The sequence below is a fragment of the Girardinichthys multiradiatus genome, chromosome 7, assembly GCF_021462225.1.
Source record: "Girardinichthys multiradiatus isolate DD_20200921_A chromosome 7, DD_fGirMul_XY1, whole genome shotgun sequence".
NCBI classification, from domain to species: Eukaryota; Metazoa; Chordata; class Actinopteri; order Cyprinodontiformes; family Goodeidae; genus Girardinichthys; species Girardinichthys multiradiatus.
The window spans coordinates 12,922,604-13,066,782 of NC_061800.1; the positions used below are offsets into that span (position 1 = coordinate 12,922,604).

Genomic DNA, 144,179 nt, shown 5'->3' on the forward strand with positions numbered 1-144,179 from the left:
ATGATCTTCAACAATTTTTAATTTCCTTTTCGAATGATGAATCAAGTATTTCTGAATTAGAATTTGAATTGAATTAGCAAAATAAAATTGTCACAGAGCATCATCATGTAGCTTATTTACTCTCCATGCAGGTCGCTTTCATATTGCATCTATCTAATATTAATTTCATATTAACATGAAAATTCTGCATTTTACTGTGATCTCCTTCTTGTATAATGAGGTTTAGTTTGGTAAAATGACCAAAACAAAACGGAGAAAAAAAGGTGGAGAAAACCAAACTGAACAGAGCAGCAGAGCCTGAAGAGAGGAGTGTTGAAAGGTAGATTTGGTCCTGGGATCACCATGGGAACAATCAGGCATTCCCAGCAGATCAATGCTTCGTTCCCTCTGCTTTCAGCACCAGCCTGGAATGTGAGCAGTTCTGGTTCCTGCTGCAATCAGAAGCTAGAGAGGAGATAGCAGAACACCAGAGAACTTCTCCACAGACGGGGAGCGTTGGAGATGACTACTTAGGCTTACGCTGCTGACATCATGAACAATACAGCAAATACTTGTTAATATTTAAATAATTCTGTACAATATTGTTTGTAATTTTGTTCACGTTTTATTCCAGGTTGTTTCTATTATTTATCCTTCCTAATCTCACCTTGCTAGAGGTGCACCTTTAATCTGGCCTGCCACTGAAACTATTTAATTTCACTCCTAGAATGACAAGTTGAATCTTATCTCTTTATTAATAATTGTATGATTGTTATAGAAGTTTATGTGCTCATTTATTTGACTGTTAAGGGGGTGGTTACCTGTGCGGTTGAGCTGGTAGCGTTTTATTAATTCAGTTGTTCATTGTTCGGAGAATATCTCTCCTTTCTCTCCGTCTTTCCAACATCTTCTCTGCTTAAGACACTCTTAGGCTCACTAAAAGTCCTCCTCACTATTCTTAACATCTCCTCGCCTTAGGAGCTCTCTTAAGGCCTAAGATGCTTCATGAATAACTTTTTATCTTACCGAGGGAAAATGCTAAGAAAAATCTTTTTGTTAGAACGACATCACAAGGAGCTACTTTTAGTCTTAGGATTGTTGTCCAGATTTATAGAGTGCATCACTAATAGTTGTTCTTTCAAGAGATTCTTGCACCTGAGCTGTGGATCTCTGCAGAGAGGTTAAATATGTATTTGCTGCTGAATGCAAACCGGCTTGTTGTGAGCAAACAACTTCAGGTCATATTTAGTTTAAGCATCACTTTTAAAGCAGCTATAAAAAAAATCTGGAGAGTGAAGGAGAGAATTAAGTCAAAATTTTAATTGGCATCATCATGTACAGGACCTATGTAAAAATGTCTAAATTCTGCAGTGGTCATATGACGACTACAACAGTTAGAGCAAAATCATTCAGGGTAAGTTTGAGGCATGTTAGGCCTTAAAACAAAAATTAACAGCAGAGTTTTTTACAGCACAAATAATTTAACCCACCTCTACAGGGCAAAAAAAGCTATGAAACAGCAGTCATCCCATTACACTTTATAACTGTATATTTTTTGCATATATTTATATAATGTATGTGAATATGTACAAACTGGAAAATATACATAAAGGATAACCACAGAAAATTATGCATGGTTTATGTAATTATGCAATGGAAACCTCTTAATTTGATAAAACATTGAATTTTAAAATAACCTCTCTATGGTGTAAAATTTGCATGTGAACATGACAGTGGACCATATGGAGGAAGCAAAACAATGGACGTGTATCTATGCCCAAAAATCAGTGTTTGAGCTTCTGCCTCTCTACTACTAAACCAACCACTGATTTAGCAAAACCAGCTGTTGCTACAGTTTTTTAAAATGGTTTTGAAACCCGGACTGACTGGCTGGAGCAGAATAAGCTAATCTCCCTCAACAAGTTAATTACAAATCTACAGATGAGGAAGAATTACCTCTGTAAGTAAATGATAGGGAAAAAAAACCTTTATATTCTCTGAATGCAATAGAAGTGCCACACATAAATGCACAAACTAAACATGTGCATCTACGCTATCCACTCAGTCACAGCAGGTGAAACTCAGAGAAAGGCACAACACATGGGAGATTTTAGTCTTTGGAGTCGTTCCAGTAGGAGAGAAGGAGAGCATCCGACTGCCTCCCTGCATCCGGAGGCTGCGTGGCGACTGCACAGTAAAGGATTAACTCCACAGCTCCCTCAGATTCACAATGAGCTGGGCTCAGGTCCGAGTCAGGCGGCAGCATAGTGAAAAGGCTCCGACGTGATTGTCACTGCAGCTGGACTCTGTATGCACAGATCAGGAGCTTCACCTGTGGGAAGGAGATACTAGACACAGTTAGGAACACATCTGCAAGTTCCTCACGTACTTAAAGAAAATGTACAAATGTTAGGATAAAACCCGAAGACTGACAAACTGTTAGTCAGCCTACCTACCAGCCCTGTCCCACCTTATGTGACATGTCATAGAGGCTCATTTCACTCTTTAAAACGGGAGAGCCAAGAGTACATGGCCTTCAAGAAAGGCTATAGCTAATGGCTTGCATATTTAAAGTTTTAGATCATGCTACTGCACTAAGAAGAGTTTTATATATCTCTACCAGGGGGTCAATATTATGTGGAGGGTGCTGTACATTCAGAGACTTAAGATTAGGGTGATGGCAAGGAGGCCTTCTAACCTCAAAGACTTGGATCTCATCACCTATTAAAAAATACTCAAAATACCAGAACCAAAGTGCCAAAAGCAGCTCAGTAATTATAAGAAGGGTTTATTTGCTGTAACGAAACAAAAAAAGGATTTGGGTAAAAAAAAAAAAAAGATTCTGACATGCCATTTCTTGATAAAATGTTAAACAAATTCATCTTTTTAAAAGAAACCTCTCACTCCCTATCAGAAAAAGTTTTCGGTTGAATACAACTAATTTTCTATCTAATTTACTTTGGGGTTTAACTGTATGATGAACAACACACTGATCTTTTAGAGGAGGTTCTGAGAGGAACAAACTCACGGGAAAGGGTAAGCTTCCTCTATCTCAGCATCCCTGACGAAGATGAAGCTTTCACACCCGCAGCTTTTTTAAATCTAAGAATGAACTACTTTATCTAAGCTGTTCTTAGAGCCTTTAAGGACTGGTATTTCTTCTGCTGCCCTTTCATCTCCTTATCACCAGAGATTTTAACTAAAGCTGCAGCGAATATCACATGATGCTCGACACTCGTCAACAAGATCTTTGGCAGAAGTGTATACAGAGGGCTGTTATTTGAGGTAGTTAACTAAACTTAAACTGAGGATGCAGCCAACAATCAAGACACAAAACTGCTTCAGGTTAAAAAATGTCCAACTGAAATCTTTGTACAAACAGATTAAAAGGCTCCTGTGTTCTGCTACATAAACTCTTAACCAAGCCTCTGTATTTCAAAATTCCAGGGTGCGTTCTTGTGATTTTAACAAAAGGAAACTTCGAAAAATCACTCCCAGGTATAAACAGATCACATCATAATGTAAATATGTGGATAATGTTGTTGGCACCTCTGGTACTGATGTATAAAAATATGTCATTTCAGCACAATCCTCCCATTAAAGAAACAGAAACCAACCTTTGAGTTAATTTCTATAGTGGAGTGAAAAACCCAATGTTATCCGTTCCCCTGCAATTAATTTAACCCCCTGTAGCCAATAAAAATGCACTTCTGGAACAGCTTCTCTAAGATTTCACAAGGTTGGTGCCTGCAGAAAGCAGGATTCCCACGTCATTGATGTAAGAGTCAGACATTTACAGACTCGACTTTCTAAACTTTTTATTCTTCGTATACTTACTATGCATTAAGATATTAGTCGGTGAGGAGAGAAATGAAAGAGAGGAAGGAGATATGGAAGGAAAGAAAAGAAAGGCATTACCACAAGGAGGATGGGAGAGACGGACAGAAAGAGAAAGAAAAGGAGATGGAGAGAGATCTCCATTCTCTTCAGCTTATCCCACAGGACACAGACTAAAAAGGCCAGAGAGGAAGGTTGGTTTTGTGTCTAACAGACCATATCTGTACTGATTTGGCCATATGTGCTGGATCATTATCATGTAGGAAGACACAGACATACACTCCAACAAGGTTCCTATGGTCACTGTAAGTAAAACAGCATCACAAATCCCCCCACCATACCCAACAGTGGGCTACAGATACTTTTGCACATATTTGCCCTACATGTTGAGCACCAGACTCACCTGGAGTGTTTCATCCTGAAATGTTCAGGGTTATGGCCTTCTTACACTGTACGATTTTAGCGATCTTAGACTTTTCCATGACACAATATGCGACGTGGATCTAATAAACTTTGGTATGACGGCAAGTTTGATGTGGGGTCGCCGTTTACTAAAAACTCGGTTACGACGTACAACATTAAGCATCGTCTCAGCATTCGCCATCCATCTGTGCCAATCGATATACGATACGCTGGCTGCTTATTTTTGCACATGCTTCTCTCCTGTGCACCATAGGAAATCCTGGAAGTAGACCGCCTCGCTCCTTCTCTCTTGCCTTTAATGTGCCGCATCTCACTAGCAACTGCTGCATTTGCATTGGCTGATTAGTAGACGTAGCTCGTAGCAGCTGTCGCACTGTTAGTCATTCTAAATATCTGCACAGAGTATACCAAACAATAGTCTCAATTGACCGAAACAAACAGCTTCAGTAAAGGTCCGAGTATCGTTTAGCAAACTCCAAATGAAAAACTTTTTTCTGCCATCACTTCCATACATAAGGTTGGTTTGTAGATGCTGTCTGATTGTTGTTATGGTCACTTGGTGGCCCTAAGATGCCACACACTGCTGCTAATATCTAACAGAAAGCATTAAAACAGTACCTCATCACGACTCATTTTATTTATGCTCAGCTTGATTTTTTTAATCACAATCTTAATATGATAAAAAATACATTAATTAAACCTCTTTTACCCTGCAGTATAAATCACTTCCCCAGTATTCATTTACATACTCACAATGACCCACTTTCATAACATAATATTAATATTTACACAGAAGCCGGCTCCTAACACAGTTTGTGTCGATTCTCCATTTTGCTGTATTTAGTCAACCTGCATCAGGCCTCTGATAGATTTCACATGAATGAAATATCATCAAGGAACTACAAATGTGCAGATAATTCTGCCGTTTGATTCATGAACTTTACCAGAATGCACAATAACTTGATAAGGAGCAGAGATCTTACTGTGAGAGTGTAAAGGTTTATGCATGTGTTACTGTAAATTTATCACCTTGGCTGCTGGTGCTTCAGCTAGACGAATGAAGAGTTTGTTAATCCCTGGAACCGGGCTGAAGGAGTAGATGAAGTGACTATCCTGAAATGTTGAAGACATACAAAAGAACAATTAGGACAAAAAAGCTGATTACTACATAGTATAAAATAACTTATACATTACAATAATAAAACCCCCCAAATCCCTATCAATGAAAACTGACGGAAACCTCTGAAAACCAATTTCTTAGAAATATCAGATTAGGTCTATTTCCATAAACCAACCAAATAAGTTAGGAAATATATCCTTTCAGAAGAAAACTGTGGTCTTATGAAATTTGTCTGAATACATCTGGTTGTTATCCAGTCCACAATCTCCCCAAGGAGATAAAGTATTTTTATTACGTATTAGTCTTCTACCTGGTGCTGGTCAGATTCTCTAAAATCAAAACAAAAAGGGAAAACCTGTTCAGTTAAAGCTTTCTTTAGAAAAGGTTTTGCAATGTAAACTTTTTACTGTGCTTTTTTTTTTTTCAAAACAAACATAGATGTTGGTTGACCATTGATGTTTAAGTGGATGTTTTTTGTGAATTTCTTGCACAGTACCTTAGTGAGAAGTATATTAAAGCAAATAATAATAAAAAAATTGTGTTGCCATACAGACTGTGACAGACTTGACAATCATTTACCCTTTTGTTTTTTAGTTTTTTAACACTTTTACCAACTAGTTTTGATTTGGTCCAATCAGTCTCAGAATAATAATTCAAACAGGCGAATCGGCAGAGGATCCACCAACCAGGAAAATAGGCAGCTGGAACTTGTCGTTGAGCACGACAGCATGAACACTGCAGGGTCCGCAGAGCCTGGCTGTGATCTCATTCAGGAAGTTGGCGTGAAAGACGAAGAGCAGAATGCCCGAACCTGGAGCAGAGCAGAAAGGACAGAGCGCTTGGGAAAAAAACCATTTAAAGTCTACATTAAAAGCAAAGTGACAGCACCTGAACTCATGTAAACTCAGCAGGAGCTTTGTTTTACAAACAGATTTATTATGTAAGCTTGAACAGAAACCATAGTAACACTGGAAGACTTAGTATTAAGGACACCGATATCTTACATACACATATAAGCACAAAGCATTTCTTTTAATTTTATGTAAAACAGCACAACCTAAAAGGATACATGGTTTTCAAAAGGTCTTACAAATAAAAATCTTAACAAAATCTATAAAATGTTTAATCAGCCCCCCTCAGTCAATACTTCGTTGCAGTTACAGCTGCAAGTCATTTGGTTGTGTCTCTGCCAACTTTACAGACCGAGACTGAGATTATTGCTCACTGTTAGCTCAAACCCAGTCAGATTAGACGGAGCATCTGTGAACACAATTTTAAAAGTCCTGCCACAGATTCTAAATTGGATCTAGGTCTGGAATGTGACTGGCCCAAACAAACCCACACAATTATACAATAATATAAACCATTCAATATTAGCGCTGCTCTGTAATTAGCTCCCTCCATCCTCCCCATCAACCCTGACCAGCTTCTCGGTCCCTACTGAAGAAGCATCCCCACAGCAAGATGCTGCCATCAGCATGTTCCACCATAGGGACAGTGTGCTCAACTTCAATACTTTTGCAAGGCATTGTAAACAGTAGTGAAATTGGGAACTATGAACATTGGCTAGTAGAGTCACAAACCACAAGAGTTTTCATGTATATCACATGGTTGAATATCGATACCACAATACTGTCCACAATGAAAAGACCTAAAGCAATAGGTCTTTCCATTACAACACTTGTGTCTTTTTTTTTTTTACTCTACAGATTTCAAAAGGAAGAAACACAGGCTTTGCAATGTTTGATGCTGAAGAGTTTAAGTGAAAAATGTAACCATATGTTAAATAAATGTGTTTTACCCTCTGGTTGTGGCTGTGCCTTGAAGCCAAACTCCATAGAAAAGTCGGGTCCCTCACAAAGCCTGTGGCAAGCCAGAGGGAATACCGGCTCTAGCAGCACCAGACGGGACTCAAAGTATGCTCGGATGGTGTCCTCTGCCACACTGGACAGCCTGAGGGACGGAAAGATAAAAAAAAAGTTAATTTTGCATCACTGTGTAATAAAATGTGGCCAGTACAAAACTGGTTGCTCTATCCTGAGGCAAACTGATTTAAACACTTAATATTATGAAACCTGCAAACCTTACTTACTTGCTGATGTGGTCCTTGACGAGGTCGCACACCATCAGGTTGTTGCTGAAATTGGCGAAGTACAAAGCGGTGTTCTTGTGTTTTGACAGGATGTTGCAGTCTGCACCATACTCCAGCAGGAGGCGCACTATGTCAGCATTCCCTCTTTTACAGGCCTGAAACAGAATCAGCATTCTCTTAAGTGCCCTGAAGCCACTGTATAGAAGAGATCAAGTTCCTCTAATCCATCTGAATAAGAGGTCTGAAGGTTAAATAAACAAATCTAAATATCTTGTATTATTTTAGACCTTGTCACAATGTTTATATTTTTTCCAGGTCATAGGTCATTCTTTGGAGGCTTAAACAATATCACAATTTTAAAGATGTTCCACATTTTTGAAACAAAATTCAGCTACTATACCAGGTATATGATTTATCACTTATTTGCACGATCTGCAATCTGTAAGAAATACACTGTAACACCATCACAAAAGTAAAGCAATGTTAACAACTGCAGTAAGCTCTGTTCTGTTTCATTCCTTCCTAACTGCCAGTGGCAGTAAACAACGTAGATATGTCTCCTTTTGCTCCATGCAGGTCAAGATTTTAATGTAAAAGTCATGTAAGTAGATGGCGATACTATTAATAGTACCTGGGGGGCTACGTTCAGTCTTTTTGATCTTCCTGCTGTCGACTTGCAGTGCTTCGCGGGTTGATTGCCCCAGTCTGTGATTCGACACCAAATGGTTTTTGCAGGTCTAAGAAGGGTAAACACACATTTTGGTGTTGCACGACATCATCCTGACAGTGATTTTAATGTCAGAGTGCACTTTGTAACTCTCCGAGGCTGTCCTTGGAAATGTTTTTTCTGCTCTCTGTTAATTATAGGAGTTGCGTGGCAGGTCCGGCGGCAGATGCCTCACCCGCTTCCAGTGTTGATGCGGCTTGCTGGGCCCTTTTTTCCTTCACTCAAGGAAGAACAGATAACTGGTGATGTTAGGCAAGTGGCTGGATGTTCTGTCCACCCTCTGGTGGTCTCACTTGGATTACCCAGCTGGTATTATTAGTATTTTAGGGGAAGCTGATTTGCACTCTTCAGTTTTATTGAAGTGTTCTCAGTCGGTCTTCTTGGCTTCGGCCTAGACCGCTTTTTTTCTGCACTGGTAATCATGAATGTTGCCATGCACTTCTTGTAGGGCTCCTCTCCAAGTGGAGGACGGCTATTAGCCATGTCCCAAGTGCCTGGGCATGGGTCACCTCAGAGAGGCTCTAACTGACCCATGCATTAATTGCAGCATCTTCCTGCTCTCAGTGAGAGAGGAAAGGCTGCATCAAATGGAAGGCCTCCTGTTTGCTGGAGAGCTGTAGCCCTTAGGGGTGCCTCAAGCATGTTCCAGCTGGCGGGTGGATACACCGGCTAGGGATCACAGCAGCCTAAGGAAGAGGAAGCCAAAGCTGCAGCATCCCTCTCGACAGGAGGTGGATTACTCAAGGGCCGAGGTGGAGCAGCTTAAGGCGCTTTTGGGAACTCCAACCCCCTGGCCTGCCTCCCAGTAAGGGAGTAAGAGAGTAAGGTGGGGGTTTGGATGAGATGTCTGTTTTACTCAACATATTTTCTGACACAAATAAAGGAAGCTTTACCTTGGCCGGTGTTAGACCTAAAGGGTCTGAATCATTATCTGAAGGTTCTGCCTTTTCAAATGCTGTGCACTTGCAATGTCCTTTAGGTGATCTATCCAGGAGAGTGGTTCACTTCAGTAGATTTGAAAGAGGTGTATTTTCATGTTCCTATCCATCCAGGACACAGGAAGTACCTGCGGTTTGCCGTTCAGAGCAAGGTCTACCAGAGTTTGCGTGCCCTCAGGCCGGGAGGCGTGTCTGGCAATTTCCAGGCACTGGGGTTGACGGCAAATTGGCAGACAAGTTCTTTGAATGCCACAAAGCAGACAGCCTTCATCGGCATAACTCTGGATTTGGTGGCCATGCTGGCACAACCTTCCGCAGAACGGATAGAACAGATTCGGTCCCTGTTCTAAACTTCTCATCCAGGACCAGCATCTCCGTCGCTGGAGAGATGCCACGTGCTTGTGGCATGTGGTCCCTGTCGACGCAGTTCCAACAAGGCTAAAGGTGGTGACAACAAAGGCAAATTTCCTTGGGATGGGAAGCGGTGTGTCAATGCAGGTCTGTCCAAGGGAGGTAGGGCTCTCAACAGAGACAGCTGCAGAGAAAAGTCCTAGAGCTGAGGATAATTTACTTGGTGCTACAGCACTTCTTGCCTTTTCTCAGAGGGAATCGTGCCTGTCTGGACAATACCTCAACAGTGTTTTATGTCAACCGTCAGGATGGGACCAGGTCACTGCGATCTATGAGGGAGGCCCAGAGGCTGTGGACTTGGGTATATCCTCTGCTTGCCTCTATGAGGGCGATGCAACTGGGAGACAGGAGAAACTCTGTGGTGGACTGGCTGTCCCGCCGGCATTCGCCAGGGGAGAGGAGGTTACATCCTCACGTGGTACAGAGGACCTGAGGTTCGACAAGGCCCAGGTGCCTCGATTCCTTTGCCAGGGGGCTGTGGTTCTTCCTGGCAGAGCCCAGTTCTCTGCTGGAAATGGACACTTTTGCCAATGCCTGACCGGGCAATCTGCTATATGTTTTTTCTTCTTTTCTGCTGGTACTGTCCTATCTCTACCGGGTGGAACTCGTCGACTCAGAGGGTTCTCCTAGTGGCTCTCAAGTGGCCATGAGGGTCTGGTTCCTGACCTTCTGTGGGTGTTGAGGGCTTTGAGTGCACCACCCTCTAAGCCAATGTGCGCAGGCCCACTGAATGAATCTGATATCTCTGAAAAAGGCCTTTGTTTTAGAAGTGACTATAGCTAAGTGATTCAGTGAGCTCCATGTCCTTGTTATCACCCCTACCTGCCTGCATTGGAGGGCAGATCATTCCTGAGTAATGCTGCAGCCAAACGTCACTTTATTTTTTGAGGTCCTGCCCCTGGGTTTTGAGAACACGGCCATTGAGCTGAGAATACACTGCTCTTCCCCTTTCAGGTACGAGGAGCAGAGGATGTCAAACCTTCTGTACCCAAATCGAGCGATGCAGCTGTACATTCTGGCTACAGGAGCTGTTCTGTATCCAGAACAAGTGTTCGTATGCCACGGTGGGAAGATCAGGGAGCAAGCGTTTTCAAAGCACAGGGTGTCACATTGGGTTGGTTGATGCCATTGCACTGGCGTATAAATCTGTGAGTGATGTATGCCATTCTACCAGGAGTGTGATTACGTCCTTGGTGGCAATTAGGGGAGTGCCACTGGGGGACATCTGTGCATCAAAATCCTGGGCAACTCTGTGCATGTTTCTACTGCTTTTAGCAGTCAGAAAGGAATGAAACAGAACCGAAGTTATGTGGTAACTATGGTACTGTGAATTCTTGAATGACTGTCAGTCACAATGGTCACTATGAACTTTACAGCGAGAAGACCTCAAGAGACCGAACGTAGGCTCCCAGGTGCTATTAACAGTGGCGGCCAGGTAGGCTAGATATGACATACATGGCTGTGTTTACATTAATCTCAACCTGTGAGAAGACATATCCACTTTGTTTACTGCCACTGGCAGTCATCCAGGAATTCACAGTACCATAGTTACCATGTAACGTCTGTTATATAGAGTAAGAACAGCCTTTATATAGTAGACAGCTTCACATATTAAATATCTGATACTGATCTTTTTCTTACACGTCTGTTTAGAGCATAATTGTAGCAAAGCTGCAGACTACACAAGTTACAGATTTGCAGCTTCCCTTTATTTATTCAGGGAACTGTTGGTGAGATAGTGGATACTTGGGTGTTTACCTGAACAATAAACTGGACTGGAGTCACTAAAGCTCTTTACAGGAAGGGTCAGAGCAGACTCTACCTGCTAGGGAGACTAATATCTTTTGGAGGGCCGGGGGCGCTCCTGAAGATATTTTTTGGCATTAGCCATCTTCTCTGGTGTAGTATTGGAGCAGCAGAATATCTACAGCTGAGAGGAAGCATTAGATAAGCCCATTAGGAAGGCCAGCTTTGTCCTGGGATGCCCCCTGGACAACGTGCAGGTGGTGGGAGACAAAAGAACTCTACCAAAAATCCCTTTTAGACAATGTCTTCCACCCCATGCATGAAGCTGTTACAGAACTGGAGAGCTCTTTTACTGAAAGACTGCTGCACCCTAGGTGCATAAAGGAGCATTAGCACACATTTTTCTTCCCAACATCTATTAGACTTTATAACCATCACTGCTCCCAACAAAATCCATAAGTGTTTACATCCCTGCTATTATATGCAGTTTTTCCATTTTTTTGTAAATTGTGTGTTGTTTCCTCATGCACAATCACAAATAAGCTTGTTGTAAACTTTCAAATCACATAACTCAGTAAATCCGAGTATGGCATTTTTAACAACTATACGGTATTTCCTTTAGTATACAGTCTACATTTTGATCTTTGTAGCTTTTTTATGTTTGTATGTAACTGTATGTTTACATTTGGCTTTTACTTAGATGCCGACACACTTGAATTTATTATTGCGGGACAATAAAAGGTGTTCTATTTTATTAATATTTGTTATCACAGACTAATATAGTTTTCCTCTGCAAAATGTTTCACTACTGTTCTATTAAAAATCTTTCTTTTCCAAGCCTGGATAATTCCATACTAGACTCTATATTTACACAGATGTACTAATATAAATCAAATTTAGTAAGCTATCGCAAGATGCTGATTTAGTGTTTTGTAAATGGCTGAACTATTTCAATATTATTTTGTCACTTATTATTGGGCATGCTTGTATCCTGCCATAAAAGGCAAAAAAAACAAAAACAAAGAACATTTCCAGTAATGTAAACCAATTTCTCATTTCAAACATTAATAGTGACTGAAAATTGCTGACTATTACAAAGTGCTGGACTATTACTGTGTCAACAGAAAAAGCTAAAACATTTTGCTATACAGCTTTGAAATGTCATCTGCCATTTCTGTAGAACAGGACAGAACCCTGGCAAGTTAAACTCCTGCCTAAAAATAAACTATGATTATCTTTGATGTTTTACAGATAAAATCGGATTCCACCAAACATTTGAATTTCCGCAGTAAATGTTTTTTTAAAACTCTCATCTTTACCAAAAAACCCTTAAAAAAAAAAAGTAGATTTCTCTAAGTATGATAAAGCCTCTGACACACAAGTTCCCATTTTGACCTATTACAATACTATCAAACAATTTATAAACTTATTTTCTTGGTGGCACAACTGTCCTTTACGTGATTAACTTTCAACCTAAAAAGCCTGCAAGGGCAAAAAAGGAGAAAAGTGTTTTATCTGAAAAGAAAAAGAAAAATTACCTTCAGAGCTGCACTACGTTATGAAAACAGGATATTGCCAAATTGTTGAGCATCATAAGGATGCTATATTAACTTAATTATTTCCCAATAAGGTAGCCCCATTTATTATAGTCAAGCAGAGTAATAATACTTGACACATGTGATGCACACCAATATTGTGACGACAACTGAGATTTGAAATATTGTGCAGCTCTACTTACTTTCATCAGTGCCGTTTCCCCTCCCATCGTTTGAGCATTGACGTAGGATCCTGCCTCCAGGAGCATTGCAACAGTAGTCAAGAAATTCTGATCGCAAAAAATAAGACTCAACTTTATTGGCCAAGACTGTGAGCACAAACAAGAAATTTGACTTTGGTTTCACAGCATCCAGACATTAAGTATAAATCTATAAACCTTACATGAATAGAATGAACATGTACATATGTGCATGTATATACCCAATATTTTTATAGATGATTGTGAGGCTTTGTCTATTCAGGTTTATACAGATAAATAAGTCATATGTTTTTGATATACATCAAAGGGCAGATGAAGCCTGACCCAGCTTGTGTAATGAATTGCATTACCTTTTCAGCAGCATGCATTAAAGCTGTGGTGCCGTTCTTCTGTCTGGCATTCACTCTCACTCCCTTCTTTATTAACAACCTAAGGATGTCATCCTGCCCCCCAGCTGCAGCCAGCATGCATAGTGACATGCCACTCACATCCTGTGGGCAAACATAAGAAAAAGATGTAGGTGTTGAACACAAATTTGATGAAATGACAAGCTTAAGTGTGAGTTTGTACTGGATTTTATTCATAGAGGGAAAAAAGCTAAATTGACAAAGTATTAAAATAAAAAGAAAAACTAGTATTCCTAAACTTTCAGTTAAATGTTTTAAAGTTAACTAAATAAACATGAACTTCAATTAAAAACTGAATATATCTAGCACATGCAAACTATTAGTTGTTTTTTTTTTATAACTATGGGAGGTTCCAGAAAATGCTATAAAAACTAAAACAGACAACCCCAACTGACGTTTGAGGTTGGTGTATCACTGTTTAGCATTTAGCATCAATGATTGGCTGCAGGCATTCATTACATATATACTGTAATAACAGCTGTGAACTGTTGCAGGTTACAAAATTTACATCACAAGCTTTGAACAAAAGAGGGGAATAAAAACCCTCCCACTACAAAAACATTTTTTAAACACTTAAAATCCCAGAAGAATTTTATTATGTAAGCAGAAGTTATAAGTTCCTTACAGTAAAACATTAACTGAAGCAACATACAGTAAACAAGACAAACAAACATGTGTTTTTACAGTAAAATTGCATATAAACAGAGCTCCCACAAAGTTATGCAAGTAAAAAATCCTCCTGACACCATAAAGCTATGGTATTGTCCAAATGCTACTAACTTTTGCTACTGTATGTGACCTCCAACTGCCCCTTCATCCAATGTCTGACACTAACGACTTTGGTATGGGAACGTGAACACAGGCTCAACTTAGGTTCACTAGCAGCTACTAAGGCTAGAAACAAGAAACATGTCTCTGTAACAGGCGTCTAATGTTTAGACCTTGTAAAGAACGTTCTCGCTCTTCATCTCAGTGAGAACAAAAATAACTTCAGGATTTTCTATTAACTTTTTTTTTCTTAAGATATCTACAAAGACTACAACAGACAAACAGGCAAAACAATCTTATTCCCATCTGAACTGCTGAACGTCCAAAGAAGAGAAATGTTTGTACTGAAATGCCTCAACATAATTTAGACAGGGTTCAATTGACCTTCTTACTGGTTTTTCTTTTTTTAATGCAAGCAATACTGATCAATACTTAACCAAGCAGTTCATCTGCTAAAGAAGAAAACAGTTACTGTTAGTTCCACAGTTTATGAAATTGACCGTTTTATCCACTTTTTTGTCGGGCACATTGATTACATCAATCTATAAGCAGTTAAAATACAGATCTTTGTGTTTAATTTGATTTTCCGTAAAAAACAAAAATCCCTTACTGAGAAAAACAAATTGTAACGTCAAGCTCAAAATTTTCAAGTTGCATGCTTGATGCGATCATAGGTGGTAAGAAGGGATAAAACAAAATACATCTCAGTAAGGCAACTGCATTTTAGCTAGTAGTAGAGCTTAATGATAAACATCCAACAGTAAAAGAAAACATTTGAACTCAAGGTAGTGTCCATTAAGTACAATAAAATAACAAAATGTTGTAAACGGATACTTTTTACTGTTATAAAAGAATTTGTACTACAAATGGGTACAAAGTGAAACTACAGCAACTGATAATACGTATATTATCCTCAATACAAAACAAAAATCATTTTCCATGTTTTAGTGATAAATATACAAAACAAGTTCTATGCTTTAGGATTAGAGAGAACAGTAAAAAAATTCTACCTACAATATAGGCTACTGGTTGAAGACAGGATAAAGTAATGATACACAGCAAGTTACATTTCTCACATTGACTGGGTTGGATGCAAGGAATCTCTAGGTTTTCTGTTTAATAAAATACATGAAATGCTACTGAAAACAATACAACAGCAAACAAAGGAACCCAAGGGTAAGTCGTCAATAAAGTTTGACTGCAAACTCTCAGTCAGGTGATCACTGCTCAGACAAGCTGAGAGTTGGATGTTTTAGGTATCCAAGTCTTGGCATTTACCTAATAGTTATAAATGTCCAAAGCCATTGGCTTTCCATAGTTGGTTGAAATCTGTGAATCCTTGTCCAATAGGATTCACATTCCAGCCTAATGTAAAACATTTTATATGCATTTCGGATGAGGAACAAACACTAATAGTGTTTTATTTGCCCATGTCATATTTAACAAAATCAGCTTTAACCGAGCCAGACTACAGGACTATCAATCCTACTTTTACTCATTTCTGTATATTCATGCAACGAAGAAGCTCACTTCACTGGATAGGATTTTGAAAACATTAGGACATTTTTAAAAATGTGACTGGTAGAACGGCAGGACTGTCTGCAAATGCAAGAATTAACATGAAAAGTGAGATCAAGGCAAACAGCCAACAGACATTGGATGACACAAATTTAGATTTTCTTCCACCTCAATCAAATTGAGGCTAAAGCCACAGCCCTCTTAAGTCCTCACATTGTTTTTGTGCAAGTCTATTCAAATCATTTACAGGGACAGATACACAGGACCTTCCCAATCATTGCTTGAAGTCTGAACGTCTGGTTCTGGTGGTTGATTCTGTTTTGAGGCAACTGCATGACCTCTTCTTTTTAGTGACTGAATTGAGTTATGTACAAAATATTTAACTTCCCTCCATGTTCTGGTGTTCAACGCCGGTTCGACAGCTAAACATCTATCGCATTCCTTTTTCCCTGGCACCTTCACTAGTTGACAAAAGTCTCCAAACTGCCGTCTCACTGCTGCCTGCTCCTCTTCACTCCATAACCGTTTGTTTCTTTTTTGAGGCTTCACACCTGGAGGGGCACGTTTTTTTGCAGAAGACACAGGGGTACTTTCCTTTACCACTGGTGCACTTTCGGAAATGCCTTGTACATGAATTGAAGGAACAACCTGTGCAGTTGCTGCATGGACCCTGGGGGGACTGGTGTGGTAAGACGGGGTACTTGAATGGTTAAGAGGTGTGAACGAAGACATGACGGGCCTACTTCTGTCATTTACTGTTGAAAATGCAGAAATCATTGGTGGACTTAGAGTATTTAACTGTGTGTATGTAGGAACCATTGAATTGCATGGCGTATTAAAATGGGTATAGGAAGGAATTAGTGGTGAGCTTGTAGTGTCCAATGGGGTATACACAGATGAATGCAACATACTTGTAGTATTCTGTGCATAAAAAGAAGACATGGACAGACTGTGGCTGTTATCTGATGTGTATACAGGAGACATTAGGGTATTTGTAGTGTGGTGTGGGGTAAATGTAGGAACCACTTGAGTATCAGTAGCATTTAGTGGTGTGAGGTTTGAAATCAATGGCTGACTTGTATGGACCATGTTTGTAGTTGACGAACAGAATGGCGTATAACTAGTAGTCATCTCCTGGGAAAATGGTGATGGCTCTCTTATGTTTGTTGTAAGTGGCATTGTCATACAACAGTTTAAACTACTTTCTTGCAAGTGATCCGGATTCACAGTTGTCATTGTACAAACACTTGTCTCCTCCATATCGGTGTTTCCGGTTTGGTCTGGAGCTTTTGGACTCTTTGCATTCAAAACGTTTTTATTCCCATCAGACCTCTGCTGGTTATTTCTCCTACGCATTGTCTGTAATGTGTTGTGGACATAGTTTTTAACATCCGTCCAAGATCTTCCTCCAAGATCTGGCTCAGCAGCTATACAGGCATTACATGCCTTTTTGCCCGGAACCTTCATTCTTGTGATGAATTCATTCAAGTAGCGTTTGACAGCCGTCTGTTCATTCACACTCCAAGGTCTTCTTTTCAAAAGTGGCTTCTGTCGAGTTCCTAAAAAGAGTGTGGAGAGTTATTTTTAAAAAGGAGAAAAAATGCCTTTATTTAATTATAAATAGAATCCTGACATTTATTTAACTGTTTTAGTTTATAAGACTAATGATAAAAGGTTCCAAATGAGTTCTGATATATTTAGACAGTATTGCGGAAGAACACATTTAAAAGAGATCATGTTTGTGCAAACTTTGAAACAAAAGATTCTGTTTTTTTACATGACAAACAGTAGCGAGCATAGCTTATTAGGCATCTCTCTTTTCGGGGCAAACCAAAACCAAAAAAGTAAATGTCATTCTTTAGGGAGCAACTTTATGCAGGAAAAAGGCAGATAATTCTCTCTCAGGTGACTGTTGTGTGTGCTTGTGAGCGCTGGCACAAGCACACACACTCACACTCACACACACACACACACACACACACACAGTCTTTGTGGAGGCCCAATATCCTAAGCATGTGACTGTCGTCTTACTTTAAATTAGACTTTAATGTCTTCTTCTCTGATTTAAATTTAATATAAACTGAAAACAAGTGAGATTTGTTTGCACCCTGATTTAGTCGCCTTGAGCAACACTGACAGAAATTAAAACAAAAAGATGAATGCATATCTAAAAGACGAAGAAAGACAAATCATACGTACCATCTTTTTTAGTGCTTGGCCGGCTTGTTGGGAGTGTTCTATTCATCTTCATCAGGTCTTTGCTGATTTCCTCCAGCAGGGCTCCAGTTTGAGAAAGCCTGTGACATTCTTCGCTGCTCCTTCCCACCATCTTTGCTACTTTGTCTAGTTCTTGTTCACTGATGCTCATTAGCTGCCAGCAGGTGGCAATTTGTTCTCTTACAGATGAGGACAGAAGTGCTTCTGGATTTTTAACGCCACACTCCACTGCAGCCCTTCGAACACAATCCAGTCCTCTAATGAAAGAGGGCCCTTCACTCCTTGCAAACAGGTACGGGTTAGTTTTTGAGACACCTGCTTGCTCTCGGTTTTCAACAAGCAAGTCAATTGATGAAACCATTCTGTCTGTTAACAGAACCAGCATGTTTCTTCCATACTGTCCTTCTAGTTCAAGTCTTGTAAAACTGGAACTAAGTTCCAACTCCAATTGTGCGCTTTTTCTAACTTGATCTGCAGAGAGCATACATGTTCCCCCACTCACTCTTTGAGTGTAAGTTTTCAGGTGAAGCCTTCCAATATTTCCCACTCTTCCCCTGTTAAAAAGACAAACGTTTGCTAAAGTGGATTCACCTAGCTTCTTCCAATTTGATGTGCTGGCATTTACTTTCAACTCCTTCTTTGCTTCGTCTTCTTCTCCTGTGATGAATCTGTGGAGTTTTATCAGATCTTCAGTCACAGTTGATTTGTCAACATCCACTTTTTTGCCTTCTTGTTTTAAAGAGCAGGCAAGCACTTTGCGAGAAAAACATGCGCTCCATTTTGTATCAAGTAGTTCAATGAATTTTTTCAATTCGCTTTCCGTTTCATTGTCCTCCGTCATGCGACTTTCTCCAAATGCTATCTCTGCTGCACGTTTTAAGGAGTAGCCAATCTTTGAGACAAGGGAAATCGTTTTAAACTTGCTGGAAGTCGGGTCAAAGCCGCTGACTTTTTTGACCCCTTCAACAGCTAATTCAAACCTGGTTGGTAGACATATTTCGTGCAAGTACTTCACGGTTTTGTCCAGCTCATTCACAGCAAGGACAAACCTACCCAACTCCCTCATCTTTTGTGCAATGTAGGCAAACTGAGACTTGTCATGGTCATACTTGGCAGACAATGTATTACCATACTTGCAAATAAGTGGGTCTAACTGGATATGTCTTGAAATGTCATCTTGATGCATGATTTGAATGATTTCCTTGCAGCTTCCAGTGAAGAACTCTGACACTGGAAGGAGATTGGAGACAGAACTGCCCCCTGTGGATCTTTTTGTCTTTTCAGAAGATTTCTGGTCTCCCTTTCTAATTTTACACGCCCGCTCATGTCTCCATAAATCAGTTTTACGGTAAAATGCAAGACAGTGCTGGCAGGGCAAGAAGTCACGCACAGATGTGGCTGGTTTCTTCAACTGTTTCTTTGTCACATTTTCTCCTTCGCCATTTTGAGAAACATCACAATTATTCTCATTACTTCCTTTTACACGAATCTGGTCCAGCAAGGTCTGTCTTACTTTGGAACCTTTTGGAAAGCGCATGGCATGGGCAACATCTGGTTCTTCTACATGTTTATTTTCCAAATGCCTTGCAATTTGAGTAAAATTATTTTTGCAATATACACATAAGTGTTTCTTGTAAGTTTCCTTTTTTTCTTTAACCACGGTGATAGGTTTTGTTTTAAGCACTTTCTTGCGGGTCCTTAGACTGGATCGCGTAGGTAAATTGATCTCAGCAGTTTTTCTCTTTCGGAGACATCGTGTTGTAACAATCTCTTTTGTGTCAGACTTTGAAAGAACTTTATCCATACTGTCAGCATTTTCCGACATTGCACAATCTGTGTTCTCACCTGGGCCAGTTCCTTGGTTGGCAGCTTTGATTATGTTAGCTTTGTGCTCTTGTTTTATTCCATTGTCTTCCTGCTTCAAGATCTCTTCTGTATTTTTGGTTGAATCTAAATTACCAATGTTCAATGTCATCTGGGTTGATAAAGCACCATTTGTGTCATCCAATATCTTCTTTCCCTGTCTTTGACTTTTCTGTGTGACTGATGAATTACATAGTATTTTCTTGGATTCAGATTTATTGCTTCCACCCCATTTTTTATTTTTACGTTTCTTCACAGTTACTTTCTCAGCGCTTGTACTAGTTTGGAAACTTGAGATTCTACTGTCATTCTGTGAACCATCCATATCTTGTGGGATGTTCTCCTTTGCTGCTGCTGGAATGCCCTCTTTATTTCTTTTAGTTTCATTGCTAGAAGTGAGCCTAAAAGTCCCACTGGAATTTCGCTCTTCAATCAAGTTCCTCTGTCCTTCATATGACCTCTTCTCATCAATAGTACTTGCCTGCAAAAAAAGAGTAAATGTAAGACTTAATGCCAAATCAGATCCCATAAATATTTAAAGTGAACAGAAACTGTATGTTTTAGAGATTTTATTGGGGGGTGGGCTCAGTGAAGTGTTTCTGAATTTTGGCAAAAAAATATGGTGATTTTGTTAGTTTTAGTATTAATTTTGTATCTTTGTTGCCCATCTTTCAATGCTTTTTTGGTTGTTTTAACACTCTGGCACCTTGGCAATGCCCCATTAGGATTCAGGCTCATTCAAACTGAACTCAAAGTGATGGTCAGACATCAATTTCAACCCAACAGCTGTATCAACAGCCCGAATCTTAAGTACAAAAACCACATGTGACCCATTTAAGAACATTTAAAGGCTTTATTGGATCAAGCAAAGTTTTAACATAAATGTCTAAGCAAGTCAGGATGGGGGTGTCAGATGAAATGCTACATGAAGTGAACAAAATATGCACAGATGCTAAATCTGCATGCATGATTTACAACTAAAAAAATATCTTTACCTTTACACCTTATACCAGGGTTACAGAAAAAAACCAATAATTTAACATAGCGTGTCACTGATGTGGCCATAACAGCTAACAGTGCATGAACTGGCATTCTAGGGTTACAAAGCAATACACTTTAGGAGTGTCCTGCCAGTCACATTTAAGCTTATATTTTAGTTAAGACTTTATTTTAATCGAAAGAAAATAAAAACAGAAATTTAAATCAGTGTACATCGCAGACAATGTGACATGTTTTGAAATCATATTTACATTATGTACCTGCTTGAAAATTGATCTTCTTGTCCTGGTACTTCATGTGTTTCCTTTCAGTTGCTTGTTCACTGCAAAGAAAGGCAACACTTGTCTTAAATGTGCACGTACTCCAAATAATTAACACCTCTACAGTCGTGCTATAGTTAACACAAGACTATTGTAGTCACAAAATAAACAGTAGAAACATTTCATAGTTGCAAGAACAGGGTGAAGAGTTAGAATTTTAATTAAATGTCCATTATACATTAATAAAAGTTGCAATCATTTATATTGTTATTATATTGTTTTATAAAACAACTTGAACGAGAAATGTAATGATATGAAAATGAAATAGTCCTATGCTGTCAAGCATAATACTAAGTTGCTAACAATTACTAGCAATCAAAAAGACAGTGTTAGAATAAAAATGTGAATTTCTTAAATATCTAGCAAATTAGAAAAACAATTAAGGTTTTAATGGTAGGTTCTTTTAGTAAAAACACAATTAGCAAATTTCATCTCCTAAACTACATCTCTGTCCATTGTGCTGTCCAAGAACATGCAATCAAATGTTGTAATTAGCTAAATGAATTACATTGTACAATATGCTCAATATTACAACATTACTTAAAATAAATCCTTTACAAAAATAAAAGAATATTGTCCTACCTGATCCAGCTGCAGAGGTAAAGGTACTTTGAAGTTGTAACAGATATCTTGAAGCAATTATTTTAGAAGACATGAAGAAATAAAGTGTGGTTGTCGATCTTCAGGACTTAGTGCAGTTTGACAAAAATACCCTCTACCACCGACTATAAGCCATAGATGTGCTAGCTACCATGGTCCCTAAAATATGATGCGAAACATTCGCCTCTACGGCAACAAGTGACCAGAGTAAACAGATTCTCCCTACGTCAAATCTTTACTCTTACATCCTTACATTTACAACTGCAAATTCATATAACAAATTTAAGTTGTTACAAAGAGCTCAGAGGGAAGTACAATTATAAATCATAATAAATTGATGTCTTAGTGGCATTTGATCTAAAAAAACCTTTTACTATTCAACGGAGTAAACTTTTATGGTGCTTTTCCAGTCATACCGACCAGTCAAAGTGTTTTACACTAGAGCCACATCTACTAAACCCACTCCCAAAATCCGTACACATACACACACCGATACGCAGATCGGTAGGCAACTTGAGGTTAAGTGCCTTGCCCAGGGGCACACTGACATGTGGCAGGAGGAAGCAGGAATAGAACCCAAAAGTTTCAGATTGCAAGATGACAACTCTTCCCACTGAGCCACAGTGTATGTTTGTATAGAGAAGGGACATAAAATCCCTGAATTATGTGAAATGCTTTGCATTCACAGAACTAGACCAACTATCTCTAAATGCATTGGTAGGCATGTTTATAGCTTTGACCCATAATACTTTTACACACTGTTTTGGTTAATGTTTCATATATTTTGAATTCTTTTTCAAGTTAGTTACAGTATGCAGAAGCGTTCATCCTTAGCAGTGTATGAGACAGACACAGCCATATTTCCATTCTTTCAAACAGGACTTCCTCACACATTCACATGGGGCAACCAAGGTGCAAGCTTTCAAATGTGCTTGTGTTTTGAAGCTTTGGGCTCAGCATGCTCAAATGCACACATCTAATTAAATACTGAATAAATTAAAATGAATATATTATGTATACAATAAAAGAAATTAGGAAATGATTAAACATTTTAAAAAGGAGGGAGCACTTACCTCTTGCTCCAGATTGTAGTCCTCTTTGGAATTTAGTGCTAATTTTACAGCCATGTAATCTCCACTTTTCACAGCATCTCGCAGTTCACCTGATAGACACAAGGCAGAGCAGGACATTGTTAAAAGAAAGGTAAACTTTCTTTATAAAACATTATAAAGACAATATGTTTTACTCTGATAAATATTATTTATTACATCAGTAAATACATAGAAAGCTAAAAACATTATAATTTGAATCTTAAGATTACTAATCAGTTTTTTAAATGTCAATGTTGTTGTGATTTCATCTTTAGAATACAGTATTCCTCTCCTGTCGAACTTTCAAAATTCATTCCATTACAAAGACAACCTTCAAGGTATTTCATTACAACTTTATGTGATACACCAGCACAAAGTGGCACATAATCATGAAGTGAAAGGAAATGACACATGGTTTTCACTTTTATTTTGAAAATGCAAATCTGAAAAGTGTGGTGTGCATGTTTAGACCAATCAGTTTTAAAGTACTGACATACATCGTCAACTGGGTTAGGGTCTGGACTTTGACTAGGCCATTGAAACATGTATATTGCACTCTAGCTCCGATAGTATGGTGAGGGACGTTGTCCTGATGTGAGGTAATCCTCTCAAAGTTTTATGACAGGATTGCTCTATTATTTAGCTTCATCCATCTTCCATTCAACTCCAACCAGCTTCGTTGTACCTGCAGAAGAAAAGCATCCCCACAGCATGATGCTGCCACCACCATGTTGATGGTGTTATGTTCACAGTAATATGCAATGTTAGTTTCCCACCATGCAGAGCATTCTGTATATAAGCCAAACAGATTTGGTTTTATTTGGCCAAAGCACCTACTTCTACATGTCTACTATGTCCTCACTATGGCTTGGGGCAAACAGCAAATCAGACTTCTTATCGCTATCTTCCTGCCACACAGATTTTTGGAATGTGTGGCTGATTGTTGTCCTTCCAACAGATTCTTCCACCTGAGCTGTAGATATCTGCTGCTCCTCCAGATTCATCATGCATATCTTGGATGCTTCTCAGATTAATGCTGATTACCCAGTCAATCAGTTTAGGTGATATGACCTTGTGTTAGTAGGGCTGCTGCTGCTATTATCTTTCTATTTTCAATGGATTCAACAGTGCTCTTCCTGAGGTTTAAACCTGACATACTGTTTTATAACCAAACCCCGCTTTAAACTTCACCACCACTTCATACCTGACCCATCTGCTGTGTTTCTAGAATGATGGTTTGATGGTCTTTGTTTACCAGTGTTCTCTAACAAACCTTTGAAGACTTTCACAGAACAGACGTGTTTATGTGGAAATTCAAGGTTGAAGCTATTTACTAACGAGGGGACGTCTAAAACTAAATGGTTGTATTGGAGTTTTTTTTAGAGGATACAATGTAAATATAAATATCAATAACACATTTAATACATTTTCTTTACATTTTTTTTTACTTTGCCTCGTTTTCCTTCAACCTCACATTTATACTCTACTTTTTGTTGGTGTACTGCAGAGTGTCTTAATATAAAACATGGAGGTTTGTGGGTGCAATGTGACAAAAAATTAAAACATTTACACTAATTTCTGGTTAGTGAGGAAATCATGCCTACACCTCCCTGCTGCAGTAGTGTAGGAGCGCATGCAAAACAATCTAGGATTCATAATTAATGCGGTCACAGGGAACAGATAACACCGAATTATGCATTAGTTTTAAATCTAGGTTACCTTAAAAGCCAGAAAACACTCGTATTAAAACTATCTTCTGAACTCCCAACACACTGGGGACACTGATAAGCCCAGATTTAGTCAGTCAGCAAAACAGGTATGTTGTTGTTTAAAGCGCAAATGAAAACACTCACTGGGTGATAATGGAGGACCTGACAAGATCTCATCATCTCCATTCAAATGCTTCTGAAAATTATCTAGCGTCATCCAGTCGAGGTTAAGATCCATTCCTAGGCTCAAAGTGGCTTGACCTTTCTCTGTACAACACAGAATGGAAAGATGATTAGCTGACAGTTCCAAGTACTAAAGCAGCTGCTTGATCTCTCTGAAGTTAAAAATGAAATAATAAAAAAAACATCGTAAAACTGTAGGATCAGGTATAACACATGGACGTCAAATCTGAACCAGCCTTACCAGATTTCTCATTGCCCTCTGGTGGTTCCTGGTTCTCATCACATGATATGAAGAGTCTGGGCTCACTGTCCTCCCTCCTCTTCCTCCTGTCATCAGCTGAAGTTCTCCTCTCCCAAGATGGACGCTGTGCTTCCTCTCCCCTCTCCTTTCGCTCCCTGGAATCGTCTGCTGGTCGTGGTTTTCCTGTGGATTCCTCTTCCCTTTCGTCACTGTCTAGGCTGAAGCCGTAACTCTGGCTGGGTCTGGCGACTGAAGCTGATGAAGATGGAACATTATGCCTCTGTTATGTGTTAGAGATAAGAAACACTTTTCCTGTTCAGGTAAGGGGTCAATTAAAACATCCAAGAAGCTGCATCTTTCTTTTTTTTCTGTCCATCAACGTCCTTGAGGAAAAAGAATAAGATTTCTAATCTGAATCAGCAGATCAAATCCTTATCGGTCTGGGAAAAGCCTTATCAGGGCATCTCTAAATGCAACAATTAAAAACAGAAGAAGAAGAAAATTCCAGCACCAGTTCTGGTCTGTCAATAAAACTGGTAGAAAAATGGAGAACTCCTCACGCTAATCCGCCAATTCTGACTTTCTGGACAACCTGAGTTTAAATTTTTTTTAACCAACCCCCCTTCTCAATAGGTTTTTCAAGTATCTACGTTTCAACATACCATCTGACAGCTTTGTCCTCTCAGTCTTCTCCAGGTCTGGTTTCTGAGAAGGAGACTCTTTGGCTGGCTTGGAGATCTTCTCAATCTTTCCTATTAACTTATATTGACAGACAAACAAAACACCACAGTCAACCCAGCATATTCTGCAGGCACACACAGCTCAAAAGCTTAAATAAGAATGTCTGGTAAGTTTTAGAGTATTTGTAATTTGATCATGACTTTACATTTGAAGACTGTACCTTTGTGGGTTTGCTGCTGCTTTTCTCTGTGACTAGCGGCGGCCTGCGAGGGGCCCGGTCCTTAGCCTCGCAGTTTAACAGGAACTTTTCGAACAGATTAGTTGAGCCGCCGGCATCTTTCTGTCCCAGTGCCTCCTCTTTAGTCACCTCATCCTCCTTAACCTTATTGGTAGTCACAGTGGTGGAGGAGGAAGAGGATGATGAAGAGGATGTGGAGGAAGAAGGGGCTTTCTGTGCTGTGGATGCACTATCATTCCCTTTGCTCTTAGATTTCTTATGTAGGGTGGAGCTGTCACTTGAGTCTGATTGGAGAGCAGTATCCTCCTTGCTTTTAGAACTCTTGGATTTTTGGAGGCTACCTTCTTTCTGGCTACCTTCTGGTTTTTTGCTCTTTTTGTCACTAATAAGGTCCTTAATGCCCTGCAACTTTACCTCCCACTTGCCCTTCTTTTGTTTGACCTTATCTTCCACACTCAACTTCTCCGCTGGCTTAGTAACAGTCTCTGTTGATGCGGAACCATCCATTTGGGACGGACCGTCACTCAGATACTCCTCTACAGGAGCAGTGGCCTCATCTTCAGACGTTTCCATTTTTCGCTCCCTTTTCACCTTCTTCTTCTTTGCCTCCTCCGCTTTGTCTTTCTTATGCTTCCCTCCCTCCTTTCCTTTTTCCTTCTTTTGTTTTTTGGAAGAAACCATTTCATCCTCCTCCTCATCAGACTCAACATAGCGCTTTTTTGGTTCAACCCTTTTCTCTTTTGGAGGAGATGGCGGGGTCAGGGCTGCCTCTTCGTCGTCGTCGTCCGTCTCTGGTGCAGGAAGAGGCTTCAACTCATCTTTACGTTTGTCTTTCTTTTTCTTCTTCTTCTCCTTTGTAGGGGGCTCATCCTCCTCCCTGATCCTTTTCTTTTTCTTCTTCTTTTTGATGGGTGCCTCTGTTGGACGATTTTTATCGCTGTCGCTCTCTGAGTCTGCATCGAACACGTCACTCTTTGTAGGCAAAAGTTTCTGCTGAGAGAAAATGACAAGCAGCATTATTATCTAAGATTTGTTTTAATTAGCCCATCTTTATTTTAAGATATACCATAAAAACAAATTGTGCTGGTTTTCTGTCTCATAAGTCAGGGAAGCAAACAACATTTACTGAAATATTTTGACCAAAACCCAAGAGCTGGGTTATCCCAACCAACCATTAATAACCACATAAACAGCACTATAAACCACACCTGAAAGAAAACAATTAGTTTTTAATTTTGTCGGTATTATTTGGACGAGGAAAGGTTCTCACATACGTTGTTATTGGGTTGTCTTTTTGATTGATCAAGAGTGTTAAACCAACCATAAATGGATTATGACAAGCAAGCACTGAAAATGACATGTCAATATTATGCTACATAAAGCCTGTCTGCAGAAGCATTTTTCACAGTATTAAAAGGTATTTACTAAACCTGCTTTCACTGAGACTTACCATGGTTTTCTTGGATTCGGCTTCTTTCTTGGCTTTCAGCTCTGCCTGGTACCGCTTAAAAGCCAACAGAACTTCATGGCAGTCCTCCAAATGGGCTTCGGGCTCCCAGGTGTCATCATCAGAGCAGTAATTCTTCCAGCGAACTCTGTAAAGCACTTCACCCTAAAAACAAAGAGAGATGCTCTTAGATCAAGTATTACTTTCATAATAACTGGTCACAGTTAATAAACTACCTTTCATGTGGGCTGAATGCTGTTGCAGTTTACATATTAAATTAGACCTGCATGATATTAGGAAAACATAAAAATTGCAGTACGTTTTGCAAATAATGCGATGATATCAGTTTCAATTAATCCACGTTCTCTGTACTTTATCTTTTTCATTCATTCAAGTATCCCCAAATCTATTGCACAGCTTCAGCTTGTCAATAAGACCTATATTATAAAAAGGACAGTGAAAGTTCATCCAAGTGGCTAAAAATATTATCGGCAGGCAGATTTTAAATGCATCCAACCTGAAACTTTATAGTCTACCAGGTATTGCATCCAAGTACTCCTTTGCAATTGGAATACTGGGGTAGAGTGTGATTTGATCCATTGTTCTTTTCTTTAACTAAACAGTCTGAGGCTGACTGTATTTCATGTGTTGAGAACTGAAATTTCACTGCTATTCACACAACTGGGCAAACTTGCACAAATGAATGAAAATTTGTACAAAACCTCCTCCACCGTCAATCCTAAGTCGTGTGTTTTGTTCTTTAAGGGATGTGTTTTTACATAGAGAGGTGTTGAGCATCATTGTATCTTATTCATTTTACCTGGTTGTATTTTAGATTTTGACAAAGACTTGATATATTGTGTCTTTTACATCATTTAGTTTGTGCAAAAATGCCAGATGCATATCACAGATAGAGATGCATCAACACATGAACTAGTTTCCATTCTGATCAGTAATTGGCCGGTCAAATACTGGATAATCTGAATGGTTCCCCGTTTGGTTGAAGGCATCAAAATTTAATGAGTCCCATTTTCATTCCTTAAATGCATCGACCAACAGCATATATTTTGATGCACTTTAAAGCTTATTAAAAATCAGACAGAGGTTAGTGAAATATGCTTTAATGCATAAATCGGTATAATCTTGTAACTCCATTTGTTTAATCAAATAACCATTTTTTTCCCCAATTTGATGTACTATACGACTTAGACAAAAAAGTAAAGCAAAGTAGAATTGGACAACAATCGGAATCGGCAGGTCAGAGGATGAGGACATCTCTAAAATATAGTGCAGCCCTTTTTAAACATCTCATGTTTTTAAACATCTCATGTTTTTAAACATCTCATGTTTTTAAACATCTCATGGGATCAAGAAAGGAAATAAAGAAAACTAAATCCACTTTTAATTATTAGGGTCTAAAGCCTAAGTGATTTTAACTGTTTTTTTTTTTTTTCCGTTTAACTTGCAATATTTTGCCATGAAGCCTGACTTCGTTAAGACCTCCAATAAGAAAAAAAGAGTGATCATACTAAATCATTTGAACCAACCACATTTTAGTTAGAATGAACGAGTCTCAGACTCAACTAAAGGGAACTCGACATCCAAATAAACACAATTCATTTACATGGCAGTAATCATCAGCAATGATTTTTAAACATATACGTGCTTCGAAAACATCCGGTGGGAATTAAAACAAGATAGTGAAAAGCTTTGAATGTATATATGGTGATAAACTTCACTCCCGATGATGATGAATTAGGTGGGTCTTTTGTTTGGCATTGTGGTCTGACCCCACCTCCGAGAAAGCGTCATCCTGAACTTACTATACAAGCACATATACACCGAGATATTTCATCCGTTTACCAGCTCCAGCCAAACCAAATAGTAATTGTAACCAATGCACATATATTTTTTAGTAACGTTACCATTACGTAAATTAAATATTAAATGATAAATTAGTTTTCAACGTCTTTGTTATGACAAAAGCATCCACTGCATTTCGCTATTACACTTCGCAGCTATTGTTTAGAGTAAATGTGCATTACGTTTGTAACACGCTCAGTTTCGGTGAAGACAAAACAACGAGGGTTACGATTTGTTACGTTTCTACTGATCTGCTACAATGCTAACATGCTAGCTGACATGAATTAACTCGCATGGACAGTCATCATCGAGCTTTGCAGAAAACCGGTTACACCAATATGTCTTATGCACGGCGAGAGGGTCATTTTTCTAGTCTTTTAATTCAAAGATACTTTATTGATCCCCGAGGGGAGATTCATTTAAAGGAGTTAGAGTGGTCGCTGTGCTGCAGCAGCAGCCATGATAAAAAGCATTTGCTTGTCCTTGGCCTCAGCAGGGGGAAAGGCAAGCGGACATCATGGGAGAAGTTGTGCAAGGAATCTGTGTTAACGTTTGGACCAGCAGAGACACAGAGCAGAAAAGCACGACTAGCATACGCTTAAGTGACTTATGAACTACATCGAAAATGACTTGAAGTGCATTTTGGGAAATAGTTTTATTCTCATGCTGATTCTGACCACCGCTTTGACAGGGCTATGCGTCGTCAGAGTGGGGAAAAAATGCCAGCCATGTTTGCCCAGCTAGCCGGGCAGCTAATTAGCCGTTAGCTTTACCTCTTCCACCCGCATGTCAATGATCCTTTCCACTTCGTAAACATCTTCTTCTTCGTCTTGCTCGCTTTCAGCCGGTTCTACTTTATCGACGTCATCCGCCATGACTGCTGGGTTTAATGTTTTATTAAAATAACGCTATTTCAGAGTCGGGGTTCAGGCCGCCGTGTTGACAGAGGTAGGATTGTGGCGCACCTCCACGGGAGAATCCGCTCTGGTTATGCTGCTCAGCTCGGACTGAACGCAGACACCCATCCGCCCCCTGCTAACAGCGAGGCGTTCAAGTCACCCCATCTCCAGTAGTAAAGACAGAAAACCGTACTTCGCTTCTGTCAAAAACTTCCTAGCGGAAAATCCCGCTACGATTTTTTTTTATTTATTTATAGCAAAAACGTTAAGAAAAGAAAGCAATAAAAAAAAAAAGCAGTTGTTTTTTTTTTTTGTATAAAACATGTTTACAGGTTTGTAGCTCGTCTTCAAACATTTAATAACATGAACTGTGAACTAGTGTGCGGTCTCGACCCATAACGGCCTGTCTGGTAGTAGGCGGCACCACCTCATTCATTGTCTCGCGTTAATATTTCACTTTCTGAAGGTTTTTGATTAGCAAATGAATAGTTTTCGAGTTAGAACAATTTCATAAATGCTAAATGGTATCGATAGATATAATACATTTTAAAGGCATAATATCATGAGTGCATTTTGAATAAAAGCTGTAAAGTCATTGTGAAAGAGTTTATGCAGCAAGTTTATAATTGACGTAATTTCAGTCATTGTTTCTCCAGCTCGGGGAGATGTTTACATATGTTGCTTTTTAGGAGGGACTGTTTTAAATATATACCACTTTATCTGAAATGAAGGTTTATTGTTAGTAACCTGATTTTTTTTTTCAAAACAATATCATTTGGGCCTGCACGGTGGTGCAGTTGGTAGCACTGTTGCCTTGCAGCAAGAAGGTCCTGGGTTCAATTCCCAGCCAGGGGTCTTTCTGCATGGAGTTTGCATGTTCTCTCCGTGCATGCATGGGTTCTCACCGGGTACTCTGGCTTCCTCCCACAGTCCAAAGACATGCCTGTTAGGTTAATTGGTCTCTCTAAATTGCCCTTAGGTGTATGAATGAGTGTGTGCGTGGTTGTTTGTGTGTTGCCCTGCGATGGACTGGCGACCTGTCCAGGGTGTACCCTGCCTCTCGCCCATAGACTGCTGGAGATAGGCACCAGCTCCCCCACAACCCACTATGGAATAAGTGGTAGAAAATGACTGACTGACAATATCATTTGCACGCATACACACACAATAGAAGACAAACATGAAAGTATCTGGAAACATTTTTAAAGTAAATAAAGAACCCCCCCCAAAAGATGAAAAATATACAAAATAACCTTTATTTTTAGTACATTAATAGAACATTTCAGAGTGACATATCTACACTGCCACAGGTATTACAGCATTACTGTAAAAGGTATTTCCATCTATAAGTTTAGCCATTTTTTATCAGCATCTGCATGTAATGGTTAAAAATGTAAATCAACAGCTGTGAAGCATTAGCTGTAGGGAACATAGTGAAGCAGCCTTACAGTTATTAAGTCACTAGTTTTGCAGTGGAGGAACAAACAATGATAGGCTTTCATTAAAGTATTTTAATACCTTATCTTTATTTGGTTATTTCCAGACTTTTCAGAGGTTTACAATGATACTCACAAATATAACAAGCAAACAAATATGTAAACATTTATTAGAGGATGACCTCCGGACTTTCATTTTTTTAAACCCCAAAAATGATTTTTAGATCAGCCAGGGAGAGTTTGGAGACTGTGCTTCCTGTTCCTGAGAGCACATTCTGGGCCAGCTCCTTCTTCTTTGTCTGCAGTGTGGCAATCTTCTCCTCTACTGTTCCTTCACACACAAACCTGCAATCATAAATTGAACAAATACATCTTTACAGGCCTTGAGCTAACACTTTGCCAACATCAAGAAGTACATTTAGTAGGGTAATAAAATGTTAACTGTACATTGCTGTTGTTCCTTAATATAGTCATTTATTAACCAAAGAAGACAGTACAACACCAGTAGGGTTCCCATAAATTCCTATAGATTTAAGGGAGAGATTTCTACAGTAGGCAGGCTTTTAATTTGGAACCTAATTAACAGAAATAAAGGCTTGGAAACATCAGTCTGTGTGTAATTAATCTGTGCAATATGTTTCACATAGTGAATTAAGCTACTGAAATAAATGAACTTTTCAATAATATTCTAGTTAATTGAGATGAACATATAAGATAGGGAATAAAGTCTGGAAAAACAAATATGTTTCAATACTAAAATGTTCTTTTACCAAACTTTTCAAAACATGGAAAACACCAAAACCCAAATTCCATATATATTCCAGACTGCGTAGGATGTCTGTAAAAGTAAATATTTGATTTTACAGTTTTGTTACCTGTGAATGGTGACATCTTTACGTTGTCCGACTCTATAGATCCTGTCACAGGCCTGATCCTCCAAGGCTGGGTTCCTGTCATAAAATTTAAATGGATAAAGTTTCTGTATTAATATGTCTATGTGAAACAGAGTAAATGGTGTTACTGACTGCACAAAACTGGATTATTTTCATATTTTATTAAACAGAAACCTGGATTACAAATTATTCTGAATGAAACTGAGTTTTATTCTTTTGCTTCTAAAATGTACAAATAGAAAGGAACAATGCTGCACAAACGTATTCTTACCCATTCATCTTTTCCATATTTTGTTACATTAAAACCAAACACCAACGATCTTTATTGGGATCTTATGCGATAGATGAATGCAAAGTAGAATGGTTTCTATCTTAACAAATAGAAATTTCACATTTACTCACGCTCTGATATTCTTATATGAAGTCCAGTATAACTATATTTATATGCTGTGGAGATTCTTCGGCATGAGAGGGAATCTGGTCCCTTGGTAATTGGCATACACACATACCATCTATACAATGTGACTAATCCAGAGCTTTAAGCCCAGTAGTATAAAAAGTATGACAATTAATGCTGTGATCTTACCAGTGCATGTCAATGAGGAAGAGATGATTCCCTCCAGTAAGATTGAGTCCAACCCCACCAGCACATAGAGAAACCAGCATAACCTTTTGAAAAAAGAAAAAAGTGCTTACACTTCTATGTTAAAGGCAACAAAAGACTTTCTCGTGACATTCTGCGTAAGAAAAAAAAAAAATCAAAAAATCAAGACTGCTTAATTTTAAGAATCGGCAGATTTAGCTGAGTTGTACCTGGGGTCCTTTAGGGTTTGTGTTAAAGTCTTCCACCACGTCCATGCGCCGTTTGGGGTTCACGGTGCCGTCGATGACTCCGTAAGTCAAGCCCATCTGCCGCAGATGAAGTGCTATGATGCTGAGCATGCTGGTCCACTGTGACACGATCACACTGCACAGCAGGCGCCAGGAAACCCAAGTGGTAAACATATGTTAGGGTCACTTATATGCCTCTTGCATTCGTTATGGAAGGTAAAAAAAAAAAAAAGTGCGTTCAGAGATGATGAAGGTAGCAAAAGAAGATATTTATCCAAGGACAAACAGATGAACACACAAATTTAGGTGATAACTCCCAAGGTGGAATCAGATTTAAAAGGGATTTATTAAGACTCATGCAATGAAAAAAGTAAATAGACTATGATAGAAAAAAAGATTGACGGCTGTATTATTTACAGTACCGTTAGTCTTCTTACCTTTTCTGATCGTCACCCTTGTTTCTTATTGTCATGAGCTCAGATGTGATGGCAGAAATCTAAATATTTAGGAAAGAATTAAAACTATCATGTTTATCAAAATAACATAAGCTCCACCAGCCATACAGGTCCTTCTCAAAATATTAGCATATTGTGATAAAGTTCATTATTTTCTATAATGTAATGATGAAAATTTAACATTCATATATTTTAGATTCATTGCACACTAACTGAAATATTTCAGGTCTTTTATTGTCTTAATACAGATGATTTTGGCATACAGCTCATGAAAACCCAAAATTCATATCTCACAAAATTAGCATATCATTAAAAGGGTCTCTAAACGAGCTATGAACCTAATCATCTGAATCAACGAGTTAACTCTAAACACCTGCAAAAGATTCCTGAGGCCTTTAAAACTCCCAGCCTGGTTCATCACTCAAAACCCCAATCATGGGTAAGACTGCCGACCTGACTGCTGTCCAGAAGGCCACTATTGACACCCTCAAGCAAGAGTTTAAGACACAGAAAGACATTTCTGAACGAATAGGCTGTTCCCAGAGTGCTGTATCAAGGCACCTCAGTGGGAAGTCTGTGGGAAGGAAAAAGTGTGGCAGAAAACGCTGCACAACGAGAAGAGGTGACCGGACCCTGAGGAAGATTGTGGAGAAGGGCCGATTCCAGACCTTGGGGGACCTGCGGAAGCAGTGGACTGAGTCTGGAGTAGAAACATCCAGAGCCACCGTGCACAGGCGTGTGCAGGAAATGGGCTACAGGTGCCGCATTCCCCAGGTCAAGCCACTTTTGAACCAGAAACAGCGGCAGAAGCGCCTGACCCGGGCTACAGAGAAGCAGCACTGGTCTGTTGCTCAGTGGTCCAAAGTACTTTTTTCAGATGAAAGCAAATTCTGCATGTCATTCGGAAATCAAGGTGCCAGAGTCTGGAGGAAGACTGGGGAGAAGGAAATGCCAAAATGCCAGAAGTCCAGTGTCAAGTACCCACAGTCAGTGATGGTCTGGGGTGCCGTGTCAGCTGCTGGTGTTGGTCCACTGTGTTTTATCAAGGGCAGGGTCAATGCAGCTAGCTATCAGGAGATTTTGGAGCACTTCATGCTTCCATCTGCTGAAAAGCTTTATGGAGATGAAGATTTCATTTTTCAGCACGACCTGGCACCTGCTCACAGTGCCAAAACCACTGGTAAATGGTTTACTGACCATGGTATCACTGTGCTCAATTGGCCTGCCAACTCTCCTGACCTGAACCCCATAGAGAATCTGTGGGATATTGTGAAGAGAACGTTGAGAGACTCAAGACCCAACACTCTGGATGAGCTAAAGGCCGCTATCGAAGCATCCTGGGCCTCCATAAGACCTCAGCAGTGCCACAGGCTGATTGCCTCCATGCCACGCCGCATTGAAGCAATCATTTCTGTAAAAGGATTCCCGACCAAGTATTGAGTGCATAACTGTACATGATTATTTGAAGGTTGACGTTTTTTGTATTAAAAACACTTTTCTTTTATTGGTCGGATGAAATATGCTAATTTTGTGAGATAGGAATTTTGGGTTTTCATGAACTGTATGCCAAAATCATCCGTATTAAGACAATAACAGACCTGAAATATTTCAGTTAGTGTGCAATGAATCTAAAATATATGAATGTTAAATTTTCATCATGACATTATGGAAAATTATTAACTTTATCACAATATGCTAATATTTTGAGAAGGACTTGTATTATATAAAGTTCACATGTCATGGAGTGTTTAGCACTCACCTTGGTGCCTTTACTGGTCACCTCAAACAGCTGTGATGGGAACCGGGTGCCATTAAGGGCCACTGTGTCTTTGGGGTCACCACCCGATGGGGAGGGGGTCGAGGAGAGCGACAGAGCGTTCAGCTGCTCCTCCAGTGATAGGACTATCCCGTCACCCTGTAGCTCCGATGAGTCCAATGTCTGCACAGAAACGAAAAAAATCAATGGTCTTGCATGCCATAGATTTATTTCTTTGTTTTTGTTTAAATCAAAACGTATGAGTTCTGTAAGAGCTAAAACAAAAAAGCTCTTGTACCTTTTTAAGAAGTGAGAGGTGGCAGCAGCACTGTCTGAGACGCAGCAGCAGTGAGAGGATGTGAACAGCGCTAGATGCCTGCCGAGGGCTCGACCCAGCAGGATCAGCCCGGGACACATTGAACTCTTGGGCCACTGGAGCGAGAGCACACCACACTGTTCTTAGTTGCTGTTTTTACTTTTATAGAATTGGTTTTTCATGCCTTTATGATAGTATGTCAAGCCAGAGATGCCATCTAACCTTTTTCAAACGGATTGAGACAGGAAGTGTTTCCCTTGTCCAAATCCTTCCCTTCGTGTCTCTTCAGATAGTTCTGGAGAGTAGACCTAAGAGCAAAACATTTATATAAGAGCAACATTTATATAAGAGCAACATTTATATAAGAGCAAAACATTTATATATATTCGTCTTTGCCTAGTTACATTAAATACTCAAATATCCCTCCTATCCCCGTTTTAAAAAGTCTCCATGTTTTGAAAACAGAAAAAAACAACTTTACGGTACATTATTAAAATCTTTCAGCTCGTTTTCACTAAAATATGAGAGACACATATTCATTTGTTGGTATTTTACCTGGACTGAGCAAACACCACATCATATACAGCCTGCTCATCCGCAGAGAGTTTGAGCTGATGTACTTCACATGTCCGGTTAGGCAGAGACACCTGAAACATCCAACACAATGCACAACTCATTGTTTATGTTTGAGGGCTACAGGTGCAACGATGGTGGCTTATCAAGGCAGGAAGGAGTGAAGGTCTCTCTACCAGTGGTTTTCCCATCGAGTCGAGCTGATCTTTGGTTCGTCGCAGCAGCAGAGTCCTCGTCAGGATGTTGAGTCTCTCTCTGCCCCTGGTGGAGCCGTTGTCCACCTGAGCTTTCCAGAGCTTGTACTCATCGAATGGAGAACAACGCAGGAACCTGAAAGACAAACTTCCAGTTAGCAGACTGTCATTCATAAACCAGACTGATTTATTTCACTACAGTGTAAGTTAAAATGCTAACTTTCCTTTCATATATTCCAGCTTTGGAAAAGGACAGGAGTTGAACTGAGAACCAGAGCAAACAAATAAGATTTAAACTTACTTTAGCAGTGAGTACATGTCCAGCAGGTTGTTCTGGATGGGGGTCCCGGTGACAGCCCAGCGGGCGCGGGCTCTAAGCTGACAGACAGCCATAGAGGTCTGCACTTTGGGATTTTTAATGTTGTGGGCTTCATCCAGGATCACACGGGCCCAGGACACTCGCAGTAGAGGTGCTGAACGTGATGACTACAGATTGATGAGTTCATTTTAGTTTCTTCTTGAAAATCATGATTTTAAATCTCATGTAATCTAAATTGTTAGCCAAATGATGGGTCAGATTTTTTTTTTTTGCATTTTGACATGCTGTATTTACCATATGATCTGGATCTTTGCTGGGGTCATCAGCATCCTCCTTTTGGACTGGAATCTCCTTAGAGACCAAATTGTATGTGGTCACTACCACATCGTAATCTGCCAATCTGGAAGAGAGATACAAACTAATGTTCATCATCTGTAAATTACTTGGCATTTAAACAATCGTATCTAAAATCCAGATTCTTTTCATTAGGGCTACTAAAAACCAAATGTAAACTGAAGCACAAATTCAAATGATTACTATAGAATTAATGGCAGATAGTTCTGCAGTGGACATACTTTAAATACGGAACCAGGAAAAACCACAGACAGACAGACTGAGAAACTGATGGATGGACAAATGGGTAGATGAGTGGCTGTTGGATAAATCACTGAACAGATCAAATAATAGAGGCATGTATGGATAACAGATGAACAAATGGATGGATGCAATGACAGACAGACAGGTGGATGATGGAAAAAAAAGCTGGATGGATGTTAGATGAATGAATAACTTTTAGAGAATGGGATCAAGTAGCTAAATAGAGTCTGAAAAAAACCCCCCCAAAAAAAACATTTTTCCATATTTTAATACTTAAATACAACTCCATATTTTTCCACATTGCATAAAAAACTGGATCAAACATAACTCTTTCTTGTAGTTTAGTATAGTATAATATAGTACAGCATAGTATTAAATAGCATAGCATAGTATATTATAACAGTATATAGTATAGTATAGCATAGTTTCTCAGACAATGGACTCTGACTGGAATTAGAGTCAAGATAATAATTTAGTATCCAAGTGGCTCCAATAATCATGATGAGACCAGCTCTCTGGCTACAGTGGTTTTTTTCTTTGTCATTTTTTTCTTTAATGAAGAAACCCAGGAAGTAAACATGTAACATGTATGCACCAGAAACAGACTTTCCATCTTCATTCTTCCACTGCTTCACTAACCCACAGATGTTCTGAAAATGGGTGAAAACTGACTGCCTTCATCAATGCTGCCTTTCTGAGTCTTATATTTATAAAGAAGCCATTTCATGCATGAACAAATTAACTATTAACTCTCTTTTTCAAGTAATATGCGATAAAAGCATTAAAACACCTTTTTTAATAAGTCACTACATTTTCCCCTAAGCCACCATGATTTCATAAGTTACCTTAATTTAATTATTAATTGTTATTCTCTTTAATTATTTGTGTTCGTTACTTATTTAATTACCTTTATGCCACTGCAATGTACTTTTTCCCATTATGTCTTTTTTTCTCATGTACAGCACTTTGAATTGCCTTGCTACTGAAATGTGCTATATAAATAAACTTACCGAGCCTTCACTACTTCTCATCAATAATTCCCATTTAAAAAAAGGTTCTAAATGAAACCCAGCGTTAGGTCTCAGTATCATTCTTTGGCTCAACCTTATTGACCAAATATAGGCCAGGAATGCCTATGGCAGATCAGAAAACTGTGGCTGACGTAACAATCTTAAACTTTCAGCCTATCGTCACAAACTGAACTGTGTGTGAATAAGAAGAAAACATGATGTGATGTTACTTTGAGAAGCAGGGAAATAAAGCAGAGGGAAGACATCAGCAGTGACGTATGCTAACAGGAGTGTGGTTCTCACGCTTTGGCACTTTTCTCGCGGCTGGCCCCGTGGTACAGATACACAGACATCTTCCCCGTCTTGACATGTCTTTCAATCTCCTTCTTCCAGTGGTGAATCAGGGAGGCAGGACAGATGACCAGAGAGCCTTTAGAGACAACAATGCTGGAATCTGGATGGTAAACAAGCAACCAAATAAACCAGATAAGTGTTTTGTAATCTAATTATTAACAGATTAGAGTGTTTTATTAGAAAATGAAGGATTGACAACAGACAGGGATTACCGGTTTTAGACAACCAAAGGTCCAACTTCTTCTCTTCCTTCTTTTCACCTTCTTTTTTGGCTTCCATCTTCTTTGTCAGCATGAGACAGATCATGGTCAGAGTTTTCCCCAAACCCATGTCATCCGCTGAAGCCAAACGAAAGGCAAGAAAAATCATGAGAACATTTCTAAACTTCATAGACTGTAATGAGTCTCCTCTTTATCAGTAGAAGAGGAACTGAATTGGCTTTTTCGAAACGTGTTTCCATGCAATGAGTTTTCATTTATCTGGTCTTAAGTAGTATTTTTGTTTATCTTCATTCTGTAAAAACTTGGAGCAAATAACAGTGAGTAGATTACAATGTTTCTACATTAACAACACCTCAGGGAGTTTTACCACCTATTAAATGCTCAAAGCAAATATACATTATATTTCCAAATTGGTTTATCTTTAAGTTGCTCCATTATATGACCTGCAACTGTTTGAAAGTTTGGCAAAAGATCATGGCTACATAGATAAATAAAACTTACCCAGAATTCCTCCACATGGATTCTGAGTTTCCCTCCAGAGCAGCCAGGCCAAGGCTCTCCTCTGATGGGCCAAGAGCGGCACCTGACCAGTCAATTAAAGAAACGCAGTGTCACCGACACAGGACACTCTCAGAGTAAAAAAAAGTAGCAAACAGTTTTTTTTTTTTTGTAACTACAGCTTTAAAAAAAAAAAAAAAGAAACAAGAACCTAAAAATGATAACCAAACATTTGATCCCTTTAATCCAACATCTGCTGCTTTCTCAAAACTGGCTTCTCAATTATCAGCAGAATTATTAAACTCATACATTCCTAATCTGAGGTACACAGCGTGCAGACATTTCAATCTCAGTGTAACGTTACCACAATATGATGCATAATAAAACACAGGGAGCTTTATCAGAATCTAATGGAGGCTGTCAGAATTTATGAGTGATTAAGCAGCACAGAAACAGAAGGAGAGGGAAACCTTGATGCCCCTGGGGTCTGAAGTCTCCTCCTCAGGGTGTGGACAGGACTCCAGGGATTTGTGAAGATGGTCGATGGCTTCACAGGTAGCGTTTTTCACCGCCAGCAGACGGTCATTTGTCATCCTGCCACCATAATAAGGGTCCATCTGAAGATCTGCTGGAAAAAAGCAGAAAAATTACTAAGCAAAGTAAAAGAAACGCGCATCAAATTCAATATTCCAAGTATGGCCCACCTCCAAACCTTTGGGTGTTTCCCTGAATCCCCAGAGAGCTGCTACAGGCTTGGTGTTGGACTGGGCCTGGTACTGGGGGGGAAGGGAGGAGGACGGTACCACCCTGCCGGCTAAATGAATTGCCAGCGGTCCTACCAGCAGCAGAATCATTGCTCTTAGATTCATCCACACACTCTGGAAGTAATAAAAGCATCAACTTTAATTAAACCGATTTCATATTTACCACCATTTAACTGATATTGTTTCATATTGTTCTGTTTCAGTGCACATTATCAGGTAAAAAACATATTACAATGAATTTCCATCCAACATTTTGAGAACTGAACTTTGTCTACAACATTTCAGGGCATTTAGGATTCATAAATACTTGATCATTACAACATCATTAGAAGCCAAGCTGAGGAACTTGACTGAACAATTGAGAAACTACAGCAGCATAATGAGAAGAAAACAAATCTCGTCATCGTCAATGTGAACTGTAAAGAGCTGCTCCCACGCTGTTCCCTATCCGGAATTGAAAAGTGAGTTACATGAATTTAACCAGGAGGAAACGAGGCTTATTAAGTGGAACATTAAGTCCTGTCGCGTACATGTACTTCACGTACGCAATATCCCTGTTTTATAAAGTGTAAGTATATTGGGATAAAGGTTGCAGAATAAACTGTCAGGATGTTACTTTTATGGTGACCTTAGCATCTCCTTTTATTTGTTTCTGCACTTAGGGATCGGATCAGCTGACTATCTAAGGACAAAGAAATAGATTCTTTATACCCAGTCTATGAGCTCCCCCAAGTGGTGAAATAATTTTTACTGGAATTAATAAATATGTAGGTGGAGCTGCCATCAGTTGGAGTCGCTCCAAGGATTTGGCATGTGGAGGTGAGTGAATCCTAACTGTTACAGACAGAGCATATATACAGTCCAGTATGAAATTATATCCATCCATACATCGCCGCTTCTCCCTGGAGGGTCGCAGCAGACTGGTACCTATCTTCAGGGGTCAGTGGTCGAGAGTTGGACAGGTCGCCAGTGTATCACAAATAATAATAATAATAAAAAAAAAACTGGGCCATGGCTGTGACATTTCAGTAGCATTTCCATAAATTGGGAAGCAGTAGCGAATGGTATGTGTGATATATGTAATATTTTAGAGTTGTGATGTTCATTACGTGGAATTCTCAGTCACGTCCAAAAAACTATTGCAGCAAGGCTCAGCTTGAGATCACATTGAGTATGCAACAGTGTCAGATGTGCAGGAGGGTGATTCTCAAGCATTATTTACTTACTTAAACATATCTTCCTACAACACTGAAATGCATGGTAGATTTGGAGCAGTGTGTTGGAGGAATAACTCACCAGGCTGAGAAGCAGCAGCAAGGCTAAGAGACTCCAGAGCATCCTCCAGCTCTTTAACCTGAATCCTCAGCCTCTCTCCTTTATCTGGCAGAGCCGCTACGTTCACCAAACACAGAGTGGCCTAGTCGGGCACACATATAAATATGGAGGAAAACTTAAACAGCAGAAAATATTTAAATAATGGCGGACTATATCGTGGAATTACCAAATTGTATTTTTATAACTTGTTTTACAGTGTACTAAGTTTTCTGCTGAAGGTAAAAGCCAAAAACAAAGGTTATTTAAACCTCAAACATGAAGTTATTTTGTAACAGAATAAATTAATTCTTAACATCAATCTTTGCTTTAGACTGCAGCAGAGTCTTAATTTACTGCAACCACTAACCTTCTTTTGTTGGAGCTGCGCACTGAGCATGCTGTGCATCCCTTTTGGATCCCCCACCTTGGCAGCCGACTGAAACCCAGGGAAGCTGGTGATTGTCTTTTGGACAGCAGAAGCCGGAGGAGTTTTCTGAGTTCCCGGTTTCACTGAAACCAACACTACATCGTCATCCTTCTCATCTTGGTGGGTTTCCGTTTCATCTGAACAAACATCTGCTGAAACTGCACAATCTGTTCCTCTGCTGGGCTCAGATTTGACAGTGGTCGTCTCTGCTACAGGTTCAGGTTCACTCATGGACCGGGTTTGACTATCGGTTGCTTTCGGTTGTATGTTTTTTTTAAGATCAGGGCACATTTGGCCGATTTTCTCAAAATGGTTAACATCGACAACAGTGTCAAGTGTAGAAATCGTTTTTTCTGCTTCTTCCTCAGCAGAATTTCCCTCAGCCTCGTCTTGTACCCTAACTGCTGTTTCATCGTCACTCTCAGCTTTGGAGTTGCTACTTTCCTCCCTTGAAATCCTCTTCTTTAACTTCATACCTGGTGGGAGCAGTTTACCTCGATATGTTTCAGATGCACTTAACTTTCTTTCCTCTTCTGCTTCCACACCTGCACCTACAGCCTCCACATTTTCCTTCTGGGAACTGTGTCTCTGTTTCACATTATAACTTGCTTTGCCTATTTTCTTCTCTTCAGAATCAGAATCAGAATCAGCTTCCTTCTCTTCACGCCCACCACTCTGCATGTTTCTCCACTCTGAGGCTTTGTCCGTCTTGTTGGGAACCTTAAATGGATTTCTGACACGTGGAAGACAGGAGGACTGCAGCTGGGAGTCAGTTAGAGGGGTCCTCCTTTCTTTTTCTGGCTGCAATTATTTATAAAAACATATATTCAAATAAATACGATTGCATCAAGATCAAAGGACTAGGTATTTTAGGGAACTGTATATCATCATAGCATATCAGTTGTAGATTTACAGGAAAAAAAGGGCTAAAAAAGAGAATGTAGGACTACATGGACTGTATTCAAAAATCTGTCTAAACTAATGAGCACCTAACACAGTGATGGGAGAGACAGCAGAATACACAGAACTAAGAGTGTTTGGGGTGAATTCTGTGGCCGTCTTACAGCAGTCCAGGGAACATTTCCACACCATCTCTGTCCTGTTCTTTTTCCAACAGCACATCTGTAGTAAAGCCTGGGACAAATGAGCCAAAAGTATAATGTTCATAATGGTAATTTAAATACTTAATAATAGTACTTAATAAATCATTCTAATTTTCCAAACTCAATCCTCCTGCATACTCACCGGTGGCCCTGCTGTTGTTGACTGTAACTGAGAGCCTGGAGCTCCACCACTGAATCTTCATGATGCAGACAATGGGAAGGCGGGACACTGGAATGTTAGGAATTTAGATTAAAAGCAGAATATGACAATTTCATTTAAATATGACAACATTTAACTGTTTAAATCTCAGTGGAACATTTTGCAAAACTAAATACTGGCTAAAATGGGCTTACAAAATAACATTACGAACATTACCAAACTAATTCTTGCTGCCATATTTTTCTTAGAGAAGACACCTTCTCCTTGGAGTTCAGGGAGAAGAATTTTTAGTTATTATGACATGGATAAACTCACCATACCTTTCCTATTTCTTCCACTGCTAGTTCCATGAGCAATAAATATAAATATTTTTTTAAATATATAATTAAATGCAAATAGTGTGCTGTTTAGCGATAAAATTGCACCTGCTAATGTAACTGGTGTCCTCAAGTAGCTTTTTTTTTTTTTTTTCCTTCGGTAAGTTGTTGTCACAGCCATACCATTTTTGCCTATAAAAGACTGCAAGGGATTTTAAATACTTTTTGTCATTAACAGAGAAAAAAACACCACAAAAATATGGTAATAACCCTTTAGGTCCATACCGCCCATCGATGCTATTTGACCGCTTGGATGGGGGAAAACAATGCGATGATGGAAAATAAAGAAACACTGAGGAAATTCTCGGTCACTTATAAATTTATGTCATCATTGCAATATTAAACAGGATCAACGAGTTATTTTTTTTTCTAATTTAGAGTATCTCCACTAACCTACTACCCTATCGTCTGGTACACTGACTTTAGGAAAGATGAGGAACTATTTGGAAAAGACCTTAAAACCCTTCACAGATTGATGGGTACCAAGGTCAAAGGTCATTGCTGATGTCTTTCCACACTGCCACTGTCTTATTACACACATGTGGGCTTCAGCAAACTGCCAAAACTCTTGTTCTTATCAAGAGCACTGAAAGTTTCTGATGAACAGTTTTTTTTCTCCTGTCATGGCAGCTTAGACAAACAATATGGTGGGACTGGTTGCCTTGTAGTGTCAGCGGTAGATTTGCTCGACAACAGGGGAAAATGAGACATCCATTGTTGCACAGTTTATTCAATAAATGAATGTCCTGATGTGCCAGATTTCATTAAGGCAGATGACTTTTTACCCTAACTACTGTAATTTTAAAGAATTATTCATGTTTCTAACATCTTCAAGACTTTAAACTGTTGGATATTTGCTTAACCCTTATGCTGTGTTCATTTCATGTTAAGAAATTAACACAGTCAGTCAGAAATTACTATTCCACTAAAATTCACCATAAAAAAAATTGTATTATTACAAATTACTTGTGTTGTTTCTAGTGAATATTACAGGTTTTAAACTTCTGTATGTTTTAAGGAACACCATCAGCAGGTTTCCCGCTATAGACCTGCATTTTTCAGGCATAACTTCTTTTTACATGACGTGTTGCCCACATCTTTATGCAATATTTAGATGGCTTGCTTGGCATATAATGCTTAAAAGACTTGTCCATCGCCTGACAAATGAGGATGTACCTGAGCTCAGTTTGTACATTAACAGTTGTCTCTCCCATTCATTTCCAAAGACACCGGTCATTTTCGACCTGGTACATTAAGAGTGTACAAAAGTTGTGTAAAACTCAAAAACTTTTATGCGAATCAATCTAACTTATTTTGTTGGAATCCTCTTTGTGGACAAAGTCATGGAATCTCAGTTTAATCTGAACAAATGAATTACAATTTATATAGATAAAACTTTTAAATGAGTCAAATTTGACCGGAAGGGTTAATAGCAAGAGCTCCCTGATGAATGGTTGACATACTTGGCCTGTTGAGTGAAAGCACAGCCCTGCTTGTCAACGCAAATGTAGAAGCTCTTGCCTTTATTTGGTCCATCTTTCACGCCGGTTTTTAGCATACATACGGTACCTGTGAGAGGGAACAGAGAAAGTATTACTTAACCACTCTTACAACCGTCCCCGATGACAGAAAATAACCCACCTCTAAGTTAGCAAGAAGAGGGGTCTTGAAAAGCAAATACATAACAGAGCCCCAAACATAAAGTACGTTTATGCTGTATAACAACTTATTACAGGTATATTATAATAGCTTACCGTGTACATTACATTTAACTGTTTCCATTGTTTCTTATTCTTTCATTTACTACCTACAGCTATAACGTCTCACTAGATCGGCACTTTTGTATTGACCAATCAGAGCACTCAGAGATCACTTCCGGATTTTTAAGTGCTAATATAAAAGCTCACGTCCTACTTTGACGTTTACATTTTGTCGCATTAACCCGTAAAACACCTATAATATTTTACTTGGTAATGTACATAAAAATAAATTAACACACATGTGTACGTGTAACGGTGGATTATAATAAATATCGGCATCAAAGCCATTATTCTGAAATGTTTCAATTTGGACCTTAGGGTAAACCGGAAACATAGCCTTTGTTTGTGCTCCGAGTAAAATGTTTCACACAATTTTTATTGTAAAAATATTGTTAAAGGACACGGTTTATTGGATTATGTCGTTTGTATTTTGTTTAAATTAAATGGGATTAAAAACTGCAGAAAAACATCAAATATCCCTGAACTACATTACCCACAATGCATCAACAGTCTTCCGCTCCCGCGGGCTTTGTTTTGATAATGGCGGCAGGGTTAAAAAGTTTTGTATGTTGTATTTGTGTTACGTTTTCGTTTTAGTCATGCAAAACGTTTCTTTTACCAGGTAATTGCACTTAGTCCTAACGTGATTAACGATGCCGTAAATGTACATGTTTGGTCGTGAATGTAACAACCGTTAAAAACGTTGAGTCTGAAGTTAAACATTATACCAGCAGGTGTAAACAGACCTTTTTAACTGCTGCGTCATTTAAATAAAAGATCACCGTTCGCTTTGGGCGTTTAACAGCACCGGTATGAATTATGTCGCTGTCAGGTTTATTTGATGTTTACTGCCTTGTATGCGATATCAGTCAAACTGACTCTTATTTGTAACTGGTACTGCTGGGGCTAGATCATGTACAGAAATTAATTATGTCATTTTATCCGAACCTGGATTCACAAGCAGCGTGTGAGAGGTCGCTCATTCATGATAAAATTAACCTTTAACCTGTCACCGTAATCTTTCAAATCCAGGGTTAGTAAAACCTTCCTGAAACACCTTGGTCAACATGTCATCTCCATCCGAGCTTCAGTACTCCCCGGCGGACTTCTTGACCAGGTGGATGCCGAGTAGCACCAGAGCCGGGGTGATTCTCGGTCCATCCCCAGAACTGACAAGGCCCTTGCGGCACATCACTGCTGCGGTACCTGCTCCACTGCACCCGGACGATTCTTTCGCCTCTGATTTTGCACCGCTGCCTGCCTCCACGGACAGCAGCTGCCTCGGTGTGGATGGATGTGGAGAGGGAACCAGGCCGGTGAGCAGTCTGCATCCTGCACCACAGGGAATTTCAGATGGACAGTTCGAAAGTCTGGAGGAAATGGCAAGCAAAACTCAGGATCTACCCCTGATGATGAAGCTGGAACAGGTAAGGACGTGATCCGCAGGTTATTATTCATGTTGCTTCTGTAGGAGTGTGGATTCCCGTGGGATTAATAAAATATAAATATTCAAAAAAACATTAGAAATGCCTCAACATGACGTTTTAAACTGACAGCTCCCTCCTTTGCTGGTAGAGTCCAGTGGATGGACTCATAATTGACACATTCAGTGGATTTTTCACACTTAAACAGCTGTAACCATCAATTATACTGGTAGAAGGGTTTGGATTATACTGAGAAACAACCTTGGTCTCATTAAATTAAATCAGACTAAACCTGTAACTATGCAATTTGGGGATTTCAGCCATTATTTCCTACATAATTACCACTTACAGCTCAATGCAAATTTACACTTGTTATTATTACGAGTCACAAAATGCTTGCAAAAGAGGGAGTTCAGGATTATCAAACTCTAATCAACCAGTCTGGGATTACCATTTTGTGCACACTCATGGGTGTTTTATACTGCACTGATGCAGAAGGTCGACTACACGTGTGCATTCAAGTAAATGAAACAGATAAAACCAGTCCAATCTAAAGGAAGATCTGTAGGGATTATCAAATCAGGTGATAGAGGATCTTCATTGCTCCAAAGTAGATGTAGTAAAACTACCATAAAAATAGCCTGAGGACCAAAGGGTTAATACCCATGCACTTCTTTTGCATCCCCTGCTATTCTAGACATCTCTCCCTATTCATGCTGACCAGGGCTTAAATTGCAAAGGAGGTGTTGAAGTAAGTAAATACTCTTAACATGAGCTGGATTTAGTGGTAGCATGGGATCATTAGTGAACGGTCTGTAATTAATCATGTCTTGTTGATTGCCCTTTGAAACCAACTGAACCAAACCTGTAAGGAGTAAGAATAGACCAGTATCAGATTCTCTTGGTGTGGTAACCTTAAGTAACACACCATAGTTTCATATAATATCACAGTTTTTGACACAAAGATGTAAAACACAAATGTATACCATGATCTAATTGAAAAGCGTCAACTCCTGCTGCTTCTAAAATAATATACCCCCTTGATTATAACAGTTATATTGTTATCTGTACCATTTTCTTAATGTTATTTGGATTTGGACACACAGACCTAAGGAAAACCATATCACACAAGCCTAATAAGCTGATACTAGCTGCATAATTAGAGCTATCTGCTCCAGTAGAGTCTGCAGTCATCTTATTAACCGACACGCTGCTCTATACTTGCCAAACGTCGTTTTAAAACACTGGTGTTTTATTAGAAGTGATGGGTGGCACTCCTTTGGTTTACACAACTACTCCAAAAGGCCAGATATGTCTTTCTTGTAAGTATGGGAACATAGTAGTAGCCTTCTTTTAGCCTGCCGACTGAGACTGCACAGCAACAGACGGGGGAGGGGCAACGCTACACTCTCCACGCGCCACAATGCCAGAGAAAATTTGAATAACTCTGATATTTTCTGTAGCCTCTCATTAAAGGGACGTTAAACTGTAGGAATGGTAAGGTAGAACACTTTTTAAAATCTTTTTTTTTTTTTTTATCTTGATGCCATTAACCAGCCTGTGCCTGTTTGGGACTTGTGCAGTTGGTGTAATAATGTGTGCATTTGTGCAGTTGAGGAAATGGCAGCAACACATGCACGAGCAGCTGAAAGCCCACCAGCTGGAGGAGCTGCTGTGTCTGCAGGAGGAGCAGCAGAGGCTGCTGGGGATCGTGAATGTATCTCAAATCTGCACAGGTTAGTAAAGGAAACTTATTAATTATTAATTTGTTTTACAGAAAATAGAAAAAAAGTGCATACACTATCCATTTTATAATCGATAGAAAGGCCAGACTTACCTGGAACACACTGGCAAAAAGACCCGGTCCAGCACAGCCCTGATAGGAACTGCAGTGAGATGACACATGGCATCCATGGCCTCCGGCAGGAGCTGCAGCTCTCCACACCGAGTAGGCAGGAGCAGCTGTCTGAACATCAAGAGTACGAGGACGATGATGACAACAGAGAGGGTAAAATCTAATTTGTTTTAGATGAAAAAAACAAAAACAATGCTTAGTGTCACTTTGAACACATTCAAATGAATGATTGTGAATAAATGACGTTAATGCATTTTACCCTGTAATTCCTGCAGACACGTGGGACTCCAGCGATAAGAATCCGAAGCAGAGTGTAGACCCTAGGCATCTCTCTGAGCTGGGTGATGTATTAATGCAAGCAGAAGCCAAAAGCAGACAACAGAAAAAAGTCTCACATGACAGGTTAACAAATCTTATATTTTATTAAATATTAAAAGGACAGTGTCTGGTTAAAAACTCTCAATTAAATATACAGCAAATATACCTCAACATGTCTCTCTTATATGTACCCTTTAAATGAGTAGACTTTCTAAAAATCAACTTTTTGCCCTTCATGGGTCTTCTCCAGACCTATTAAACCAGGTATTGGGGGACAGAAGAAGACCTTTGAGGAGCTTCTGGAGGAGCAACTGAGGCTGGAGGAGCAGAGGCTGAAGTCAGCCCAGCAACAACCTGTAAGAGAATAGATATCTGAAGATTACTATGCAAACTGAAACGACCAGAGGGTATGGAGTTTGTTTTAAGTAGTTTCCAGATCACAGTTTATTCCTGTTTTAGTTGTCAGCGTGATGTGTTGTAATGTGAATTTTGAAAAATAGGCTGCTTTTAATGCAGGGTTTTAAATCATCCATCCGTGTGTCCGTCCATCCAGATTTCAAATTTTAATCCTGACCTCTGTGAAATATTTAATATTGATGGTGAATTTTGTATATGAACAATGCCTCAAAAACTGATTGAGTCTGGTAAAATCTAAAATATTGACCTGTGATTTTTACATTCGTTCAACCTTTTTATTCTGATCTTGACAGAAGCCAGCCAGACCTGAGGCTGCAGTCCCTCCCAGGAGGCCCTTTCTGAAGCGAGGCGAGGGCCTATCCAGGTTTACCAACAGTTCCAAAGCTTCAGCTCCGAAAGCAAAGGACAAGAAGTACCAGAAACCACAGCCTGAAGCCAGTGCAATCCCTCGCATCAATTCAACACCCAGTTCTATTCTGAAGGGTAGTTCAAATGGTGTCCCGCAACTTCCTGTCCAACGCAAAACAGCTGTACTCAACAAGGAGAACCGAGTGAGGGGACTCTGTTCGCCGCCTCAGGATGTCAGGGCTGACAGCAAGGCAGCACGGACAAGGGTTCTGGGGAGTCACCAGAGACAGAACACCGGACCAGCTACTGTTCAACCTGAATCAGAAGCCAGACAAGTAAAGCATCTGCTGAGGCAGGAGAAGGAACAAAATGTATCTGTCTCAGTTCAGGCTGTGAGGAACACTGGTCCTAGTCTGCAGCTAAATCCTGTAACTAAACAGGTGGGTTTGCTAGGAGGGCCAGGGAGGCCTGAAAGGGATGTTGGGAAAGAGAAAAGATCTGGTTCTAAAGTGCAATCAGCAGAAGGAAAAGCTGGAGCAGGAGGTGGACTTCCACAGGATTCCTTTGAGTTGTCGTTCCAGGAGAAGCTCCAGCGGTGCGAGTACAACCGGCAGCTGGAGAGCATGGAGCTGGGAGAGTTTGAGCTGTTAGAGCAAGCGGCTGAGGAGCTTTCCTTCTCATCCAACTCCTCCTTTGTCATGAAGGTGCTGAGTATACAGTATATTCCTATTTCTTAATGAATGTAAAATCAGGTGATTTCCATTTTAAATCTATTTCCTATTTTAAGTGACCTTTTTAAATTCCGTTAAGGTTTTCCAGTCCATGTTCTCATGTCCCTTTTTGTACAAGCAGGACAGGTGTCAGTCCTGAGTAATATTTCCGCACCAGTTCACACATTAAATAAACTCCTCATGATGGTTTATTTCAACATGATCATTAAGTTGATTTTGGAGGGTGCGTTTAGACACAGCTAGAAAGCACTCGCGGCTAAGATTTGCGACGTGTTGCCACAGCGTTTGGATCACTGTTAGATTTTTAGATGGGTACAGTGACTTGCATTACAACCATAAACTTAACTCAAAGTAAAGCACAGTCATTACATGGAAGAGAAAGCATACATAGTTTTTAATATTTTTTATTGGAACATATGTACAATGTATGACTTCAATGTGTGAAAAAGCATGTCCCTTTAAGACATGCTTTTTTATTTCTGGCCATTAAAGACCTGCTAAACAGCTTAGTTCTCGACATTTACAGAGAAAACGTCACAGTGTGGATGAATCATCATAGCAACATTCTTCTTTGTTTATTAGGTATGATGATGGCAAGGCTGCACTATTCATGGGATCAGTTGCCACGGCTTTTTATTTTCCTCTGCTTTCTGCTGCAGTTGCCAATGAGTTTACTGCTTCAATGTATAGTCTCAAGAGACTTTCTGTGCTTCGCAGGTTATTCACATGGACCAGCAGAAGAGGCAGGCTGCCATTGGGCTCCACAAGAGACGACTCTCTTCCACCCCAATTAAGTTGACATCAGGAAGGGAACCTCAGAAGAACGGCGGTGTTCAGCACACAGACGGGTCCGGCTGCGAAGGCAAAGTTAGTGACGAGAATGAGGGAAGACAGGAATCTGAAGAGGAAAACAAGGGCGGCAGCAGCTCTGAATTTGGAGACAAAGAAGTCATGATCAAAGGGACGGTTTGTTTTTCTGCACCTTCTAACCCTACATATGACAAGCGGTCTTACCAAGATGAGGCCAGTCTGGAGGATTCATCGTCCAATGGGACAGAAGAAGAAGAAGAGGAGAGCGATGGTGTTTCCAGCAATGCTGATGGTTCCACTCTGATTGAGGACAGAGACAGCCAGCAGAGGAAGGTTATATTTGACGATGACGACACATGGAACGACCTGGAGGACACGGTCTGCAGCAAGGACACTGACTGCAGCGAGGTTAGTCCAGTTCCCAAGCTGAATGCTAGTGGAGTCTCGCCACTGGAGAAGACTATGTTAAGGAAAGTAGCAGTGAGCAGAGCTATGGAGCTGGATAAAGGCCTGGAGGCTGAAGCTGCACCTGCTTCTCAACTCATGACCAGGTTGTTCCCCTTGTTAAAGCCAAAAACTCAGAGTGACCCTCCCCCTGTTCCTCCTGCTGCCTCTGAGAACAAGCCACAAGGTGTCACAGGTCAGACAACACTTCCTTTGGATGCTGTGATCATTAGTTATTAAGCTAATAGTTTTGTATTTGCTTCTCTGAGTTCTGACAGTACATGAACAAAATCTGACTGACCGTCAATGCTGTGGTAGATCTTTTCTGTTAAACTATTCCTCAATTTAGGTAATATCTGCTTACCTAAGTAGGATTAGCTTCTGCATTTCAGTGTTGTGTATTCTTATTTTATAGTTTTGTGTCCGTGTTCTGATGTTCAGGCCAGCAGGTCCAGTCCAGACAGCTCAGAGAGAGACTGGCTGAGCTGGAAATTGAGATAGAGAGGTTCAAGAAAGAGAACGCTGCACTTACCAAACTCAGACAAGAGAACGAGAAGAGACAGGAAGATCTCAGGTGAGACGTTTGACTGAATGAAAAAGACTTGAGCTTTTCTTTGTCGCAGCATGTTTCCTATTCAATCTGCTTATCATGTTCTCTAGTTTCTTTCAACAGGATTGTTCTTTGTTTTAAGAAGTATTTTTTTATCCCTCTGCTTTCTTCCATCATTGTTTTATGTTTTGTAGGAAAGAGCGTTTGGAGTTTGAGCAAACAAAAGCCGAGGAGCTAGCCAGATTTGAGGAGTACAAGAAGGAGGAAAACAGGAAGCTGCAGAAAGAGCGCAACGTGTTTGAGAAGCACGCATCGGCAGCCAGAGCCATCCCTGACAAAAAGGAACGAGAGGAAATCCAGGTTCAAAGCCTCTGACATAATTCATTTAAATGTTGTCTTTAGTTCTTAAAATTTCACTAAACAAATGTGTAGCGATTTAGCTGTTGCTTAAATGTGTTTCTGTCAAATGAAACAGAAACACTGAATATCAGTTAGGAGACTCCTCTTCCTCTTTCTCCCAGTTTTCCCTCATCTTCAATCCAGATGTCAGGGCTAACACATCAACTTCAAATGCCTCAAGCACGCCATGCTAATGTAATATTCAGGGTGGAGCTGCTTTTATTTCACTGTAATCATTTTATTATGGTCACAGTTAGCGCTCATTACTAACACATCACAGGTGAATGAAATGAACAACTGAAGCAGAGCTGTAGCTAACGATTATTTCGCTAATCGATTAATCTGTCAACAATAATCGGATGGTAAAAGGTGCTTAATAAAAGATTTTTTACAGAATCTGAACCAGATGAAGTTAAAGCTATGCCACTTGAGGAGTCCTGGATAGAGCATATTTACAAAGGTTTTACATCTTAAATACAAAATGCATATATTTTTTGTAGTTTTGGCTTAATTATCGCTCTGATTAGGTTCGTTTAGCAAATGACGTTTTAGAGTCTGTACTCCTGTTAACGATTATTCAATTATTAAATTTTGAATAATCTGATTGTTTTAGCCCAATAGTGAAGGTGTTGGTCTGAAGAAGTCGTTTATCGTTATTTTCAGTATTACCTGTTAAGAGAGAAAGATCTAATTGCTGCAATGTATGTAATGTGTTTAAAAAAAATGTCACACCTCCTTTACTGTTTTGTCCTTTTCCAACAGTTGTTGAAGCAGCAGCTGGGCTCCCTGCAGGAGGAGCTGAAGAGGAGGGAGAGCCGCTGGGCCTCCACACACAGCCGTCTGCGGCAACAGATCAACTCCCTCAACCAGGAGAGCAGCTCCCTGCGGGACGAGGTGCACCGCTGGTCTCTTAAGTCACGCTTACACATAGGGCTGAAATCCAGTCTGTTTATGGGTGATTTCAACATCTGGTGATTGTGACTGCTTGTGTTGTGATCAGATCTTAGGGGGCTTAGCTGCACTTCGTTAAGTTAATGTTTCCTTCAGCAAATAGGTCCAAAGAGCAGCCTGACCCAGGAGGTCTTATTTGCACACTGGTTGTGTTGTCATCTGGAAAACGCTGTGATATGTTCACCACCTGCTTTTTAATTCGTGATTAAAGATTCGAATGCTGGAGAAGCTGCGCCTCAGTGGCTGGAAGAAAAGCTCCGTCTCTGCAGAGGAAGTCGTCCAAACCAAAGATGGACCCAGAATATCAGATAGCAGTGTGCCATCTGTGACCAAAGGAGTAACATTTGCAGTAAGCCTGACAGCTTATTTATTGATGTTTTATTGCTCTTGATCTTTGCAAAAATCTATTTTAAAGTATATGAAGCTAATATAATTGGAACAATGTGGGAGAAGGTATGGTTGCATATCTGGCATTAGTGCGTGGTTAGCCCTCATTGTAAATGAACTCTGACATATCTTCTACGGTTTTGTGTGAGCTCTAGGAAGCTTTTTAATGAAAATGAAACCTTTGCGACAAGCACGAGTGATTCAGGAAGCCCTGTGGTGCCTCCGGTTAAAAACCTAGAATGTTAATGACTTATTCTGTTCAGACCCCTCTGGACTCTAGAGGAAGCAGCTCCAGCCCTCCACGGAGTACAGCTGCAAGAAGGAACTCAAAGGAAAGCAGTCAAGGAGCTGCAGGTACAGATAAGAGCTTCACAGCATTTACAGTGCCATTAAAATACTGCTTCACCTTGGCATTTTTCACATTTTGTCATGATAATATATTTTATTGTCATTTTATGTGGTGGACTGACACAAAGGAGTTGTGAGGTGGAAGAAATATCTTAAATTTGCTCCAGTTTCTCAGTTGGATTTAGATCTAAACTTTGATCAGGCCATTCTAACACTGTTGCTTTGATCTAAACCATTTCATTAGAGATCTGGTGGTACATTTAGTGTTGTTTTCCTGCTGAAAGGTGAAGGTGATTTCAATGATCTGTGGTTCTCAGCAGGGATAAAAAGTAGCCTGAGGAGGTCAGCCAGTTTAGGATCTTCTTTGTCATCCTCCTCTTCAACATTTTCTGCTAGAAGGATGGAAGAAAAACCAAGACCTACTAGCAAGAGCCAGGAAATATCAGCCCATTCACAGCACTGCTCTCCAGTAAGTGATGCCATTAATCCTGTTTCCTGCAAACTGGGAACATTCTGTTTAATGCAACAAGTTGACCTACAGATAAAGTCGGAACATTTACTTCTGATATAAAGCACTTTAAGTAGATCGTAGTTGTCTGTCATGGTCTGTTTTGCTTAAATTTATTTGGTGTGTTTACATTACAGAACATAGATCTAGTGCCAGAACCAGAAAGCTGTGAAGCAAATGAGCCAGAACTGCTTCAGAAGGTCATCACGCACCCTGATGGCAAGGTGAGACAGTTGGTTTTTATCAACGTATAAAACCTGTCAGAGAAGAGTCTGGGATAGAAAGGCCTTCTAAACAACTTCATCTGATTATGATGAGGCCTCTAAGACACTGAGATATATTGTTGTGTTCATTAAACTGATTCAGGTGTCAAATTTATAAAGGTATAAAGACAGTACTGGAGCATCTCAGAAAATCATCACAAAGACTAAATCATAATTCTATAGACCAGTTACACAGAGAGTGATAACAAGCGTTTATTACATTTTACAACATTTACAGAATTGTTATGCTGTGGCCTTGACAGTCATGGGGACGACTGTAGAGGACATTTATCTAGCAGACCTACTACTGTAAGCTACAAGCTGGCTGTTCAGACTGCTGCAGTCCACCAGGAAGTGTTAGAGAAAGTCATGCTTCCCTCTGCTGGCCGGATCACCTCCATGTTAGGAAAATGTGAGAGAATGTTGGTGAATGCTGGGGTACTGATATGACCCGAGATAAATAGACAGAAAGCTGAATAGTGTTGCTTTGGGTCCATAGCAAACAGGCTTTCCCTCATCTATCTAGCTACGGGAAAGAAATATTATTTCCCCCTGAAATCATTGTTTTAATGAAAAAGTTACTTCTGGCTGATATCTGCTGTTTAATATTTACTGGCTTGACCTCCTTACCACTTCTTTACCTTCTGAAACTTTTATGCTGCATTAAAACAGCTACTATTACCAAATACAGCCACTATGTATATTATTGAAAAGTTCATTTATTAACTAAACCCTATATGGATTATTACACACCCTATATTTGCCATGTCTCAGATAGCTAGGAAAATAAATTCCTCTATTCTGTCAAAACCTTTTGTTTATGTCTTGAAGAGTCCAGAACAAAACCCAAATAAGAATATCACTGGTTACCAACATGCGGTGAAATATTCTAAACAGGAAAAGACAAAAATGTATTCACTGTTACAGTTTAGCAGAAAAAGATACTTTAAAGATCATTATTTCAGACGTATCGCTATGTATCTAAATAAAAGGTTCATCAAAACATAACAAGGCCATAAAAACTTGCTTTCTTGCAGCAAATCTAGGTAGTGATGAAGGCCTTTTCAACAGTTGTGGTCAGAGACATTAAAGGTGTGGATGAACGAGCCTAAGAATGTAAAGAAATCAGATTAGGTGGACATTTCTATATTAAAATATATTATTAAATTGGTTTTATGTAATGATATTTTCTGAGAAACTGAATTTTGGGTATAAATGAGCTGTAAGCCAAATGCTTAAAATTCCACCTTGTTTAATTGGTGGTGTTCTAAGTTATTGAGATGCTGCTGTAGATGTGTACAGATGCAGTGACCTTTCTGACGGATTATCAAATCATAGTACAGTTAAAAAATACTTTGAGGGATGCAAGCTGTTGTAGTCAAATGCCTGATGGGAATATTCTAGTCCTTTGTGTTTCTCTTCGTTGTACTTTCAGATAGAGAAGGTTCTGCCTAATGGTGATCGTCTCATTGCCTTTCCCAACGGGACCACGAAAGAAGTGTCAGCAGACGGGCTGTCAGCCAAGGTCACCTTCTTCAACGGAGACACAAAACAAATCACAGCTGATCAGAGAGTGGTGAGACTTTATATCCTTCTATAAGCTTTTGGATATACTGAGTAAACCTATTCACTCAGGTCCCTTCGATGTTTTAACTGGGGCTTTAGAAAGTAAGTGTGAGTCCAGAGTCCAATTTAGATTCATTTTAAACACTTATATAAGTTAATTGATCAATTGTTTGTTGTAGATTTGAACAGATTTGTTACTGGCTTCTGTTTGCTTCTTGCAATCAGATCTACTACTATGCTGAGGCTCAGACGACACACATCACATACCCTGATGGCATGGAAGTCCTGCACTTTCCCAACAACCAGACCGGTGAGAGCAGACATGAAGCTGTTCCGACTGGCCTCAAATGATTGGGTTCATATTTGGGCGTATATTACATTGTTGTAATGTTTACAATCTTGAGTGATCGCAATTCAGACAAAGTGCATCATGGAAAGTCATCAATTATAATTTGTAATTGGGAGATGAGGAAGAACCAAATATTTTCGTTGAAATACACTAATGTGGGAAAAGGTAGTTTTACTGTGAGGTACTGAATCAGCACCACAAATAATAAAAATCCATTTTCTTTAGAAGTTGAAATTCTAATCCAACTGAGAAATAAAAACATTTTATAAAGGAGCCGCTCCAAATATCAATTATTCTTGTTCCAGAAAAGCATTTTGCAGATGGCCGCAAAGAAATCACCTTCCCAGATCAGACGGTGAAGAACCTGTATCCTGATGGCAGGGAGGAAAGCGTGCTGACAGATGGCACCATCATACAGGTCAACCCGTAAGTTAACTTCACGCAGCCTGACTCGTCTGACTGCTGCTGATAAAGCTTCAAACATCATGGTAAAAACTGCAGTCAAGAATAGGTGTAGGTAAGGTAGGTCTGTGGTATATTGAGACTTTATGCTTACTTTTACTATACCATTCATTGCGTCACCTTTTTATTCTGAATCTGTGGGATGTTTACATGTCACTGCCGATGCTAATGAGTTAACCAGAGAAATGACTTCTGGTGGTTTTAAATCAGACATCTGAGCATTATGCCTTTCCTAAGTCTATATCAGAACTATTTTGGAAAGCCACACTTGTTGAGGGATGGAGTTTATCATTTCCTGTTCGTAACATTGCCAAAACAACCTGAAAACCAAGTTTCTTCTGTTGACTAAAGAGCAACCTGTCACTTTCTTCCGTCTAATTACTAAGAATTCGTCCAGTCCAATAAAACCAATCTTGCAGGAGAGAGGCCTGACTACACAAATAACCCAATTATCTGAAGCTGTTACAAGGTAAAGCTGACAGTTTAGTAGCGAATTGAATGCTACAAAAAGAAAACACAGAGACTCCATTTAGAGGTAGCACTAGTTAAAGTCTGTGTGAAGAAACGTTATGATTTAAAAACATTTAGTTTGCTGATTATAGAGTTCATCCACTCACTGTGATATGGTTCCTCAGTTATAGTTAATGTGTACATGCTCTTTGTCTTAGGGACGGCACCAAAGAGATCCACTTCAACACGGGCCAGAAGGAAATACACACTGCTGAATACAAAAGGCGAGAGTATCCAGATGGTACGGTGAAGACTGTTTACAACAACGGCAGGCAAGAAACCCGCTACCCAACTGGGCGGCTCAGGGTCAAGGACAAGGATGGAAAGGTCATCCTGGACAACCAGCCATAATTTACTGCATCATAGCAACATTTACGGTTATTCATTTTATGTCACAAACACTTAAAACAAGAGACGGGACTGAGCTCAGCTTAGTTTCATACGGTGCCTCCGCTTTAAAGCATTAAAACAAAATGCCAGATGAAGGTATAACTTCTACACCATAGATTTTTTATTGTTTTTTTCATTGTGTAAAAATATTAAATATTTATTTTTGTAGCTGGATTTTTACTAAAATAAATGGATTTTTTATTTATTGAGTTTCTTTGAGGGCCTCTGGTTAATTTTGTGCATTAAAAGGAACACGCTGGCGCCATCAGATCGTATTGGGGAACTTTATTGGGTCTCTTTACACAGAAAAACAAATCAAAGTGCCACAAGAACATTAATGACTTAAACAGCCAAATATGAATTAAATCACTGTTCAATAACAGCCAACAGATTGGAGCAACTTTTTTTTCCCAACATGTAGAAACTAAGAACAGCAGTAATAATGAATGAAATTTGAAACCCAAAACAACAGCAACATGGACACCTGGAAAACAAAATAAAAATCTAATAAAACACATTTGAAGAAATATTTAGCTGGTCCCTGGTTGTAGCATTACATTTCTATCTATCCCAGTTCTAGTTTACATTGACTGCAACAGTAATCAACTGAACAGGTTGCTCTGGTGCACACTAATACCTTTACAGTTGTGTTCAAAATAATAGCAGTGTGTTTAAAAACCTGATTAAAGCTCAAAGTCCTTAGAACTGTTTTTATTTCCATGCCCTGGAGACAATTCACATTATCAGGGACTCTGCAGGTCTCAGCAAGTCAAATTTCAGACTTTTTAAGACCTTTTAATGCCACCTTGAATGTAATTGAAGAATGGAAAATAAAAAACCTGTAAATATATGCCCCTTTTCCACTGGTTCATTTTAGACAGCAGTTTCATGACTCGGTACGGTACCAGTTGTGTTTTCTTGGTCCCAATTATGGCTGGAGCTATGCCTTCACCCATCACTGTAGTGCGCTGTGTTGCTATTAACATTACTCTGTGACATCATTACATTAATGTAATCTGCGTGAAACGATTAAAAAAATAAATAAATGGAACAATAAAAACATAAAAAAACTAAATACTAAAGGCTCAGGGGTCCTGATGTCAGGGGGTTTGGCAGGAGAAGCAGCGAGACGCTGCTGTCTGGTACTGCTGCAGAGTTTGCCAGAAGAAGTTACAGTCTTGGGCTTTAGGATAAAGTTTTTATCTCAGTCATGGCAATAATGAGGACAAGGACTTTAAAGCCCAAAACTATGGACTTTTAACTGTGGTGAAGTTAGTTTTAGGTTGAATATTTGTGCTCTGTGGATTCAGCAGCTCTCTGCCTGCTCCCTTCTCCTGCAGATGCTGGCTCTCTTAAGGACAGTGAATAAATTTCCGAACCAAACACGTTTCATGGTGGTATTGTTTTGTGTGTTTTGGGGGAAATGTTTGTGCACCTGAACAGCTGATTTTATGTGTAATCGGCTGGTATAGGATGTTATTAACACTAGAAGTCCCAGGGCCGTCAAGTTGACAGTTTTGAAAGTTTGACATACCATAACTCTGGTTTATTAAAACTCTTTATCTTCCTGCCATCCTGACTTTTCCTAAACCTGTGTCTTGTGTGTTGCTATGTCTCTATTTTTAAAAAATCACATAGTAAATAAAAGATTTAAGTATTTCTACCTCTAACTACCACAGCCACTATTTTGACGGCCCTATTATTTACATTGATATTTTTTTCCCGCGGCTGAATATACGCGCGAGCGTTGCCTAGCAACCGCCACTCTAGAACGCAGTCAGAGAAGGAGATTGTTGGCGTCCTACAAAATGGCTTCTAGAAGAATATTTTCTGCTCTGGAGATATTGGAAATGCTTCAAAAATGAGATGATTGTGATTCTGGGGTCGAGAGGGATTCTGACGGTTCTTGGTCAGCATTCAGTTCCAGTGAAAGCGGGTCAGAGAGTGAGCCTCCCCCGGCTAAAAAACACGAGTCGTCCCGTTAGCAGGAGGTTGTGGCGCATTATTTCAAGGTAGTAAAAGACTAGCCTATGTAACGATTTTATCATTTTAGGTTATAGTTTACAGATTAGTAAACTAATATATAAACTACAGCAACAGTTCCACAATCAGCGCAGGTTCAGAGACAGGGAGACGGTCCAGTGCCCAGCTGTAAACCCAGCAATCCAGCTCCCTGGCAGGAGAGAAACTACAAATCAAGGTACTGATAATAGACAATGAAATAAACAATAAGTTAGGTCATAGATATAGTAGCCCTGTTACAACAATCTATTCTGCGCTTTACAGTGTTTTCATCACATGACGAGCGCACACCTGGGAAGGAGGAGGAGATAGGAAAGGAAGGGACTGTGTGGACAGTGGTAGGGGAGGAAGAAAGTAGAGGGAGGCGTCAGAGCCTGAACGCATTGACAGAGCGCCAGATCCAAGATGCCCAGACCACGTTCCTCTGCTTGGTGGATGCGGAAATGCTCCTCGGACATGAGTGTGGACGAGCTGAAGGCATTTTTAGCACTAGTTTATGTTCACGAAGTGAAAAGGGGGCGTAACATGGAGCTGTCCAGCTTTTGGTCAGATTAGTAAAGCTTTTTTTTTAAAACTTTACCCACTACTCCTTATTTTTCAGTACTATTTATAAATAATAATAAAACTTAATAGGTTTTGATCAAATACTATTATTAATTCTTGTCAAAACCGTAATTTTATAGCGTGCAAGAAAACCTTTAGCATTCTGACCAATGTAATACGATGACGTCATCATCGCCTTGCATCCAGAATGCTCGCTGTCAAATTGACGGGTTTGGGAGTCCTAGTGTTAAATACAGCGCCCTGGCTGCATGTAACTCAGAAAGCTGATGTGTAATTTTTCTTTTCTTTCAGCCTTCAGGCATGGCTTATGATCCGTAAATAATAAAACGATAACACGGTATGACCCACTCTGGCAAATGTGGTCCTTAATATTATTGTGGTCGCTTTTGAGTTTTATGAACTTTTCCCTGCACAGCGAAAACCTAATTTCTCCTGGTTATTATAAAGCCCAAAATTGTAACTTGTTCAGGTAAACTCTGAAGCATCATCATCCAGACAGCAGCGTCTCTCCTCTCTGCTTCTTCTGCTACATCCCCTCCTCACATCAGAACCCCTGAACCTTGTTTTATAAGTTCTAGCTGGGCTGTCGTCCAGATAATTATCCCAGTGGATCATTTTATACATGAAAAAGCATATACAATAATACAAACATTAGTATTTAGTTTATTTGTTTTATTTTGTTTATTTTTTATTGTTTTATTTGTGTATATTTAATCGTTTCATGCAAATTACTTTAATGTGACAATATCACAGAGTAATGTTAATAGCAGCACAGCACACGACACACATGGTTGGAGGCGGGGCTTCAGCTGCCATAGGTCCACCTGTCGGTGGGTCAGTGGAAAAAAACTGGTACCATACTGAGTAGAGCAAACCGAGTGGAGCGAAGCCGTGCCGCCTAAAACAAGCCAGTGGAAAAAGAGCATATGTGGCTCATGGCAGCAGCTTTGTGTTTCACACACTGCAAACGACTCCCTACAGCCTTGACCTCTCACAGGGCCACGACAAAATCATTTATCAAGCGTTTGTCATTATCATGCGAGTCACTAAAATAATATTTCGTTACATACGCACATCTGTGTTTAATGGGGTCTGGCACCTGTGAACAGGTATTCCAGCCAAGGATGATTTGACAACGTTCCACAGTTCCTCTGCATTTCTTTGTCACCCCACATGTTTTCAATCGGATTAAGATCCGGAGATTGGGCTGGCCACTCCAGAACTTTGATTTGGTTGGTCTAAAACCAAGATGCTGCTCGCTTACTGGTGTGTTTGGGGTTGTTGTCTTGTTGAAACAATGTTATAAAGCACTGGAGATCATTTTAACCAAGCAACCTATCATTTTCTGCACTACTTTATACATTTTCCCGTCCCATCAAAGTACGCTGCTCCTCTGAACAACGCCTGGAACGACCTATTTTTGTCAAGTTTTCAGAGAGAAATGCATATACATGTGCTGGTGTCATTCTTAAATAAAGACCACCTGACTGACATCTATCTTCACAGAATGAATGACCTCAGTAATCAAACCCCACACTGCCATTATTTTGAATACAACTATACATGATTTTTAAATCAAAGAAAGTATGGTGGAGCAAAACATGTCAATTTTAAAGAGCTAATTTTCATATCTGAAACAGAACCAGAGGCTTACCTGCTCTTTGCTTTCACCAGGGTCTTTTGTTTTAGTCAAGTTCAGCCAGTCCACTGTTTACCAGAGGCAAATGGACCAGCTCTCCATCCTCGTTGTACAGCTTCACTGTGAGCTCTGGCTCTCGTGACTACACAGAGAACGAGAACAAATGAAAAACTACCCTGTAGAATACAGAGCTGTATATACAGGCTGTAAGTTTACCTTTATAACAAAATAATAAATACATTTCAGGTTCTACATTGTTAGAAAAACAATCATGCGGCATGTTTCTTACAACAACAGTTGCTGTGATGTTATTGTGCAACAGATCAGTCATTTCCATCGCAGCCTTCACAGTCCATGCAGGGCAGTATGGGAGGACATCTTCACTACATTCCACACTTGGAGCCTTGAAGCCGGCAACCTTGACTTTAATCGCCTGTATTGCAAACCGCAGCAGCTCAGCTGGCATCTGTCGCAGCCTGGCAGGAAGACAAAGAATTTGTAAAAACGTGTTTCAACAGTAAACTACAGATGTAAGGGGGGTTTGTAACTTGAAAATGTGAATGAGGAAATGAGATTCTCCATTGGAAATAATGGAATTCCAAATAATTATTTCATCTCCCCCAAAAAGACCTGAACAGCAGTCACAATAGTCATACTCCACAAGGCAGAGTTAATAAACCTATTACAACATTGTTAGAAGCACTGTAAAGTGAAACAAAGAAAGAAAATGAACAAAGTTTCCCTGGAACACCCAGAGAATGGTTGGTTTATAAATATATTTTTTAGTTTAGTTTTTAGGACCAACAGGGTCCATTATGTCCTCAGGAAAGACATCATGGTTTGTTCGTATTGTAGAATGGTGTTTGTCCAAAGATTTGTTTCCGATTTTTAATTGGTATTTTTTTACCTTGGCAATTTTGGTGCACAGTTCAAAAGGTTTGGACACCGCTGTCCTAACACATTCTGCCTTGAGGCAAAGCCCAACATAACAAGCACCAATTTAGCATCATCTTATCTTATAAACTATTGATGAACAGAGCACAGAACTATCAGTGTTATCAGTTCAGCTCCACAGGGTTCACCACCTCCTGCGGCTCAGTGAATGTGGTTTTCAGTGTAGACGACGTTCAGAAATACATCCATCTGCTTATTGTTGACATAGCACTATTATGCTAAAGCTAACATTGTTTACTGTAATGGATGTTCACCTGTCTGTTTTAAGATAGAGACCTGTGCTTAGAACATTTTGGGTCTTTTCGCTCAGGTTTTTCTGCTCATTATCTCCCATCTCTCTCGATCACATTTAATGTGAACAAAAGCACGTGTGACCTCAACAACTGTCCCCTGTGAAAAACATGACCAAGTGGAGAAAATGTTTTTGACAGTCAAGGCGAAATCTCATTCATTTAATGATTGTTTTTAACAAATCACTCAATGAAGTGTGACAGTCTCAGTCCACTGTAAGTGCATCAGAAACAGCCAACACACATCTGACTAGGCAGAGCAACAGTCGCTCTACCTTGCAGGATCATGAGGCATGTCAGGTGTGCAACAGCTCATAACTCACTGGACTTGCTTCAGTGTAAATTGGTAGATCTGATCTAGAAACCCGTTTTTCATGTGGTCCACACCAAATTGGTTCTGCTCCAGCTATACAGGTCCTTCTCAAAATATTAACATATTGTGATAAAGTTCATTATTTTCCATAATGTCATGATGAAAATTTAACATTCATATATTTTAGATTCATTGCACACTAACTGAAATATTTCAAGTCTTTTATTGTCTTAATACGGATGATTTTGGCATACAGCTCATGAAAACCCAAAATTCCTATCTCACAAAATTAGCATATCATTAAAAGGGTCTCTAAACGAGCTATGAACCTAATCATCTGAATCAACGAGTTAACTCTAAACACCTGCAAAAGATTCCTGAGGCCTTTAAAACTCCCAGCCTGGTTCATCACTCAAAACCCCAATCATGGGTAAGACTGCCGACCTGACTGCTGTCCAGAAGGCCACCATTGACACCCTCAAGCAAGAGGGTAAGACACAGAAAGAAATTTCTGAACGAATAGGCTGTTCCCAGAGTGCTGTATCAAGGCACCTCAGTGGGAAGTCTGTGGGAAGGAAAAAGTGTGGCAGAAAACGCTGCACAACGAGAAGAGGTGACCGGACCCTGAGGAAGATTGTGGAGAAGGGCCGATTCCAGACCTTGGGGGACCTGCGGAAGCAGTGGACTGAGTCTGGAGTAGAAACATCCAGAGCCACCGTGCACAGGCGTGTGCAGGAAATGGGCTACAGGTGCCCATTCCCCAGGTCAAGCCACTTTTGAACCAGAAACAGCGGCAGAAGCGCCTGACCTGGGCTACAGAGAAGCAGCACTGGACTGTTGCTCAATGGTCCAAAGTACTTTTTTTGGATGAAAGCAAATTCTGCATGTCATTCAGAAATCAAGGTGCCAGAGTCTGGAGGAAGACTGGGGAGAAGGAAATGCCAAAATGCCAGAAGTCCAGTGTCAAGTACCCACAGTCAGTGATGGTCTGGGGTGCCGTGTCAGCTGCTGGTGTTGGTCCACTGTGTTTTATCAAGGGCAGGGTCAATGCAGCTAGCTATCAGGAGATTTTGGAGCACTTCATGCTTCCATCTGCTGAAAAGCTTTATGGAGATGAAGATTTCATTTTTCAGCACGACCTGGAACCTGCTCACAGTGCCAAAACCACTGGTAAATGGTTTACTGACCATGGTATCACTGTGCTCAATTGGCCTGCCAACTCTCCTGACCTGAACCCCATAGAGAATCTGTGGGATATTGTGAAGAGAACGTTGAGAGACTCAAGACTCAACACTCTGGATGAGCTAAAGGCCGCTATCGAAGCATCCTGGGCCTCCATAAGACCTCAGCAGTGCCACAGGCTGATTGCCTCCATGCCACGCCGCACAGAAGCAGTAATTTCTGCCAAAGGATTCCTGACCAAGTATTGAGTGCATAACTGTACATGATTATTTGAAGGTTGACATTTTTTGTATTAAAAACACTTTTCTTTTATTGGTCGGATGAAATATGCTAATTTTGTGAGATAGGAATTTTGGGTTTTCATGAGCTGTATGCCAAAATCATCCGTATTAAGACAATAAAAGACCTGAAATATATCAGTTAGTGTGCAATGAATCTAAAATATATGAATGTTAAATTTTCATCATTACATTATAGAAAATAATGAACTTTATCACAATATGCTAATATTTTGAGAAGGACATGTCTGTTAGTCTAGTGAAGCCAGAAGACTTGTTGGATTTCAGTGTAACATTTAAAAGAAACTTTAAGGTACTGTGGTAAATTCATACTTGCTGGCTGGCAGAGAGTCGTCAGACCCGAAATCTACATGTTGAACCAAGATCATGAGAGGCTCTATGCTGGTGAACTTCATCAGCCTGGCCCGGTAGTACTTCCCATCGCTGTACTCTGCCAAACATGGACCACCTAAAAACCAAAGGCAGGTGCGTAAATGAAGTATAAAATGTCAAACTGTAGGAGTAGAGTCATTTCATGTCAAGGTCATATAGGCATATTCACATCGCTGAGACATTACTGAAATGTACCACCTGTCATTTGATTTTAACTCTAAACCAAGTTTGATCAGGCTTTAGCTTTCAGCTACGTGATCTAGGCATGGGTGATAGAATGATTTCAGATCATGAAGGATTATAATATGGTGATGATCTGCCAAAGCAGAGTTGGGATGAAACAGTTATTTGTTTTAATGATTGCCATGGTAATAACTGGTACTAATATTTAGCTGGCGCTACAGTTGCAAAAAAAAAAAAAAAGAAATCATTATACTGTATTTGCTTACCAAGCTTTTAAAAAGGTCAAGCAGAAATCTGTACCAATGGGCACTAAGTGTTTAATGTAGCTGTATTTTGGACTTTCTAACATCACAATGAAGGCTTTTTAAAGATGTTTTTGTTCTCACTACATGCAGAGGGAATAACAACTCAGTCTGCAGCAACCACTCAGCAGCACAGCATTTGTTACCAACAGCTTATACTTGGCAAGACACCAAATTATACCAGCCTGACAACCATCTATTTTATAGGGTCAATTTCGCAAATGATCTGAGACAGCTTCCTTTTGGAACTTCACAATAAAAGCCTTGAGCATTATTGTTTCCGCTTGTAAAAAACAGCATCAGTTTAAAAGCTGGATGCGTTGTTTGTTTGAGTTGTAGACTGTAATTAGTTACTGACAGACATAATGTAACACAACTGTCCAATGATGAAAGTAATTAAATGAAAAATACAATACTACTACTTTTACTCCTACAATTAGTAATGCTTAATAATAACATCTATACTGATGATAACCATGAAAACTTTGTCTACCGTAATTATCATGAATTTTCACACTGGTGAAAATGTTGTGCACTTTACCTGAGTGTTGTTATCATTTACCTTTAAAGTTTTCGCAATCTCAAAATATTTTCAAACAGCATCATTCAAGTTGTAAGTAGGTACTAATTAAATGTCAGCTGTGATTTTCACAAGGTGGCGAACCTGCACAACCAAATCATTTCAGAAGTGTTCTTTAGCCCATATGCTCGGTTATATATTATCAGTGAAACCAATGTTTTATATATCGCAAAATCAGGATATAAATTATGACTGTGATTTTACTGTAAAAAAAAGAAAAAGGGATTTATTCTTGCCATATTGCTCCCCCCTGAGATGACGTCACATTTGACTTTAGAATACAGACGAGTTTATAGTCAACTCAACGACTTCAAGATACCGTGGCAGCAAAACGAGCCCAACTGCAAAGATGTCTAACAAAAAAAACCTCTGAATTCATTTGATGTTTGTTCAAAAACAGGTAGGAAATGAAGTGAAATGTTACCATATGGAAAGCTGGTCAGACGTGGCAGAGAGGTGATGTTCGCATTGATTTTAGTCAAAGCTTCAGTCAGAGTTTCTCTAGTCATCTCTGAATTAGGTTGTTTCTGCAGAGGCCACAGGAACAGCTGTATGATAGAGAAAGCAAGATATTGTTATTGATAAATTACTTATCAGTTTTTAACAAGTAAAGTTCTAGCAAGAGCTCATCAACAACAGCCATCGCATTAAATGTTTTCAGGAATGCAATGTCATTGAAGCATGAAAAAACTGTCAATTATCTCTCTGGTATACACTTTGTTTACAACTTACATTTCTACACACAACTTAACAGTGGAGTTAGCAGATACCTCATTGGGGGTCCATAAATGTGTGACCCTAACTCCAAACTGTTCTCCCTCCAGTGGCAGGTTTGGGTTAACAAAGGACCCCAACACTGGCTCTTCTGGACCCTTTAGACCCTGAAAGCCATGAAAGAAATGTATTGTACCAAACTCTTTTAGCAATCCAAATATAGATAAAATAGATAAAAACAGCATCCTAATTATGTGATTAAATTTATCAAATCAAGACTGGATCCTGCATCAGAGTATGCAGACTACATTGATGTAATAGTGACAAACGTCTCATGCTGTTCACATTTGACTTATTGTCTGCTGAGGCATGACATCCCACTCTTCTTGAAGGATGACCCTTAGGTCATTAAGGTTCTGGGGTAGAAAGTTACGAGCCACTAGACGGAGACTCTGCCGATACCATACATTTTCTGTGGGATTCAGGACTGAGAAAGTGCAGGTCACTCCATTTGAGGTACCCCAGTCTCCAGCAGCCGTTCCCCAGTGATGCGTCCCTCATGAGCTGGTGCATTGTCGTCAAAGATGAAAAGAGGCCTGTGTTGTTCATGTAGGGGCACATTGACTGGATTACTGATGTTATTCAGGAGGTGTGGACTTGTCACTATCATTCAGAGCGTAGGGCAGTTCAGGATTGACTAGACACACCTGCCCACATTAACACCACCATCAGCAAATGCTCATCTAGTGACAACAGTGACTGATGCAAAGCACTCTCCTTGGCGTCTCCAACATCATTGGCGGCCATCATTTCTGCTCAACATGAATCGACTTTCATCAGAGAACAGCACTGAGGGCCACCGGTCCCTCATCCAACGTATAGAAAAAAGGAAATTTATTAGTCAATTCATGGATCAAACACCAGTTGTTAATATTGTCGTTAAGATCTTAGTTGGAGAACAGCAAGTTGTGAATAAAGTACTGCAGAACTGAACAGTTGGACATGTGCTGTCAAAAATATAGAGGTCACATTAAGTTCACCTGTAAAGGTTACAGTGCATTTTAGGTTAATTCTGGACTTTCCCCCGAAATTTGAATATTCCTAACTTGTTGTAAGTAGTCTGTGCGTTTGCTTTGAGCAGGTGTACGTGAGCTAGTTTGCTCTTCCAGTTAGATTTGTTTTTTGGTTGTTTTTTTTTTGCAATGCTTAGAGTTGCAAAAAGGATGTGGCATCTATTTGTTTCCAAATTCACTTCTGTGATGTCAACAATAAAGCAAAGTGAGGGACATGTTGGGACTGTGTACTTCAGGCATGTTGATAGGCTTTTACACACTTTTAGCCCAAAGCTAAAGACCGACAGACAATGCCAGAGAACATGTAGATAGTCATCAGGTAAATCTCCCATGCAGTTTGAACATGTGTGGACATCCTTTGTCCTGTGTAGTGCAATCTATGAAGCATTTTCTATTATATCAGCTGAAGGTTGGCATTTTGGGTCATTCTAAAAGCTTTTGTGCAAATTCTACTCCAATAGTTTAAATCTGTACTGGTCAATAAATCAACATCCCATTTACTGACAGGAAGTGAGTTAGTTAAATCTACTTCTGTACGTTTTCTGCAAGGTTTGGAGAGTGACTTTGGGGGTTTAAGTTTAAAGAAACTAGTTATTATTCCCCTCCTTGAACCGTCACCTTAACGTGGTGGAGGGGTTTGAGTGCTCAAATGATCCTAGAGGCTATGTTGTCTGGGGCCTAAATGCCCCTGGTAGGGTCTCCCATGGCAAACAGGCTCTAAGTGATGGGTCAGACAAAGAGTGGTTCAAGAATCCCTCATGAAGAAAAAAATATCGAGGCACGTGACGTCGCCCGGTACGGCGGAGCCGGGGTCCCACCCTGGAGCCAGGCTTGGGGTCGGGACTCGTCGGAGAGCGCCTGGTGGCCGGGTTGCTCCTCGCGGGAACCGGCCGGGCCAAGCCCGAACGAGAGACGCGAGGCCATCCCCCAGTGGGCCCACCACCTGCAGGGGGAACCGTGAAGGACCGGTGCAAAGAGGATTGGGTGGCGGACGAAGGTGGAGACCTCAGCGGCCCAATCCCCGGATGCTTAGGCTGGCTCTAGGGACGTGGAATGTCACCTCGCTGGGGGGGAAGGAGCCTGAGCTTGTGCGGGAGGTCGAGAGATATCGACTAGAAATAGTCCGGCTCGCCTCCACGCACCGCGTGGGCTCTGGAACCCATCTCCTTGAGAGGGGTTGCACTCTCTTCTACTCTGGAGTGGCCCACGGGGAGAGGCGGCGGGCTGGTGTGGGTTTGCTTGTTGCCCCCCAGCTCAGCCGACTCGTGTTGGGGTTTACCCCAGTGGATGAGAGGGTCGTATCCCTGCGCCTTCGGGTTGGAGAGAGGTCTCTTACTATCATTTCAGCCTACGGGCCGAGTGGTAGTGCAGAGTACCCGGCCTTCTTGGCGTCTCTGTCGGGGATGCTGGATAGTGCCCCTCCCGGGGACTCCATTATTCTGCTGGGGGACTTCAACGCCCACGTGGGGAACGACAGTGACACCTGGAGAGGCGTGATCGGGAGGAATGGCCTCCCCGATCTGAATCCGAGTGGTGTTTTGTTATTAGACTTCTGTGCTAGTCACGGTTTGTCCATAACAAACACCATGTTCAAACATAAGGGTGTCCATCAGTGCACTTGGCACCAGGACACCCTAGGCAGGAGGTCGATGATCGACTTTGTTGTCGTATCATCAGACCTTCGGCCGCATGTTTTGGACACTCGGGTGAAGAGAGGGGCTGAGCTGTCCACTGATCATCACCTGGTGGTGAGTTGGATCCGCTGGAGGAGGAGAAAGCCAGACAGACTTGGCAGGCCCAAGCGCATAGTGAGGGTCTGCTGGGAACGTCTGGCGGAGCCCTCGGCCAGGGATGTATTCAACTCCCACCTCCGGGAGAGCTTCGACCAGATCCCGGGGGATGTTGGAGACATAGAGTCCGAGTGGACCATGTTCTCCGCATCTATTGTCGATGCTGCTGCCCGTAGCTGTGGCCGTAAGGTCTGCGGTGCCTGTCGCGGCGGCAATCCCAGAACCCAGTGGTGGACACCGGCAGTAAGGGATGCTGTTAAGCTGAAGAAGGAGTCCTATCGGCTGTGGTTGGCTTGTGGGACTCCTGAGGCGTCTGACGGGTACGGTGAGGCCAAGCGTGCTGCGGCCCGGGCTGTGGCAGAGGCAAAAACTCGGGCCTGGGAGGAGTTCGGTGAGACCATGGAGAAGGACTACCGGTTTGCCTCAAAGCGATTCTGGCAAACCGTCCGTCGCCTCAGGAGGGGAAAGCAGTGCTTCGCCAACACTGTTTATAGTGGGGGCGGGAGACTGCTGACCTCGACTGAGGACATTATCGGGCGGTGGAAGGAGTACTTCGAGGATCTCCTCAATCCTGCCATCACGCATTCCGTGGTGGAAACAGAGGCTGGGGACTCGGGGTTGGACTCTTTCATCACCCAGGCTGAAGTCACCGAGGTGGTTAAAAAGCTCCGCGGTGGCAGGGCTTCGGGGGTGGATGAGATCCGCCCTGAATACCTCAAGTCTCTGGATGTTCTAGGGCTGTCATGGTCGACACGCCTCTTCAACATTGCGTGGCGGTCGGGGACAGTGCCTCTGGACTGGCAGACTGGGGTGGTGGTCCCCCTTCATAAGAAGGGTGACCGGAGGGTATGTTCCAACTACAGGGGGATCACACTCCTCAGCCTCCCTGGTAAGGCCTACGCCAGGGTATTGGAGAGGAGAGTCCGACCGATAGTCGAACCTCGGCTTCAGGAGGAGCAGTGTGGTTTTCGTCCCGGCCGTGGAACACTGGACCAGCTCTATACCCTCTACAGGGTGCTCGAGGGTTCATGGGAGTTTGCCCAACCGGTTCACATGTGTTTTGTGGACCTGGAGAAGGCATTTGACTGTGTCCCTCATGATGCCCTGTGGGGGGTGCTCCAGGAGTATGGAATCGGGGGCCCTTTACTAGGGGCCATCCGGTCCCTGTACGAGCGGAGCAGGAGTTTGGACCGCATTGTTGGCACTAAGTCGGACCTGTTCCCAGTGCATGTTGGACTCCGGCAGGGCTGCCCTTTGTCACCGGTCCTGTTCATAACTTTTATGGACAGGATTTCTAGACGCAGCCAAGGGCCGGAGGGGGTCTGGTTTGGGGACCAGTGGATTTCGTCTCTTCTTTTTGCAGATGACGTGGTCCTGCTGGCCCCCTCTAGCCAAGACCTACAGCATGCGCCGGGGCGGTTCGCAGCCGAGTGTGAAGCGGCTGGGATGAGGATCAGCTCCTCCAAGTCCGAGGCCATGGTACTCGACCGGAAAAGGGTGGCTTGTCCTCTTCAGGTTGGAGGGGAGTTCCTGCCTCAAGTGGAGGAGTTTAAGTATCTCGGGGTCTTGTTCACGAGTGAGGGAAGAATGGAGCGGGAGATCGACAGACGGATCGGTGCGGCTGCCACAGTAATGGGGGCACTGTGCCGGTCCGTTGTGGTGAAGAGAGAGCTGAGCCGAAAAGCAAAGCTCTCAATTTACTGGTCGGTCTACGTTCCTACCCTCACCTATGGGCATGAACTTTGGGTCATGACCGAAAGAACAAGATCCCGGACACGAGCGGCTGAAATGAGCTTCCTCCGTAGGGTGGCCGGGCACTCCCTTAGAGATAGGGTGAGGAGCTCGGCCATCCGGGAGGGGCTCGGAGTAGAGCCGCTACTCCTCCACATCGAGAGGAGCCAGTTGAGGTGGCTCGGGCATCTATACCGGATGCCTCCTGGACGCCTTCTTCCTTGGGAGGTGTTCCAGGCACGTCCCACCAGGAGGAGGCCCAGGACACGCTGGAGGGACTATGTCTCTCGGCTGGCCTGGGAACGCCTTGGGCTCCCCCTGGAGGAACTGGAGGAGGTGTCTGGAGAGAGGGACGTCTGGGTGTCTCTGCCCCCGCGACCCGGTCCCGGATAAAGCGGAAGACGACGAGTACGAGTACGAAACTAGTTATTACTAAAAGACGTTCGATGTTTATTTGGGTAATCTTAAATTTGGACTGGATAATAGATTTTAGTTGCTTTTATCAATGCCATATGAATCTTATAAAACATTAAAGGACATGAAAATGTATCCTTCAAAATTTCAGAAATCATTCTCCAAATGATCTATCTGGAAGTACTGATATTAAAGTTTTTAAAACAGCTGTGCTGCTTAATTTAAGGGCTGATAAATGGAACATCTGAGATACAGATTTCCTTATATAGTGTTTGTTCAATTTCTATCCATACACTGATGGGAATTTTCCAGATCAATTTTAAGATATATTGTCTATTGATATACCCATGTGCCAGGTAATAATTATAAAAATTCGGGAGTTGCAATCCTAAACCGTTAGCCTTTAGTAAAGTTTTTAAATCTATGTGTGGAAGTTTAGATGCCCTTGAACATTCTGATACAATACAATCTAAACTTTTGAACCAAATCTGGAGTGGTTTAACTGAATCATAGAGATAGTTTATTTTAGGGAGGACCACACTTTTAATGGCAGCCACTCTTCCCATGAGTGAGAAAGATAGTTCTCCACAGTGAGGTCTTCCTCCAAATAATTTGAGTAATGGGGTAAATTTGATTGTCAGCTCATTCGGCCTTTTGGAAATACTGATACCCAGGTACCTGATTTTTCCAGTCTGTAAAGGAATGGTTGGAGAGAAATATTAGAGATAGAAAGGACCTATGATTTGTTCCAATCGACAGAGTAGTGCGACATTGTTGGGAACGTATTTATTAGGGTTATTGTCTCTGTTAAGAGAGGGGTTAGTATTTTCCAGAAAGAGAAGCATGTGATCAGCATTTAAATATTGTGGGTTCTATTAGCTGTTTAAAGTCCATTAATACTTTTGCTTTGACCCTCTGATCAGGGTTTTCACTGTGATCATGTACATGAAAGAAAACTACTTAAGTACTAATGCAATAACGTTTGTAAATATAGCATTATTCCTGATATTTATAGAACAGAAATATTTTTCATATTCAGCCAATAATTGTATGCAAGTTAAATTTGTAAATGTCTGCCCAGCATGACATGTATATATGTATGTAGCTAGGGTACGATGAAGAAGCTGTTCTTGAATCTGCAGCCAGAATATTAGGTTCAAACCTCAGTACTGATATCCCAGACATCCAGGAGAGGAGCAGGAGGCATCATTTTCAGATCCTGCAGAGAAACAAACATTCCTTAGCAACTTCAGGTGGTACAGTTTAATTTAGGAAAAAAATAAAAAGAATCCATTTTGGATGAAGACCTGCAGTATTGATAGAGTGCTGTCAATGGAGGCATGTTCATGATGACACAGAATCCTGCTGAGACTCATCCCATCAAGCAAGATCTCAACTGTGAGAGGCCCCCGGGGGTCAGCTGGCAGCTCCTGAAACAAAAAAAACAAGAGATCCTGCTAGATTTCACATATTGTTTTGTGCTATTTACTACTCATGTTGCTCATAACTAAAAACAATAACTTCATAACATACGGTCCCAAGAGGCACTGCACATTAGGAAAATATATCATTGTGATTCTATTGGTGAATATTGCCATTATATCAATTTCAATTAATACACATTTTCCTGACCCTTATTTTTATTTTACTTCATCACTCTTTGTGGGCTTTAGCATGCCAGCAACTGATATGACACATTAAGCTTGGACATTGGCAGCAGTGAAAGTCTACCCAACTAGGAAGATTTACTATTAGCACAGAATTTGCATGCATGGCAACTATGCAATCCAAGTAGCCTTTTGCAACTGCAATACTGCACAGGTTGACACTGCAATGACGATTGTGATCCGATATATTTTGCAGCTGTATTCCTAAGTATATTTTACCACAACTTGCAGGCCCACTGAGCGGTTAAGCAACACCTCCCTCATCAAGGCTACTCCATCTCGTTGCCATTTACCACCAACCTAACAGTCCATGGAAAAAAAAAAAACATTAAACAAATGGGAACTCAATTATCTGAATTAAGCAAACAAAGTGAGATAAAACAAAAACGAATGACACATCCTTACAGGGTTGATGCCAAAGAGCTGGCAGGGCATGCAGAGCTGAGGAACCTCGACACACAGCAGCATGGGATACACATGCACCACTGGGATGTTCTCAACCAGACCATAGTCCACATATTGTACCTGTCAACACAACAACCGCAACATTAGTAGACTTGGTATTACTTTGCTAGAAAATAGCTCTAAATTAAAACAACTTTCATCTAACAAAGCAATCCATATCAATCAACAGAGGATGCAAACTGGATCAAACTGAATTCAAATAAATGCAATTTATTTGGGGTTGGATATGCATTTGGAAACACATTACAGATAATGCCAATCATACCAACTTTGTTCTGCTGATATGACTAGTTTATACAAGTTACACAATTAAACTTGATATTCAAAATATACTACTGCCTATTAAATCCACTTTAAATGGTTCATAGCAATAACCACATGTTGTTGTTTTTTTTGCAAATGCCTTCCTGACCTTAACGTGTCCTCCCAGCAACTCCAGCAGCTGTCCTCGGTACCACAACATGTCGGGTCCGATGACGGCACAGCCCTGTACCGACTTCCAGGTGTAGGACTTCTGTCTAGGCAAAGTCTTGATGGTCTTCTGAATCCCTTCCCCAAGTTGTTCAAGCTGATACTCTGACAAAAACATAAAAGACAATATAGTTTTTTTTTTATTAGGTTAAAACACTAATTTACACTGCAGAAAAGTACAGAAAATGATACCGATTTGCTAAATCAAGTAACACCATTGCAGCCCATTTCCTGGACTCTGCTGCATGTTCTCCAATGTGCAAATATGGAATAATTAAAATAGAAAAAGTTTCCTAATTTTGGTAGTCAGGGCACATTGTCCCGGGTTTCAAAAGTCTTCCTTTTTCAAGGATGAAAATCCCGAATGAATTTAAGATAGGTATGCTGAAGCAAAAAAACAACTAAAGACAACATGTTCGAATAGGTTAGTCTGAATAGAGCGGATACGCTGAGGACCACTCAGCTCTCTGATAATCTTCAGAAACACCTGGGATTAGCAGGTACACTTAAGTAATGCCTTCTGTACTAAGGCTTACAATGCCAGACTAAACAGCTGAAGGAAAAGAATGTTGAGGCGGGTTTGAAGTTTGGTGAACCACATTTCTATAAGCCTGTGAAATCATCAGAGAAGATCAGACCAAAATATAACTCTTTGGAAGTCATAATGCACAGCATGTTTGGAGGTCATAACCCACTATATATCACCCCAAACACACCATAGCAACAGTTAAGTTTGCTGCCATTTATAAAAATAACCTGAGCTGAATCCTACAGAAAATCTATGGAAAGAGCTAAAGTTCAGAGTTACTAGGATACATCCATCCAGGATACATCTTGAAGCTGTTCATCACAAATAAAGGTTTTTAGATGAAGAATTAAATAAGTGTTGGTAGGGTGTTTATTATTTTTTCTGTTTTCCATTTTATCACAATTTAAGGACATCAGCGTTTGATTTCTTTGCATGTGTGAACAAGACGGGTTGTTAAAGACATCTCGTGAGAATTTCATGTCAATTACACCATTAGAAATACAATATATTGCCAAAAGTATTTCTCTGTCTACTTTTACATGTACATGAACTTTGGTGACATCCTATTCTTAATCTATAATGTCCAATTTGTTGATGGACCCACCGTTGCCAGCAACAGCAACTTTATCTATTCTGTAAACATCTTCCTCAAGGTTTAGAAGTGTTCATAGATAGATAAGAAAAACACAATTGCAGCCTCTGTTCCAATTCACCTCAAAGGTGTTCAAAAAGGTTGAGGTGAGATTAGTCAAGTTTCTCCACACTAAACTTCATAAACCTGCAGCCACGGAAGTGATTGGAACACCAGAATTCAATACTTCTGGCAATATAGTGTATATTGAGAAAATTTGAGATGTGTTAAATACTTATTTTACCTGCTGTAGATCACAGGAGCATTAATGTCAAGCCTGACGGATCTCTTGTTTACCTGCATTCTGTGTTCTGGCATAAATAACACCATCATCTCCAACAGCAGAAACAGTGATAAGGATGTGACCAAGACAAGGCAGCTCTGGAGGGTGATACTTTGCAGTCTTCACCTGTACATACAACCACACACAGAATACAATCCTACTTATAGTACTTGCACTGTCCTCTTGTTCTGTAGGTTCTTATGTATATAATTTTACACTTTACTTGTAATAAAGGTTACAAATATGAACAAATAAACTTTAAAAAAAGAAATATTAAGCACTAATAAAACAAGGTAATTTCAGTATTGATAACTAATATACCTTATTCGTATACAACACAGTAATGTCAGTTTTTTAGTAAATGATCACCTTTTCAGGTGTTAAAATGGAGCGGGGAAGTGGTTTTGGAGGAATGCAAGTAGACTTGGAGAAAGATGATGGGCAGGAAAAAAGTGGAACAGATAGAGAGGAGTTGCTTTCTTCTTTTTTGCAATTTTCTGGGTCATTTGCTGGTGTCTGGGCATCAGTTTGTTTGGGTTTTTGGACAGCAGGGACCCTGCAACAAAAAACAGGAATACACTCAAACTTACAAAAACCTAAGCTTATGACAATTAGTCAAGTCATTCTAAAAAAAAACATGTATTTAGAGGTTTGTCATTCATGATAATGAAGACATTTTTATGCATGCCGTGGCATACATAAAACAGACCTTGGTGTTCTTTCCTTGAGGGCGAGGCCTTTGTTGACCAGAAAGTCGGCAATGCTGATAAATTCTCCAACTCTGTTGGAGCAGAACAACACAACAGGCAACGGCTGCTTATCTGTCGCCTCCTAAACAAGCAGAAATGAACAGAGATGTACTTAATACAAGCCATTACAGACAGGCAGACAATGTATGATGGAGCTACACAAAGTGATTCATTTCCACACAGAAAACTAAAGGAGGAAGAAATTATGTCACGTTAAAAAGTAAGAGTAAAAAATACCTTTATTGTTATTAAAGCCGAAGCTCCTGTCAGGTAGTAAGAGATTAGGTCACAAGCTGTATCCGTCCACGTTGATCGGCCTCCTGTCGGCCTAGAACACAAAGTTTTAGTTTAGCATTTTCTTGTTAATTGTTTGCATACTCGTTCCTCTTTTTGAATCCCTGTATAACCTTGCGTTACATCTGACGGTATAAAAACATCTCTATAAAAACTGATTAACAGATCAAAAACAGTTTCATCCAATACTGAACAACATTATACAAAACAAATGATTACAAGGGATGTGAAAGTGTTAATTATGTGTGCAAACTCAACAATGGTTACAAAGAAACAAGCATTCATTTGTGTTTTATGCTGTCAACCTGTAAGATCAACTTGTAAGAATTTGAGTGGATTGTTATTCTGTACCTGAGCATCTGGAGGACAATATCTGAAATAAATGGGGAAGACATCGGTGCAAATGGTCACTGTTATCACAACTACCTGCAGATAAATTGCTCGCCATTTGGTTTGTATTTTACATTTAACAACTATTCACCACACTGTTCTGACTCATCAAAACTTGCAGCCTCCTGGACCAGTCTGTGACCGGCAATTTATTTCAATTAAAAACTCACAAGCATAATGTAACTAACCGTTTTACACATTATAAGTTGCTAAATTTTCAATTTCTTGAATCCATTTTGGATTGAGCCAGCTTCTCCAGGTGTTTGTGTAACGATAGATAGGGCACGTGTATGTGTTTATGATAATCTCTCATGTTACAACAACCAACCTGATGTCATTCAGAGTACACTCCAGTGCCAGGGAGCCAACCAAAGAGGATGGAAGTGGGTGCAGGTTACTAACATGGATCTTCACTGTGTTGCCATGGTCACACCGTCTGACCTGTTATTTAGCAAAGAAACAGTCGCTATTGATTTAAAAGCAAGTTGAAAGCCACCGTAAAATCTAAAACATTTCCCTCAGAGACAAGAGTGTATTGGGTAATCCTGAGAGTTTAGGTAAAAAAGTCACCCACATATCATGTGCATACATTTACATTAATTTGTGTTATTTATTGGAACCATTCTTCTTCTATGGTGGAATGAATGTACAACATACAACTGAAACAAATTTTTAAAATAAGAATTGTGTGCACAAATTTGAATTGATTGTGGATTTCCCCTAATCTTCGTAGGTTGACACAGCCTCAAATACGCACATACATTCACCTTAATCTTGCAACAAGCAATGCTGTGATTTGCAGAATGTGTTTACATGACACAACCAAATATCATGACTGTGGAAACTTCACACCGGACTTCCAGCAACATGGATTCTGTGCCTCTCCACTCCTCCAGACTCTGGGACTTTGATTTCCAAATGAAATGCAAACTTTACTTTCATCTGAAAAGAGGATGTTGGACCACTGAGCAACAATGTAGTTCTTTTTCGCCTTAGCTCAGGTAAGACCACTGTAGCCCATGTGTAGGATTTGACCGTGCAGAGTGGCTCTTGATGAGCTGACTTCAGCCTAAGGCCACTCCTTGTGAAGATCTTGCAAATCCTTGAATTAATTTTGCCTAACAATTCTCTCAAGGCTGCAATTATTCCTGTTGCTGGTGCACCTTTTTTTTACCACACTCAACTTTCTATGAATGTGATGGGATACAGCACTCTGAACTACCAGCTTCTTCAGCAGTTACCTTTTGTGGCCTATTCTCCCTCTGGAGGGTGTCAATGTCTGTCTTCTGGACATCTGTCCAGTCAGCAGTCTTCCCCATGATTGTGTGGCCTACTGGCCCGGACTGAGAGACCATTAAGAGGTTCAGGAAACCTTAGCAGGTGTTTTGAGCTCATTAGTTGATTAAGGTGAGACACCTTGAATTTCCATTATTTAACTTTTTCACAATATTCAAATATTCAGAATTTGGGGTTTTTATTATCTTTAAGCCAGTCATCAAAATGAAAGGAAATACAGGCTTACAATATCACACTATGTATAATGGATCTACATATTAAAAAAGTTTCACTTTCTGAAATGAGTGACAAAAATATTGAATTTTATTAGGATATTGTAATTTTTGGAGATATACAGTACAGACCAAAGGTTTGGACACACCTTCTCATTCAAAAAGTTTTCTTTATTTTCATGACTATGAATATTGTAGCTTCACACTGAATGCATCAAAACTATGAATTAACACATGTTGAATTATATACTGAACAAAAAAGTGTGAAACAACTGAAAATATGTCTTATATTCTAGGTTCTTCAAAGTAGCCACCTTTTTCTTTGATTACTGCTCCACACACTCTTGGCATTCTGTTGATGAGCTTCAAGAGGTAGTCACCTGAAATGGTTTTCCAACAGTCTTGCAGGAGTTCCCAGAGATGCTTAGCACTTGTTGGCCCTTTTGCCTTCACTCTGCGGTCCAGCTCACCTCAAACCATCTCGATTGGGTTCAGGTCCGGTGATTGTGGAGGCCAGGTCATCTGGTGCAGCACCCCATCACTCTCCTTCTTGGTCAAATAGCCCTTACACAGCCTGGAGGTGTGTTTGGGGTCATTGTCCTGTTGAAAAATAAATTATGGTCCAACTAACTTTCTTTTACCTGCTCTCGGTGGAGGTGGACGCTTTTTCTCTGTCTCCCGCACCCCTCCCATATCTGCCCTGCTTCAGCTCTGTGTCTTGTCTTTTTTTTGGAGCCTCTTTTTGCACATCTTCCAAATTCTTCCAAAATATGGATTTGGTCAGCTGGTCTCTCAATGCAATTGATCAATTTTTCTCGACGAGAAGACAGGGGTCGGGAGAGCCCAACTTGTCCGGACGGGACATTTTTCTCCGGATACACGATGGACTCCTGGCAGAAGTGGAGGATTGTGTGTTTGTCGATAATGTCAGTCGAGGATGTGGAAGATGTGTATATAATTGGATGTTTGATATCAGGATTTCTGCTTTTTGGAGTCAGCGGTTACCTGGTATATCGAGAAATTCCGAGTGTCAGGAGCTGTTCTGGCCATTGTGAGGCTGCCTGGCATGTGTGATGGGATCTTCAGAGCGATCAACACTCAGACTGAGATGTTACGTGAGCTGAATCGCAGACTGGATGTGATCCTTATACAGGATCGCAGGCAGGTTGCGGTTCCTGGATTCAGGGGTGAAATGGGATAAATCTTGGAGAAAGTTGTTCGCTCGGATCTGGCAGAAAGACCAGTAATTTGTCTGTTTGGATTCGCCTTTGAGAAGCACCAGCGAGACTCTCAAGGCTGATGGAAAATTAAGAGTCAGCCTAACCCAAATAATTGTTGTTTTTCTGAATCTGGCTTCCCTGCACGGCCTCAATGGCTGGCTATCTTCAACTTCTCCTGGAAGTTATGTAAACATGACGCTCTGCTCCCTCCCTTCCCTGAGGACACCTGTGGACCTGCTCAGAACTTTGTGGCCGGTTGATGAACATTCCAACGAACCATCAAGGACAATGGCCTCTGTGACAGTGCTTAATGGACTTACTTGCACACACTCACTTGCACACACACACATGCTCAAGATAAACATATGCACCCCTCACACCACCTTCACCGTTCCCAGCATGATGTTGTTTTGTAAACTTGTTGCTTCTTTGTGCTGAGGTTTTTTGCAATCTCAAACTGTATCCTGCTAAGGATAAAGTGTGAAATATGATTTTTTTCCCTCTACTTTCCTAATGTGGCCTCTTTTCTCATCTAGCAAGGGCAGCGCCTGTGAGTGAGCAGCAAAGCCTCGGTGACCCGTCCCCCCCTTGTCTTGTGTCATGATGTATGTTTGGATGGGTTGTACTGGAATTCTAATTTCCCCTCAGGGATCAAGAAAGTATCTTTGAATTGAATTGAATAAACGCAAACTGGATGGAATAACATGCCGCTGCAAGATGCTGTGGTAGCCATGCTGGTTCAGTATGCCTTCAATTTTGAATAAATCCCCAACAGTGTCACCAGCAAAGCACCCCCACACCATCACACCTCCTCCTCCATGCTTCACGGTGGGAACCAGGCATGTAGAGTCCATCCGTTCACCTCTTCTGTGCCGCACAAAGACACGGTGGTTGGGACCAAAGATCTCAAACTTGGACTCATCAGACCAAAGCACAGATTTCCAATGGTCTAATGTCCATTCCTTGTGTTCTTTAGCCCAAACAAGTCTCTTCTGCTTGCTGCCTCTCCTCAGCAGTGGTTTCCTAGCAGCTATTTTACCATGAAGGCCTGATTCACATAGTTTCCTCTTAACAGTTGTTCTAGAGATGTGTCTGCTGCTAGAACTCTGTGTGGCATTGACCTGTTCTCTAATCTGAGCTGCTGTTAACCTGTGATTTCTGAGGCTGGTGACTCGGATGAATTATCGTCCGCAGCAGAGGTGACTCTTGGTCTTCCTTTCCTGGGGCAGTCCTCATGTGAGCCAGTTTCTTTGTAGCGCTTGATGGCTTTTGTGACTGCACTTGGGGACACTTTCAAAGTTTCCCAATTGTTCGGACTGACTGACCTTCATTTCTTAAAGTAATGATGGCCACTCGTTTTTCTTTACTTAGCTGCTTTTTTCTTGCCATCATATAAATTATAACAGTCTATTCAGTAGGACTATCAGCTGTGTACTGTATCCACCTCCTGCACAACACAACTGATGGTCCCAACCCCATTTATAAGGCTTGAAATCCCACTTATTAAACCTGACAGGGCACACCTGTGAAGTGAAAACCATTTCAGGTGACCTCTTGAAGCTCATCAACAGAATGCCAAGAGTGTAATCAAAGCAAAAGGTGGCTACTTTGAAGAACCTAGAATATAAGACATATTTTCAGTTGTTTCACACTTTTTTGTTCAGTATATAATTCCACATGTGTTAATTCATAGTTTTGATGCCTTCAGTGTGAAGCTACAATATTCATAGTCATGAAAATAAAGACAACTCTTTGAATGAGAAGGTATGTCCAAATCTTTGGTCTGTACTGTACCTGTAAGAACCTACTTTAAAATGCACATCTTCAAGCTCAACTGAAATTTGCAGCTGCTCACATTTACAAACCGAGTTAACGATGCAACATACAAACAATGTTCTGGAACTGCCTTTTAAATCATTAGCTTCAATACTACTGAAAATGTAACAACTCTGCTATAAAGAAAAAAACAACATTTATAAGAAAGTAACCAACCAATTTTATCAACTTATATGACCACTTTGGGAAATCGAAGTAATCAACTTTCCACCCAGCTTTATGCTAGAAGTTTGTTCCAGTTCTTGTTAAAAAAAAAAAAAAAAATCACTACATTTTATGCTGTTGTATTTAATTCCAAAAATTTAAAAAGGTTCATTAAAAGGTTAAAATAATGTGATGCTCACTGATCTAAAAAGTGTGCGCAAACCTTTGATTTCAACTATATGTCTGACACTAACCAAGTATAGGCACCATAAAGATGAGTGTTTAGAGATCTACATGGTGCTACATTATTTTAACTTTCCCTTTAACAGTTTTGCAGTGAAACATCTATAGACAACTGATGTCAGAAAGAAAAAAACTTGACGTGGTGTGTTTAAATACTTCCGCAGTGCTTGATGTGACATCGCAGCAGATTTGTCCTCTCTCCCAGACTCCATTAATGGTGGTAGCACAGTACATATCTGCCTTCCACACCACATCTTGGGGCTCCATCAGGGCACACTCCTGCTTCACCAGTTCACATATCCTTAAACAGTAAAATAGCAACATATAAAGCTTATGACATTTACTTTTACAAGGAGCTCGGATTTAAGTTATGAACCTAAACATTACTTTCTAAATGTATTCTTGAGATGTTTGTTTATGGTCCTTCTCGGTGGTTTAATACAAAGGTATGGTGGATTGTGTTATTTTACAAACAGAGTAATAGATTCTGGTATAATCACCATGTCAACGAGACTGTGGGGAAACTAATTCTCACAATTTCTTCTGTAACTTTGTTTATTTAACTGCTTTTCTGAACTTCATCCGCAGAGATCTCAAACATACACTTAGTTCAATAGTCTAACACCCCTTTTCCTTGGGCTCTACTTTGGCTGGTTCCACTCCACTCAGCCTGTTTTGCAACCAGTTTCATTACTGACTTTTCCGGCCCGATACTGGCTTTCTTGGTACCTGCTCATCGTCGGGTCCCATCAGGCCGAAATGTGACACGAACATACTGGTGTTCACTGACTGGACATGAGCTAGGTCAGCCGTATGTCAGCGATATGACATGTTTGCTGAGGTAGCGCTCAAAAAACTCGAGAGCAACTACAAAAATATTAAGGATCACAATGGCCAGGGCAAGTCAAACCGAAAGTCATGGTGAAAGTCATCAGCCGTGGTTCAACATCACCGTTGGAGGACATGGTGTGTGATGGTGAGCGTTTATCTTACTTTGCATGTTTGTACTTGGAACATTTCTAATGTTTGGTAGTCTCACACTGAATCATAAGACAGCGAGGGTTAATGGCGACACGACGTTAACAACTGACTGGAGATGGGGGTTCAAGGCACAACTCCAGCCGTCAGTGAGTCAATGGAAACAACAGCTTTGCAGAGTAGAGTGAGGCCAAGCAGAGTGGGTGTCTGATCCCTATACAGAGGTATGGAGGAACAAAACAGCTAAAATGGTTACTTGGAAAATTTGTTGAGTGTGTGCATGTGCTGGAGTCTCAAAAGCATTGCAGTAGATGGAGGCATCAACTTTCTGTCAGAGCAGGAAGGAGGGTTCTCCTCCAAAGAGGTTGGGAACCACTTCTCTAAAGGAACTTGGTAAAAGAAGAAACATACTTTTTACCCAAGATCATTTGAGTGACTGGAGTCGCCAAGGAGGGCAAAATAAAATAATCCCGTCTCTTTGGGTGGGCTTGACTTAAAAGTGTCACATTCCCTGAGCCACAAATTAGAGTACAACTGTCCAGCCTCCCGATGTTAGAATTTGAGCACTAGTTGAATTTTAAAAGCAACATGATTATACTTACTCATGAGACCTCTTAAAATTGTGCTAAGTACCTAAACTTATTTATGAATTGACAAAAAAAAAATTGGACAGAAGTAGATTTTATACAAAATAAAGAGTCTTGGACGTTTAGGCTTCATTTAACCTTTTCGTTGCTGCTTACCTTTTAAGTTGAGAGTCAGAATTGGTGAGTCGTACGTAGAAGCTGCTTGGTGAGTTGACGTGAGTGACCCTGACTTTGAGGTCTTTACGTTGGTCAGGTAGCTTCACCTGAGGCTGCAAATCCAGAGGTTCAACATTTTCCCCTTCAATAATTATTTGATCTACAGCATCAACTTCCTCTGTGGCTAAACCAAGCTCAAGTGGGGGATCCCATACAGTGGAATCGACACCAGAGGGATCTTCATTTTTGAATTTCAGCACGCTGAAAATGAGGAAACAGTGAGTTGAAAAGAGAAGAAAAACTGTTAAACATGGAGCTACAGTGAGAGAGAAGGAGGGCAGGAAGATGTAGAGTAAAAAGTAAATACTGAATACCACGATGACATGAAAAAAATAAAATAAAAATCACAGTATCTGTGCTTTACAACAGCAATCTTATATAATTAACATTGATCTAATGGTCCTTTCACATATGATGCTGCACATGCAGCTCTTTGCCTCCATTTATTGAATATCTGCACAGGTAGGCCTTGGTGCAGTCTGTTGAAATAATTGCTGTGTCCAGAGAAAAATCCCACAAACATTTAAGTTTGTGCGTTTGTACATCAATTGCTGAGATCAATGAGGATCTAGAGCCTGGCACACTGCTTGGATAGCCTGAAGTAAACAAAGAAGCAGTGGTTGTGTCGTGCAGCACCTGAACCTGTGAAATGATATTATATACCCTTTTGGTTACAGCTCCTCTGTTAACACTAGAACTCCCAGGGCTATAAATTTGACGGTTTTGAAAGTTTAACATGCCATAACTGGTTTATAACTGTGGTGAAGTTAGTTTTAGGTTGAATATTTGTGCTCTGTGGATTCAGCAGCTCTCTGCCTGCTCCCTTCTCCTGCAGATGCTGGCTCTCTTAAGGACAGTGAATAAATTTCCGAACCAAACACGTTTCATGGTGGTATTGTTTTGTGTGTTTTGGGGGAAATGTTTGTGCACCTGAACAGCTGATTTTATGTGTAATCGGCTGGTATAGGATGTTATTAACACTAGAAGTCCCAGGGCCGTCAATTTGACAGTTTTGAAAGTTTGACATACCATAACTCTGGTTTATTAAAACTCTTTATCTTCCTGCCATCCTGACTTTTCCTAAACCTGTGTCTTGTGTGTTGCTATGTCTCTATTTTTAAAAAATCACAAAGTAAATAAAAGATTTAAGTATTTCTACCTCTAACTACCACAGCCACTATTTTGACGGCCCTATTATTTACATTGATATTTTTTTCCCGCGGCTGAATATACGCGCGAGCGTTGCCTAGCAACCGCCATTCTAGAACGCAGTCAGAGAAGGAGATTGTTGGCGTCCTACAAAATGGCTTCTAGAAGAATATTTTCTGCTCTGGAGATATTGGAAATGCTTCAAAAATGAGATGATTGTGATTCTGGGGTCGAGAGGGATTCTGACGGTTCTTGGTCAGCATTCAGTTCCAGTGAAAGCGGGTCAGAGAGTGAGCCTCCCCCGGCTAAAAAACACGAGTCGTCCCGTTAGCAAGAGGTTGTGGCGCATTATTTCAAGGTAGTAAAAGACTAGCCTATGTAACGATTTTATCATTTTAGGTTATAGTTTACAGATTAGTAAACTAATATATAAACTACAGCAACAGTTCCACAATCAGCGCAGGTTCAGAGACAGGGAGACGGTCCAGTGCCCAGCTGTAAACCCAGCAATCCAGCTCCCTGGCAGGAGAGAAACTACAAATCAAGGTACTGATAATAGACAATGAAATAAACAATAAGTTAGGTCATAGATATAGTAGCCCTGTTACAACAATCTATTCTGCGCTTTATAGTGTTTTCATCACATGACGAGCGCACACCTGGGAAGGAGGAGGAGATAGGAAAGGAAGGGACTGTGTGGACAGTGGTAGGGGAGGAAGAAAGTAGAGGGAGGCGTCAGAGCCTGAACGCATTGACAGAGCGCCAGATCCAAGATGCCCAGACCACGTTCCTCTGCTTGGTGGATGCGGAAATGCTCCTCGGACATGAGTGTGGACGAGCTGAAGGCATTTTTAGCACTAGTTTATGTTCACGAAGTGAAAAGGGGGCGTAACATGGAGCTGTCCAGCTTTTGGTCAGATTAGTAAAGCTTTTTTTTTTTTAAATGTACCTGCTACTCTGTATTATTTTTCAGTACTATTCTGACCAATGTAACGCGATGACATCACCGCCTCGCATCTAGAATGCTCGCCGTCAAATTGACGGGCTTGGGAGTCCTAGTGTTAACCTTTTTCCTCAGTAAAGGAAGTTTTTCCCTCACAGTCTGACAGGCTATTTTTATTTATTTCTGTCCAGTTTTCCAGCAACCAGCACCTGGAACCCTTTAGTGCATACGACAGTGTCGTACACTGAAGAGAACATCTGTGGTAAAATACTGAAACTAAAACTCTTATTCCTGCAATCTTTTGTTTTAATTTTTCAGCTCATCGAAATACAATTTATAGAGACACTTCAGACAAGAATTACCCATCTTTGAAGCGGGCCAAATCTTCATTTACCAGCAGCTCAGCTATGCTGATTTTTGGCTTGTTTACGTCACCTACCAACACTTTCAGTGGCAAAGGCTCAGTCTTAGGAACCTTTCCTGAAGAAGAGATTTAATATCAGTGACAATAACTGATCTAAAGAAAAGGTTCAGTGAAAGAAAAGGAGCATTTACAAAAGACACGAATTTCCAAGTCAGCACCTGTTGCCTCAACAGTGACCAGTTTTTGGTGAGCTAGGCTGATGAATCTTTCAGTGCAAGCTTCACTCCAACTCTCTCCATCCAAAGGAATCACATCTTCCAAACAGCAACGAACAGCCTGGATTTCAGAAGGAAACATTCAATTCAACTTAGTGCAAAAATATCAACATCATTAAACAGAACAAATTTTTCAATACTTTTGAATTTAAAAGTGATTTTGCGTTTTCTGTTTAGTATCTCAAAGTATCAGACCTCCTCTGAAGAATTAGGATACATTTAGCTGAATTATACACTGCTCAAAAAAATAAAGGGAACACTCAAATAACACATCCTAGATCTGAATTAATAAAATATTCTCATTGAATACTTTGTTCTGTACAAAGTTAAATGTGCTGACAACAAAATCACACAGAAATCATCAATGGAAGTCCAATTTATTAACCAATGGAGGCCTGGATTTGGAGTCACACACAATTAAAGTGGAAAAACAACTACAGGCTGATCCAACTTTGATGTAATGTCCTTAAAACAAGTCAAAATGAGGCTCAGTATTGTGTATGACCTCCACGTGTCTGTATGACCTCCAGGAACTGCTGACACACTCCAGCCACATGAGGTCTAGCATTGTCCTGCATTAGGAGGAACCCAGGGCCAACCTCACCAGCATATGGTCTCACAAGGGGTCTGAGGATCTCATCTCGGTACCTAATGGCAGTCAGGTTACCTCTGGCGAGCACATGGAGGGCTGTGCGGCCCTCTAAAGAAATGCCACCCCACAGCATTACTGACCCACTGCCAAACCAGTCATGCTGAAGGATGTTGCAGGCAGCAGATCGCTCTCCACGGTGTCTCCAGACTCTGTCACGTCTGCTACATGTGCTCAGTGTGAACCTGCTTTCATCTGTGAAGAGAACAGGGCGCCAGTGGCGACTTTGGCAATTGTGGTGTTCTCTGGCAAATGCCAAGCGTCCTGCAGACACGTGCACATTTGTGGCCTGCTGGAGGTCATCTTGCAGGGCTCTGGCAGTGCTCCTCCTGTTCCTCCTTGCACAATGGCGGAGGTAGTGGTCCTGCTGCTGGGTTGTTGCCCTCCTACTGGCCTGTCTCCTGGTAGCCTCTCCAGGCTCTGGACACTACGCTGACAGACACAGCAAACCTTCTTGCCACAGCTAGCATTGATGTGCCATCCTGGATGAGCTGCACTACCTGAGCCACTTGTGTGGGTTGTAGAGTCCGTCTCATGCTGCCACGAGTGTGAAAGCACCACCAACATTCAAAAGTGACCAAAACATCATCCAGAAAGCATAGGTACTGAGAAGTGGTCTGTGGTCCCCACCTGCAGAACCACTCCTTTATTGAGTGAGTCTTGCTAATCACCAAAGATTTCCCCCTGTTGTCTATTCCATTTGAACAACAGCAGTGAAATTGATTGTCAATCAGTGTTGCTTCCTAAGTGGACGGTTTGATTTCACAGAAGTTTGATTTACTTGGAGTATATTGTGTTGTTTAAGTGTTCCCTTTATTTTTTTGAGCTGTGTATATTACACTTAATTTAGCAATAAGGAATAGGAGTAGGACACTTGGCATCCTGTGTAGCTGCTTTAGACTGTTTTATGTGGTTTGTGTTTTACAAACTACGTGTTTTGATGTGCTCTTACCATGGCAGGAAGGGCAAAGAACTCATCATTGATCTTCCTTAGGTCACTGACTGACAAAATTTGCTTGTTGCCAAAGTCAACATAGCGCACTTCCACCTTTCGTCCCCCAGGATGGCCTAAAACCACACATTACACATCAGAAGGCCAAATATTTTCTACAGGTACTTTTAAAAGGATTAACAGTGAGGCATGAAACTGCCATGTCGAAACAAAAAGTATGATGACAATACAATTTAGGAAAAAAAAGAAAAACTAACTAATTAGAAAACATCTGTGACAGTCTTTGTTTCAATGGTTCTCAGAATCCCACAATAACTTTGGGATCACAGTGGTTTACAAGAAATCATTAACTGTCACTAGGGCTGAACTATCAAAACTTTTAGTAACTGGCTAATCTATCAAATAATTCATCAGATAGCTGCAAGCTTCCCCCTCCCCCTTCTTCATCAGAACCGTGCCTGCTCGCATACATGCAGATATCCCAGCCTATCATTTACAGTCAGTTCAGTTATTTTAAAGACCTTTAAACATTTGTTCCTGTTTCTAGCATTGTAAAATGCTGTGTTAGGAATGTCCCAGAAAAGATGATCTTAGAGCGCTAAACAGGTTAATTCAAACCCATTCAAATTGATGGTAATACTTTCTATAATTTAACAATTTTTTTACAAGTGCTTTATTGATCTTTACAGTATTTTGATTAAGCATTAATGTGGCCACCGAGCCGTTTCACACTCTAAACACGCTTCATGCAGCAGTTGTCTTCAAACATCAGACCTGCCCGAGCGTTAAAAGGACATGTTCGTAGGAGTGCAAGTTTCCTAACAGACAAATTTAGCTTAACTACAAACCATTTGCTTCAAAATGACAGCGCACTACATATGACTAAAGAAACACACTTGTGGCACCCATTATACCAGAAGTAGCAAACATAATAAATCCTACAGCACAAAAAAAAAAAGTTAAGAGTGTTCATCCTTACCGATGACTTGAGCTCTGTACCACAACTCGTCTTCAAAGCGGGCAATACAAGCCTGTCCTATCACAGGGCAGTAGACCCTGAGTTTGTCTTCTGACAGTGCATTGTAGCAATCCTGAAGCTTGGCTGAAAGCAACAAGGACTCCATGTTGTCAACCTGTTGAGGGAGTAGGGAGGCAGTAATGTACAAATAAACAAAGCTGTCCTGACTTGAACCCAAAGTAATGATTGAGGGAACGGTTCTTTCCCTAAAGCGGTTTCTTTGGTTTTCTATCACTAGTATCTATATTCAGTTTCATACCAGCTGGATGTAGAAGTCAGAGAGGTTGTTGATGTGGCAGACCACAGCATCGAGCTCTTTGCTGGCTTCAGGATACACAGGAGGATAGTACATTAGAGGCCTCCTGCCCAGTGTCACTGGAGAGTAAAACCTATGATGGAAACAAACCAAGCTTAGCAAACTTCAGTAGCTGGGACTACAGTCATGATCTTAACATCTCAAATGTAGATCATAAATCATACATGCTAAATATATTTTTTATTGATAACCCATCAACACATGTACAGGTGTACCTGGCCACCTCAATGAAAACAAGGTACTCCCTGACAGAGAAGGGCACATCAGTGGATTGCTCCATGGGAGCTTTTCTAAGATCCACCAACAACGAGTCTCTGTCCTGACCCAACGGTCGCATCTCCACCGCAGCACATCCAACCACAGAGCAAAATTCAGCCTTTGCCTCTTCACTCCAGCCCTCTGTCTGTGCACACAAAGTTTCAAATTCACATCAAGCTTTTGTAGCTATAAACAGATGACCATTTGAATGTTGAGTGATGTTACCAGGTTATATGGGACCAGATCCTTCAGTGAACATCTTACGGCCTGAGGAGCAAAGCAACTCAGCTCTACATTCACAGCTTCTTCCACTTTCCTCAGGTTATCATTTACATTGTTTAGTAAAGGCTCAGCTGTCCCCTCCTCACTAAAAAAAAGAAAATATTATAAAATAATATAAAAAATATTTCATCAAATATTTCAGTGTATTTCATCAAATACACAGCTAAAAAAAATAAAGGGAACACTTAACACAATATAACTCCAAGTAAATCAAACTTCTGTGAAATCAAACCGTCCACTTAGGAAACAACACTGATTGACAATTAATTTCACATGTTGTTGTTCAAATGGAATAGACAACAGGGGGAAATCTTTGGTGATTAGCAAGACACACTCAATAACGTAGTGGTTCTGCAGGTGGGGACCACAGACCACTTCTCAGTACCTATGATTTCTGGATGATGTTTTGGTCACTTTTGAATGTTGGTGGTGCTTTCACACTCGTGGTAGCATGAGACGGACTCTACAACCCACACAGGTGGCTCAGGTAGTGCAGCTCATCCAGGATGGCACATCAATGCGAGCTGTGGCAAGAAGGTTTGCTGTGTCTGTCAGCGTAGCGTCCAGGGCCTGGAGGCACTACCAGGAGACAGGCCAGTACACCAGGAGACGTGGAGGAGGCCGTAGGAGGGCAACAACCCAGGAGGAAGATCGCTGCCAGAAAACCTGCAAAATGATCTCCAGCAGGCCACAAATGTGCATGTGTCTGCACAAACGATTAGAAACCGACTCCATGACATTAGGTACTGAGATGAGATCCTCAGACCCCTTGTGAGACCATATGCTGGTGCGGTTGGCCCTGGGTTCCTCCTAATGCAGGACAATGCTAGACCTCATGTGGCTGGAGTGTGTCAGCAGTTCCTGCAAGATGAAGACATTGAAGCTATGGACTGGCCCGCCCGTTCCCCAGACCTGAATCCAACAGAGCACATCTGGAACATCATGTCTCGCTCCATCCACCAACGTCACGTTGCACCACAGACTGTCCAGGAGTTGGTGGATGCTTTAGTCCAGGTCTGGGAGGAGATCCCTCAGGAGACCATCCGCCGTCTCATCAGGAGCGTGCCCAGGCGTTGTAGGGAGGTCATACAGACACGTGGAGGTCACTCACACACAATACTGAGCCTCATTTTGACTTGTTTTAAAGACATTACATCAAAGTTGGATCAGCCTGTAGTGTGTTTTTTCCACTTTAATTTTGTGTGTGACTCCAAATCCAGGCCTCCATTGGTTAATAAATTAGATTTCCATTGATGATTTTTTGTGTGATTTTGTTGTCAGCACATTCAACTTTGTACAGAACAAAGTATTCAATGAGAATATTTCATTCATTCAGATCTAGGATGTGTTATTTGAGTGTTCCCTTTATTATTTTGAGCAGAGTATAGCAAAAGAGAAATGAACAACCACAAGAAGCTGGTCAAATTACACACCTGGAACTCTTTCTTCTAAATGTACGTAAATTTACACTGCTTCTGTGTGAACGTACTTTTGGATGGTGATGCTTTTAGTGAACCCATAGTCTCGGAAGAAAACTCGTAAACTGGCCAGCTGAGTGACTAGACAGGCTTTTACAGCCTTAACACAGCTTTTCTGAAAGACTTCAACCACTCTGGTGCGGCACCACAGCCCGTCCTTCCACTTCACAAAGATCATGGAGCCTAAAGAGGAGCAGGGAAACCAAAAATGAAACATCTGAAGTTAAATAATTATATAGACTGACTAACACAAATACCTCTCTCCACGGTGTCTCTCAGAGTGAAGAGGCAACCATCTCCACAACACAGTTCATTAATCTTCTTTGAAAGAATCTCGCTTTCCTTCTTCTCAGCCACATAGCGGACATAGAAGTGACTTGGATTCACGACATGGGTCACCACCACCCACTGAGTAACTAAAGAGTGAGTAAAATAAAACACAGTAAAAGTTCTTGAATAAAACTCAAAGACATGAAGAACCAAATGGACATCATTGAGAACTGGTAAGGTGAAGTCAGGGTCAAGTGTAGAGTGTTTTAAGTTATTTTAAATCTTTTAAAGTCTTTTCAAAGACTATCCTTCCCGAGTGTTATACATGTCAATGTTTTTTGCTGGCTGGGATTAAAATCAGTGTTTTTAATTGATAAAACAGCCTATCGAAATGATTTTATTTTGATGTAATAATAATGGAAGGGCTGCTTCCTAACTTTTCTTACTCTTATAGTTATGCAGGTGACCCTTTCGTCTCTTTTGGGAACTCCATTCAATGCTGGCCATTTCAGGGCCAGTTGGAGTAACTGCAGAAAGATGTAATATCAACAATAAAAACCTAAACATTAACAACACCTGAATCTGACATTAAGTCAAAATGGACATTTGACTGAGCTACACACCAGGCTCTGGGTAATCATCGAATAATTCCTCAATAATTACATCTGGGCTTCCAAGGTCTGAGAAGGAGCTGTGGTGGGAAAGGTTGATTTTGCAGCCAGGTTTTGGGATTAAATGGGAGCCTTGGGATGATGAGCTACTGGCCTCTGGGCTCCCAGGCTCATGCTCTTTTGGAATAGGAAGCTGGTTACTGGGTAAACTGGAACAGCTGTTTCTGTCCTCTGCATTTTTGCATGAAGCGTTTTTGATGGAAATGCCTGACTGGTGGTTTTCCAGAGGGTACTTGATTACCCTAAAATGAACAGAACAAAAATTCATTTGTCATTACAAAATGACAAGGTAAACAAAGAGCAAATTGTATGTTAGAACATGAACAGGCAAGTGGTATTTTCTTAGCGACTGATGGTGATTTGACATATCTTAAGCCCAACAGTAAAAGATTTGGTACAAAACAAACAATGTTGACTAAGAATTTTTATGCATGGCAATAGTGAATAAACCTCACAAATATAATGAAAATACTGAAAGTTTTAAATAAAATCAATTATTTCTTAAAAATGTTTTAAAACTCACGGGTTTGAGCTGCTGGCCTCCATTTTCAGGGACAATGTCAAAGACTGGCTCAGACTCTCTGACTGAAAAACACAGCTATAACAGACATGCATACAAAATGTAAGACCAATATTAACACAAAATTCACAATCAGCAGGCTTCCCTGGTTTGACACAATTATATATATGAAGACAGTATTTCACAAAAATGAGTACACCCCTCACGTTTTTGTAAATATCGTATTATTTCATTTCATGGGACAACACTGAAGATATGACATTTTGATACAATGTAAAATAGTTAGTGTCCAGCTTGTATAACAGTATAAATTTGTTGTCCCCACAAAATAACTCAACATACAGCCAGTAATATCTAAACCTCTGGCAACAAAAGTGAGTACACCCCTAAATGAAAATGTCCAAATTGTGCCTAATTATTTATGTTCCCTCCTCGGTGTCATGTGACTCGTTACTGTTAAAGGGACTCGGGTATGAATGGGGAGCAGGCGTGTTTTGGAGTTATCATATCTCAAACTCTCTCATTCTGGTCACTAGAAGTTCAACATGGGACCTCATGGCAAAGAAATCTCAGAGGATCTGAAAAAAAATAAATGTTGCCCTACATAAAGATGGCCGAGGGTATAAGATGATTGCCAAAACCCTGAAAATGAGCTGCAGCACGGTGGCCAAGACCATACAGCAGTTTAACAGGACAGATTCAAGTCAGAACAGGCCTCGCCATGGTGGACCAAAGAGATCAAGTAATTATATCAAATTCATTTTCTAACGTAGATCTCAATAGAAGTCATTTAAGGGTATATTTCCTATATACATTATCCTTTTATGAAACAAAATGATCTTATTTTCACAACACTGTCATTTCTGCCTCTACAATATTGTGCTCTCTGTGCGACACGCATGAAATATTTCAAGCCACCATTTCTTGTAATTTCGATATTTATAGCTCACAGATAATGAAAACCCACATTCTGTCTTACATTAGATCAATAAAAAAAGAATATTTTAAACAGAAATGTCATGCTTCTGTAAAGTATGTTCACTTCTATGCACTCTGTACTTGGTCTGGGCTCCTATTGCATGAATTAATGCATCAATGAGGTGTGGCATGGAGGAGATCAGCCTGTGGTTCTGCTGAGGTGTAATAGAAGCCCAGGTTCCTTTGATACAACCTGCAGATAACCTAAAGGCTGCTTCAGGTTATCTGCATTGTTGGCTCTGGTGTTTCATCTTCCTCTTGACACTAGTCCATGGATTCTCTATGGGGTAGTGGCTCTTTCTGCACTGACTTCAGCCTCGGTCCATTCCTTATGAAGCTCCAGCAAATTCTTAAATAGGTTTTTTTGACAGTCCTCTCAAGGCTGTGGTTAACCCTGTTGCACCTTCTCCTACCACACTTTTTCCATCAACTCAACTTTGTACAAATATGATTGGACACAGAACCAGTGTTGTCAGATCTTGCGAGAAACAAGCAACCAACTGTATGAAAACAAGGCCAAACTAAACCCAACAGGTAACCACAACACTGTGTAAATTCATGTGTACAAATTAGCATAAAACCTGGCACAAATGAAAAAGATGTGAAAACAGCATTTATCTGGACTACAATTCACTATTGCTATTTTCCCCACTTACTGCAACTTGTTCTCACACTGTCACTCTGGTGTGAGGTGTTTGGGGTCTGCAGGGCCAACTCGGGCGTTAATAACCAGGAAACGGGGGCATGGAAAGGACAAACTACCAACCATTCACGTTTTGCTTTCTTGTGGGAAGCTGGGAGATAATCAAAAAACAAGTCCAAAGTCGCTTATAATAAGCGGATTTGGCAACACTGTACAGCACTCTTAGAACAACCAGCAATGACGTCAGATGTCTTCCCCATCATTGTTTAAGCCATAATATGGCCATTACATAACATTTTTACAGATGTTGCAAATGCACCTTTTTTATTAGATATATGTACATTGTACATTGTAAATTTGTATATTCTGTAATGCAAAAACAGAACAAAAGAGCAAAGTGTACCGGAGGCAAATTCCTTGTTTGTATGTACAAACTTGGCAATAAAGCCGATTCTGATTTATACATTAATACTGTTTTTTTAAATTGGTGTTATGTATTTCTTTATGTATAATTTTAATTCCGATGTTTTAAAAGAATGATTTTTGGGTTTTCATTATCTGTAAGCCATAACCATCAAAATAACAAAAGGCCTGAAATATTTCACTGTTATGAATCTATATACGAGTTTCATTTTAATAACTGTCAAAACTTGACATAGGTTTTACACAATAATCTAACTTTTTGAGTCGTACTTGTGATTGTAAACAGATGAACCTTCAGACATCAGGAAGTTCACATGGCAGGATTTTTATGCCGATTTTTGACCCGATCTTCCTTTTCTGACATGCCTCAATCATTGTGAAGTCTCTTAAGATAATGTAATGAGATATTCCTGCCGTGTGTGGTTTTTCAAGAGTGATCTGCTCGGAAGGACGTCGGGATAGCTCTAACCTCAAATAAGGGATATTCAACATGTTCAATTGTCTTGGCCAAATATCCTAGCGTGTGGGGTGTTCCCCGAGGACAAACGGGCACACGCCTGTTGAATGTCATGTGAAGCCAATCAGAAAGCAAGCTGATGGAAACATGGAAAGGAATTACTCTGAACTCACATTTGATCTTGAGAGGGTCTGCAAGACTTTCCATCTGAATGTCAGTGAGAGAAATCTGTTCTTGTGCGGTGTGTTATGCTTGTCCCACACTGTGGGACCAAACCTATTACAGTGGGGAGAACAACTATTTGATACACTGCAGATTTTGCAGGTTTTCCCATTTGCAAAGCATGCAGAAGTCTTTTTAATTTTTATCATAGGTACTCTTCAACCGTGAGTGACAGAATCTAAAACAAAAATCCAGGAAATCACATTATGTGATTTTTAAGTAATTAATTAGCATTTTATTGCATGACATAAGTATTTGATCACCTAACAACCAGTAAGAATCCCGGCTTTCTCAGGCTTGTTAGTTCTTCTTTAAGAAGCCCTCCTGTTCTCCACTCATTACCTGTATTAACTGCACCTGTTTTAACTCGTTATCTGTATAAAACACACTGACTCAAACAAACTAACTCCAACCTCTCCACCAAGACCACCATGGCCAAGACCAGAGAGCTGTGTGAAGACATCAGGGACAAAATAGTAGATCTTCACAAGGCTGGGATGGGTTACAGGAAAATAGCCAAACAGCTTGGTGAGAAGCCAACAACTGTTAACACAATTATAAGGAAATTCAAGATGATGGTGAATCTCCCTCAGTCTGGGGCTCCATGCAAGATCTCACCTCGTGGAGCATCAATGATCAGGAAGGTGAGGGATCAGCCCAGAGCTACAAGGCAGGACCTAGTCAATGACCTGAAGAGAGCTGCGACCACAGACTCAAAGAAGACCATTAGTAACAGACTACGCTGACATGGATTAAAATCCAGCAGCGCATCAAGGTCACCCTGCTCAAGCCAGCTCATGTCCAGGCACGTCTGAAGTTTGCCAGTGACCATCTGGATGATCCAGAGGAGGAATGGGAGAAGGTCATGTGGTCTGATGAAACAAAAATAGAGCTTTTTGATCTGAACTCCACTCGCTGTGTTTGGAGGAAGAAGAAGAAGGATGAGTACAAACCCAATAACTATTCTATGGGGATGCTTTTCTGCAAAGGGGACAGGACGACTGCACCGTATTGAGGGGAAGATGGATGGGGCCATGTATCTCCCAATACATGGGGAGATACATGGCGGGTAAGATCTCCCGCCATGTATCGGGAGATCTTACCCAACAACTTCCTTCCCTCAGTAAGGGCATTGAAGATGGGTCAATGCTGGGTCTTCTAGCATAACAACCACCCGAAGCACACAGCCAGGGCAACTGAGTAAGAAACCTTTCAAGGTCCTGGAGTGGTCTAGCCAGTCTCCAGACCCGAGCCCAACTGAAGAAGCTCAAATTCCATATTGCCCAGCGACCGCCCAGAAACCTGAAGGATCTGGAGAAGATCTTTATGGAGGTGTGCTCCAAAATATCTGCAGCAGTGTCTGCAAACCTCATCAATTACAGGAAACAGCTGATATATAATTGCAAACAAAGGCTTCTGTACGAAATATTAAGTTTTCTTTTTCTGATGTATCAAATACTTATGTCATGCAATAAAATGCTAGTTAATCACTTCATCACACAATGTGATTTTCTGGATGTTTCTTTTAGATTCAGTCACTCGCAGTTGAAGAGTATCTATGATAAAAATTAAAAACTTGCTTTGCAAGTGGGAAAACCTGCAAAATCGGCAGTGTATCAAATACTTGTTCTCCCCACTTTAAATCTGCAATTTCTTATCGTCATGTGTGGGGTCCCACAGGTTTTGAAAATCAACTAACAAATTTTTAAATCCTGCCATGTGAACCAGGCATTACCTGACATCTTTAAATTGTTTACATTATGCAGTCAAAGAAAGGACCGTCTTTCTGTGGTGCTTAAAATACAGCAGTAGGTGTGACTCAAATGTTATAAATTAGCACTTTATGGTCTGTTAAAGACGAGATCATTTTTTCAAGGTCCTATTACCTAAAACCCAAAATTACAAGATAAAATTTCCTGTGCTATGAATGCAGTAAAACAAAATTTGGTTATACTTTTTTTTTAAGACCAACCTCATTCTAGTGCCCTCAGTGGTGCATTTCAAATCAAAGGTCTTGTGAACCACTGGTGTCTGCAGCGTCTCTATTACCTATTTATAAGAAAAATAACAAGCATTATAGCTTTGCTATACAATGGTTTACTTCCCTTGACAGTACTGTAAAGCTGGGAGACAACACAAAAAAAAGATTTAACATTTAGATTGCTAGTTGTGTGGGGTCCTAAATAGACTCCATGCAGAATTTTAAATACCATAAAATCTCAAACCTTCTCCAGGATGCAGTACTCCTGAAAGAAGGGGACCCGGCGTACTTCTCTGGCCATCTGCATGGCAATCTCTAAGGCTTTAATCCTTTCCTGTACATGAGACGCCGCTGCTTGGCTGCTGGGAAACTGTGTTTCCAGTTTTGTTAGCTTACTCAACTGCATATCCTTCCTGGTGACAAAGAAATTGTGGTATCATGACAGAAAATGCTACAAATAGTCTTATACCATCAGACATTTAAACAGAAGAGAAAAAGATAGGTTAAATTATCAATTTATCAGATGTCTGTTTATTTTGACACAATATAAGATCATATAAACAAACATTCTTAGTTAAAGTTCATACCACTTCTGAATAGCGTGTAAAGCTTTATTTGAGGCCTGAATGATCTCCACCTCCAGTCGGGCTCTCTCTGTCTTCACCTGCTTTGCCAGACCAGCTGTCAAGGTCTGCCCAGACGAAGACCAGTCAGCCCACAAGATGACAGTCATTAAACATAAAAAAAAACTCCAGTGAGATCCTCAGACAAGATTCAGTATATTTTGTTTCCAAGAACTACAACGATCATGGACATCTGATTTTTAGACACAGTGCAGCTGTCACCTCATACATGTTTTCCAACTGGGCAAGAGTTTCTGCAGCTTGGGCCAGTGACTCGTCTACTGTCCTCTCAATCTTCTCAGTGTCTGCTTGCTAGAGAAAACAGTTCTTTATTGTTATTGCCTTTAACCAGTCCATTCTGACAAAGAGATTCAAAATAAAATATGTATAGGGATGTAAAAAAAATCTTATGACAAGATTTCATAACATTACATAATAATATGTCTAAGAAAGTTTTATCTAGTTACTGTATCAGTCTAAGCTATACATACAGATCCTTCTCAAAAAATTAGCATATTGTGATAAAGTTCATTATTTTCCATAATGTCATGATGAAAATTTAACATTCATATATTTTAGATTCATTGCACACTAACTGAAATATTTCAGGTCTGTTATTGTCTTAATACGGATGATTTTGGCATACAGCTCATGAAAACCCAAAATTCCTACCTCACAAAATTAGCATATTTCATCCGACCAATAAAAGAAAAGTGTTTTTAATACAAAAAACGTCAACCTTCAAATAATCATGTACAGTTATGCACTCAATACTTGGTCAGGAATCCTTTTGCAGAAATGACTGCTTCAATGCGGCGTGGCATGGAGGCAATCAGCCTGTGGCACTGCTGAGGTCTTATGGAGGCCCAGGATGCTTCGATAGCGGCCTTTAGCTCATCCAGAGTGTTGGGTCTTGAGTCTCTCAACGTTCTCTTCACAATATCCCACAGATTCTCTATGGGGTTCAGGTCAGGAGAGTTGGCAGGTCAATTGAGCACAGTGATACCATGGTCAGTAAACCATTTACCAGTGGTTTTGGCACTGTGAGCAGGTGCCAGGTCGTGCTGAAAAATGAAATCTTCATCTCCATAAAGCTTTTCAGCAGATGGAAGCATGAAGTGCTCCAAAATCTCCTGATAGCTAGCTGCATTGACCCTGCCCTTGATAAAACACAGTGGACCAACACCAGCAGCTGACACGGCAACCAGACCATCACTGACTGTGGGTACTTGACACTGGACTTCTGGCATTTTGGCATTTCCTTCTCCCCAGTCTTCCTCCAGACTCTGGCACCTTGATTTCCGAATGACATGCAGAATTTGCTTTCATCCGAAAAAAGTACTTTGGACCACTGAGCAACAGTCCAGTGCTGCTTCTCTGTAGCCCAGGTCAGGCGCTTCTGCCGCTGTTTCTGGTTCAAAAGTGGCTTGACCTGGGGAATGCGGCACCTGTAGCCCATTTCCTGCACACGCCTGTGCACGGTGGCTCTGGATGTTTCTACTCCAGACTCAGTCCACTGCTTCCGCAGGTCCCCCAAGGTCTGGAATCGGCCCTTCTCCACAATCTTCCTCAGGGTCCGGTCACCTCTTCTCGTTGTGCAGCGTTTTCTGCCACACTTTTTCCTTCCCACAGACTTCCCACTGAGGTGCCTTGATACAGCACTCTGGGAACAGCCTATTCGTTCAGAAATTTCTTTCTGTGTCTTACCCTCTTGCTTGAGGGTGTCAATAGTGGCCTTCTGGACAGCAGTCAGGTCGGCAGTCTTACCCATGATTGGGGTTTTGAGTGATGAACCAGGCTGGGAGTTTTAAAGGCCTCAGGAATCTTTTGCAGGTGTTTAGAGTTAACTCGTTGATTCAGATGATTAGGTTCATAGCTCGTTTAGAGACCCTTTTAATGATATGCTAATTTTGTGAGATAGGAATTTTGGGTTTTCATGAGCTGTATGCCAAAATCATCCGTATTAAGACAATAAAAGACCTGAAATATTTCAGTTAGTGTGCAATGAATCTAAAATATATGAATGTTAGATTTTCATCATTACATTATGGAAAATAATGAACTTTATCACAATATGCTAATATTTTGAGAAGGACCTGCAATGTGCCCCAGATATGACGGTAAGTGCTTTAAGGTTAGAGCAGAGCATTTTAGCAGAGGGGAGTAACAGACAAACATGCTGGGTAATATGGCAACGTTCTCAGTGTAAACAGTATTTTGTTGTAGTAAATCATATTAGAGAAAAAAATGTATCTGGTGGAAACAGGAGAGTTGAGGTGCACATTTAATTCTGCTGTGATTTGGGCAGCCGTGGTTTTATGTTTTTTGGATACAATCCGGGTTAGCACCCGAACATCCCTTTCAGACAGCTTCCTCTTGCTGGATGTGGTTCGTCCTTCTTGGTGGTATGCTGACATTACCCTGGATACCGTGGCTCTTGATACATCACAAAGACTTGCTGTCTTGGTCACAGATGCACCAGCAAGACGTGCACCAACAATTTGTCCTCTTTTGAACTCTGGTATGTCACCCATAATGTTGTGTGCATTTCAATATTTTGATCAAAACTGTGCTCTTACCCTGCTAATTGAACCTTCACACTCTGCTCTTACTGGTGCAATGTGCAATCAATGAAGACTGGCTACCAGGCGGGTCCAATTTAGCCATGAAACCTCCCACACTAAAATGACAGATGTTTCAGTTTCATTGTCCAACCCCTGTATGTTACAAATATTTTTCCTTAGTTAATTCAGAAATTCCCTCATTATTTTATAGTTTTCCTGATTTATTAATTCTATTTTTATACTGATGAATATGTTATCTAGAAACTCTAGGGGATTTTTGAGGGGATAAATCTTAACTAATTATGTGAGGACAGAGTAGGATCTGTGATCTAGACTGAAGCATGAGAGGTGCTGACGCTGCTGGTGATACCCATGACAATTTTTCCAACACTCCTTTTCCTGTCCCCACCAACAATACAGAAGTCACTAAAAACGACAGAAGGTAAGGTGCAAGCAAATGCTACACTGCCAAAGAAGCTGTGTAAGGAGTGCAGATCCGGGCTCCGTCTTCAGCTAGACAGGAGCAGCTTTAGTGAATTCCACAGCAGCTAAATGACGCATTAACATGGAGAAATATAACAGACTGTAACATTGACAGTCTGTGCATAGTTTGTTTCCCAATGTTCATCAGAAAATAAAAATGAAAATACAAAAAAAAGGAGTAATTAGATTTTTATTTAGTAAAAACACGCTATGAAATAAAAATACAAGCCATGTTTGAATAAAACAAAACAGATGAGGAGAAATTGTAATTTAGTATCATTTTGTTTAATTTAAAATGTTAAGAACATAACATTTCTGGCTCAAAGAAATGATCAGTTTTTTTCATGTTGGTAAGCAGACCCCTAATTCTGTAATGATAAACTCAGAGCTAAGTATTTGCTAAGAAATGTACTTTTCCCACAAACACAAATGAATGAGTTTAAAAAGAGTACAGTTGTATGCACATGGTGTTCGTTACCTAAATAATAACATAATTACTTGTAAAAAATGGTTCTGTTACATTTTTGTAATATTAACCATTTCTTTGTGTACATTTGAAATGGTTGTTAAAGAAAAATCTAAATTTAATTTCTTTTTCAGATTTTTGTGATTGCAGAGTTTTTATTCCTAACATAATAACAAATACTTGCCATATTAAAATATATATATTTTTCCCAAAAAAAAAGAAGCGCAATATTTTGCACAAAGCCCATTTTGACTTAGATTTGCTGAAAAAAAATAGGAAAACATTACCAGGCAACTCTTCATAATTATAGTACTAAAGAGTGAAAGCTTACCTGCTCCACAACATCAGTGTTGGAAGTGTTCACTGCACATGTTGATAATCTGATCTTTCGGCACCCCTTTGGTCTATTACAAGAGAAATGTAATTTGAAATAACCTATAACTCTCTGAAACTTCCGACATGTATTTATCAGATGAAACAGAAAAAAACAGTTCTTGTTTTTGGGTAAAACACATTTGTAACGGAAACTGTTTACCTTTTCATCTGGTTCATCTTCGCAGTGTAAATCAGACCAATGATTCTGCTTTCTTCCTGGAGACCATAAACCCCCCCATCTGGAAGAGTCGACCCAATCTGCCAATATTGAGTTTGTTTTTTCATCATCATAGTAGGCTTTGAAAAGATTCTAATTTGAGTAATTATGTTCATTAAAAACTGAAAAAGACCATGAGTGTTAAACCTAACTCTCAAGACAGAATCATTTACAACTAATTAGTGCCTGTTCCTGGAAAGAACATGACTGATAATTTTACCTCACAATCAGGACATCTTATGGCACCTTCACACTCAAGGGACACAAGGCAGTTCGTGCAGAAGATGTGGCCGCATAAAAGCAGACGAGGCAGGTTACCATCAGCTCCATCTTCTGAAAGGTAATATACAAGAGTAGAAGAGAACAAACAATGATACTGCAAGAAGATATTGTACATTTAATTTATAGAAGGCAATGGGAACAGTTTTTTGTTCCAAAAATGAAAACATTCATGACCATTATAAAAGCATGTAAAATTATAAGGACAACTGCATGTTTGCTGTTCACTTTAACATTTGGATATAAGTGATCCAATTTATTTACATTCACTCCCCAGTTATCTCGGATTGAAATACAAACTCTACATATTCCTAAATCAGTTCCTAAGCTTTAACACCATAGAGAGAGAGAGAGTGTAACGAGTGGTTATTTGAGTTACTGTTCCCTTTCTATCAACTCAAACCAGTCTGGCCATTCTCCTCTGACCTCTGGCATCAACAAGGCATTTGCACCCACAGAACTGACGTTCACTGGATATTTTTTCTTTTTCGGACCATTCACTGTAAACCCTAGAGATGGCGTGAAAATCCCAGTAGATCAGCAATTTCTGAAATACTCAGACCAGCCTGTCTGGCACCAACAACCATGCCACGTTCAAAGTCACTTAAATCACCTTTCTTCCCCATTCTGATGCTCGGTTTGAACTGCAGCAGATCGTCTAGACCATGTCTACATGCCTAAATGCATTGAGTTGCTGCCATGTGATTGGCTGATTGTAAATTTGCATTAACGAGCAGTTGGACAGGTGTACCTAATATAGTGGACGGCGAGTGTATATTGAGAAATAAATATGTTAAATTGAAAATTTTTCAGATTATTAAATGAATTAACATCTATTACCATATACACCCACAGACAAATACCGAAAACTGGTACCGCTGAGTACCGGTATCGATTCCTGGTTACAGAGTATCGGTACCATATCGGTTCAAATGTGAACGGTACCCATCCTTATCACTCACGCTCCCCATACACACGCTATAATTTCAGGTCTAGGTACCAATACCCCATAGGGGCAACCAGACCCAGGAGGGTGTCCCCTTCATTCTGAGGTGAAGACAGGCAGGTTGCCCCAGCATCAGCCCAGACTAGTGCCAGCATCGCCCAAACACTAATGACCCCAGCACAGAACCTGACCCCAGCCAACAACTCCCGTCCCCATATGGAGAGGGGGTCCTGAACAAAAGAGGGGGCTACCTGGTCCAAACAAGCCTGCCAACCAGAGCCTCCCCAGGACAAAGCAGTTCCAACCCCCCAATGAATTCCGATCTTAACACGATGAGCCCCCCACCCCCCCATGTACCCCAACATGAATTTCCCCACAGGGCCACCCACAATCAGGACACAGATATTGAACACATGCCCCCAAGCTCAAACGCCATGAATCCCCACAGGGGCACACCCCCGCAGATGAACTCCAAACGCTGATGAAGACACATTCACAAAGTGCAAGCTCCACACCCAGCCCTGCTCTAAGCACCCCCGCTGCACCCTGCCACCCACCACACAGTGCGCCCCGACGCCAAGGCAAGGTTCCCGCGCAACGCCACCCCAGCCTCCGCCTACAAGCGCAACAGAGCAGACACCACCAAGCACCATACTCACAACGACCACAAGACCCCACACCAAGACGGGACAAACGTATCCTGCAAGAGGTCCCCACCATGTCCCCACAACCACACTACATCGCCATCACTGCAACGACAGCCCAGGGAGAAACACCAACCAGGTCAGCTCCATCATCACTTCTCAGCCAATCCAAATGCCGGTAACCACACATGCAAAAAAACGGACACAATCCCCCCTAACCCATATGCTGCAAGCCCCCATGCCACCCTTCAGCCCGCCGCCCCGATCCCACCGACAAAATAGCCAGTGGAGCAGCACATTGCCAAGCCCGCCTAACCATCTGGCCAACGCCAGCAGGCCCAGCCCATAAGAGAGAAGCATGCTCCAGCCAGGTACCCACACCAGGGCCGACCAAACCCCCCAGGTTGAGCACAACTTGCCAGCCGCTCCAGTGTATGTACAAGGCGCACTCCACTACCACACTCACCCGACCGCATCCGGGAACCACTTCGGGGCCAGAGCCACAGAAGGAAGCATCGGAGGAAGGCCACCACAGCATGCCAAAAACTAGGCATCCTGCCAACCCCACATCTCAACCCTGGAGGCACCCCAGCATGCTGGCTGCACACACTCCAGCCCCTCCACCGAAGCCACATCGCAATCAACGCTGCACATTGCCTGGCGCCCCCCTCCAGCCGACGGACTGGGCACCGGAGACACGGACCGCGATCCCAAAAAATCCAAAACGGTCCTGAGAGAACCGAAACGCCAGCCCCGGCATTAATCGACCCCCAAGACCTGTCTCCCAACACCAGCCCCTGACCATAAGGCCGCTCCTTCTCCCAAAAATCAGGTGGGGAAGAGGGTCTGACACCCCGTCCCCCTCCAGAACCCTCAATGTCTACATGCAACTTAACCCTTAGAGGTGGGAGCAGGCACCAGCGGAGAGGTTAATAAAACACACACCCCTCTAAATGCCATTAAGCGTGCCCACCCCCAAGGCCCTACATGTGCTTATCATGAAAATGTTATAAGTGAGATTTTCCAAGTTGTACATTAAAATTGGGGTCCAGCCTGCCATGGGACCGTGGAGATGGAAAATCCTTGAGGAACTCCAATGATGCACCCGCACCACAAGGCCCTACATGAGTGGTTGTGTGATTGAGTTGGCGGAGGAAGGTTTCTGGGGATGGGGAGGGAAGGACTGGGTGGCAAAATGCTCTCCCAGTGAGCAAGCTCCTCGGCTGAACCCAGTAGGCACAGCCACATCCACCGGGCCAGAAGGCTAGGGACAGACACCGGGTCCCGAGAACCAACCGGAAACCGGGACCAACATTCCCCCCCCCCCCAGAACCGCCCAAACTCTCAAACCCCGATCCCAAGTCCCAACACCCAGTTACCCGCTCGAAGCAGCCACCGACCACCAACGAAGAGGAATCAGCCGGAAGCACGCAGCAAAGACCAAGAGTGCGGCCTCACTCCAAAAAAAAAAACAGCAGACCAGTCAGCCTAGCACAAGAGTATGCAATACTAGCGATTTGACATTAACGAAAGAATCAATTCTTTTGAAAGGCTCCTTACCTTGAAAGATAGGACTTAAGGTCTTTGCTTGCTTTGCTTGCTTATAACATATAATGCTATGTTTTCAATTTAATTTAATTTTAAATTATGTTATATTAGGCGATTTAATACGAAAAAGGGGGTCCGGTGCTGAGTGCGATACGGTGGTAGAGGAGGACGGTAACGGGCGCTCTTTGCTCAAAGACGAAACAATGAGTGGTGCAACAAAACGTCTGCGCACTTTATTTAGTTAATGTTTACAGTTAAGTGTTGTTTACCATTAGTGCATTGCATTAATAGCTATATTTAATGCTGCAGTTGGTGATATTTTTATTTTTGCCAAAGCAACTCAAGTGCACTTTTTTCTTTTCTATTTTGCCTTTTTGTAAAATTTTGTTTCTACATTACATATAGCATTAAAATGCTATTAATGCACACAACACTTATAGTAAAGAACTACATGGGTATTAGATATTTATGTTTTGATATTTTATACTTAATTTTTTTATACTTAATTTTACGGAACATTATATATATATATATATATATATATATATATATATATATATATATATAAAGAGTTTTGCATGAACATACTTGTGGCATGAACATACTTGTGGTTCTATTTTGCACCTTTTAAATAATATTAACCTTAATACAGATTATTAACTTTAGTTGTAAATTTTACCCACACATGCCAGGTTTCCCAAATAGTTCTATATTTAACACTATATTAAGGGTAAAATTGCTTGTTCTTCCAAATATGCACATTTTCAAAAATGGATCATTTCAACGGCTCTTTTGAAAGGGTGAAAATAGACTGCAAGTGTGGTCAGCAGGATTTATAATATATTGTTTAATACAAAATTATGGTGATGTTGGGTAGAGGATGGGAGGCCAATAGTAAAAGTGTAATAAATGCAATTGATTTTTGTATTGTATTTTTCCGTGAAATACTTTGAATGGTGAAATGCGACAGACATCGACATAAACTTTGACTAAATTCTGTTCCAAAGTTCTCTAACTTGGAAAAACATTTTAAAACAAAGTGCAAAGGCTACCTTAAGTTTATTAATTATTAGATACTTGAGGTAAAACATTTGAATTTAATAACCAAGTTATCTGATTAAGATGTATTATGTTTTTCTCTCAGCCCCAGTTGATTTACTTTGAATGTATACTATGGGTTAACACCATCATCATCCACATGACATTTTAAGACTGGATAATGCCCAAGAAATTTTCAACAGAAAGGAATCTTCTTTTCATTTACTTGTGACACACATAGGCTTGGTCAATTTAGTTACAGTTAGCCATAATATACCCCGTAGAGCCGACCATTTCTTTTAACCCTTTATCGCCATTGTATCATTTTTGCTATACAAGTTTCTGGGACCTCTTTTTTTTCCAACATGATCAGCATTTATCCTAACAACCAATTGTATATAATTTGAGACATATATTCTGCCCCCTACTGGATTATCATTACACTACAGTCAATGGAACAGCTTTTCCCCCCCTTTTCATGTCTGCTCCCATGAGATTGGTCACACGTTTTTTTCAGGAACGTTTTTGCCAGTTTTAGAGAGGTTAAGGTAAGAATAATATATACATTGTTATTCACTTTTTTAGATTAATAGTTAGACAATGCACCATTACCTAAACATGTATTCTTTATATTACAGTTAAATCATGTTAAAATGTGTGTATCATATTTGGTACTGCAGATACCAAAGGTGCTTCATCACTGAACAGTCATGTGACATTTTTGTAAAGTGATGTATGTCATTCCTCCCACAATGCAGCCACACTATTTTGTTTAATCAATAATTATCATTAAATGCTATTTCATAATAAATTATGGATTCTTTCATCATAACAATTATTATAAATCCATAATCTTTATGGTGTATTGACCAGTAATCTGTGTATTTTTAGATGTCAAAAAGATTAGAGGAAGAAGAGAAAAAAAGAAAGTACTTTGAAAATGTTATCAACGGCCCTGTCCCAATACCCACACTACACCCTACGCCCCCCTCTATGAAGTGTTTACTTTGTACAAGTGCATGTAGGGGTTGAAGTGCACAGGTTACAAGCGTGCAAAATTGGAGAATTGGGACAGTAGGGGTTACGTCATCGACTTGCACCTCTGCACCGTAACTGCAACATCAAAAAGGGAACCAGCACTGTTTTCAGTCTTGCTGCTAAAAAAACTATTTAAAACTGCAACAAGCAATTGTTTTGAGGAGAAGAAAGTGCAGGAAGCGAAGGAGGCTTATACACCAGACTCTCGCCGCACCAGTGTTTGTTTGAAAGGTAACTTCAGTGTTATGGCCTAATGACTGCCCAGAGTCACTCTGAACCCAGTGGTTTCTTACAATGTTGAGCCTGGAAAACCAGTAAAAAAACATATTTGTCAGCTTGCTGTCTAAAGTTTACGCAGTTCTTATTATTCTGATTTGATGGCTGGTTACGTTGATGGTTGTGATTGGTTTTTGCTCAGAACGTCATCTGCAGCAGTGAATTGTGGGTAATATACTTCGGTGAAGTCCACTTAGATGCTGGCTTTGCCGAAGGGCAGATGTGGGGCACAAAGGGGGCGGGGCTAAGGACTACTCTGGAGAATTGGGACACACTATGCACTCGAGCCCATCAACGGGAACGGGCAATTCAGGGACACAAGGGTGGAAGTGCGGGTATTGGGACAGGGCAAACATGATAATGGATGGGAATTCAAGTGATATAGAGCAGCTAGAAGATGAGGACTGGTCTCCCTAGGCTATGCATGATGAGCAAAATTCAGAGAGCAGTGATGAGGAAAACCGTCGGGATCAGAGGAAGGAATACAAATGAAGAAAAACACAATATCAAGCTCCATCTGTCGATTTCATTATCAGTGTTGAGGAAGGGACAGAGAACAGGTGTGACATGACACCATACATGTACTTCAAGCAGTTTGTCACTGATGAAATGCTCCAGGGGATTGCGGAACAAACTAACATGTACAGGTCCTTCTCAAAATATTAGCATATTGTGATAAAGTTCATTATTTTCCATAATGTCATGATGAAAATTTTACATTCATATATTTTAGATTCATTGCACACTAACTGAAATATTTCAGGTCTTTTATTGTCTTAATACGGATGATTTTGGCATACAGCTCATGAAAACCCAAAATTACTATCTCACAAAATTAGCATATTTCATCCGACCAATAAAAGAAAAGTGTTTTTAATACAAAAAACGTCAACCTTCAAATAATCATGTACAGTTATGCACTCAATACTTGGTCGGGAATCCTTTTGCAGAAATGACTGCTTCAATGCGGCGTGGCATGGAGGCAATCAGCCTGTGGCACTGCTGAGGTCTTATGGAGGCCCAAGATGCTTCGATAGCGGCCTTTAGCTCATCCAGAGTGTTGGGTCTTGAGTCTCTCAACGTTCTCTTCACAATATCCCACAGATTCTCTATGGGGTTCAGGTCAGGAGAGTTGGCAGGCCAATTGAGCACAGTGATACCATGGTCAGTAAACCATTTACCAGTGGTTTTGGCACTGTGAGCAGGTGCCAGGTCGTGCTGAAAAACGAAATCTTCATCTCCATAAAGCTTTTCAGCAGATGGAAGCATGAAGTGCTCCAAAATCTCCTGATAGCTAGCTGCATTGACCCTGCCCTTGATAAAACACAGTGGACCAACACCAGCAGCTGACACGGCACCCCAGACCATCACTGACTGTGGGTACTTGACACTGGACTTCTGGCATTTCCTTCTCCCCAGTCTTCCTCCAGACTCTGGCACCTTTATTTCCGAATGACATGCAGAATTTGCTTTCATCCGAAAAAAGTACTTTGGACCACTGAGCAACAGTCCAGTGCTGCTTCTCTGTAGCCCAGGTCAGGCGCTTCTGCCGCTGTTTCTGGTTCAAAAGTGGCTTGACCTGGGGAATGCGGCACCTGTAGCACATTTCCTGCACACACCTGTGCACGGTGGCTCTGGATGTTTCTACTCCAGACTCAGTCCACTGCTTCCGCAGGTCCCCCAAGGTCTGGAATCGGCCCTTCTCCACAATCTTCCTCAGGGTCCGGTCACCTCTTCTCGTTGTGCAGCGTTTTCTGCCACACTTTTTCCTTCCCACAGACTTCCCACTGAGGTGCCTTGATACAGCACTCTGGGAACAGCCTATTTGTTCAGAAATGTCTTTCTGTGTCTTACCCTCTTGCTTGAGGGTGTCAATAGTGGCCTTCTGGACAGCAGTCAGGTCGGCAGTCTTACCCATGATTGGGGTTTTGAGTGATGAACCAGGCTGGGAGTTTTAAAGGCCTCAGGAATCTTTTGCAGGTGTTTAAACGAGCTATGAACCTAATCATCTGAATCAACGAGTTAACTCTAGAGACCCTTTTAATGATATGCTAATTTTGTGAGATAGGAATTTTGGGTTTTCATGAGCTGTATGCCAAAATCATCCATATTAAGACAATAAAACACATGAAATATTTCAGTTAGTGTGCAATGAATCTAAAATATATGAATGTTAAATTTTCATCATTACATTATGGAAAATAATGAACTTTATCACAATATGCTAATATTTTGAGAAGGACCTGTATAGTGTTCAAAAAGAGGGGAAGTCCATAAACACAACTGCAAAGGAGATAGAGCAGGTTCTGGGCATATACATGCATATGGGGCTTGTACAGATGCCCTCTGTGAGAGCCTATTGGGAGATGGAAACAAAGCTTCCAGCTGTTTGTGATGTGATGTCTAGAGATCGGTTTCTGAAATTGCTAACCTTCATTCACTTTCAGGACAACCTCAGTGCATCTAATGATGCAAAAAAAGACAAACTGTGGAAGCTCAGGCCATGGTTACAGAAACTACGAGAACACTTTCTGTCCATTCCTCCTGAAGAATGCCATGCAGTTGATGAAATTATGGTACCATTCAAGGGAAAGTCTCATCTACGTGTCTACATGCCTGCAAAACCTCACAAATGGGGTTTCAAGATGTGGGGACATGCTGAACAGTGGCTTTCTTTATGATTTTGATGTTTGTCAAGGTGCAAAAAATCCAACCAGGGAAAAGTCTGATGTTGGTGTTACAGGAGACATTGTGCTGAAAATGACATCAACACTTCCAGCTGGAAGGAATCACAAGGTCTTTGCAGACAACTACTTTACATCAGTTCCCCTGGTCCAACACCTAAAAGAGAGAGGAATCCATTACATTGAAACAATCTGCACGAACAGGATGAAAGACTGCATCATGAAGGATGAAGAAGATTTGAAGAAGAGTGGAAGAGGGACAATGGACTTCAGAGTGAACCTGGACAACAACATAATTGTGAGATGGTATGACAATAAAGCAGTGAACCTGATTTCCTCATTTATTGGAATTGAACCTGTGGGAAATGTGAAACGCTGGGATCGCAAATCCAAAACTCATATAATGGTTCCCAGACCAGCCATTGTTGAAACATATAACAAGTTCATGGGAGGTGTTGATGTCCTTGATATGCCAGCTGCACTTTACAAGTTCAGCTTCAGATCCCGAAGATGCCACATGTACATTTGGTGGCACACTATTACAGTAGCAGTCATCAATGCTTGGAACCTCTACAGAAGAGATCAGCTGAAGCAACAACCCAAAACAAAACCCATGGCTCTATGAAGATTTCAGGCTTCGGTTGGCACTTCTCTCACAAGTGCAGGAAAATGTCAAAATCAAGAGTGGTAGACCACTATCCTCTCCAGATGCAACTCCAACACCACCCCATAAAAGACCAAGTTGCAGTGTGCCTCCTGATGTGAGAAAGGATGACGTTGATCATTTTCCAACATGGGAAACCAGACAGAGATGCAAGCACTGCAATGGCACTTTTCACATGTCTACTGTAAAAAGTGCAAGGTACATCTTTGCCTGAACAAGGACAGAAACTGTTTTGGTGCCTAACATGATGTGAAATAAATAGCTGTAAAAAGATGTAGGTGAAAACAAACTCAGAGAAAAACTCCCTGAGGTGTTCTGTACTTTCTAAATGTTATGGACAATATTTGGGGTTTTTTTTTATATAAAACTCACATTGTTGTGAGCCAAAAGTTGCAAGAAAAGCCTGCCGTTTCAAATATGATACAAAGATATGGCAATTTTTTTTTTTTGATTTTCTTTCAGGCAAAATTAAACAAAGTTTCAAAAAATTTGAATTTTCTGACAATTTTTTTATGGGTCAGGCTTTAAAGAGTTAATGTCAAAATCTATTTAGATAGGACAAACCAAACAATAGTTTCTTCACACCGTGTAAAGAACATTTGCATTTTTAACGTCCGCGGTAGTAGCTAGCTGAGTCGCCTCACACTGAAGCCTCCGCACTTACTCATTAGCTTAAAATTGCGTAAAACCAACGGCTCTGCGTAAAACATTACAGTGGCCCTACCGTCCTCCAAGGAATTGTTACAAACAATGCTTGAATTAATTATATTATCTACGCATCTTTTTTATATTTTTAAGTATCCATGCTTGTGCTAGCAAAAAATATGCCACCTCCTGGCGCCGCTAACTAGCAAACTTAACGTCTACATGAAGCACGTAAAACATAGAAGTTAAACGATAAAAACGTCGTTAAAAATATCCTACCAGGAAGCTTAAATGCCTTCCCGCATAATTTGCAAATTGCAGCAGCGGGACCGTCTCCAGCATCCATCATTAACTTCGTCAGAAGCAGATTTTTTTCTGTCGCACCTGGTACGGTACAGGAGAATCACTTCACCACGTGACTACACATGTGCGTCACAGACCCGCGAGAAGTTTCTGAAACGTTGTCACGTGGGCCAAAATCAACTCAAAACTAATGGCCACAAAAATATTAAAAAAACCAAAATAAAATAAAATATATATATTTTGTGATTATTGTTGACCTTATTAACAATAAACTAAGCCTACAATACTTAAATTACACAAATATAGTCAGATTTGTTTGTAGGAATTTAATGTGCAAATCATTCTTGCTTTCCTATAAAACTTAAAAAAGGGTTATGCACGTTTGCCTTATTAAAAGAAGGCTATCCAGTTTGCAAATACTTCTGGGCTCAACTGGAAAAAATAGAAAGAAATTTAGTCTATTCTCAGCAATAAGAACAGGATTTGCGTCACTTTCTAAATGATTGCTGTATTTAGCCAAGATTAATAAATTAAAGGCAGATTTGGGTGCACCAAAGTCTATTTTTGAGTGAAAGTCAGTGGACGGTGTGGTTATTTAGAGACAAATACGTGTTTTACCCAGCATTTTCCATTGTAAGAACATTTTAATCTGTCATTAATAATTTTGCCTGAAATTAAAACAAAAACTCTCAATCTGAATCAACCACCTGTGCTGGCAGGCCAGCTTTGTATAATTCTTGAAATGGAGTCAGGGGCATGCACAAAATCAGTCCAGGGGCCACAAATGGTCCCCAGGCCGCACTTTGGACATCCCTGTTCTAGAACATTTTCATAATCTGTTGTGAACACTGAGCAGGGAACACCTTTTATTACTCACTTTTATTTCAAACAAAATTTGTCCATATCATAAAAGAATTGTGTCAACATATGTCACCATTGCAGTCAAAGCTCTTGACTGCTACAGTCAAGAGCTTTTGAATTTCTTGATTTATTTGAACAGCTCATAAATTTATACATATAGTTCCTCAGTAAGGTGTGAAAACTTTTTACATTAGAGGACTACATTTCAGAAACTGAGTTAATTGTTTTCTGTTTTTGTGTGCTCACAAAAATATAAAAAATAATCACTGTTTAAAAAGAGAATGACTATTAAAATGAACTAGAGGACCAGAGCAGTTCGAATAAAAAAAACCAAAATAAAATGTGGAAAACTATTTAGACATTGCTAGTGTAACTAGTATTAAAAAACAGATAATTTCAAAAATACATTGTCTTGTATTGGTAGCATTCAGTTATTCTCAATTGGGTGCTGGAACATGACTGCTTTTTTCTTACTGTAAACATCAGAATGAAAGAAATATATAACATTTTTGTGTTGAAATTGTTGTACAACATCAATGATTAGCCATGACATTAAGACCACAAATAGGTAAGGTTAATAACTTGGCATCTGTTAGTGAATGGGTTGTATTATGCACCAGGTGAATAATTTGTCCTCAGAGTTGATGTGTTAGAAGCAGAAAAGCAATTGTAAGGACTAGATGACTTGGTCAAAACTGCAGCTCTTGTGTGCTTTCTGTGGTGTTCCTGGTCTACGGTTTCTGCTTACAGGACTTAAAGGATCTGCTCCTAACATCGGGGTACCAGATATCACGGCACACCTTCATGGGTCTAGCAAGGATGACAGATCAGGGCGGTTTGGGCAGGAAAAGGGGAGCCAAGGCACTATTAGGCAGGTGATCGTAATGATAGGTTTATTGTAGTTCAGTACAATGAACAATACATGCAGTTAATTTGTATAACAAAAAGTCAATTTGTACCAGTTAACTTGGGAAATCGAAAATTTCAACAATTTTTAAGTAGGCTCAGTTTGTATTCCCAGAGAAATCGTGTATATTGTATACCAATTTGTGTGTTCACAAAAGGCTTTGCCCAGTAACTGCTTAAAAAATATTTGATTATGCAGTGTTTTCTGCACACACTTGGGGGCACCAAAGACTAAGGCAGACATGCAACGATTCTGTGAGATCACTTTGCAAAAATGGTAAAATATTTTCTTCAGTACGTAAAGCCCCATTTAAACATGATGCCTCTCATTCTTTTATTCTCTAGAATAAAAAAGTTTCACCTGCAAAGGTGAGTGGATGTTTTATAGGATGGTAACATGTAGAAGAAAGTGTTAAATATATTAATGACATTTATTATTGTCTATACATGTAAAGCACAGGGATTCAAAAAATCAAACATTTTGAATCAACCATTCTACCTCTAATATTTTACACAATAGATTTGGTTCAATAATTGTCTGATGTATTCTTTTGTTTCCTGTTGGGCCTGAAGAAATGCTACATAGCAGACCTAATGTCAGTTTGTTAGCTCTTTATTCCATCTGAGCGCAGCTGCCAGAAGCACTGTCACCTGAGGACAACGGGCAGACATCCAGTGAAGCAGAATTAACTGGAAGTGACAGAGACAGTAGAGAGCAGAGAGGCGCAGCCATCAGATAGTAAAGGTAAACTATATTGTATGTGATGCAGCCAAAAGTTTAACCTTCAAAGGGTGTTCATCCAGATCCCTGGAGGAGAGGCTGAAATTGCATCCCTATGAAGGGGGCTTTCCAGTCAAAACTGGCAGAGTGCAGCCTAAGACCACTACTTGAATGCATGCTAGTGAATTGTGCCACTCCCACAACAACATGAGTGTCCACCTCACAACAGCTCCTTGTCTTAATCTGGGGTGAAAGTAGACCACCCGGGTGTTAGGTGTAGAAATGCCGTGGGGTATAAAGATATACGTATCAGTTAATGAGAGGCAGAAAAAAACATCCATCATTAGTCAACAATTGCCTGAGGATGTTTAGCAGTAAAGTCTTATCTGAAAAACCTCACTTATACATTAAAAATAAAAGAAAACACAGAATAATATAATTAATCTAAAATATAAAACATAAATTATACAGCAAAGAAAGCAATCAATAAAAGAAACAAAAATAACCACTTTCATTTCTGGGTTACTTTTTGTACTGTATTTTTGTTTGTAGGCAGTGTATTTGTTCAGAACATTTGTAATAGTTTTGTACATTACAGATATATTATCTCAAGTATCTTTCTTAAGGAATATAAATTAATCCCAATGTTTTATACCATTCAAGATCTGATCTGTCTTTATATTTTTAAAATGTCACGTCATAAAAAATGTTTCAAATTCCTGCAGATTGAGGGATAGTAAGAATATGATAACCTCTGAATTGGGTGACTGAAGGAATCTGTACAGTAGACATGAGCATGGCCCGCCTAAAATGGGGGTGGGGATGCCTTTTGTGCATTTGTGTGTGTGCTTGTGTGTGTGTGTTCATGTATACATGTGTTTACCAGGGGTAATGAACCAATCAGCAGGCCGCCTGGGAGGGGATGCCAGCAAATGGGGGAACAAGCATCACCCCCTCATCGTCCCTTTTGCAAAATGTGGGTCATTTCTATCCTGGGGTGATTTCCCTCTTCATGTTTTTGCAGGAACAATAACACTCCTGCTCCCCCCAAAGACCTATGTCAGATAGTTTGCTCATTAGAGGCTCTTAATTAAGCCTTGTATCTAATTAGCTCTCTCTTGATATCTTCCTCAAGCCTTGAATAATCATCTGTGCACTTCATTGTTATAAGTGTATTTCCCGTATCACTTATTGTGGGTCATTTTATTTGACTGGAGATAATAACTACAGGAAGCAATCTATTTGTGTGTATCTCAAACATCGCATTGAAAACAAAAACCCCATTCTAGGATTCAAAAGTAACAGAGTACAAAGGAGTATTGGATTTCTCTGAAGATCAGGTTGTAACGTTGAAATTCTAAATCTGATGAACATTTTAATGCCAAAAACTCCAATTCAGATGTTTGCAACGTCTAAGATATGCATTTTTTCAGGGCAGGGTACATTAGATTCATCAACTGTATTTGAGTGGTTGGCACTCTCAGGAGCTGCAGCCATGCTGCAATTCTTAGTTGCAGTATGACTATCCCATTGTCTTTGTCTAGTTGTGGATCTGCTTTCCAACAAAAAGCAATGCTGACAGCAAACTATATAGCACCAAGTGATTCGTGACAATTTATTGTTTGTTTTTGATGAGGCATACAACAGATTTGTAGTATTTATTCATCTTCATGTCTCTAACTGTCTATACCTGCTGACCCATGCAGGGTTTGAGGGGGACAGCTACCTATCTCCAGCAGTCAAACAAAAATGCATGTTCCCACGCCTAAGGGCAATTTAGAAAGACCAGTTAATCTAACATCCATACTTTTGGACTGTGGGAGGATGCCAGAGTACCTGGAGAGAACCCATGCATGCACAGGAAGAACATTCAAACTCCATTCAGGTCAGGGTTCGAACCACGGATCTTCTCGTTGCAAGGCAATAGTACTAGCAACTGATCCATTGTGCAGCTCCTCTCTGAAGACAGTTTTCAGTTTTCCTTTGGCGTATATGTGCCTGCAAATGGTGCTTATGATTAAATCCAGGTCAGCTAACACAAACAGACACAGGAGCTTTTTATGTGAAGTGCATCACCAATTCACAAAATACACAATAATAATGATAATAGTGCCTGGGAATGTTTCTTATTTGCTCAGTATGTGCTAAGAACCTACCTATTATTTCTACATTATACATTTCCAGTACAAAGCCTTTGAGGGACTTTAACCCTGCAGCCTTTTGGTAGAGGCCCTGAGAAATTTTTCTAACGTATTGTAACAGTTAAGAATGATAATAATACAAACAAGTAATTCACTGCCATTTCATAAATTAAATTTTTTTTTTAAATGAAACAAAACTGTGTTTCTCTTGTACATAGGAAATTGATCAAACACCACCTGTCACATCTCTTGATGGCCAAGCAGCAGGGGCAGTTGCTAAGTAGCCATTGTAGCTCCTAAATGCACTAATAATGTCCATCCAACAGTATGCAATCAGCCTCAAATGGTAACTATCTGCTGTAATGGTTGACATTGATAGTATAGTGGTAGTCTCCCCTACTGTTGGGTTTTAAGTCCAGCATTTACCAAAATATCTAGATATCTTGTCACTCCTAAGTCTCAGACCAATACATTTTAGGTAGCAGAAAAAATGCAAAAAGCAATTTTCAAATAATGGGTCAATTTACTCAAGAAAAACACTATGATAAACCAACCAGACACTACATGAAAATATAATTGCACCCTAAACTTCATGACTGATTGACTTTCTCTGTAACGACTTCCATAAAATGTTTGCCCTAACAGGCAACCTGTCTTCTATATTGCTATAGAGAAATTTTGACCCACTCTTTTTTGCAGAATTATTTAAATTCAGTGACCTTGAAGGGTTTCCCAGCATGAACATACATTTAAGTCAAGACTTTGACTAGGCTACTTTAAAACCATCATTTTGTTGAGCTAGTCAGAAGTGCACTTGCTGACATAGTTGAGATCTTGTCCTGCTGCATAACCCAAGTGTTTTCAAGCTTAACAATACAAACTGATTGATGAAAATTCTCCTACAGGATTTTTGGGGAAGAGCAGAATTTGAGGCTCAAAGTTGTCTAGATCACTAAGAAACAGAGCACTCGAACACTATCACACTATGACCACCATGTTTGACCATCGGATGCTTTACTTCTTTTTGCTGAGCTAGTTTTACACTAGATGTAAAGGAACGCATACTTACAGTACATTACTCTTTTGTCTCTTCAGTACACATAATATTTTCCATTACAATGGTTTTGGCAAATGTGAAATGGGCCTTTGTGTTCTCTTTGGTCAGCAGTGGTTTTTGCCTCGAAACCCTTCCCTTGAAATCACATCTCTATCCAACTGACTGTCCAGCCATCAGTTTGTCCTTCCATCCATCAATGGCATTTAACTGAGTCAGCACTGTCAGCCAGAGATGGTGACTTGAGTTTGAGACTCCTACTTGAGACACACTTAAGACACAAAAAAGGACATAAGACTTGATTTAGACTTGTGCCTTAAAGACTTGAGACTTTACTTGGACTCCTGGTCTGAGACTTGTGTCAGTAAAAGGATGTGCTTGATTAATAGCCAGTGACAACAATCTGTTCATGTTAGCTGAAGTTTCATATTGATGACCATGTGAACGTTTTTCCAAATGAACGCTGTATTAAATGGTTTTGGATAATTTAGGGAAGCAAGTAAATTTAACTTGAGACATGGCTTGGACTTGGCCCTCAAAGACTTGAGATTTGAGATGGACTTGGAAAAAATTACATGTCAATAGCTCTGCTCTGAGCAAAAATTCCCAGACTGAAAAGTTGGACCCCTTTGTTTTATTCTGCTCCTGCGAACACTGAGTGAGCCAATCTCTGATGACCTGAGAGGTTTACATGGTTAATATTTGACAAGAAACTCAGAAATGCATTTCAACCCAAGATTTTTTTAGTGCTTTACAGACCAATAGCAGAATTTTAAAACCTATTATTTTACAAACAGGTAGCGAGTGCTGTGACTTAAGACTGATGTAGTATGTGGGTCAGGACTTTGGCAGCAGCAGTTTGGATGAGCTGCAGTTTCGGATTGTTGTTTTTACAGAGACCACTAAAGGCCCTGTTGGGACCCCAGCCATGGGTTACAACATGGATTCTGAACTGTACACACAAAGGTCGGTATGAGTACCTTTTCCAGGTTTTACAGGGTGAACATGGCCACGCTCCATTCCCTACAGGGCATCCTGGAGCAACCACCTTCTGCGTCCCGCTGAGGTAGGTTCTGTTGCTGTTGTTGCTGTGTTCCTGTGGGTTTTCTTTTTTGAATTACTCAAGACCTTGTTGGTATTCGTCATCAAGTGCTTGAAGCACTGCCTCTGGCGGTCAGTTGGGATGAAATAGAACAAAAGTTACGACGGAAACTACAGTTCTATGAATCCTGGATAACCGCCAGAGCACTCAGTCCCTCGGCCTCCACATGCTCGCAAGAAGCTTATTGGGTCTGAGCTCCCGGTGACACATGACTTTATTGACTCATTTGAGTCACCGGTAGGTCACAGGTGACCTTGCTATTAATTCTTGACCTGGCTATGTGCAGTTATATGAATGGATATAACTGGATATGGATTCATAGAACTGTAGTTACAGTCGTAACGTTCGTTCTGTGTTCTTTATTTAAAGGGTGGTTTTTAAACACAAATCAGCCATAATGTGACGTCAATGCTTATGCATTTTAATCCTTTTATAAATGATATTTTAAAGGTACATGTGTAACTTTAAAGTAGTAGTAGCAAGCATAGTATAGCAAAGTATAAATTTCCCTTAGCAACAACCGCTAATGGCTAAGGTTAAACACGTGACTCACCGCTGTTCATAGGTTTCTTCATCACCAGGTGACGGCCAGTTAAGAATGCTTAATTCAGAAAAGTTGTTAGTTTCAATCTGGGAAGTAATATTTCCCTAAATATTTTTTTCACTAAATAAAATACAGCTAAATACAGCTAATTAAACACCATTGAGAATTAGTGATCCGGAAGGTTGGTTTTATTCAGCAAATCATTCTTTGAAAAATTCTTTTAATTAAATAATGTTTTCTCTGATGTTGCATTGTGAATGGTGGTTTGAAGGCATACCAATTGTTGCTCAAGTTAGTTCTAAGACTAACTTCACTTAATTTCCAGATTCCTAAAGATAATCCTTGGTTCTCAAACATAAATAACATTGAATGGTAATATTGCATCACTATATTGGTCATGGCCATCTTTGATTAACTTGTTCATATTGCTTGGTAGCTTAATTGGATTGATCTAGTATAGTAAAGAGTTTGTTAATTGAAATATGTTTGACTTTGTTTTTGTTAATACATTCTTGTATTTTAAGAAAATATGTGAATTTATTCCATGTGTGTGCAGAGTTTTGGTGTTCAGGAATGGTAGACACCCTTTTCTGTTGTCCTAATACCACCATCTTATGGGGCTGGTATTCACGGGACAAACCTTAACAGATCAAATTATTATTTAATAAAATATTATAATAATATAATATACTGATATTAAATATTAAATAATAATAATCATAATGATAATTACAACAAAACAATTTAAACAAATTGCCCTAATGAAAATAAAGTTGTGCAAAAAAAGTTTATCTGTTCTGTTTTGACAGGAAATCCTTAATTTTGGCAATGTTTTTAATATGATAGGAAGCTGATTTAATAGCAAACTTTATTCGGATGTTCTAGGTCTGAGTCCAAAACCAAGGTTTTTTACACTCTGTGTTTTGTGCCATTCAGTCTAGTTGAGTGCTGATCTCTAGCATTGCATTTTTGGGATTAAACAGAAGTACTTCTGTCTTTTCTGCAACAAGCTGGAGAAATTTTGACCCGTCCATTTATTAATAATATGGAAAGAATGACTGGGTGGCCTGGGGTCATGTGGTGGCACAGAGATATAAAGTTGTGTGACATCAGCATACATATTGAAAGACATGTTGTAGTACGCTATATTCTGAGCTAGGGAGTCATATAAATGTTAAATAAAAGTGGCAAAGGAATTGACCCTTCAGGAACTCCGCAAATGATTTTTTTTTGTCACCATTTATAATAGCACTGTTGCCTTGCAGCAAGAAGGTCCTGGGTTCGATTCCTGGCCTGGGGTCTTTCTGCATGGAGTTTGCATGTTCTCCCCATGCATACGTGGGTTCTCACCGGGTACTCCGGCTTCCTCCCACAATCCAAAGACATGCCTATTAGGTTAATTGGTCACTCTAAATTGCCCTTAGGTGTATGAATGAGTGTGTGCATGGTTGTTTGTGTGTTGCCTTGCGATGGACTGGCGACCTGTCCAGGGTGTACCCCGTCTCTCGCCCGTAGACTGCTGGAGATAGGCACCAGCTCCCCCGTGACCCACTATGGAATAAGCAGTAGAAAATGACTGACTGACTGACCATTTATAATTATCAAATTACACAAAGTAGTTTCTATCTGCTAAATGCTGTAAGATTTAAACCAGTTTAGCATAGTACCTAACAACCCCACCCATTTTTTCAGTCTATTAATCAGTATATTATGATCAGCTGTCAAACGCAGCACTAAGAGACAGTAACACCAAGACAGAAATTCTACATCCATCACTTTTAGATATGTATCATAACACTTTTACCAAAGCAGTCTCAGTCCTTTGGCGTAGTCTAAAGTCTCATGATACTTAGGTGTTTGAGTTTTGGATTCCCGTAGATGTGTGTTTCTTTCCTTCTTGTTTATATTTTTTTAATGTTTCTGTTTTTGTTTATCCCATTGTTTACTTATTTCTTAGTTTATTCTGTATATTTCTATATGTTACGCTTCTTCACTGTGTTTCTCTGTGTCTGCTCCTGCTCATTTACTCCTTTCCCTCAGGTCTCTCTCTCCCTTTATTGGTCTCATCTGTTCCTCATCTCCTGATTACAGTCACCTGTTTACCTGTTCACCGCAAACACATTATGACATAAAGATTGACTTGAAAGTGCTGAATAGAATATTATTTATCAAGGGGTAAATTTGTTCATAACCTGTCTAAAATGACCTAAAAATGTTCGATTGGAAATGGGTCTGTAATTACTTATTGTTGATACATTTAGATTTGGTTTCTTTAGAACATGTTTGGAAACAGCAATTCTCAGGGCCTGTAAAAAACAAATAACCTGATTTATGGGAAGTAATAACTGTCTTCAAATATGTGAAGGACTTATAAACTGGTGAAGCTTAGGCTTCGGCATGCGCAGAAGGAGAATGTAGAGGTCAGACAGCAGCACACTGATAAATAGAAGAAATAATGGATATTGGTGTCTTTGTTTTTTCATGAAGTTGTTGTGCAGTGGGAGCTGACAATATTATGACCACATCATAACAAAACACAGAAGCTAAGAAAAAATAGAGACTGTGGGAAAACATATTTTTTTGGGTGAGAATTCATTTCAGGGGTTGTAGTTGCAGAAGGTGTGTCATTTGAGCCCCAGCAGGGACATGATCTTCATCTGGTCAGTAAATTAAACAACAACACCAGGCAGGTTAGAAAAAAAGTTAAAGAGAAGTTTAAAGGAGGTTATAAAACAATAACCCAAGCATTGAACATCTCCAAGAACAATGTTCAATGTATCTTCAGAAAACTGAGTAAGTTTGGCACAACTGTGAAGCTATCATGGTCAATCACCTTCACTGGCAAATGGACAGGGAGAGAATTAATCAGAGAAGCAGCCAATATGGCTATGGTAACTCTGGAGAAGTTAATGAGATCTAAAGCTCAGGTGGATCTGTTGGACAGGACAACTGTTAGTCTTGCACTCCAGAAAGGTAGCCTTTATGAAAGAGTGGAAGAAAGTAAGAAGCCAAAACAATCCCTTTTGCAGTTTGCCACAAATCTTAGAGACAGTAGTGGAGCTATTCCTATTTGAAACTAATTTAGATATGTATCACTTAGAGTGGAGATGACCAAAATATATTTATCAAAGGGCTGTTGTACTACAGTGCTCTTTCTTTTTCATCGAAGTCTGTAGTGTCAGTTCTGAAACCCAGTTGGTGGGCCACAAGGGCATAAACCACCACAAAAGAGGGCAACAGGTCATGGCCTTTCTAATAGGCACTCATTAAAAGCAACTCAAATGAATGGATACAGCCTGACAACGTTTTGGACCCTCAGTTCCCTTTCTATAAACCCACTGCCTTAACTCTCTTTTCAATCCACCCATTACAGCTCATACACTGGCATGCATATGATTGTGTACCCCTTCATCCATGCACTTGATTGTATTTTAAATGCACTGCCCAATCCTTTTTTTTCCTCTTAGGTTTAAAGGCATAATTAGGAGGTGGAGCCAGTGGCTGACAAGGTACCAAAGGTACCATGCTTTTGTTGTCTCTGTGACCTAATACCCACAGAATTTTCCTGGGTCAAGTAGAAGGACAAGGAGAGGGTGGGAGATCAGCTTGTTATACAGACTAATTGGTCTGTTGCTGAGCATTTCATGATTCAATGATCTAAAAAACAAAAACAAAAACAAAAACCTCACCACTGTCACTCAGTCTTTTATATCTAGTTCCTATCTGCAGCAATCAGTGGTTGAGAGACAGGAGACACCCTGGACAGGTCAACACAGAGATACCTAGGACAAAGATATTTCGAATGTCTCACTTTGTTGCATTATCTGCTTCTCAGCAATGATATGAAACATTTCTCAGGGAGAGGCAGGTGTTGGCACTACGTTGCTGTGTGTGTGTGATGCTTTTTACAACACTGGTGAGAAAAAAAAAGTAAGAAGTGTGACAGCGCACTTGTGTGTGTAATTGTCAGCTGTTCTGGTGGGATGAAGGCTGGGAAGGCCTTGGTCTTGCTGGGTGGGCGACAGAAGAGGTCAATAGGTTGGAGCCTGGGGCTGTTGGCCAAATTACCTGATCACAAGATGCAAAGAGAAGTCCCACCTCCCAACTGAATTCTCTTACAAGTTGGATAAAATGTTCACTTGTGCTTTTTCGTGACAGTTTAAAATACCCGATTTAACATTGATCAGGCTGAAAGAAGAAGCAGTTGAGGAATTTTTAAGCTATTTCTTTTCTAAACACTACCATAATTGATTCACAAAATCAATGAAGGCAAATGTTACCATTTATATGCAATAAAAGCTGCTGGTTCATTCCCGTCCACAGTAAAAAATTTGTAGTGTAAATGAAGAAATAGTTACATTTTAGAGGCATTCAGCTTAAAAATCTACATACTTAAATATTATAGCAACTTTGATGCACAGGACGAAAAAAAACATCACTCTCTGCAGATCTGAACATATGTTTCCACCCCTGATTTGCCTTCTGGCTAATGTTGAAATATGCTGTTGACAGATGTCTGTTCGTTCAAAATGTAACTGTTAACTATGTGTAAGACTTTTAGTACAACTCAGTGTGCTGTTACAGTAATACTAAGATTTGTTGCAAGCTGTCAAAACAGTTTAAGACTTTATGTTAAATGTGGGGAGAACATTCTAAATGATTGTGTGTTTAAAAACCTAAACTATATCCATCCAGGGCTAGGTGGAGGTGTGGAGGACTATAGAAACCTAGATGTTCATTTAGAAAACAAAGTGAGCTGGAAATAACACACTGTCTTCAGGAAGTGACAGAAAATACTTACCTGCTGGAGGAACTTTGATTTCTTGAACATTTGCAGCAACATTGTGCATGTCATCTTGTACATCTTCTTAAAGTCGTTGCAAGACATTGCAGTTTTACTTCCCTCAGTGGGGATTTTTGATATTGGCAGTGACCCAGTGCTGCACAAATGCTTGATAAAAAAAAAAAAGTTATCTGTTAGTTGCACAGTGTTTGCTTTTTGCAGGTCCAATCAGTCAGCAAGCGTCTCCAGAGTTTACACTGTGTAGTGTAAGCTGCTTCAGGGTTGGGTACTTTTTTAAAGGGCCATTATAGCATTTAGGAAGTGAGAACTGCATTTAGTCATCTCTAGCTCAAAATTTAAAATACAAATTCTGCACTGAACGGTGAGTCTTTGGAAATAAAACAAGTTGAGGTTTACGAAAGCTTTATTAGAAATGTGAAAACACAAGATCTACATACACTGTTTTGCTAAAAGTACTGGGTTCCACCACCAGATCAATCAGCTCCAGTGTTCCAATCACTTCCATGGCTGCAGGTGTGGAGAAACTTGACTGGTCTGAGTCCTGACCTCAACCTTCTTGAACACCTCTGGGATGAATTAGAGCAGAGACTGCAATTCTGGTTTTCTCATCTAACTATGAACACACTCCTAAACCTTGAGGAAGATGTTTACGGAATAGTTAAAGTTGCTGTTGCTGACAATAATTGTGGGAAGAGATAGGTGTAGAGAAAGCTTATTTAAACAACTTGAGGTACCAGAGGAGGTGACTCCAGGAGACCGTACAAAGTTGTTAAAAATGGTGGTGGTGGAGAAGATGACTCTGGAGAGGTAAAAGTCTGATGTTGCTCAACAACATAGGACAACAGTGCTTACCATCTGCACAAACAGCAGAATCTATTTAGTTGAATATTTTCTTCTACTAGACCAAGACACCTGTTGTTTTTTTTCCTAAAGCAATGACATTATGCAAATACTGTGTGCTACTAAAGAACATACTTTTTTTAATACCAAATTAGATACATATCTATTTATTTATGGACATGATTGTGGAAAGAAAGATTCTTCATAAAATGAAGAACATTATGGAGAACCCTAAGCATCGTCTTCATGAGGAGGTACAACAACAGAGTGTCTTCAGTCAGAGACTTCCAGATCTGCTGTAAGACAGACTGCTACAGGAGAGCCTTCCTGCCCACAGCCATCAGCTTCTACAACGGCTCTTTGAAGAAACCTACATAATATGAGTTACGAAAGCCTTTAATTTCCCATTGGGATGAATTAAGTATTTTTGAATTGAATTGAATTGAATTTCTCCTTAATGTTTTGTTTTGTTTGACTATGAAGAAGTAATAGGGCTACTTGGAGAAAAGGAAAGGTGGATGTTTTTGGTGGGAATTTTTTTTCTCCTGATTCTGAAAATAATGTTGAAATGTTGTGAATAAAGTGGAAATATGTCAAAGAAAATGTTGAAACTGCTGTGTTCTTCCTATGCAGTGGCCATTCACAGGATGTTTGTATGCTAAAAGCTTCCATGTTATTAAATCCTGTTCAAAATTTATAAACGTACATGATCATTTGCACAAGGCATTGCAGTAGCATGTCTTTGTGCTAGTGCCATTTCGACTTTATTGTTACTTTTTTCACTTTATTCTCATCATTTAAACTTTTTTTTCAACATTTCAGCATTGTTTCTTGTCATTAAGCCATTATTGTTACAATTTTTCCACTTTCATCTATTCTTAAAACGGCTATGCAACAATAAAATATTTTCACCTAGTTTTTTCTTCACATGACTCTCATACTCTGCCATATATAACACCTATGTACTGGAACACTAATTTCCCCTTGGGATAATCAGTGTATCTTGAATTAAACAAAATTAAGTTAAACTCATTTTAATCTTATCTTAAACACCATAATTTGTTGGCATTGACACTCACTGACCTCTAAGTTTATTACTGCATTAGTGAATTGGACTCATGTCCCTAAAACGTATTTGGAAGATTATTGTCAAAAACTCAATTGTTGTAGAATAAAACTTTTTTGGTCATTTGTCATTCATTTAAATTCTTTTTTTTTTTATTGCTTTTCCACATGTCCCTTGAGCAATGAGTAATGAAGTTGTTTTGGTCATTTAATCCAACAAGCTTAGACAAGACTGATTATATTCATGAGTAAATCTTGCTCCACAAAATGTCACACTCTCCCGTTGAACCAAATCGGAAATCAACGACTTATTCATCAGCCTTTTCTGAAGTACTGGGGTAGAAACCTCACACCTGGATGTGTTGGCTTTCATTTTTATGAAGCTTTACTCTGCTCTGATTTTTTTTTTACTTTAGAAGTTGAATAGGTTCAGGTTAGAATGAGGTAAAACATAACAATTGCTCGTACTAATAAAGGATTAAAAGCATGAACAGGCTGCTTTAAATACCTGGGACCTTACAGTTTACTCTCACACACTGTGTTGGCTCATTCATCAAACCCAGATGGCAGCAGTGAGATACTTCCAGCCTGGACTAGAGATAGTGTAGCAATACAGTAACAGGAGCAAATACTGTAAATACTTTTATTCAGTTGCTTTTATAGACTAACCTTGAAGCATAATAATCCAGCACAGCTTTCTCTATCATTCTAGTCTAGTAGTGTCTTCCCCTACAAGCACAAATTGTTAATATACAATAATAGAATTTAGAAAATGTCTCACTCTGCCAGTTGTTCTACTTTAGGAAGATGTATGTAAAATTATTAGACCTATAACCCAGTGAGACTTTGGTTTATACACACTGACACACACATATATAGAGAGAGATATATATGTATATGTATATCCTTATTATATCCTTATTATGCAAAGCTATTATTTGAATACTATTTCTTTTTTAAACTGGTGATGTAAAGTCTAGTAGATGCATTTTAGCTTCTATACCTTCTATTTTTCCTCACTTTTATCAGGGTTATCTTAAATCTTTATTATTAATACACAAAGGAACAAATGATGAAGTGTTCATTACCTGGATTTTTCTTAATCTTTACCGCTGATTTCTCCAGTATCTCAATGAACCTTCTGTCACCTCCACTCCTGTTATTTTTCCGGGCCAACAATACATGTAAACACTGGTGACTAAAAAGCCTCACATATGTCATCTATGTATTTCTTCGTGTTAATTTTAGCTTGAGGTTCTCTAGCTGCTGGCTTGAGTCTTTTGTTTCTAAGAATACTGTTCTAAAGCAGAGAGGTGGCACACTGTTTTGGACACTGTTCATTGGGAACATTCATACGTGTTTGCGCTGACACACAAACACGTGTATATTTTTGTGTATGACTCTGGATGGATGTCTCTGTAATTAAACAATAAAAATGAAGACACTATTTAAACCTCTTACCTGGTGGCTACAATATTATTTTTTAAGGGCTTAGATAGTTATTTTGATGTTAACTCTAACTTCAACAGGAACACACTAAACTAAATGTCTAAGATTTAAACAGGGCAAACCTTCAAAAGTAATGATGTTCTAATCTTGTGCCCCTGATGTAATATGCCTTTGTGTAGTTTTAGACATTTTAAGTGGGAATAAATGAGAGGGTGTTCTAGTTTATTCCTCACCAGAAATTACACGTTTGATTACATTTTACAGAAAATGTTTAAACGCCTTTCTTAGGTTTTGATTCTTTATAATATTTTAGGATTCTTAAAGTTCCATATGTCCAAATATGCAGGCTTTTATAGGGTGCCCTAATTGCTTCATTCAGTTATCATACAGTGTTGACATTCCAAACCTTCAAAAGTCAAAACACATTTATATTTCTGCAACAAATCCGAATGAACCGTAACTTCACTTTAAATGAAATCTCTTCCCCTCTAATATTAAGATATGTGTTTTTAACCCCAAAGGTGTTTGCGGAATAGAAAGACAGATTTTATTATCTGTCAAAAGTGCAGTTCTAGTTGTGTCTGCTGTCATCTCAGACATCTTTTCCTTCTGTTTGACCCGTTCTGCTCACTTCTGAACTCAAGCAGGAATCCAGACAGTTTTTATCATTTTTCTTCTTTCCCTGTGCCTATGAAATGACAGCAATGCCAAAAGCCTCCAAAGCCGCAGCCATAATTACAGTTCTAACAGGGAGAGCCTGCCTGCTTGTCAGTCAGAGCCACAGTAAACCGTGACAGTGACTGCAGTGAAACACACCTGGGTGGATGTCTCAGAGGTGACGAAAGGCTAATGTGGTGGTGAAGTGTGGCGGCACGCCATGAATGTACTCATTGCCCTATAATCTTGGGTTTGCTTAAGGAAATGAGCAGGAATAAGACTTCCTGAAATGTCCTGTTTGTCGAAACACGATAATATCTAGAATTACCTTGTATTCCAGCACCAAACAGCCAGTAGAGCATGTAACATATAAAGCTGCTCCGTTAAGTTCTAAAGGAATGTATAACATTTCAAAGCTTCATGTATCAGTTTGTTGGTGTATGGGAAACTGTGTTCCTGGTTTGCAAAGACGGCAACGGGTGCAGAAAGTATTTAGATCCTTTTATCCTACCATAAATATCAAATTCACAAACACTTTGGATGCCAATGCACACATCTTCAACACAAACATTATTCCACCCTGTGAAAAGCACAATCTTACAATAAACTTTTGTTGTGTAGTTTAGCATCTCCATGATTAAAAAAAAAAAAACACCTGGGCATGCAGCACAAACCAGCTCAATTGTCAGATTAACTCAGCTAATCAGACATCAAATTCAGACAAAGATAAGCCTAGAAAATACAGAAAGTGGTTTTAAACAGTGATTTATTTATCTACCCAAACCAAGCCAGCTCTGTTTGAAAATATAATATCCCCTAAACCTCTTAACCGGTTGCCCAATCCTTAGGCAATACTTTCAATCAACTGTGGGAATACCTGGCGATTAGGCTGTAACATCTTTGTGTAGGAATGTTTGTCCAATCATCTTCACACTGGAGAGTTTTCAAAACTGAACATAGTGTTTAAGGTCATCTCTGTTGGATTTAGGTCTGGACTGTGGGTAAGCAATAGGTATTTTGATTCTTTTGTGACATTCAGAGATGGACTTGTTGGTGTGCCTTGAATTTTTGAAGTGCTGCATAACTCAAATGCACTTGAGCTTAGGAACCCAAACTTATGGACAGACATTCTAATGTTTGAATTATGAACAACCATAAGCCAGGAAGGTGAGGCCTACAGTGATTTAGAGTGCCCCTGAAGTACTTTTGGTAGGCAGGCCGCTTCTGTAAAGGTTCCCCACTGTTCCACATTTTTGGATAATAGCTCTCAATCCGGTTTGCTGGAAATGGATTTGAAACATTTTCCAAATTGATAGATTTAATAAAAAAAATTTGTTTTCTCATTATTGAATTTCTTGGCATGTTGTATTGTTTATTTTAGACCTTCTAGCCTACTTCATGGCATCATACAGGTTTTATCTAAGCAATTTCATCATATATTGGCTTTTTTTCCTTTTTATACAAAGGCATTATTTGAAAACTGTTTTTTAACCTCCCTATGTAAAGTCTAGTAAATGTATTTTAGCTAATAAAGCTTGGACTTTTCCTCACATTTATCAGGGATATCTAAAATCTTAATTATTAACTTTAATACACATAAGGAATAAACATATGATGTATTCAATACCTGCATTTTTCTAAATCTTTACCCCTGATTTCTCCAGTATCTCACATAATCTCTCTGACACTTTTACTTCTGTTATGCAGCTCACCACCAGTTATAGTGCGGATATTCCTGGGCCAGCAACATATACAAGCACTGGAGTAGTCTCAAGCGTGACTAACAAGCCTCACAAACCTCGTTTATGTACTTTTTCATGCTAATACTTGCTTGCTTTAGGCTAGTTTCTAACAATAATGTTCTGAAGCAGAGACGCGGCACATTGTTTTGCTGCTTCACACCATTGGAGGCATTCATACATGTGTGCACTGTGTGTATGACTCAGAGGAATGGATGTCTCTGTAATTAAACAATAAAAATGAAGACACTCTAAGAGGTAAACAAACACTCATGTCTGATAAATTAAAGTCAGAGCACATTCCTTTTATTCACTTTATACTGCAAGCAAATGTGTTAGTTCACCAGGAAATCTTGTGGTTCAGGAAATGAACGCTTGCATGCATTAAAGTATAAACAACAAAACAAAAACATCTGTCGCAACTCTTAATGTGCAAGTGGAAAGTGTCCCAGTTATGTTATCTTTTCAAATGTGCTAATACAGGTCCTTCTCAAAATATTAGCATATTGTGATAAAGTTAATTATTTTCCATAATGTCATGATGAAAATTTAACATTCATATATTTTAGATTCATTGCACACTAACTGAAATATTTCAGGTCTTTTATTGTCTTAATACGGATGATTTTGGCATACAGCTCATGAAAACCCAAAATTCCTATCTCACAAAATTAGCATATTTCATCCGACCAATAAAAAAAAAGTGTTTTTAATACAAAAAACGTCAACCTTCAAATAATCATGTACAGTTATGCACTCAATACTTGGTCGGGAATCCTTTGGCAGAAATGACTGCTTCAATGCGGCGTGGCATGGAGGCAATCAGCCTGTGGCACTGCTGAGGTCTTATGGAGGCCCAGGATGCTTCGATAGCGGCCTTTAGCTCATCCAGAGTGTTGGGTCTTGAGTCTCTCAACGTTCTCTTCACAATATCCCACAGATTCTCTATGGGGTTCAGGTCAGGAGAGTTGGCAGGCCAATTGTGCACAGTGATACCATGGTCAGTAAACCATTTACCAGTGGTTTTGGCACTGTGAGCAGGTGCCAGGTCATGCTGAAAAATGAAATCTTCATCTCCATAAAGCTTTTCCGCAGATGGAAGCATGAAGTGCTCCAAAATCTCCTGATAGCTAGCTGCATTGACCCTGCCCTTGATAAAACACAGTGGACCAACACCAGCAGCTGACACGGCACCCCAGACCATCACTGACTGTGGGTACTTGACACTGGACTTCTGGCATTTTGGCATTTCCTTCTCCCCAGTCTTCCTCCAGACTCTGGCACCTTGATTTCCGAATGACATGCAGAATTTGCTTTCATCTGAAAAAAGTACTTTGGACCACTGAGCAACAGTCCAGTGCTGCTTCTCTGTAGCCCAGGTCTGGGGAATGCGGCACCTGTAGCCCATTTCCTGCACACACCTGTGCACGGTGGCTCTGGATGTTTCTACTCCAGACTCTGTCCACTGCTTCCGCAGGTCCCCCAAGGTCTGGAATCGGCCCTTCTCCAAAATCTTCCTCAGGGTCCGGTCACCTCTTCTCGTTGTGCAGCGTTTTCTGCCACACTTTTTCCTTCCCACAGACTTTCCACTGAGGTGCCTTGATACAGCACTCTGGGAACAGCCTATTCGTTCAGAAATGTCTTTCTGTGTCTTACCCTCTTGCTTGAGGGTGTCAATAGTGGCCTTCTGGACAGCAGTCAGGTCGGCAGTCTTACCCATGATTGGGGTTTTGAGTGATGAACCAGGCTGGGAGTTTTAAAGGTCTCAGGACTCTTTTGCAGGTGTTTAGAGTTAACTCGTTGATTCAGATGATTAGGTTCATAGCTCGTTTAGAGACCCTTTTAATGATATGCTAATTTTGTGAGATAGGAATTTTGGGTTTTCATGAGCTGTATGCCAAAATCATCCGTATTAAGACAATAAAAGACCTGAAATATTTCAGTTAGTGTGCAATGAATCTAAAATATATGAATGTTAAATTTTCATCATGACATTATGGAAAATAATGAACTTTATCACAATATGCTAATATTTTGAGAAGGACCTGTATTTCCATCCAGTGTAATGAATGGTGAATCCCTTTAATTTTTCATTTGCAAAGCTGTCTAATATCTAATCTATTTTTTTGTTTTTATTCATACAGTTCTAATTTCAAAGCTAGAATAAGCTATTTAACAAATATGAAAAACCATCCTATTTAGTTTCCTGACCTCTGGTTCAGCACCACAAAAAACACTTTGGAAATAATTTGCTTTGGTTAATAAGTACAATCTAAGTATAATATGGGCCTTTTGTCAGCATGAAATCATGAATAGACAAACAATATCTTGAGGTGGAGCAGTCTTCCTGTGACGAGAGACAATAGGTTAGTTGAACTGGCATACTTAATTAACTTGACTTAAATCTAGCAGCCTATGTATCACTGAACTGCACTGAGCTAATGAACTACTGTTTGAGGACACAGTAAATTACTTTTGCCATTATGTCACCTTTCTTATTTTTGATTTTCAATGTATCATGTTTTGGTTTTGGTGAGGGTCCAAACACAGACGACAATGGCAGGAACATGGTAAATAAAGGATTTCAATAACAGGAGACGGGAACGGACAAGCAAATGCAGGCTGAGAACGACAGAGGATCTGAAAATGAAGTAACTGAACCAAGGACTATTTATACTTGGGAGTTTAATTATTGAATGCAAAAAAGACGAGTAAACCAACAGATTAGGAACAGCTGTGGGAAAGTATGAAACTAAGGAACTGAGGGTAAGTACTGAGTAAACCAGGGAACACAGAAAACACTAGAAAAACCAGTAACACAAACATACAGAAAAAAAAAAAAGGTTTTGGATTTTAAAGTCAAATACTGATGACCTCTAAGTCTCCTTCAGGGTTATCTGGTAGAGAGCAAAATTCATGGTTCCATCAATTATGGCAAGTCATTCAGCAGCAAAGCAGCACCCGACCATCAATCTACCACATCCACATTTGAGTGTTGTTTGATGTTCTTTTTCTAAAATGCAGTGTGTGCTTTATGCGTGTCCTTATTAGCTTGCAAAAGGACCCAAACACAGACGGAACCGGAGGTGAAGAGGTGAAAAATATTTAATATACCGCCACACTACCTGCCGGTGGTTGGTGTCTGTGGCTCCTCACACTCACTATTACATATTCTTATGGAGAAATCTTGTTTACACAAGCACGCTCAAATTCAGACCCACAGGTGTTTAGATTCAGGTGTTAACAGCTACACAAATGTTCTATATTGAGCCGTATTTACCACTAAATACATTTTGCATTGATAGGTACTCTGCACCTTTCGGTAAAAAAGCTGGTATTATGAATGTTTCTGCAGGTGTAGAAGCAAGCAGGGTGTTATCTTGTACTCTCTTCATACTTGAATCTTTCCTCCATTCTTTTGTCCTTTTCTCCTCTTTTCCTTTTTGCCCCACCTCGCTCTCCTTCGTGCTTTTTTTTTTTCCTTTTCATTTCTGTCTCTGTCTCCGTAACAATTGAAATAATCCCAAAGCAGTTTCTAATAAAGTTTCTTATATATATATATATATATATATATATATATATATATGTATATATACATACATACATACATATACACACATACATACATACATACATACATACATATATTGTATGTATGTATGTATATATGTACACATACATATATACATACATACATACATTATATATATGTATGTATACATATACATACATATATATATACATATATACATATATATACATATACATACATATATATATACACAGTATCAAGCAGAGCTTTAAGGTGTTAAGTGTAATGCTCCACTTATGAAAGTAAATCTTTTGTGCTTTTTCTTGGCACTCAGACAACAATTCTGAGCGATACTCTGCCGGACAGGACACGGTAAGATAAAAAAAAACAAGAAATGTTTAAAATAGATATAGGCAAAACTCACAACTTGACACTGAAGGACAGGAGATACAACAGGGAACAACTGGTATGGAGCATGAGGAGGAGCAGCAGACATAGAGTAATCTGAAGAAATGAGCAAGGAACAGAAAAGCCAGACAGCTTAAGTATAGAAGAAGTATGGAGAAGGCATGAGAAGTCATTAGGTGAGAATGAGTTACAGCTGAGACCAATGAAGGGAGAGGGAGATGATGGTGGAGAGAAAAGGAGCAGGAGCAGAACAGAGGCAAGAATTCTAACAGAAATAATACAAAATACAGGCCCTTCTCAAAAAATTAGCATATTGTGATAAAGTTCATTATTTTCCATAATGTCATGATGAAAATTTAACATTCATATATTTTAGATTCATTGCACACTAACTGAAATATTTCAGGTCTTTTATTGTCTTAATACGGATGATTGTGGCATACAGCTCATGAAAACCCAAAATTCCTACCTCACAAAATTAGCATATTCATCCGACCAATAAAAGAAAAGTGTTTTTAATACAAAAAACGTCAACCTTCAAATAATCATGTACAGTTATGCACTCAATACTTGGTCGGGAATCCTTTTGCAGAAATGACTGCTTCAATGCGGCGTGGCATGGAGGCAATCAGCCTGTGGCACTGCTGAGGTCTTATGGAGGCCCAGGATGCTTCGATAGCGGCCTTTAGCTCATCTAGAGTGTTGGGTCTTGAGTCTCTCAACGTTCTCTTCACAATATCCCACAGATTCTCTATGGGGTTCAGGTCAGGAGAGTTGGCAGGCCAATTGAGCACAGTGATACCATGGTGAGTAAACCATTTACCAGTGGTTTTGGCACTGTGAGCAGGTGCCAGGTCGTGCTGAAAAATGAAATCTTCATCTCCATAAAGCTTTTCAGCAGATGGAAGCATGAAGTGCTCCAAAATCTCTTGATAGCTAGCTGCATTGACCCTGCCCTTGATAAAACACAGTGGACCAACACCAGCAGCTGACACGGCACCCCAGACCATCACTGACTGTGGGTACTTGACACTGGACTTCTGGCATTTTGGCATTTCCTTCTCCCCAGTCTTCCTCCAGACTCTGGTACCTTGATTTCCGAATGACATGCAGAATTTGCTTTCATCCGAAAAAAGTACTTTGGACCACTGAGCAACAGTCCAGTGCTGCTTCTCTGTAGCCCAGGTCTGGGGAATGCGACACCTGTAGCCCATTTCCTGCACACGCCTGTGCACGGTGGCTCTGGATGTTTCTACTCCAGACTCAGTCCACTGCTTCCGCAGGTCCCCCAAGGTCTGGAAACGGCCCTTCTCCACAATCTTCCTCAGGGTCCGGTCACCTCTTCTCGTTGTGCAGCGTTTTCTGCCACACTTTTTCCTTCCCACAGACTTCCCACTGAGGTGCCTTGATACAGCACTCTGGGAACAGCCTATTTGTTCAGAAATTTCTTTCTGTGTCTTACCCTCTTGCTTGAGGGTGTCAATGGTGGCCTTCTGGACAGCAGTCAGGTCGGCAGTCTTACCCATGATTGGGGTTTTGAGTGATGAACCAGGCTGGGAGTTTTAAAGGCCTCAGGAATCTTTTGCAGGTGTTTAGAGTTAACTCGTTGATTCAGATGATTAGGTTCATAGCTCGTTTAGAGACCCTTTTAATTATATGCTAATTTTGTGAGATAGGAATTTTGGGTTTTCATGAGCTGTATGCCAAAATCATCTGTATTAAGACAATAAAAGACCTGAAATATTTCAGTTAGTGTGCAATGAATCTAAAATATATGAATGTTAAATTTTCATCATGACATTATGGAAAATAATGAACTTTATCACAATATGCTAATTTTTTTAGATGGACCTGTATACATAAATATGAACCTGATCTAAAATTAATGGACTAAAATGGCACCATCTACAGAACATAAATAACAGGGAAGAAACAGAGAAAGATAAACAAACTAAAACTCAAACACCCAAGACCTAAGGATCACGACAATGCTAGATGTAATGGGATAGAGGAAAAGCCATTTTTGCCCAGTTTTTTTCTTATTGTTGAATCATGAGCAATGATCTTAACTGAGTCAAGTGAGGCCTAGAATTTCTTTGGAAAGGTGCATAATGGGTTGGTTTTTGGAGCTTTTGGTGTGGTCTGCCAGTAATTAAATGTGAGGAAAATGTGGGTAGTTTAATTTAGGATCACATTTTTCAACAAAGCTGGGCTGGTTTAAATAGTTTTTTTTTCTCTTAATAAAGTAAATCATTATTTAAAAACGTCTTTTTGTATTTAATCAGATTATCTTTGTCTGATAAATTATAATAATGATACAATTTTAAATGTGATAAAAAAGCAAACACAGAAGAAACCTTTAAACAGGAAAATACTTTTTCACAGCACTGCATCTTCTCGAAGCGGCATGCTTTGATATTCCATTAAAAGGCAAGGCAGATTTGATGGGGCATAAAGAAGATACTTCCAATAATAATGATTCAAGAATGCGAAATGTAGTTTTTCACTAAAGAAAGAACGCACCTGTTTTCTGTAAATGTTGTGTTCTTCCATACAATACCTCGGTTTCTTGTTTAACCTTACAAGTGCACCATACAATGAATCCAGGTTTCAGCATTATTATATAATGTTCTTTTATGTAGGTTGCTTGAGGCAGCTTTTCTGGTAAAAAAATTATTTTTATTTTTTAAATGTTGTGTTTGTATTTATTTATTTAACTGCTGATTGATTTACTAACGTTTACTAATTCTTTCACCTATTTTTCATGTTTTTCTAAAATTCTACTGTGCAATATTGAGGGTTCTTTGTTCAATATTTTTTTAATTTTAGTAGTAATGTTACACTTTTAGCTGTAAAGGACATTACATTTGATTAGAATTGGACAGGAGGAATAAAACAGATGAGAACACAGGCAAGATATCAGTGGCAATTATGCCATTGTTTTTACAAGATTGATGTCAAAAATATGCTTTTATGGGGGAAAATTGCATAAACCATATTTGTCAGAGTACTGCATTTTAAATAGATGCTGTTTGTTCTGGTTTAAAACTTTTATTTTTTGCTTTAGGATTGTGGTTGCATAAACATTAAAACTAACTGGTTTCTCAAAATGCTTTAAAAGCTTAGCTTTCAAGTTGTTTTCTGAGCCTTTTGTCATGATTAGCAGGTGTTGAGTTTTGTTTTGGGTTTTAAATATTTTTGTTTTTGCTCTCCAGGTGGTGCGTTATAGATTCATTCCTTTTTGGTTTGTTTATGCTATTTATGGTGCATTTTAGTTCTGTTACTTCTGTAAGAATTTTTCTTTAGTTTAATTGTGTCTTGGCATATCTGTTCAGCACATTTATGTTTTAGTTATCCCTCCCGGCCACAGTTAGCCTATAATCCGCTTCATCCAGTCCACCTGCTTAAGCAGTTTCACTGTTTTCCCCTGCGCCATGCTCCATATATACTGTTCTGTTCTGTTTACTTGTCGTAGTTTGTCATGCCATGCCATTCCAACCCTGTCCATGGCCTCAACTGCTGCCATGCCAAGCCTGTCCCATGTTCATGCCTGCATTTGCTACCCCCTGCCTGCTGTGAGTTTTCTTTTTTGTTATTTATTAAACCATTATTTTGCTCGCTAAGCTGCTCCTCCCTGCCTGTCTGCATTTGGGTACTCCAAGAACCACCTTCTGACACCTTCAGTGTTTTTTTCTGGTCCTTCACAAAAGTACTGTAAAGATGTTTGTTCTGCAGTTTACTGGATAAAAATAGTAGTTTAGATTAATCTGATGGCTGGCTAAAGTTTTTGAGTAAATCTTCTGAAAAAAGAGGGGAGTATGTTACCCATCACTTTTGAAATGAGGCAGAAAGCAACGATTAGGACAGAGATCCTGCAGTTGGTAAAACAAGTAATCTTTCAAATTATGTTATTTGATTTTAGCTTTTGCAACTTCAGTGAAATAAAACATAAACAAGGATCCTCTTTTACCAGATATTTTAGGTCACACCAAGATGTGAAGTGTGATTCATGATGCAAATTAAAATTTTGACACCAGTGAAGAAGCTCTGTATCATTTACTGTAAAAAGCATGCTGCAGCATGATTCCTGCTGAACAGGTCTCATGTACAACCCAGTTATCAGACTAAAGTGTTGTAATTTTATGCTTTTAGAAACCACAAATATTCATTATCTCAATGTGTCTCAACAAATCCTGCAGCAACATGCACATGCCTTAATCTGCACATTTACATTGCCATCAACAAGGAAACAAACCTCATTAACATGGAGTTGAAAAGGGTAGCAGTGCAACTCAAGCAATATACAAAGATGCCTGAATCCCATTCTAGGGAACAGCACGTTTTCCATTCACTAACTGGTGCATTTCAGGGTCTCGTTCTTAATGCAAATGGTAACAAAAAAATACCAGTGCAAAGTTCCCAATAATGTTTAGTGTGAGGGCAATTTGCCCTTTTTTGCATCAGATTACAGGTCTTTGCGAATCACAATTTAAATATGATCTTCACTAATTTTTTTTTCCTTAAAGCAACCTCCAGGTCTTGATGTTTCAGGTATTTAGGCAGGCATTCTGTAAATCTGTAATTACATTATCTCAGTTTGTCAGAAGGAACCATGATTGGGATTACTTAACCATTAGGAAATGTGGATATTTTTAATCCTTAGCGAAACAGTGGAAAATTAAGGTGTAATTATTACAATCACTTAGTGATTCACTTCAATGCAAAAGTGTTGACTGAAAATGTATCAGATTGTACAACTATTACTGAGAGTCTATATAACGATATTCATCCATTCATCTTCTATACCACTTATTCCATAGTGGGTCACGGGGGAGCTGGTGCCTATCTCCAGCAGTCTAAGGGTCAGAGGCAGGGTACACCCTGGACAAGTCGCTAATCCATCGCAAGTCAACAAAGAGACATACAGGACAAACAACCATGCACACACTCATTCACACCTAAGGCCAATTTAGAGAGACCAATTAACCTGACTGACAGTCATGTTTTTTGACTATGGGAAGAAGCCGGAGTACCCATTGCGGACCCACGCATGCACAGGGAGAACATGCATTGCCATATATAATAGATGATGTAATATAAAGATAGAAAACACAAATGTTTTGTAGATTGTCTACGTAAAAGGAAGTGCTTATGAATCATTATTGTATCATGTTATTTTAACCTCCTATAAGAAAAAGGGTCTTTGGATCCTTTTTCAGTCACACAGAGTTGTACAGGACTGTTCCTAGACACGCGCTGTAATGGAGGATCTGTAATGCTGTGGATCCTGTTGCTCTTTCAAAGGCCCAAGAACCTTTTTACAGTGGGTGGCATCAAAAAAGTTTTGAAATACTGGAACATTGTAAATGAAAATGTTGGACTCTACCAGTAAACTGAAAATGTTCATAATTGAATCTTTCAACAATAAATGGCCAAATCAACATAGAAATTGTTTACCAGCCAAAAAAGAAAATCAACCTTCTTCCCTGGCCCCAATAAACTGTATGCTCCAACTTTGCAAAATGTTATAATGGAAGACTTAGCGCTGTCTCATTGGCAAAGGTTACACAAAGTATCAACAACACATATAAATGTAGATTTGTTACAACAGTCTTATCAATTTTCAAAATAATCTAAAGTGCTTTTTTTGCAGTTTTTGCATTGTAAAATAATAAAAGGCGACTGATAAATATTAAAATATGAAATTGTTAAATGTTCTCGTGTTAAAATTGGCATACAGGAACAAACGGTACATATTTACAACCTAGAACAAAGCAGTGCTATAGGGAGACTAAGTAGAATGCATTTGATGAGAAAATGTTTCATAAAAAGTTGTCAAGACTTGAGACTTGATTTAGACTTGGGGCAAAAATGACTTGTGAACACCTTGGACAACTTGGGGCTAACAAATCTGTTTGTGGTTTGATATTTAGGTCTGAAAAAGAGCTATTAGTCTGGACACTTTGATGGGAATCATACAGTACACATGAACCCTATAAGTTGGCTTTATATTAAAACATGTATTGCAGAACAGCATCATTTATCACATTGGTTCAATGTGTAATCACCTGATTCTTGCTGGTATTTCTGGATTACTTTAATGCAGTGTGCAAAATCAGCTGGAATTCTTGCATTAGCTAATCCACTGTGAATTTGCTCCCAATTTACCTCCCGAAACTTCACTCCCTATTACAGTGAGCATTACCATGAAACTCTCAGAACGGGCCTATTTACACTGACTCTAATGACTTGTCTCTCGCTCTAGCTCTGCCATATTTATTCACACATGGAACTTATTGTCTGTGCCCAGAAACATCCACCATCATCCCTTAAAACAATCTGTTACCAGAGCAACAGGTAGAATTGGACACCTCATAGTCAACTATGAGGTGAGAAGAAGTGTTTTAAAGATGACATCAGTGCTCGCATGTGCTTGCTATCTAGAAATAAAGACAGAGTGTTTGTGTAAAAGCTTGTGTCATGTGATGCTTTGCTGATAGCATCTTGCTCATGCCAGAAAATGTGTTTGGAGAGAGAAAGAGCTTTAGCTATTAATGTGTATGAAAGCTTTGATTCCTGGTGTACTAGAACTGGATTAGTATGCTTGGCCAGAGAAGACTTTGAGGAGAGAAAAAACAGAATAGCCTTGGAAAAACCGATGTGGTTCTATCATAAAATCTCTGACTGTAAATATTTGAGCCTGGTGTGTCTTTGCTCTGCTTCATTGTGAGGAACAAGGGGCCACATGTGTATACTGCACGTGTCATAAAATGTGACGGTCTGACATGGTACTGCTAGGTGTGGGTCATTAAAGAAGGGGCTGCTTAACGAACAGAACAATTTTCTAAGAGCGTAGCATTAAGGCTTTGCCCCATTTGCTGGCGGTGTGGCTAAATTCTTCGGTGGAAGGACATTTTGTTCTTCTATATCAAGGTCAAGGTGATTATAAACCTCCAAATTAAAATTCAACCATGCATACACAGAATATTTGACATGCTTTTAAAAGAAAAGAAAAGAAAAAGTGATTCTTGACTAACTTTTTTACTTTCCATTGTTTGAGGAATCAATTTTTTTTTTCTTAAGATTGTAGTGACACAACAATTACCAGTGCGTGCTTCATGTTGAGTAATTTCCCACACATAAGAAGTTGACTTTGGCTATAAGGGTTTTTGATGGGCAAACATTGGTAACAGCAGACAACACGGCATTGCAGCAAGCCTGATTGACAAGACCAAGACCCCAGAGGACATTCCTGACCTGAGGTCTGCGAATTCAATGATTGCAATCCCTTGCAAAAGATTCATACCCCTTGAACCTTTCCAAATTTTGTCACATTACAACCATAAACTTCAGTGTATTTAATTAGGACTTTATTAAAGAGACAAATACACAGTATGTCCAAAATTCTGAAGTCATGGAAAAAATACAAGATTTTCAAAATAATTTAAAAACAAACAAAAGTGTGGCATGCATATATATTTAACTCCCTTTTAATCAGATTCCCTCAAATAAAACCAAGTGCAAACAATTGTATTGAGAAGTGACCTGACTGATGAACAGAGGCCATCAGTGTTTAATTTAATCTCAGGATGAACGGAGATGTTCCGTGAAGGCCTCAGAGGTTTGTTAGAGAACATTACTGAACAAACAGCATCAGAAAGACCAGGGAACCCAGCTGACAGGCCAGGGAAAAAGTCATGGAGATGTTTTTTTCATCAGAAAAGCAGTTAAGAGGCCCAAGGTAGTTCTGGAGGAACTCTAGAGATCCATAGCTTGGGTGGGGGAATTAGCTAACTCTAAAGTTCTTGCTTTTGTCAAATGGTAGCAAGAAGAAAGCCATCATTGAAAGAAAGCCACAAGAAATTCTGTCTGAAATTTGCCACAAGCCATGTAAGGGAAAACAGCAAAAACACAGAAGTTGTTTTACTTAAGCAAAATTAAGCCTTTTGAAAATGCTATGTGTAGAGAAAAAAAATAATTCTGAACATAATATTGAACACACCATCCCCATAGTGAAACATTTTATGGCCAGAAGGTACAAATAGTTCAGATTAAGCATATTCATGTGTAAGACTGACCCAGTCAAAGTCCAGACCTAAATCCAAACAAAGCAGGAGTAGACAATTGATGTTCACATTTGCTCTCAATGCAATTTTACTACACATGACTTATTTTGCAAAGAATAATAGGCAAAAATCTTAGTATACTGATATACAACGGCAATGGAGATATGGCCCAAAAGACTTGCAATTTAGATTGCAGTGAAAGGTGTTTCCATCAATTGTTGAACCAAGCAGGGTGAATACACACACATATCACACTATTAAAAACCTTACGTCATTTTCTTTTTGCTTTACCAGCAGACTATTTTCCCTTGGTCTGTCACATAAAACGTTTGTGTTTGTAATATGAAAAATGTTTAAAGGGTCAAAGGATGTGAATACTTTTGCAAGGCACTCTGAGTGGAAACACTCTAAACTGCTGTAAAGTCCCTGTTGGACAGACCAGAGGACCAGCATAACTTCCTGGCTTTTCTAAGTGCCAGCGTCCAGACAAAGATGATTAACAGGGAATGACTGGTCCCTGCTGGATTCGAGCTCATGTGAGGTTTTGTTCTAAA

General features: G+C 40.0%; 4 protein-coding genes and 1 long non-coding RNA gene across 12 annotated transcripts; 1 reads left to right on the plus strand and 4 right to left on the minus strand.

Moving 5' to 3' along the window:
• Positions 1–1,284: 1,284 nt before the first annotated feature.
• On the minus strand, positions 1,285–30,280 carry mphosph8 (M-phase phosphoprotein 8). Of its 4 annotated transcripts, XM_047370027.1 has the most exons (14): positions 29,948–30,239; positions 27,315–27,476; positions 25,847–26,857; positions 25,608–25,704; positions 24,946–25,200; positions 24,666–24,788; positions 22,795–22,883; positions 13,380–13,520; positions 13,012–13,098; positions 7,452–7,606; positions 7,161–7,312; positions 6,046–6,170; positions 5,269–5,352; positions 1,285–2,311 (listed from the first exon to the last, which is right to left on the minus strand). In XM_047370027.1, the coding sequence occupies exons 1-14, from the start codon at positions 30,047–30,049 to the stop codon at positions 2,270–2,272; spliced, it is 2,625 nt and encodes an 874-aa protein (XP_047225983.1). In that variant the 5' UTR covers positions 30,050–30,239; the 3' UTR covers positions 1,285–2,269. The 4 variants fall into 4 exon arrangements, with proteins under 4 accessions (XP_047225983.1, XP_047225981.1, XP_047225980.1 ...); XM_047370025.1 differs by lacking the exons at positions 1,285–2,311; positions 5,269–5,352; positions 6,046–6,170; ... (2 more) ...; positions 13,012–13,098; positions 13,380–13,520 and adding exons at positions 14,010–17,281; positions 17,922–20,283 and having other exon boundaries at positions 25,847–26,854; positions 29,948–30,280; XM_047370024.1 differs by lacking the exons at positions 1,285–2,311; positions 5,269–5,352; positions 6,046–6,170; ... (2 more) ...; positions 13,012–13,098; positions 13,380–13,520 and adding exons at positions 14,010–17,281; positions 17,922–20,283 and having other exon boundaries at positions 29,948–30,279.
• Positions 30,281–31,306: 1,026 nt separating this feature from the next.
• ttf2 (transcription termination factor, RNA polymerase II) lies at positions 31,307–46,590 on the minus strand. 3 transcript variants are annotated; one of them, XM_047370036.1, is made up of 23 exons: positions 46,489–46,590; positions 45,135–45,240; positions 43,277–43,363; positions 43,096–43,165; positions 41,972–42,832; positions 41,587–41,707; positions 40,231–40,404; positions 39,997–40,154; positions 39,530–39,611; positions 39,020–39,145; positions 38,757–38,907; positions 37,141–37,246; positions 36,829–37,013; positions 36,510–36,663; positions 36,316–36,407; positions 35,983–36,068; positions 35,743–35,876; positions 35,448–35,627; positions 33,671–33,729; positions 33,216–33,369; positions 32,989–33,071; positions 32,385–32,459; positions 31,307–31,854 (listed from the first exon to the last, which is right to left on the minus strand). In XM_047370036.1, exons 2-23 carry the CDS (start codon positions 45,227–45,229, stop codon positions 31,710–31,712), a joined length of 3,378 nt encoding a protein of 1,125 aa, XP_047225992.1. In that variant the 5' UTR covers positions 45,230–45,240; positions 46,489–46,590; the 3' UTR covers positions 31,307–31,709. The 3 variants fall into 3 exon arrangements, with proteins under 3 accessions (XP_047225992.1, XP_047225991.1, XP_047225990.1); XM_047370035.1 differs by lacking the exon at positions 46,489–46,590 and adding an exon at positions 45,426–45,527 and having other exon boundaries at positions 39,997–40,151; XM_047370034.1 differs by lacking the exon at positions 46,489–46,590 and adding an exon at positions 45,426–45,527.
• On the plus strand, positions 46,499–58,675 carry cenpj (centromere protein J). 2 transcript variants are annotated; one of them, XM_047370032.1, is made up of 18 exons: positions 46,499–46,858; positions 48,468–48,591; positions 48,678–48,863; positions 48,986–49,112; positions 49,279–49,384; positions 49,739–50,497; positions 51,242–51,974; positions 52,220–52,352; positions 52,523–52,688; positions 53,490–53,621; positions 53,890–54,027; positions 54,329–54,419; positions 54,731–54,882; positions 55,059–55,145; positions 56,620–56,760; positions 56,976–57,060; positions 57,405–57,525; positions 58,230–58,675. In XM_047370032.1, the coding sequence occupies exons 1-18, from the start codon at positions 46,499–46,501 to the stop codon at positions 58,420–58,422; spliced, it is 3,834 nt and encodes a 1,277-aa protein (XP_047225988.1). In that variant the 3' UTR covers positions 58,423–58,675. The 2 variants fall into 2 exon arrangements, with proteins under 2 accessions (XP_047225988.1, XP_047225989.1); XM_047370033.1 differs by having other exon boundaries at positions 54,734–54,882.
• Positions 55,384–58,285, minus strand: LOC124871087. Its single transcript, XR_007038942.1, has 2 exons — positions 58,179–58,285; positions 55,384–56,717 (listed from the first exon to the last, which is right to left on the minus strand). It is a non-coding gene; the product is annotated as an uncharacterized LOC124871087 (long non-coding RNA).
• A 56-nt stretch (positions 58,676–58,731) lies between the features above and the next one.
• rnf17 (ring finger protein 17) lies at positions 58,732–113,865 on the minus strand. Of its 2 annotated transcripts, none has more exons than XM_047370028.1 (38): positions 113,713–113,865; positions 103,892–104,004; positions 103,615–103,712; positions 103,411–103,483; positions 99,789–99,878; positions 99,531–99,634; positions 99,188–99,356; positions 98,935–99,011; positions 94,243–94,317; positions 93,672–93,961; positions 93,495–93,575; positions 93,036–93,194; positions 92,790–92,961; positions 91,244–91,385; positions 90,976–91,163; positions 90,704–90,833; positions 90,406–90,559; positions 89,427–89,542; positions 87,769–87,886; positions 87,549–87,666; positions 85,035–85,295; positions 83,470–83,614; positions 78,691–78,803; positions 77,916–78,006; positions 77,639–77,760; positions 77,299–77,485; positions 76,944–77,055; positions 75,428–75,591; positions 74,956–75,075; positions 74,770–74,850; positions 74,191–74,313; positions 74,046–74,102; positions 67,932–68,042; positions 67,586–67,709; positions 66,037–66,172; positions 62,976–63,162; positions 62,702–62,828; positions 58,732–58,945 (listed from the first exon to the last, which is right to left on the minus strand). In XM_047370028.1, exons 1-37 carry the CDS (start codon positions 113,780–113,782, stop codon positions 62,733–62,735), a joined length of 4,767 nt encoding a protein of 1,588 aa, XP_047225984.1. In that variant the 5' UTR covers positions 113,783–113,865; the 3' UTR covers positions 58,732–58,945; positions 62,702–62,732. The 2 variants fall into 2 exon arrangements, with proteins under 2 accessions (XP_047225984.1, XP_047225985.1); XM_047370029.1 differs by having other exon boundaries at positions 103,892–104,001; positions 113,713–113,834.
• Between the last annotated feature and the right edge of the window lie 30,314 nt (positions 113,866–144,179).

Coding starts and splice junctions, on each gene's coding strand:
- mphosph8 (XM_047370024.1), bottom strand. CDS start 30,049: ATGGCGGATGACGTCGATAAAGTAGAACCGGCTGAAAGCGAGCAAGAC. Junction 27,477..29,947: donor TTGACATGCGGGTGGAAGAG/GTAAAGCTAACG, acceptor CTTTGTTTTTAG/GGTGAAGTGCTTTACAGAGT. Junction 20,284..22,794: donor ACTACAATCTGGAGCAAGAG/GTAAGTGCTCCC, acceptor CTTTTTTTGCAG/GCAAGTACTATTGATGAGAA.
- ttf2 (XM_047370034.1), bottom strand. CDS start 45,453: ATGGAAACAGTTAAATGTAATGTACACG. Junction 40,405..41,586: donor TGCTGCTGCTTCTCAGCCTG/GTGAGTTATTCC, acceptor TATTACTTCCAG/AGTGTGTGGATGAATCTAAG. Junction 33,730..35,447: donor TGACCAGTAAAGGCACCAAG/GTGAGTGCTAAA, acceptor CTAAATATTTAG/ATTTCTGCCATCACATCTGA.
- cenpj (XM_047370032.1), top strand. CDS start 46,499: ATGTCATCTCCATCCGAGCTTCAGTACTCCCCGGCGGACTTCTTGACC. Junction 49,113..49,278: donor AAAAAAGTCTCACATGACAG/GTTAACAAATCT, acceptor GGTCTTCTCCAG/ACCTATTAAACCAGGTATTG. Junction 49,385..49,738: donor AGTCAGCCCAGCAACAACCT/GTAAGAGAATAG, acceptor TGATCTTGACAG/AAGCCAGCCAGACCTGAGGC.
- rnf17 (XM_047370028.1), bottom strand. CDS start 113,782: ATGATGGATGCTGGAGACGGTCCCGCTGCTGCAATTTGCAAATTATGC. Junction 94,318..98,934: donor ACTGAGGGCACTAGAATGAG/GTTGGTCTTAAA, acceptor TGTCTGTTATAG/CTGTGTTTTTCAGTCAGAGA. Junction 89,543..90,405: donor GTACAGAGCTCAAGTCATCG/GTAAGGATGAAC, acceptor GTGTGGTTTTAG/GCCATCCTGGGGGACGAAAG.